The following is a 144,179-nucleotide window of genomic DNA, read 5'->3' on the forward strand; positions in this document are numbered from 1 at the left end:
GTTCATCTGCCTTATTGGGAGTGGTGAGCACTGTATGCTTAGCATATGTATTCTGTTTTAGTAACAGTAAATAAACAGAGGTTAAGGATATTATTGTACAAGGCTCTTTCACTAGTAGAAGGCCCTGCAAACCCACAGAAGATTATGCCCTGAGCCCTAGGAACGGGGTAAAGGTGGGGACTGAAATTAACCAGGTTACTCCTTAAGCCCACAGAAGGGTGAAGCTTGATGCCATACAGTGTGTGGGTAACAAACTACTCACAGTACGTAAGCTTAAACATGTGAGTGCATTTCTGTAGGCTTCAGAGGTTCCAAGGCCAGAAGGGACCACTGTGATCATCTAGTCTGCCCTCCTGTGTAACACAGGCCATTGGACTCTTCTTGTTTGAACTAGAGCAAAACTTTTAGAAAAACATCCAGTTTTGGTTTTAAAATGTCCATTGATGGAGAATCCACCACAGCTCTCAGTAATTTTTTCCAGTGGTCAATTAGCCTCACTGTTTAAAATTATTTCCAGTCTGAATTTGTCTAGCTTCAACTGCCAAACATTGGATCTTGTTATACGTTTGTCTGCTATATTGAAGAGCCCATTGTCAACTTTTTGTTCCCTATGTGGGGACTGATTGGTCAGCTGTTAAACTTTTTTGTTTAGCTGAATACATTGAGATGCTTGAGATTATCACATGGATTGTTCTAATCATTTGATCACTCTTGTGGTTCTTTTTTGAATTTAGGGCTTGTCTAAATGACGAAATTTAGTGGCATAATTATGCTGCTATTGGGGCTGTTTGGGAATTTTTTGACAGAACATTTTTTCCATCAGAAAATGTTGATTTGTCAAAACCAAAATTTTGCAGAAATGTACTGGTTTTAATTAAACTTTCAATTTCAAAAGATTTTGGTTTTGTTCCTATGCAAAATGAAAATAATTTTCAAATCCTTGAAACTTTTCATGAAACAGAATTGTATTCCAGCCAGCCCTAGTCAGGCTAGGCAAGGCCGAATTCTCACTATTTAAAATGTGTATATCATGCTATAGATGAGCTAGTGCTTTACATAACGAGTAAAGATATGGCTGTTGCCCTTAAATGTTTTCCACAAGAAATGATATTAAGTGGGATGTGGGAACCAAGGGAGTGAGGATGGAATGCCAAAGAGTATGCTTGGGGTATTGTTTAGACTGAAAGCTCTTTGGGGCAGGGACTATCTTTTTGTGCTGTGTTTGTACAGTACCTACCACAGTGGGGTTCTGGTCCATGCCTAAGGCTCCTAGGCACAATGGTAATATAAATAATAATGGCTAGCTTCTTGGCTGGCATAGATTGACCCAGTGCCCTCCACAGCAGAAAACATAAGCACCTACAGCTTCACTACAGAGCCAGGGCATCTGTCAGTGGGGGCTGGACAACTCATACCCTAAGTGGTTTGGCACATAGGGAGGACTTGAAACACACATTTACCAGTGGGTTACACTTGAACAGCACAGTAAGCATCAGGTTAAGTTCCTAGCATTTTGTTGTTGTTGTTAACAACATTGTTAATTTATTTTAGCATTTTTGGGAATTAAAAGGTTGCTGTTTGAGGGAATTATAAAAAAGGTGGGGTTTTAGCAGAGATTTGAAGGATGAGAGAGAGGCTGGATGGCATACATGGGGAAACTTACCCAAACTTGATGGGTGCTTGGATTCAGAGTTTTAGTTTGGGCCCAACTCTATTTCTGTAAATCGTTTCTAGCATTTTCAGTGTCAGTAACAAAAGGCCTTGATGAGGAAGACATCAACATTATTTATCTGCACTTCAGGAACATTCTTTTAAACATATTAATATGCAAAGTCAGTTGAGACAAGGTTTTCAGGTGATTACTGATTTTGTTGCCTCATTTTTTCCATACCCATCTCATACACCTTAAAAGGGGCTTGATTTTAAGATTCCTATAGGTGACTCAAGTCAGTTACCAAAAAAGTGCGGCACTTTTGAGAGTCTTATCCTAAAGTAGGATTTTGGGAACATGCTAGGAATGAAATATGATATTTGTGCATAGCTGTCATTTAAGATGGAAGCAGATGTCTAGTGATGTAGCACTGCAAAGTAATGACTAAAGGCTAAGTGAATCATTTACTACCACGTGGAATGTTGTACAAGCTAAAGTGTGAGTTACATTTATGTGCATGTGATTGTAGCTTGCATACTAAGGATATAAGGCCTAATGACAATATAGATAATGGAAAGCCTCTTTTAGCTAAGAGTTAGAGGGCTGTGATTTTTCAGGAGTTCTGATGCCTTGGACAACATGAAATTCAAATGGTCATGGAGTCATTGTGACATTCCCCAGGGTGCAATCTGAACTGCCGTGTCCCTTTAGCTCTCCTGCCTGATATGCTTTTTACACTGTTTTGCTGGTGAACAGCAAACCCTTCCAGGTTCTGCTCACTGCCATAAGCATGTATAATTGCTCCCAGATGAGTACATGAATGCTATACTCAGACATCCATGAATTGTATACAGGGTGACACCTGCATATCCCCAGTCCCAGCCTTGCTCCCCAGAAATGTGCATCTTATACTGTTCAGTACCCTCCTGGACAGTATAAGCTCATAGATAGTCTGTCATTCCAACACTGGGAATGATTATTCATCAGCCTTTGTTATCTCAAGTAGAGGTTTCCCAAACACTTCAATCAAACACACTGGTTTAGATAAAACTATAAAACAAGTTTATTAAGTAGAGAAAGATAGATTTTAAATGATTACAATTGTTAAGGCAAAAAACTCAGAATTGGTTAAAAAATCTAAAAGGATAAATACGTAAGCTAATTCCTAAACTTTACCAAGCTAACAGGCTTAAAAGCAAAAAAGTTTGTCTCTCCATGAGCTGAAATACATTTCACAGGCTGCGTCCTTTTCCAGCCTGGCACCACTCCCCACTTTGTTCAATACTTTGAGAGTTGTTGTCATGAGCAGCGAGATGGAAGGAGGAGAGACGTGGCTAGGGACATGGGTGTTCTCTGCCTGAAAATGTTTGGTTTTCAGTTTTTCACTGATAATCTGTAAAAAGTCAAAGACAATTTTAGGTTAAAAAAAAATGTAGAAATCATTTCCCAAGCAGCCCTAATTATCTATATCTAATCTATATCTATTAAGTATTTACAAAGATCAGTACTCTATCCTGGTGCTAATAATATCCCTCGAGTATTAAGGAATGAGTTGAAGTAATGCTGGAAACATTAGTGATCATCTTTGAGAGCTCATGAGGATGGATGAGGTCCCAGAGGACTGGAGAAGGGTAAACATAACACCTATCTTTAAAGAGGGGAAAAAAGAGGACCCAGGGACTTGCAGGCCAGTTGGCCTAACTTTCATACCCGGAAAGCTACTGGAACAAATTATTAAACGAACTATTTGCAAGCTCCTGGAGGAAAATAGGGTTATAGGTAATGGCTAATGTAGATTTGTCAAAAAGAAACCATGCCAAACCAACCTACTTTTTTTCTTTGACAGAGTTACTGTCCTAATGGACACAGGAAAAGCTGCAGATGTGATATATCTTGATTTAAATATGGCTTTTGCTACAATCCCACAGGACAGTCTCATAAGCAAACTAGGGACATGTGGTGTAGATTAAATTAGCATAAAGTGGAGGCACAGTTGGTTGAAAAGACCGTACTCAGAGTCAGCCTGGGATGATATATCTACTGGGGTCTCGCAGGGGTCAGTCCTGGATCCTGTACTATTCCATATTTTCATTAATGTCTTGGATAATAGAGTGAAGAGTACGCTTATAAAAGTTTCAGATGACAGCAAGTTGAGAGGCGTTGCTAGCACTTTAGAGGACAAGATCAGAATTCAAAACAAGCTTCATAAATCAGAGAATAGGTCTGAAACCAGGAGGATTAAAATTAATAAAAAGACAAATGCAAAATACTACACTTCAGAAGGAAAAATCAAATGCCCAACTACAAAATGGGGAAGAATTGGTGAGGATAGTACGGATGGAAAGGATCTGGGGGTTCTGGTGGATCACAAATTGAATATGAGTCAACCATGTTGTGAAAAAAGTCCAATATAACTCTGTGGTTTGTTAACAGGAATGTTTTATGCGTGATACTGGAGCTAGTTGTCCCAGTCAATTCCGCAGTGGTGAGGCCCTGGCTGGAGTATTGTGTCCAGTCCTGGGTGCCACACTTCAAGAAAGATGTGGACAAATTGGAGACAGTCCAGAGGACAGCAACAAAAATGATAAAAAGTTTAGAAAATGTGCCCCATGAGGAATAGTTAAAAAAACTGGGCATGGTTAGTCTTGAGAAAATAAAACTGAGGGGGGACCTGATAGTTTTAAGATGTTAAGGGCTGTTATAGATTCATAGATTCTAAGGCCAGAAGGGACCATTGTAATCATCTAGTCTGACCTCCTGCATAACACAGGCCATAGAACTTCCCCAAAATAATTTCTAGACCAGATCTTTTAGAAAAACATGCAATCTTCATTTAATAATTGTGAGTGATGGATAATCCATCACAACCCCTTGCAAATTGTTCCAATGGATAAATTACTCTCCTCACCATTAAAAACGTATACCTTATTTCCATTATAAAGAAGATGGTGATCAATTGTTCTCCATGTCTGCTGAAGGTAGGGCAAGAAGTAATGGGCTTAACCTGAAGCATTGGAGATTTAGGCTAAATATTAGCAAAATTTCCCTAGCTATCAAGATAGTTAAGCACTGGAATAGTCTTCCAAGGGAGGTTGTGGAATCTGTGTCATTGGAGATTTTTTATGAATGGGTTAGACAAACACCTGTCAGGAATGGTCTAGCTTTACTCGGTCCTACCTTAGCACAGAGGGCCGGACTAGATGACCTTCTGAGGTCTCTTTCAGCCATATATTTCTATGATTCTATGCTATCTTGCCTTTTCAGCATGTTCCGTTCTTCAGTGCCTCACAGCAACAAGACTCTTGCCTCAGTTCTGGTATCCTGCACAACAAAAGCAACAGTGAGATTCTAATTTTCCAAGCAGGTTATCCTTTTCTAGGCCACTCTGCCCAGACTCCATTCAGAGATATAGTGACTGGCTTTGTTGGTGTTTGGGGGCCTTTTTGGAACTTACAAATTACTATATCATATTAGACAAAATTACTACATTGGATCAGACCTATCTAGTCAGGAATCCTACAGCATCTAGTACCGGATACTTCAGAAGAAGACATAAAACTTGCAAAATGTACCTAATTATGTAATACTATATCGCAATTTCTTCTTGATCCCAGCTGGAGATCATCTTTTGCCCTGAAGCATGAGAAAGAGAGAGTTGCACACACCCTTTTCAGAAAGTCCTTTTCTTCTTAAGTCTGCTCAGCCCTCATCAACTGCCACTCCTTACTTTATTTTTAGTTTTCTAAGATGCTTTCCCATTATGGCATTCCCATTTGGAATCATCTCAGCAAAAGGCATGTATGCTTGACTTGGACAGGGTCATTTCCCTCTTCTCTACTGAATGATAAGCTCATCTCTGGCAACCAGGATGAACTGCAAAGATAGCTCAACCAGGTCAGGCAACGATACTCATTGGAAATTACATTTTTAAATTGCTTTCTTACCATTTTTACCTAAGGAAGAGAATTTACAGTCAAATTATTATGAATCTGAACACTAATGACCTTTTACCAGCCCTCTAAAAAAGAGAAAGAAATACTAAAATGTGAGCTGAATCCCTAATATATAATAAACTATATATTCAAAAAGCAATGTAGATACAAAATTCAAAGCAATCTTTTTTTCAACCCATGTTCCCAGCATGTAGACCAATGCATGTAACATTTACATCTATGTAAAAATATTTTACAAAGAATAAAGTATTTAGGGGGTGAATCAGAGCTCTTTGACCCCAATCAGCTTTAACCCTTTATTGAATTCAGAGTAGCAGCTGTGTTAGTCCGTATTTATTCTCAAAAAGAAAAGGAGTACTTGTGGCACCTTAGAGACTAGCCAATTTATTTGAGCATAAGCTTTCGTGAGCTACAGCTCACTTCATCGGATGCATAAAAGTGGAAAATGCAGTGAGGATATTTTTATACACACAGACCATGAAAAAATGGGTGTTTATCACTTCAAAAGGTTTTCTCTCCCCCCACCCCACTCTTCCGCTGGTAATAGCTTATCTAAAGTGATCACTCTCCTTACAATGTGTATGATAATCAAGGTGGGCCATTTCCAGCACAAATACAGCAGGATTGTCTGGCTATGTAGACTCCCTCCTCAGGCCCTACGCTACCAGCACTCCCAGCTATCTTCGAGACACCACTGACTTCCTAAGGAAACTACGATCCATCGGTGATCTTCCTGAAAATACCATCCTGGCCACTATGGATGTAGAAGCCCTCTACACCAACATTCCACACAAAGATGGACTACAAGCCGTCAGGAACACTATTCCCTATAATGTCACGGCAGACCTGATGCCTGAACTTTGTGACTTTGTCCTCACTCATAACTATTTCACATTTGGGGACAATGTATACCTTCAAATCAGCGGTACTGCTATGGGTACCCACATGGCCCCACAGTATGCCAACATTTTTATGGCTGACTTAGAACAACGCTTCCTCAGCTCTCGTCCCCTAATACCCTTACTCTACTTGTGCTATATTGATGACATCTTCATCATCTGGACCCATGGAAAAGAAGCCCTTGAGGAATTCCAACATGATTTCAACAATTTCCATCCCACCATCAACCTCAGCCTGGACCAGTCCACACAAGAGATCCACTTCCTGGACACTACAGTGCTAATAAGTGATGGTCACATAAACACCACCCTATACAGGAAACCTACTGACCACTATTCCTACCTACATGCCTCCAGCTTTCACCCAGACTACACCACATGGTCCATTGTCTACAGCCAAGCTCTGCGATACAACCGCATTTGCGCCAACCCCTCAGACAGAGACAAACACCTACAAGATCTCTATCAAGCATTCTTACAACTACAATACCCACCTACTGAAGTGAAGAAACAGATTGATAGAGCCAGAAGAGTTCCCAGAAGTCACCTACTACAGGACAGGCCCAACAAAGAAAATAACAGAACGCCACTAGCCGTCACCTTCAGCCCCCAACTAAAACCTCTCCAACGCATTATCAAGGATCTAGAACCTATCCTGAAGGACGACCCATCACTCTCACAAATCTTGGGAGACAGGCCAGTCCTTGCCTACAGACAGCCCCCCAACCTGAAGCAAATACTCACCAACAACCACATACCACACAACAGAACCACTAACCCAGGAACCTATCCTTGCAACAAAGCCCGTTGCCAACTGTGCCCACATATCTATTCAGGGGACACCATCACAGGGCCTAATAACATCAGCCACACTATCAGAGGCTCGTTCACCTGCACATCTACCGATGTGATATATCCCATCATGTGCAAGCAATGCCCCTCTGTCATGTACATTGGTCAAACTGGACAGTCTCTACGTAAAAGAATAAATGGACACAAATCAGATGTCAAGAATTATAACATTCATAAACCATTCAGAGAACACTTCAATCTCTCTGGTCACGCGATTACAGACATGAAAGTTGCGATATTACAACAGAAAAACTTCAAAACCAGACTCCAGCGAGAAACTGCTGAATTGGAATTCATTTGCAAATTGGATACAATTAACTTAGGCTTGAATAGAGACTGGGAGTGGCTTAGTCATTATGCAAGGTAACCTATTTCCCCTTGTTTTTTCCTAACCCCCCCCCCATTCCTCAGACATTCTTGTTAAACCCTGGATTTATGCTGGAAATAGCCCACCTTGATTATAATACACATTGTAAGTACCGTGATCACTTTAGATAAGCTATTACCAGCAGGAGAGTGGGGTCGGGGGAGAGAAAACCTGGATTTGTGCTGGAAATGGCCCACCTTGATTATCATACACATTGTAAGGAGAGTGATCACTTTAGATAAGCTATTACCAGCGGGAGAGTGGGGTGGGGGGAGAAAAAACCTTTTGAAGTGATAAACACCCATTTTTTCATGGTCTGTGTGTATAAAAATATCCTCACTGCATTTTCCACTTTTATGCATCCGATGAAGTGAGCTGTAGCTCACGAAAGCTTATGCTCAAATAAATTGGTTAGTCTCTAAGGTTCCACAAGTACTCCTTTCCTTTATTGAATGTAACTCATACCCACTTTACCTGACACCACAGAATTGGGCTCGTTGAATCTGCATATAAGGAGGACTATATTCGTGTAGCCTGCTTGTTAAAGCTCAGCGGAAAGGAGCACAGCAGGAAAAGTAAACAGGAGAATGTAATAACATGTATATTAAAGTTGGTCACCCCTGAGCACAAAGACTGCAACTGATCCTAGTCCTTGTGTTGGCACACTTTTTATAATAAAGAGAACACCATCTATTGAACTCACCTATGATCCCCGGGAAATTGGAATGGGTTGTTAATTTGTCATATTGAGTTTTTCCATCCTTAATGTTTATGCTATTTAAAGCTTGCTTCCTCTTTGTATTAGAGTGATCTCATAAATAAGACTGTAGGAACTTCAAGGGAAGATAAATGTTTCTTTTACTCAAACTGTGATAGAGATCCACCCAGATATTATACTGTAGGTATATAGGTATATATATATAGTGGCTGAGCTTTTCATTATATATATATATATTTTTCAACAAGAAGACACCATATCTGAAACAATAAAGAAAATTTTTGAAGTCTTCAGAACAACTGAACAATCATCAATTAATCAGTTCAGTCTAGCATGGATTTTTTAAATTTGTGAATCATTTCAGTGCTGGTAAAAGCAGTTGTGTTCATAGCCCTGTAAACTGATTTTCTGCTACTTGCAAAAAGAACAGATTCAGTATTAGCAAGAGACAATGCAAACTTCCCCACACAGCTTCAACAGCATTCTTGCCAAGACCAACTTGGGGTGAAAGGGTGGTTTTGGCATCTCTCGGGAGACTCCAAGTGAAAGCTCCCATGCAGGCCCATTGACAGCAATTGCGGGCCCCAGGGCAGAATAGTCAATGGGCCCCCAGGCCTGGCGTGGCATCGCCACATGGGTGCGGAGCTGGACCACGTGCGACGACTGGCACACGCAGGCACAAGCCGCACCCACGCAGACGTGGTCTACATAACATTTGGGCGGTGCTGCGCCGGTGCTGGCTGGTGCCCAGCAAGCTGCTGCCGGCTACGCTGCTGGACGCGCTCTTCCGGCCTGGCCAGGGCTTCCACATGCCTGCCCAGCTGCCTTCGCCGGTACCACCCCACACGTGCCTACAAGCCCTGGGGCCCGCCCGGGTGATTTAAAAGGGTCCAGGGCTGCTGGCCGATGTTGCCATTATTGCGGCATCAGCAGTGGACAAGGCCCCCTGGATCCTTTTAAATCACACAGGCCCCTGGGCAATTGCCTCCTCTGCCCCCACCCCGTCAGCGGGCCTGCTCACATGTGATGTAGACACATATTCACTAGGAACTGGATTGAGACCACTAACTCACTCTACATAGACAATGAATAGCCCTCAGACAGTAACAATACTTTGGTTCAGATCAGTTTGGGCTGGCTTCAAGCTGGTTACTTGGAGGTGACAGACTCCATAGCCAATTACCACCCCCCTGAGCTATCCAGTCTCCCGTTAAACTAGTTATGAAAGAACAGAATAATCCAATTCATTAGATATTCAGCGAGTTTATGATCATCATGTAGGCTTTGAGATTATGCAGCATACATGATACATATGAAAAGATGTGTTGGAATGTCACCCCCATGCTTGAATATATTTGTCCGCAAATGCTTCCATGATTTATAATGACCAAAGTAATGAAATCCCAAGACCCCCTCATTATCAACAAATAATCTTAATAAATGACCTGAATTTTATTGAACTTTGTTGACTGAATTCCAGAGCTATGGCCCATTAACAATAGCTTAAAGAGAGGAGGGGGACAGCTATGATGTATAGACATTGATGAAGGCACAATCTACCTATCACATTCATTCAGAGATAATCCTATTATGGAATGTAGTAAATCTGCAAAATGCACTTTCTAGTTTGAATGTGAGGTATAAAAAAGATCAAGAGGGACAATTCACACTGGGGGAGGGGGAAATTCTGTGCAGAGATTTTAACAGAGTGGGTTCTAACTACCAAAGTCTCCTGATTTATTCTTTTAACTCTCTCCTTTTCATAAAATATGAGTTACATCTTCACTATGGGATTGATTCTCCACTGCATCGAAACTCTGCTCTTGAGCACAGGGGAGTGGGAACCACTCGGGTCAGTTGTAGCTCCTCGGGTCTTAGTCATCCAATGCTCAGGACTCAGGGGAACACCTTTAAGTTATGCCACTGATATGAGGTGTCTCTGGGACCTCTTGTCAGTGGAGAAGCAGGAGTACTGGAGTCTTGCGCTGCTGTGCGCCCTCCCTTCTCTACTGCTTCCTGGCGCCTGCTGCCAACATGCCCCTTCCCTGCCCTTCCTTTCCAGGGAGGGTGTTCTGGTGCTGGAGGTGGTGAAGCCAGTAGCAGAGTGGTCACAGGAGGCAGCAGAATCACTTCTGACACTTTTACACTGGCAGAGATTTCCCCTTACACAGTGAGCATCCTCCAGAGGCAAGCTACTGCTGCTGTAGGTTTGTATGGCACAGAATGAACAGAGAATCCAGTCCTCTATAACTCTCCATACATGATATTGCTGGACTTGTGTGATACCCACTGTGATATACATAGAGTATTATTGCTTTTAAAGGGTCATTTGCAATCCCATGTATTTATAGGGGCTTTCGGTGCACCCAAGATGAGTGTATACTGCCAGCAATGTGGTCTTGCTGAGCTGTTTCCTCTCCTCATCCCACTTCCAAACCTACATCTATGGCACTCCCTATGAATGGAATACCCTCCTGATCCCAGCTCACCAAGCCAGCACCCTCTCTTCAATCAAGTCCATCCTAACAGTTAACTTCTTCCACAACAACAACTCCCAATACCACCACCACCAAACACACCGTCCAAGGGCCAGAGCCAACAACCACTGAATTTAATGGCTGCATGTCCATTAACTTCAGTTTGAGCCCTGGCTCCAGCCCCATGTTATTCACTCCTGGATTTCCAACTTTGTCCTCTCTTCTTGTGTCTGTCTCATAGCTTGAAAACACCTTTGGGCAGGTATAGTCTTCACTTTGTGAACATACTCTCAGTGCTTAACAATTAACAAACTAATGACAATAAGATGGTATAATACAAATCTACTGGTTTATGCTCTTAACTTTTATTTTTCCTGTTCAGGAACTTTTGTATCATGTCTTTTACATTATATTTTTAGTTCTAAGACATCATAAACGGTTAAGTTTACAATAATCCATAATTATGGGAAACCAAGGCACCTATGCCAGAGTAACAAGATTAATACGTTTTTGACAGAATTTAATAATATGGTTTTATAATATTTAATTTTGTTCCTAAAATCTCTCTCAGCGGGAAACTTTTTTTTTTTTTACTTACCTAAACATTATTGCTTTAAAACAATTTAATTCATATTTCCTGGCACAAAGCATTTATTATGCAGGCTTGTTGGGAACTGATTTTTATAGGATCGTGAAAGGATTAACTTCAACTTAATTTGGACATTCAACCAATTTTGACAAGTATAGCTCTCTGAACCTGGGCTAATAACAAAATCCTTAATTCATTTTCCTGTTTTAAATGCCCCGAGCGCTTTAAAATCTTGATTTATATGTTGCTTTGGCTAACACAAAATGTTGTTGCTTTTGTTTTCACTCATGAAATGAAGAACACAACAATCAGTGGAGCTGACAACATTTTCCACTCTCCTTGGGCCAAATTACATCCAACTGGGGTGAAAAATCAGAGAAGAATATAGCCCCCTCCTCATATAACAGAGTCCAGCCTATTAGCCAAAAGTTTAATGTAATACTCCTGCCAAACATTCTAATCATTGCACTGTGGGGCAGAAAACACTAATGTAAAACTATACACGTGTGCTACTATGAAGTTATCTACAATGCAGCAAAATCTGTATCCATTATGATACACACCATTGAGCCTGCAAAGCGCTTTCTAAAAGAAAAGAGAGACCTGTGTCTCTTCACAGTTGTCATATGGGGCAGAAAATTTAATTTCAGCTCAGATCCAGCCCAGTTTTGTTGTGACTGAGCATTTTGGTACCATTTGATGGTTGTTTGGTGGCCCATGTGAAATGACTGGGGTGGTCCCATTCCAGTAGATCACTTATTGGTACCTCTGATTAGATTCTCAAGGGGTATTCTCAAGGATGAAAGGGGTATAAAGGCTGAAATTGACTAACCTGATAGCAGGGCAGGGGTCTGACTAATCTGTGGGACAAGAAAGAGACAGTTCCCAATGAATCTGACTGTGCATAAATACTACATGCATTACCCAAGATACTGTAAAAATCTGAACAAATCCACTAAGTGTGCAGTTTATATATAAATGGGATTTATAACTCTACTTTCAGTTATAGAAAACTACTGGCAGATGCAAAACACCGGATGAGAATCACAGTTACAAATAAAACCACAAACCACAATGCAGTATTTTGCAGATCATACCTACTGCTGATCTACCCCTCTCTATATTAATCGAGCATATAGTTAACATTGTCCAAAAATAGGCAAAGGTAAAGAAGAAAAAGGGATTGGGCAAAAGAAAATAAATGTACATCAGATTGTCCAGTGATCAATGATCAAACAGTAGAATTTTCACTAGTGATAAAAATAACCTGCAATCCTTCACTACTGCTTACCTGTCAAGATGCCATTGTCTGTTCCAGAGACTTTCACTCCACTTGCAGTTATTTTCTAATCAACTTCTATAGAGCAGTGACAGATAATCTTCCATTAGGTCACTGTACTTCCACATTCTAAACTAACAGAAACTGTGTGATAAAATGGATGATCCAAAGTCACTATGCAGTTACTGTGATCACCATTCATAAACTTTGCAAGTATATAACGTTAACATAGTATTTACTTGCAGTGATACCATTTTAAAGATTTTAGTGACAGCCACTGTACATAGTCACATGTTCTAACAATCTCATTCAGAGTTCCAAGCCTGTGGGTGCTGGACTGCAAGAATTAGAGAGACAGAGGAGTTTGTGAATCAACAGGACAAGAAAGAGGTAAGCTAGAAAAACAAATCAGTGTGAGGAAAAATAATTGGCCCTTTATCAGAATGTATCTGAACATGTTTGGTTAGAAATTTTATGAGAGAAAACTTTAATAAGAGCATTTGTCTAAGTAGGGTGCAAAAATACAAAAACAAGTACCAAACTTTTTTCCAACCCCATAAAATATTTGACTGAGATCCAAATTTTGGTTGCAGCTTTAGATCACTTCTGTTTTAATGCAATCCTGTTCACACATTCCTTACAGCAATCACACATTTCTCCTGTAACATACTTTTAACAGAAGTGATATTGATCAACATGAGATTTTTGGCAATGCTTGGCACTTCTTAAAGCCTGCATGGGCACACAAGGAGGGGATTCCTTCTGCTCATATTTGAGAAACACCTTTATACATAGTTAGCCAACCCTTCAGAAACTTTTTGCATATTTTGAAGGCTCTCATTAACAAATAGGCTTCTGAAAACCATCCTGCCTGGGTGCCCTGAAACACAGTAAAAATGAAGGTATGGGATGCCAACAAAAGTGAAAAACTGATTAATAAAATCCTTGCAGATGGGTAGGTAACTTAACAAGTGAAGAGCAGAATCATCTCATTATATCTGTTCAGAGAATTACGCTGTGTGTACGTCTGCGCTTTTTTTTCAGGTGGGTTGAACTTTCAAGTTAGCAGTATACTAATGAGTCTGGTGGCACCTTAAAGACTAACAGTTAAGGTGCCACCGGACTCCTTGTTGTTTTTGTGGACACAGACTAACACGGCTACCCCCTGATACTTGTCAGTATATTAATGTTATTATTAAAACTGCACAGGCCTCTTCCAAAGCCAATATATATTTTAATTATGGCCACTTCTGTTTAAGCTTTCTATTGTATTTTAACATCTTTGCTTCTTGGCTTACTACTAAGTAGTATGAAGGTCAGGGCTTAATGTAGACTTGCAGTAAATTACACTTCTTCAATTGCACTTTCAATACAGCTCCGTCAAAAGTCTTCTAGAAAAACTGCCATTCCCACGAATGACACATTTCATATGCTGCCTGGTCTCATTCTCACTAGGGTCCATTCAAGGCTCGCATTCAGAAAATGACTCAATTAGTGCAGACTTACAGATGCTTCTGTGGGAGATTTGTGAGGAAAAATACCAGTAGATAAATTTATGTCTTTCTTCAGCTCAGACGAGTTCAGCTAGGATTGCGCAAAGTGATTTCACTTAATTCATAGGGGTTTTTTTTTTTCAAAGCAGGCAGCAGGTGAATAATAAAGGGTCATCTCAGCAATGCAAAAATTGGAACAAAAAAGTAAGTGATTCTCATTAAGGTGGTTCAAACTTGAATAGATTTGCAAATATCTTTGCAAATAAAAGGGCACTGATTTGTGAGGTCATATTGTTTATTCAGGGCCAGTTTTCACACAACTACTGTGTGAAAATGCTAGTGAATCCCAAAAGTTTCATGAATTTTGGTGGAACTTATGATCATCTATCCCAAAATTCATACCAGAAAAGTGTTATTTGTTATTCTCCTGTTTGAAAAGGTTAACTCCAGTCTGGGAGCAGAAATAATATGTAACTTAGAAGACAGACCACACAGCATCCATAATGAATGGTGGATACTAGAAGTGAACAATCCAACCAATCCATAGTCTAAAAAATGTTGACTAGAACTATCTGACAAAAACTTATATTGATGAATAAAATTGATCAGTTCACAGACTATTCACTAGACAAAAATGGGAATAAATTTGTAATGAATATAGTTCATTGTGAATAATTCAACTACATCTTTTTGCCATAATGAAGTCAGCATTTTCCCACAATTGCCACATAGTGGTATGTGACGTATTATAATTTTTCCCTCTGCAGTACTTTGAATAAGTATTAACTGTGTGGTGTGCATTGGTAAATGTTTACATTTTAATGGTAACCACTGCAGAGTACCTGTTCATGGTAAATTGGAAAACAATTCAAATGCCACACTGGTAGCACAGCACCAATGTAGTGAGCTACTATCATTGGTATAAACATTGAATCAGACACTTGGCTGGTGTAAATTGGCACAGTTCTGCTAACTTCAATGGGGCTGCATCAATTAGCACGATTTGAGGATCTGTCTCAAGAGCAACCTTGGAATTCCCCAAGAAATGAATATAAAGGGGCAGTTTAAAGGTAGCAGATTAGGGTCATGGGAGTAAGTGAAGAGGATCAGACTGAATAAAAATGACACTCTTCCCAAACTTCACATAAAACTCTAAGTGAGCCAACCCTTTTATTGAGTTGTGAAATCGGTTGGTTCTAAACTCCCATCCCCAAACTCTTATTTTGCACTTTTATCCATGTCCATATTTGACCACAAAGTAGGAGCACTGATATATGAAAAACCTGCTCTAATAGCATCCTCTATTTCTTTTGTAAAGCAGGAGCTCCTGGAAATCAATCCAGTTTTCCAGACTCTATTTGTATGAGTAGTCTGAACTTGTGTGATCTTTTCCAAACCACACCAATCACCCATCATGAATAAGCAGAATCTTCTCATTCATATGTAAAATTCACATTTTGATATTGATTGAAGCTCTATTTAGAGTAGCCCCCATTGGTTCAGTCCTGCAAATATATTAGTGAGAGCCTCCTCTTAGATATCTATAAACATATGCAAGGAGTAAAAGGAGTAAGCAGGGAGAACTGGAAATATTAGCACATAAATTAAATTATGATGTAACCGGCATCACAGAGGCTTAGTGGGATAAATCTTATTATTTAAACATAGAAAGAAGTGTGAACAAAGAGGACACAGGGAATTATAGACCAGTCAGCCAGCTTTGATACCCGGAAAGCTACTGGGAAAATGTATTAAACAACAAATGTGTAAGCACCTAGAGGATAATAGGGTGAGAGGAATAGTCAGCCTGAAATTGACAAGAAGAAATCATGCCAAACCAACCTAATTTTTTTCTTTGTCAGGGTTACTGACCTATTAGATAGGGATGAAGACATGATATATAAGGCTTTTGACACAGTCCCACATGATATTCTCATAAGCAAACTTGTAAATGTTGTCTAGATCAGTGGTTCTCAAAGCCGGTCCGCCGCTTGTTCAGGGAAAGCCCCTGGCGGGCTGGACCGGTTTGTTTACCTGCCGCGTCTGCAGGTTTGGCCGATTGCGGCTCCCACTGGCCGTGGTTTGCCGCTCCAGGCCAATGGGGGCTGCGGGAAGGGTGGCCGGCTTTGAGAACCACTGGTCTAGATGAAATTAGTATAAGGTGGGTGCACAACTGGTTGAAAGACAGTACTCAAAGAGTAGTTATCAAAGGTTTGATGTCAGTCTGGGAGTATGTATTTAGTGGAGAAGCACAGGGATCCATCCTGGGCCTGGTATTATTCAATATTTTCATTAATGACTTCAGTAAAGGAGTAGAGATCAAGATTATAAAATTTGCAGATGACACCAAGAAGAGGTTGCTAGCGCTTTCGAGGACAGGATTAGAATTCAAAATGAGCTTGACATATCCGAACTGGTCTGAAATCAACAAAATGAAAATTGAATACAGACAAGTGCAAAGTACAACAGTGAGGAAAGAAAAAAATCAAATGCACAACTACAAAAGTGGGGATGAGCTGGCTACGCGGTAGTACTGCTAAAAAGGATCCAGGGTTATAGTAGATCACAACTGAATGCAAGTCAGCAATGTGATGCAGTTGTAAAAGATTCTAGTATCCTTCTGGGGTGTACTAACTGGCGTATCTTACGTATGACACTAGAGGTAATTGTTGCACTCTATTCAGCACTGGTGAGGATTCAGCTGGAGTACTGTGTCCTGTTCTCGGCACCATATTTTAAGAAGATGTGGACAAATTGGACAGAGTTCAGAGGATAGCAATAAAAATGATGAAAGGTTTAGCAAATATGACCTATGAGGAAAGGTTTGAAAAAGTGTCATGTTCAGCCTTGTGAACAGAAGGCTGAGGGGCGGACCTGATAACAGTCTTCAAATCTGATAGGGGCTGGTATAAAGAGGATGCTGATAATTTTTTTCTCCAAGTCCACTGAAAGTAGGAAAAAAGTAACAGTCTTACTCTGCAGCAAGGGAGATTTAGGTTAGGTATTAGGAAAAACTTTCTAACTATAAGGGTAGTTAAAATCAGGAATAGGCTTCCAAAGGAAGTTGTGGAATCTCCATCAATGAAGGTTTTTAAGAACAGGTTGGACAAACATCTGTCTGGGATGGTCTACATTTACTTAACTGTCCTGTCTTAACGCAGGGGGCTAAAACTTGATGATCTTTTGAGTCCCTTCCAGCCCTACATTTCTATGATTCTGTATTGATGTGAATTCCATCCACCTGGTGCAGAAAAAGCTGTTAGAATTTTGTTGTAGTAGCCGGGCAAGGTATGAACAAACTTCAACCGGACTTTATTTTTTAAAGTGGAAACCTCTTTTCTAAGCTGCTGCTGCACCCTCAGTAGCTCTCCCTCAGCCTCTTCAACTCCTCCCCACTCCTTCCAGTTTCCAGTCCTTTCAGACTCCCAACAGCCAGTGCTCCCAATTCTAATAATTACAAGCAACATCTAAACACCACATTCCCTCCTCTCTTAAGAAACTCTCCCAATTACAATAAACATTGCTGTTCTAACCACAGGAACAAATAGGAAACAAGGCAGTATACTGTTGACAGAATTATTACACTAAAAACACTATAAATACTACATAACATAGTCTCTAGGCCAGACAGGTGGTCATCTTTGTCTGACAGGCCATCTCTCAAGCCCCGTTTCCAGTGCAATGTCTTGTTGTGTTGGTACTACGGTGAAGTCATCCAGTGCAGACTGGCTGTTGGCATAATCTCCTCTTGGTGCATAGGCTGGTGCAAGATTAGAAGCATTCCATACCTGCCCATCAGAAAGTCGATAAGTGTAAGGTCCCTTCTTCTCTATGATTTTAAGAGGAGCTGTGAATTTATGGTCCCCTTTGCGTAAAATTCCAGGTTTCCGTATTCTAACGAAGGAACCACACTGAAAGTTTGATTCCTTAGCACCCCACCACTTGTCTGTGAAAGCCTTAGACTTTGCTTGGTTCTGTTCAACTGTTTTTCTCACATCATCCTCATTTGGGGCCTCAGGTCGTGCTTTTAACAATCCAGCAATGTTCAGTTTAGTATTCATCTGTTTCCCATGCAGTAACTCTGCGGGTGATCTTTGTTCTGTGGCATGTTGTGTAGCCCGGTATGCTTGCAAGAAATCAGTAGGGAAGGGTATCCACAATCACCCTTCCAGTTTAGCGGTTTGCAAACTCTCTTTCAAACTTCTGTTAAACCGTTCGATTTCCCCATTGGCTTGAGGATAGTATAGGGATGACCTTATGTGTAAAATGTTCCTCTCTGCTAGAAAAATTTCAAACTCTAGGGAAGTAAATTGACTACCATTATCTGAAACCAGTTCTTTGGGGTTACCTTCCCTGCTAAAAACCGAAGAGAGGAACTTAATTACTGTAGCAGAAGAGATATGCGATGTAAATTCTACCTCAGGCCATTTACTGAAATAGTCTATTAAGGTGATGGCATAACGATAGTCAATTGGAGCAGTATCAAAGGGTCCTACAATGTCAATTGCCACTTTTTCCCAAGCAGATTCAGGAAGAGGACCAGGCTGTAATGGAGGGGTACATGTCACTGCTGTCTTATCATGCATTTGGCAAGTGACACAGGATTTTATGAGTGCTTCAGTTTGAGAGTCCACCCCAGCCACCAATACAGATCCTGTAGTCATTGTTTGGTTCTGACAATTCCTTGATGAGTATCGTGTGCCAGGTGTATGAGTTTTGACTGTAATTCTTCTGGCACACGTAGCCGGTGTGTACCTCGTAGCACACAGCCACCGAGCAAAGAAAGTTCATCCCGACTCTAAAATAAGGCACCAAAACTGGGTCAAGGTTTTTAGGGTTACTGGGCCATCTCTTTGTCAGAAATTCCCATAGTTTTTGTTGAATTGGACGTGCTGAACAAGCAGCTTGAAATTGTTCTCTTGTAACTGCAGTAACAGTACTTATAATAAGTACAACTACTACATCCCCATCCTCCGGTGGGCCATCCGGTGAAGGCAAAGGCAGGCAAGAAAGGCAATTAGCTACCACATTTTGGTTTCCAGGCTTAAATTCCAGTTCATAATTGAAAGAAAGTAGTCTTACAGACCATCTAGCAATACAATATCCTGCTCTTCCCAGTCCTTTCGTGGTGAGCAACGTCGTCAAAGGGCTGTGGTCTGTGTGCAACTTGAACGTGTGGCCCCACAGGTAAGTTCTCCATTTTTCAGTAGCCCAGACACAAGCAAGTGCTTCTTTGACTGTAGAATATTTTCTCTCTGCATTACTTAGTGTCCTTGAAGCAATTGCAACAGTCCTCTCTGTGTTGTCCTCATGAAGTTGTGTGAGGACAGCCCCAAGTCCATAACAGAAGCATCAGTAGTTACAATTGCAGGACTGAATAGTGCAAGTACTGGACTATGTACAATCAAGTCTTTCACCGTTTAGAAACTAGCTTGTGCATCCATTGTCCACACTAAGGTTGAACTTCCCCATAGTAATTCTTGTAACGGTTCAATGACAGAAGCCTAATTGGGAATGAATTTTGCATACCAGGAGGTAAGACCCAAGAAGGAATGTAAGGTTTGCAAATCTGTTGGAGGAGGAGCATTTGAAATTGCCAGGATATGACCTGGATCAGGTTTTAGTCCAGCCTGTGAAATTGTATGCCCCAGAAAGGAGAGTTCAGTTTTTCTAAATTTGCATTTGGACCAATTGAGCTTGAGGCCTGCTTTGCTGATGCAGTTCAGTACCAGACTGCAGGTTATTGTCATGCTCCTCTGAAGTATTTCCAAACACAATAATATCATCCAAAAAGCACTGAACTCCATGTTGATTCTTCAAAATCAATGATATCATTTTTTGGAAGGCACTTGGAGCTGATGTGAAACCGTATGGAACATGTTTAAAATGGAATAGTCCCTCATGTGTAATAAATGCTGTGAGGTCTCTGCTATCTTCATGCAACATAACCTGGTGGTATGCGCTCTGCAAATCAAGAGTAGAAGACATCTTTGCTCCACGGAGTTCTGCAAATACTTTTTCTATGTGAGGAAGAGGATGGCTGTCAACCACAATAGCTTTATTTGGCTTCCTTGAGTCCACACAAAGGCGAATGCCTCCACCCTTCTTCTGCATCACTACTATAGGTGAAACCCATTCCGAGGAGTCGATCTCTTCAATAATGTCCTCCTGAACAAGTTTTCTAAGTTTCTCTGAAACAAACAGCTTCCCTGACTGAAAATGGTAAGCGCTGTAATTTCTGTCGTACAGGCATCACATTATTCCACATTTTAACTTTATGCAGAAACCCATAAGCACAGCTGAGTTTCTCCTTAACCTGGTGTTGGGTCCCAGCTGAAACTGGTGTGTGTACTGCAAGAGTGCTTTGCTGAGGAAGATCAATTCGTCCATTAACTACCCTGAGATTTAAAGCAGCCAGTAAATCTCTGCCGAGGATAGAAGTGCCTTTGTGGACAATGTAGAACTCTGCAGTTACACAGCAATCACCAAAAGTAACTATTGATGGCAGGCAACCACGTACTGGAATATGTTTTTTCAAATAGCACACTAAGTGAAGCTTGGGTTCAGTAAGAGGCACATCTTTAAAGTAATGCAGATAGATGGAATCAGGTAGTATAGATACTGCTGAGCCAGTGTCCAACATTAGCTGAATAGAGTGTGATTTGCCTGCGGGTATGGCGGAAACGTTTACCGTGCACTTTATTTGTTCTGGAATACGTGCAGTAGTGGTTTTGTCCACGCTCAGCACAGTAACATCTGGTATTGTAACTGCATGCACCTGTTGATTGAACTGGTTGTGACATGCTTTAGCAAAATGTCCAATCTTTCTGCAATGATTACACTGAGCTACTTTTTGCGGACATCCTGTGTAGCTTGCAAGGTGTTGTGGGGATCCACAGCAAAAGCATGCTTTTACTGTATTTTGAGTTTGGTGATTTGATGGTTTTTCATTAGTTTTCCTTTTGTAATTGTTTGTCTGCAGTGATAGTGAACTTTTCTGCAAAGGAGGCACAGCCTGGACTGTGCCTACTGTATCCATACTCATTATTTTGGCTTCAGTTGTAGCTGACTCAATCTGGTTAGCAATGGTTATTGCTTTTTCTAGTGTAAGTTGTGATTCTAGAAGTAAATGTTCTCTTACACGAAGCATGGTTGTTTTCTCAATGAGCTGGTCTCTAATCAGCTCATCTGCCATATTTCCAAAGTCACAAGTTACAATCAGACTCCTCAGAGAAGCAATATACTGCATTATAGTCTCCCCTGGTTTCTGTTCACGCTGGCGAAAATGTAGCAATTAGCTACTACATTCACTTTTGGTACAAAAAAGTTCTTTAATGCAGTGAGTGCAGTCTCATATTTATTGTCTGCAAGGGGAAAAGTGTAAAATATACGCTGCCCTTCTGCTCCAAGGCAGTGGATTAGCAGAGCACACTTTCTTACTTCAGAAATCTCTGTAACACTGATTGCAAGCAGATAAGTCTCAAACACATGGATCCAGCCAGTAAAAGCAATTGGAGACTCACCTGGGCTTTGCAGAAAGGGTGCAGGTGGGTTCAAAGGCAGAAGATCCATCCTCGTTGCCAACATGTTGTAGTAGCCAGGCAAGGTACTAACAAACTTCAACCGGACTTTATTTTTTAAAGTGGAAACCTCTTTTCTAAGCTGCTGCTGCACCCTCAGTAGCTCTCCCTCAGCCTTTTCAACTCCTCCCCCCTCCTTCCAGTTTCCTGTCCTTTCAGACTCCCAACAGCCAGTGCTCCCAATTCTAATAATTACAAGCAACATCTAAACACGACAGATTTGAAGCAGCAGAAAGAAAGAAGGAAAATGGGTGGCTTCCACATATTCAAGAACTTGGGGTGAAATCTTGTCTCCACTGAAGTCAATAGGCATTTTGCCATTGACTTCAATGGGACCATGATTTCGCCATTTGTATCTCACCCTACCCAGGATAATTGGAAAGGGTGTATCCGTCACAAAAGTAGCCCTCTCCCCATGCAAACTTGAAACCTATTTCAAAAGACTTATTGACAAACATGGAGCCTGATTAACCACAATTGTGCATCTTATGAAGTCATTTACAGCTGTGCAAAATGGGTAGATGAGTTCCAGATAAAAATGATAGCATTTCACACCTACGTTGCACAGGTGCAAATACAATGAATCAGGCCCATGTTATCTTGTTCAGCAGCTATTCATAAAAGTATTTAACTTTTTGGATTAAATAATGTGTGAGTAAACTTAATGATTTCATGCTTATAGAGCTTTATAGGTTCCCCTCCACCCCAATGTCCTGTCTCTATTACAAAAACAAAATTATATTCAAAACATTACGGAACTTTGCATCCAAACTACCAAAAATTGATCCCATTTAGCTATCCCTGGTGGATGTTGTTGATTTTTTAAGTCGGTGATGAGTTAAGATCCATTAAGTCCATAACTGTGGAACAATGCAGCCAGTTTGTTTGAATGACCTTGCTGATTCCTCACAAATCAAGCAACTTATATAATCAGACAGACGACTGGATAAAGTCTTCATTTATATCACTGAAAAATTGGTTGAGTGACTCAAATCTAAATATGCTGCAGAGCTCTGGTTGTTTGTAAAATCAATCTAGTTGCATGTATTGGGAGACACAGATCTGTGATCTTTATAACCTCACCAGACTTATTAATGTCCAATCGGTGCTATTTTCACCCTTTGTTCTGCTATTAGAAATGAAATGAACTTAGGCATTAAAGCAAACATATTATTAAACCAAGACACTTCTACTAAGTATTCAACTTTGACAAAAAGTTAGGACTATAAAAAAATACAGGTCCTTGGTATTTTTTATTTACTGACACATCTTTTTTTACTGACCCAAGTTAGTATTGTAAGGGAATAAGAAACAGACATTAGAGTGCATCGTAAAAGTTTGACATGGGATATTGAAAGAGGCATAGAACATAGTACCTGTAACTAGAGATGACTGAACAATTAATTACACATAATATTTATTACTAACTTAGGCCCATATCCTGAAATGTAGACACTGAAAAACCTTTGAGTACCTGGGCCTTGGTCCCTCTCTTGGGTCTTGATCTTGCAACATGTAACATGAGGGCAGACATCAGTGGGGCTCTGGTGGGTATAGCACCCTACTTGCACACTAGGGCAGAAAGGTGGTCCAGTGGGTCAGACAATAACAAGGGATTACTCAGGAGATCTAAGTTCAATTCCCTGCTTTACCACAATTTTACAGATGGCAAACCAAAATGGAAAGAGTAAGTGATTTGCCTAAAGCCACCGAGGATGGTGTCAGAGATCATGTCAATGAACTGAACTCAGAAATCCCTGGCTCAGTCCTGTGGACAGGCCAGTAGATAAACTGTTATAGAAAGGTGAGTGTAGTTCCTTATATCAAAATCACCAACATTTCCAAGAACAATTTGGACAATTAAGAATTAATTTCAACACTGCACAGGGTTTTGGCCATGTGATTTGCAACAACTTGACGGCAGTGATAAAATTCTGCTGAGCTTTGGACATACGCTCTCGGGCCATCCACTTACTACCCCAGACAGGTTTGATAGAGCTTCCATGCCATGGCCATTTTAGCTACCTTCTGACTTGCTCCAAATTTTGCTTCACACAAGAAAACAGATCCAAAGCTTAACACCATCTATTTCTCTATCCAGCCTTAACCATCACAGCAATCTCTACTCAGAAGGGAGATGTGATTTGGTGGATCCAAACCCTAAAAATAACTTCCAGGGGAAAGAGTTACTTTACCCTTGTTCTGTGCGACACCAATTTAGAGGGGGATGCTCAAAGCAGTAGAGGCAGTACAGACCAGAGGACACTGACCCTCCAGTCAGCCTACAGTTGGTGATGGCGCAAACTAACTTTCATGGCACAGACAAATCTTTCTATGTGTAAGTTAGGCATTATTTAACTTCTAGCTAAGGGGTAGGGGGAACATTAATTAAAAGACCAAAAATACAGAGCAACAATCAGACTCCAGGAGAGCTACAGTGAGTGAGTACAACCTCCAGGAAACCAAGTTCAAGATTAAGAGTATGGAGAAAATGCAAGTTGAATAGGGCTCATTTTCTTTTAAAAAGGGGGATTTTCAGTACTTCATGTGTAAAATAGGGATATTAACACTTCCCTGCCCCACAGGGACATAGTGAGGATAAATACATTAAAAGATTGTGAGGCGCTCAGATACCACAGAAATAGGGACTATATATAGAACCTACATTAGATTTAGTCAGAATTAGACACATTGCAAGATTGGGGCCTTGGTTAACACATGGTTTGTGAGCTAGATCCAATGTTCTTTGAATGTCTTGGTTACAAATATAAGGATTTACTAAACAGTTTGGACAAATAGAGGCACATTGTGCTCTTTGACTGTTCACTTTTCATTAGTTGTGTTGTTTGGCTGATCAGCCACATGAAGTCACATGATATTTTTTCTGTGTGCTGCTGAGATGACGGAATCACTAGGCGAATAATGAATAATAACAATGGCAAATAGTGCAGTAAAAATTCCTGGACAAATAACCATTCATATGAAAACTTGTGAAATGTTCAGGATTCATGGCTGGTTTCATGAGCACTGAAGTTATACAAATATTCATGAATACAATCGCAACGACTTATCACAATGAACTGGATTCTGCCCCTGGAATCACAAAAATATTTGTGAATCAGGTTTTGTTTGTTTGCTTACGCTGTTTGATCAGCTCTACTTGTAACATACTTTAAGTTAGGCTAGCCTGTCCATAGGACTAGCCTGTCATATGAACTGTAAATTAGAAGTGTCCACAGGGAGTCAGGCCCTCAGTTGTGACTGCTGAGTACTTCTGATGTCCTAACAAGCCAGCCAGGCTGCCTGAGGGACCATCCTGCCTGATTAGCTGAGGAAGCTAACAGTCCAGTTCTTAAACCTAGCAGTAGCACACACCCAGGGACTTTCTGCCTCCCTGTGCTTGTCTCTCCAAGCTCTGCTCCTGTTTTGCTCCTCCACAATTCCAACCCAGATCCTTCCCTGAACCCAGTCTTGTTCCCCTCCTGTTCCAGCCTTGCTCCTGCCTTCCCTGGTTCCTGGCAATCCGGTTCCAATCCTTAGCTCTGGCTCCTGACTCAGATGCTGCGTCAACCTTTGGCTCTGGCATTTGGACTCTGACCACTAGACCTGACTCCAGCTCCAAGTGTTCCACTGACACAGGGCTGCATACAGTCAGAATTCATGGGTGACGACCAAATTGCATGCAGTATATGTGGTTTACTGAAGAAAATCCAAGAATTTTGGATTCTAAACCCACATGTACCTATTACAATCTCATATAGTTATACTAGTATTAACATTTACAGTTTGTGTGGGGGTCAGACTCTGGAAGTAAATATAACCATACACCTCTCAAGAGGTCTAACATTTAGTCCAGCAGAGGGAAATGGTGAATCTATTGTGATAATTGGGCCTACAAATTTATCTTACTTGTGAGCTCAACTATAAAATGTGGGTGTAAGTTCAAAAGATGCTATTGTAACCTATGACGACACATGTTGATGGGAAAAGTATGAAAGGGAGACAGAAAGACTGAATTAGTACAAACAAAAAGGCCTCCTGATATAATTAAAGGACTGTGTTAAGATCTTGCCTGGCAAACAAGACAGTGTGAGACTGAAAATCTCCAAAATTAATGTGGCAGAAACCAGGCCTAACTGGTGGAAAAAATAATGAGGGGATGGTCTATTCCACCCATCGCTCCCTTTTGGGGTCATTAAAGAAAGAGACTTTGGGAGAAAAATTAGCTACTGGAGCTCACCATCATGGCTGCCACCCCCACTGTCTTCTGGGACTCTGGACCTTCTTCATCCCGATCCCGGAAAACATCCTGACCAAACCAGGCCAAAGAGAGGGAGCCACATGACATCACCACCTCCAGCGGTTCCAGCTAATGCCTGAACACCACCTGGGATGTGATACTTTGTCTCTCTCTCCCCTCCCCCATGTCCTTTTCCTTCCCCAGCTTATTTCTTCTCTTTCCTAACCCTTTTTCCTTCTGTCTAATCTTTTCTCTCCCCTTTCATGTTGGTTTGTCTTGTTTGGTCTCCTTAGGAAATGGGATCAGACTTTAACAACAGCAGCAACAACAGATCTATCTCATCTCAGCTAACTCTTCTCTTTCCCCCCATCTTCTCTTTACCATCTTTGATACCATCTAAGAGACTGTCAAACAAGGGGGTGGAGGGGAGTTTCCTTCTAAAAACTCTCTCCAGCAAGGGAAAATGTTATTAAAATGAAAGCCTTATTTAATCGTTTACATTTCAAATATTTTAACTGGTTTTCCTTCTTTTCTGTCTCTTCAATAAAAGGATAAAAACATTTAAGGGTGCGTTTGCCACGGTACTAAGCAAACTGAGGTCTGATTGACAAACCCTGAACCTTGTTTTAATACTGTTTAATGTTAGACAGTGACTGGGTGATGTTAACACCTTTGACCATTTATTTCATCTAAATTAATACAATAAGCCCTGCAGATTCTCTTTACCAGAGTTGGAGAAGGATCTCCATGGAGGAGCCACAGCATCCAATCATTATGCCCCACACTAAGCTAATCTCATCAGTCAGTTTTTGTGATCCTGGCCTGATGTTGGTGATCTCAAAGATTAATACAGCCTGAAGAGAAACCAGAGTAAGGACCTCAAACCCACCCTGACATTGGGCGGATACTTTATGAACATTTTGCACACACATCCTGAAAGAATGAAAGAGATCTGATTACCCCAATCCTGTTTGAATCGTTCCCAAAGGAGTGTAAAGACCGACTTGAATTCCCTGCCTCTACTAACGAAAGCGCATAACGACAAGTTCTCTCTGCTTCCCATCAGCGTAAGGCCCTAAGGACTAGCACTGACGTTGCTCTGACATTAGAACTCACAGACATCAAAAACCAAAAACAGCACGTAGTAGAGTGAAATAAACATTCCATAATTGCTAATGTTTCCTTTTAGATAAGTAAAAAGCCTGAGCACATTAAATAAAAAAAAAAAAGATTTAATTTCTAGTTTAAATACAGCTGCAGTAATTCTTATGCACCACACAGCTGTTCAGAGACCTGGCAGCTGTCCATATCTTATATGTCCTGTCATGCATTTTCCAGTATTGTCTTCTTGACACATAAAGAACTTTCTTTAAATGTTTGGAAAAGAGTTTATTCATTTTCAGGTAGACTCTGCTGCTCAGTTCATGTATCTGTAGCTCAACACCTATGGCTTTTGCACCTGTCAAACCTCTTTAATAATCCACCAGTGACTATGTGTTTTTTATAGAAGAAGATAATTTGTTTTTGTCACTTCTTTCTGATACAGCCCTACATGCTGACAGCAGACTCCAAATTGTACACTTGTTTGTTAGACGCAACACAAAAATCACAGATAACACATGTTTCTATTGTGAAAACAATTAGGATGACAAATGTAAAGACAAACAGCAACAGATGCGTCAGTCCTCGTGCCAATGTATAGTGGGCAAATAAAACAAGTTATTTCTGCCAATACATAATGCCATTCTGGGACTAGAATACCAGTTGATACAGAAAAACTGGGAATGATTGAAGAATATCTCAAGCAGTTAGTTTGAGCATTTTTGTAAATAAGCTTCAAATTTTTCCTGCCAACGGTCATTAAAAAACAAATACATAAATAAATAAAAATAGATGTTACCACAACACTGTTGTTCAGACTACACAGAAAACATTTTATAATAATAAAATAATATTTTGCATTTCTACAATGCTCTTCTTGCAAGGACCTTTGAATGCTTTATAAATATTAATTAACAAACCCTCAAAAGACCCTTGTGGGGTACAATTAGTGTGAATGTTCTCATTTTACAGGTGGGGTAACTGAGGCACAGAGAAGTTAAGTGAATTCTCCAAAGTCACACAGCAAGGCTGTGACTGAGGTAGGAATAGAATTGACAACTTCTGCTTCCCAGCCCTTTGCTTTACTATCTAGACAATACACCTGCTCATATTTTATACGCTAAAATTACTAGAGTGAATGCACAGCAGAAAAGAATGATGAGAGTATATTTTAGTGTTAGGCAATATGGTTTTAGGTAACTTTAGCTCCTTTATTATTATTAAATGTAAAATGCATCAAGGGATCATGAAGACTGTATCGTTAAGCACTCATAGTTAATTCAGGAAATGCCAACGTTATATTTAAGCATACAACCAGAGCTCTGCCCCCTTGTGCACAAACATTACAGTACAGTTTTCAATTACATCGGTCAATTTTTTCTAGAGCCATACATACAAAATGGTAGCATATGGTAATCCCTCTCTCCCCACCACCCCATTCTTGTACACTTAAACTAATGTCATTGTCCTACAATTCCAGTATATCAATTTAAGACTTTTTATATAATGAGTTCTCTCCTCTCCAGGATATGTATTTAAATAGCTTTCTTAGTGGCTTGTGTACTTTCACTATTACTGTATTATGATACTTCACCTGTGGTTTGCAGTCTAAGTAGAGATGCCTGGAATACACAAAATAGTACAAAGAACTACAAACGCTATACCTGCATATCTATGGGTTTAGAAAAAATATATTAGTTGAGAAATGGCATGTCATATAGACTATATTGTAATGCTTATATAGAAGGGGGGCAAAGTTAAGGTTATTCTTTTAGACTTAACTTTTAATCCAAGTCTTTTGAGTGTTTAGCTCTCAAATCTTGAGTCTCTTAACAGAATTTTTAATTTCCTAAGCATTTTGTTGTTTTAAAGAGGGAAAAAAGAGGGAGGGGAGCAGTTCAAAAGAAGGATCTTCACTTTCCTTGATTTGAAAGCTTTGATGGTTTCCAAAAATCACAAATAGAAGGTAAAATCCACTGGTACATTGTGGCTGCTCTGTGCCAGGCCTGCAAAGCAGACAGTTGTAAATCTAGCTCACCTGCCCAAAGGGTGAAAGTCCCATAACACAGAACTGTTGGGCTAGATCCCTGATGGAACAATGTCACCCACTGGAACCAGGCCATCCAACTTGAAAAGTGTGTCTAGGCCAATGGTGAGCTGGAGCCGGTTCACACCGGTTCACTGGAACAGGTTGTTACATTTAGAAGCCATTTTAGAACCGGTTGTTCCGCAAGGGACAACTGGTTCTAAAAGGGCTTCTAAATTGAACCGGCCAAAAGTGGCGCCTTATGCACCGACTCCACGGGTGCTCCAGCCCTGGAGCACCAAGGGGAATATTTGGTGGGTGCAGAGCACCCACCGGCAGCTCCCCACCCCACCCCTGGCCTCAGCTCACCTCCGCTCCGCCTCCTCCCCTGAATGCACCGCCCCGCTTTGCTTCTCCACCCCCCCCCCCGGCTTCCCGCGAATCAGCTGTTTGCGTGGGAAGCTGGGGCAGGCTGAGAAGCAGGCGGCGGCTTCACGCTCAGGCCCAGGGAGGGGAGCACGAGGAGGGCCCCCCGCGCCGCAGCAGGTAACCCGGGGTTGGGAGGGGGCACGCAGGGGAACCGCTCCTCCCCCCAGCTCACCTCCGCCACCCTTGACCTGAGCGGGAAGCCGCCGCCTGCTTCTCAGCCCTCCCCGGCTTCCCGCCAAACAGCTAATTCGCAGGAAGCGGGGGGAGGCGCACAGAGAAGCAGAGCAGGGTGGCGCGTTCAGGGGCGGAGGCGGAGCGGAGGTGAGCTGGGGCTGGGCAGGGGGTGGGGAGCTGCTGATGGCTGCTCTGCACCCACCAAATTTTCCCCGTGGGTGCTCCAGCCCCAGAGCACCCAGGGAGTCAGCGCCAAAGGCGCCACTTTTGATGTGATCAGTGGGGGAGCGACTGCTCCCCCTGCTCCCCCCAGCTACACTCCCCCACCCCTAGGAGCCAGAGGGACCGGCCAGATGCTTCCTGGGAGCTGCCCCAGGTAAGCACCTCTGGGACTCCGCACCTCACCCTCCGGCAGGTCCCTCTGACTCTTAGGGGTGGGGTGGGCACCCACTACGGTGGCCCATGAGACCTTCCTTCCCGGTTCTGGGGGCAGTCAGGGGACAGGGGAGTGGGGTGGATGGGGCAGGGGTCCTGCAGGGGGGGCATCAAGGAACACGGGGGGATTGGATGGGGCAGGAGTCCTGGGAGGCGGGGGTGGGCAACGACCCCCTCAGGGGTGAGGAGGGAACCCGTTGTTAAGATTTTGGCTGCTCATCACTGGTCTAGGCCCATTCATGGAACACAAAGGACTTAAGGAGATCAGTGTGTGCTTAGTTACTGACATGTGCGCTGCTCATCTTTTCTTAGAGCAGACTTAATGAGTGTAGCAACTATCTCCACGGCACAGGCTCTGGCCATGATTTTTCAAATGCTCACAAGCTGGTAAATGGAAACCCAATTCCTTCCAGAAGAAAGCTGCACACTCTTTCTCACTCTGAGATATTTCCACGAACTTTTAAACTTCAGCCATTTCGTCTCTAGTCCTGTTCAGGTCACACTCCATAAGAGTTGTGAAATAAAAGGAATTATGAAGGCTTCTTGGTGGAAGCCATGGGGACAGAAGTTGGCCCGAGGCTACTTTCAAATCACAACCATTTCAGACCAGTGAGGTTGCAATAATTTGTGTATCCCAGGAAAGAATTTTTTAACTCACACTCAGAAATGGCTACATCACAATTGCTCAAACTTTCAAACAAATTTTAGACCAGGATGGAAAATTGCCTCCCAAAAGGTGAATGTTCCAGAAAGTTATAATTGCCTGAAAGTATATCATAGCAATGTTTTTGGAGCCTTTACTAACGGTCACTTCCAAATGTCTCACTATTACGTTTTGCTTGATATTCAACCAGTATTTTCCTTTTCTTCATTTTTAACTGATTGTTCCCATACATTCCTCCTTAGGCCACTATAAGCAGTTCCTCTCCCTTTTTTGGTACTTACACCCTCCACATACTTATAGACATTTATCATGTCCCCCTTTAGCTATACATATTTAGCTCTTTTAATCTTTCATCATAAATCAATCACTCCACTGCTTAATCATTTATCTTACTCTTCTCCAAAATTCTCTCCACTCTATCTCTCTCTTTCTAGCAGCATTAGGTGCCCAGAACAGAACTCAGTATTCTAATTGCATGATCAGAAACAGAGACATGATCACCTCCTTGCTTTGTGATGGGAGGTGGCTAACCTAATCAGAATTTTTAAAAACATCATGTTGGCCAGTGCACCATAGTTGCGGTTTGCAGCTATCAGCCGGTGATTTAGTTTTTGCCTTAAAAAAAGTAGTGTCAGTGCAAGGGGCTAGTGTCAAATTTCAGAGATGGGTCAAACCACTGGGTCCGAAATGCTACAAAATTCTGGGGAATCCAGGTCCAGATCAAAACTTCACAGCTCAGACTGATCACTCAAATTTATTTTTGAACGCAAGGGATTTTAATGTTATAACTAGCTGAGAGAAAGACTGCACAGTCAGATAGTCATTCTCAGACCAGAATGACATGTTTGTTCTTGTTACCTTGTACAATGCTGCTGGCCGCCCTAGGGTGCTATGGCTCACCTTGTCAGAATCCAATCTTGTGTAGGGGCTGCTGAAGTAGCTCTCACACTCTTCTGCTGATGGAGACTCCCTCCACTTACAAAATGATGCACCAAAGGCAAATTATGCATCAGAATTGTACAGGTGCCAACTCTGAATCTTCAGTTATGGAATTTGGGATCCCACATCCATCCAGAGTTTCGTAAACCAAGATGGTTTGCATTGTACTGTAAATAAACGACAGATGAAGAAAACAACTCAAAAGAAAAGCAAGTAGATAATAGGAGGAGGACTCAGAGGTTTAAATATGCCCTATTGCAAAAACCATCGTTTTACATTTTGCTGTAATGTTCTAATAGGGAAAGCAAATAAAACTAATGAGCCCGTTGTCCCACTCTGCTGCTTTAGTATGAGGCCTGAAATGTTCATATACTTCCCCCATTTTTTGGTGGGGAAGATTAAAGGGGTTGGTCCATCATTATTCTCATTATCATATGTTCAGTGATCTAAAGTGGGTTTCTGAACATGCACAGAAGTTTTTATAAACCAGGATTCATGCAGGGAGAAGCCATGCAGGCTCAGTAGCAACAGGGCCCAGCATTTGGAAAGTTGCTATAAGCAAAACACTAGTGCAGAATACAAAGAGAGACTGAACTGGCGAATTTGAACCCAAATATCAAGTCTGACAGAGGAGCTACTCCTGGTGGTTTATGTAAGCAAGGCAATTTTTTTCCCCTTCAAAGGCAAAACAGAAGCCAGGATACTCTATTTATAATTTGGGGGATTTTTGAAATCATAACTCTTTCATTATAAAATGCCTTAAGCCCTCAGACATAGCAAATCAAACGCAGTAATATCCGGTGTCATATAACAAGCACCTTCTGTATTTTAACAAACATCATCAAAGGGCTCAAGTCTAATTTATGTTAGTTATAAGAATGTGCTGATAATCTTTAAGATGGGTGAATTTGCTTATCAAGAACAGGACACCAAAGAATTTCATAACTGTAGATTATTTTATGTTATTACTTTCATAACGATCTTCTAGGTCCCTAGTTCAGGAAAGCATCCTGAATCAGGAAAGCATCTAAGCACATGCTTAACTTTAATTGTAGGCATAAGTCACTGAGGTCAATTGGGACTAAAATGTTGATTTTTACAGCACAATGACAAGTCTTTTCAGAGATTTTTGTGGACATGTATCAAACTACCTCTCCCCCTCCAAACTACTTTATGTAGTCTGTGCTGTAGTTGGTTTTCCAAACTGTTGCTTACCCCAGAGATATTAGAATGCCTCGAGAATCTTCCATCCAAAAGGTATCCAGTCACTGAGGCCCTGATTCAGATAAACACTTAATCATATGTTTAAGCCTATCCCTATTCAGGAAAGCACTTAAGCATGTAAATAAGTTTAAGCGTGTGTGTCAAGGTTCCTCCCCCACTCTGAACTCTAGGGTACAGATGTGGGGACCTGCATGAAAACCTCCTAAGCTTACTTTTACCAGCTTAGGTTAAAACTTCCCCAAGGTACAAATTAATTTTATCCTTTGTCCTTGGAATATCCACTGCCACCACCAAACTCTAACTGGGTTTACTGGGAAACGTAGTTTGGACACGTCTTACCCCCCAAAATCCTCTCAACCCTTGCACCCCACTTCCTGGGAAAGGTTTGGTAAAAATCCTCACCAATTTGCATAGGTGACCACAGACCCAAACCCTTGAATCTGAGAACAATGAAAAAGCATTCAGTTTTCTTACAAGAAGACTTTTAATAGAAATAGAAGTAGATAGAAGTAAAGGAATCACCCCTGTAAAATCAGGATGGTAGATACCTTACTTGGTAATTAGATTCAAAACATAGAGAATCCCTCTAGGCAAAACCTTAAGTTACAAAAAAGACACACAGACAGAAATAGTCATTCTATTCAGCACAATTCTTTTCTCAGCCATTTAAAGAAATCATAATCTAACACATACCTAGCTAGATTACTTACTAAAGTTCTAAGACTCCATTCCTGGTCTATCCCCAGCAAAAGCAGCATATAGACAGACACAGACCCTTTGTTTCTCTCCCTCCTCCCAGCTTTTGAAAGTATCTTGTCTCCTCATTGGTCATTTTGGTCAGGTGCCAGCGAGGTTACCTTTAGCTTCTTAACCCTTTAAGGTGAGAGGATTTTTCCTCTGGCCAGGAGGGATTTTAAAGGGGTTTACCCTTCCCTTTATATTTATGACAATGTGCAACTACCAATAGCAAGGTACGTATTCCTTCCTGTGCTTTTGGATCAAAATATTTAAACTGGTCTCAACCTGCCCTATAGTTTTGTGGGCACAAGTTTGGGTCCACCATTAGCTGCAAGCTCAATAGGTTATCTGCACAGTTGGTAGGATCCAGCCCACTAACTACCCCAGACTGAAAAGCGGGGAGAGGGTCATATCCTATCATCTGTGCCCGCAATTCACTGTGGGAGGCAAATATGCAGACATAACGAAGTTCAGGTACAAAACTGAGCCAGCAATTTTCAGACAGCCTATTTATATCAAGCTCTTAAAGCAGAAGAAATTCTTCACTGAGTAAAAATTCTGCCGTGTAACAACTGTTGACTTTTTAAGGCTATGTCTACACTAGCATTTTTGACGGTATAACTTATGTCGCTCAGGGGTGTGAAAAAACACCCCGCTGAGTGACATAAGTTACACTGACAGAAGTGCCGGTATGGACAATGCTATGCTGGCAGAAGACACTCTCCCGTCGACACAACTATCGCCACTCGTCGGGGGGGGGTGATTTAATTATGTCCACGGGAGAGCTCTCATCGCAGTTCCTTCGGTACAGCTGTGCCATTGTAATGTCTCTAATATAGACATGGCCAGAGCGTAAGTATTGCTCTCCAATGTACAATAATGTTAAGTTCCACGCAAGCTGAGGTTAATTTTCGCATACACTGTGTTTAATATAAACCTTTAGAATCCATTTATGAAATAGTCTCATATTCTGGAAATTTTCCCCTGCTAAATTAAATTGTTGGAGGGTGTAAAATATTTGGAGTACCTTGACAAGATCTGATGTAGTGTCATTCATATGCGATTTACCTATCCTTTATTGCCTTAGAGACCTGGATTTCAGGAGTGCTGAGTACCTACAATTCCCATTGGCTTCAACCTCTGAAAATCAGGATACTTGTAGTAACTTAAAATCGAAGCAGAAAGATGTGATATTTGAATGGTACAAATCCACACGTATATGACTGGCAGGCTAGCCAAGTGTATGCCTACTGTAAATACTATTAATTGGAAGCTGGCTTCCTGAGAGGAGATGGAGCTGCATAAAGAAGCAAGCTGTGACGGTGTCTGTCACTTGACAGACTGCATGCTAAGGAATATAACACTTACCTGTAGCTGGGGAAGAACTATTTCAGTTTGGCTTGTTGTTTGTCTGGGATCTTTTACTGCTTGCTTTTGTTGAACACCTTCCTGTCTGTTACACTGATGGTTAGAAAGCATAGTTTGATTTTTGGGTCACTAGAATGCTCTACTTCTGATAACCTCTCTGAAGGTTGTGCATTTCAGTAAAATTCTGGCAGACTTTCAGGTAGTTTTCAAGATTTCTCTCATATGCAAAGGGAATCTTGATATGATGATTAAGGCAGATTTATAGCAATGGCAGCAGCAGCAACACGGATTTAAGTATGTGTGAAAAGAAGAGTCTGTCGTTCTTTTATTGCATGGAACTGAACTGACATCTACAGAATGGTGATAAATTCAGGGCTGATTTCTCTCTTTCAACATCTATAGTAATTCAGGGATTTTTAGGAGTAGCAGGAGTTTTAAGTACAGGTAGCAAATACATCTGTTCTTTTAATGCTGCTTCTCCCTATATGGACAGGTTTCACTCCTAGGCCAGTTTCACTAATGAGAAGAACTGAGGCTTCCTCCCTGCCCTTTCCAGATTAATCTGTCTCAGATTTTTGGACGGCACATCTGCTCAATGTATACTTGCATGCAATAGGTAAAAGGCTTAGTGACTCACAAAAAGAGTTGGTTTGTACCATCCTAGGGCAGGTCTTCAGCAAGAGCTCAGGATTCTCTCTACCGACATGCCAATTTTTTATGAGTCTCTCTCTCTTGTGCCCGAGACATTTGTCTCCTACACAAAAAGTCTCTCTTTCCTGGCTACTCAACCTGCTAGATGCCACCACACTATGCTGGGTTAAATTATACACCAGTATAAATCTGGAGTGCTCCACTGAAGTCACTTGGTCCATTTATTCTGATTGTAGACCACTTTAAAGAGGGCTAGATCCTCGGCTGGTGTAAATCAGTGTAAATGATCTGATCTATAACTTCAGTGGTTTGGCTCCTATGTAAGACTGTGTTTTCATGAAAATAGATTCCATTATAATTAGATGATGCACCAATTTTATCTGATACAATCATCATCAGTCATCAATAAATGGATTAAAGGTTTCATAGAAGGTTAGGGTTGGAAGGGACCTCAGGAGGTCATCTAGTCCAACCCCCTGCTTGAAGCAGGACCAATCCCCAATTTTTGCCCCAGATCCCTAAATGGCCCCCTCAAGGATTGAACTCACAACGCTGGGTTTAGCAGGCCAATGCTCAAACCACTGAGCTATCCCTCCCATGAGGCTCTCAGATACGCTGGTGATGGGAGCCACATAAATACCTAAATAGAAGTTGCCTTTTTCTCTTCTCACTTACACCAGTGTAAAACTGGAGGAACCCAATGGGCTCCCACTCACTTAAGAACATAATGGGTCATTAGCTATCTTCTAGTCATTTGGTACAGAAGCTGATTTAAATGATAGGGTACAAACCACAGTTAGTAGTTCTTGCACTAAATGTTTAGTGCCTCAATTACTTTAATGGAGTTACCCCTGATTTACATAGGTGTACGTGAGAAACAGGTCCTATATATAACTGATACTACAGAATAACTGACACAGAATCCCCATTTTTTAACATTTGTTGTGGACTGTAACAATGAATAGATAGAAGACAAAATTAACATATGTAGTCTTGTTAATTGCAAAGGGCCTGATTCCGGAACTCTTAATTCATTCATGTTGAGTAGAATTCATTGGCACTGGTCCTATTCAATTTGCCCTCCATGCCAAATAGAAAAAAATCAATCCTTCTTCATGGGCTCCTTTGTTATCTACAAATAAACTGTGTCTAGTTCCACTGGATGTTTAATGCCTGTTGCATCAAGCAAATTGAGGACACTCAGCACCTCAGCAGGATTGGACTGTATATTAGAGCTAACTCAGATATCCATTTTATTTTCCCAAGATGGCAAAACCAGTTTGAGCACACTCTAAATTAGTCAACTGCCAAATTAAGTCTCTTTAAGTGCAATTTTCCAATCATATCTGATGAAAAAATTGTGCAGTCTGATGTCCAGTCTGATGTGCAGTCTGATGGAGGGAAGTGAATTGCCCCAAAACCAGAACATTTTTGGGGAAAAGCACTGAAAATCAAAAAAATTCAGGCTGAAAAACAAAACATTTTTTATTTTCATTTTTTTGATTAAAAAAAAATCCCCCGATAGTTTTGTTTTCATAGAAATGTTATGCAGGAAAAAAGCCATTTTCCAAGCAGCTCTAGTCTATTCACATGTACCAAATCCTCAGACCTCCTTATTGTACTTTATTATATTGATTTTTTCAAAAAATCTCTTTAAATGTCATGGTATTTCTTACAAAACCAGCTTTTAAATCATTGAAAGAGGCCTCCAATGACACTGGGAAGAAAGAGAAAAATTGTCAATGCCAATCATGGGGAAAATTATGCTTTCAAGCAAAAACCACCTGGATGAATTCTTTGTCTCCTAAGAGCTTTGACTCGTTACTATAGCTTAGGCCACATATTTGACCCACTAAGAGTTTCCAACATCTCTTCTCTCCCCAACAACACATCTCTATTTAATCACTTTTCTTTCTTTCTTTCTATTTATATCCTCTCTATATATTTCAATCGCTTCTTCTTTTCCTTTGCTCCTCTTGTCTCTCTCCTTTCTTATTGCTGCTTTATGATATTCACTTCTGTCTCCCACCACTCAAGCTGGTCAAATAAAACAAATAGACAAACAAACCAAACCAAACCTGATTCATTAATACTTATATGGAAAAAACCCAGAGTTCTAATCTCAATGGTTCCTGAAGTCATGTCATTCAAATGGCAGGCACATGTTGTTCATCCCTTCCATTCTCATTTATTTTAGCATAAATGTTTCACTCCTCCAAGACAGTTCTAAGAGGAAGTGCAGTATTTATTCCTCTTAGAATATTTATTCCTCAGTATTTATCCCATGCTCTCCTGTTTAAGAAGTTTTAGCCATCCAATGAGGGAATGGAAGTACTCTGTGATTCAGGTGACCAATCCACAACATCAACACTAAACATTCTTACCAAATTGTTCATGAAAAAATCAAGAGTCTGACATTTATTTGTTGAGCCCTCTGGCAAATATGAATGAGTCCATTTGCAGAAATTAGGATTGGTTTGCAAATGACTCACTAACCTAAAGGGGGCTACATTTATAACTAATATAATTCAAATTGAATAATTCATCAAGTCCATTCCTAACTCCCCATTGTGCTAGATGCTGTATAAACAATTAACATGAAGACAGTCCCCACTCCAGACAGCTCACCCCAGAAAGCAGTAATATCAGCTTGTCACTGGCCTAGTGTGACATGCTATGCCTCAAAATAGCACCCTGTAACTCCCAAATTCATTATTCATATATGATTGTGATATTTCATACAAAGCATGCCATGTAAGATATCATATGAAAGGTCATAATCGGCTGAAACCCATTGTTCTGTCCAAATATGTATATCATTAGTGTGTATGAAGTTACAAGATTTTGCTGCATGGTTGTTACTGAAATGTCCTGTAAGTTTTCTAGTGACATACAAAGGATGTGATCCCCATACAGGAGGGTGTCCAATGACCCATTAATCAGCAGGGGAGTTGTAATCAAGGAATTTACAATTCAATGAGGGCTGCCCAAGCACCACAAAATGGGGACTGCTCAACTCTTTGATCCAGTTGCACAAGACCATATGAAGGGGATTGCTCAACCCGGTGACTCAGCAAAGCCCACCAGGACATGTCTGGGCAAGTGGCTTCTAGGCACATGGACTAAGGATATAAAACAGGTAACAGTGGCAGCAGGCCTTGGCCTTTCTCCTCCCCCACCTACACTGGAAGCAACAAGAACGCTGAGAAGACGACAACTTCACCTGAGGAGGCTGGTCCAGGTTTAAGAGGGAAACCTGTGTATTATGAACTGTAACATCCAGTGGGGTAAGAAAATTGCTGATCTAAATACTGCCTAGTGTAATAAGGTTTAAGATTTAGATTGTGAGCGTATCTTTTATTTTCTTTGGTAACTATCTCTGACCTTCTATGCCTACCACTTATAATCACTTAAAATCTGTCTTCCTGTAGTTAATAAATCTGTTTTATACTTTACCTAAAACTGTGTATTTTGTTTGAAGAGCTTGGGAAACCTCAGCTTATGTTGGTGCATGTCCTTTCTACATTGAGGGAGGGGCAGACTGGGTAATAAGCTTACACTGGTCAGGCTTCTTACCAGGGCAAAACGATACAGCTCAGGGGTGTCAGGCTGGGGAGCGGGGGCAGGTGGGGGTGAGCGAGGGGGGAAGGGTGGAATTGGCTGGTGCCTTTCTTTGTGTGATTTGTGAGTGGCCTTGGGAGCATTCATTTAAGATAGCTGTGTGTAGGGGTCCACAGTGTGTTGTGCTGAGTGATAACAGCACCTGGAGGGATTTGCTGCTTGTCACTAGCAGAGCATTGTGAGAGACAGCCCAGGCTGCAGAGTTAAGGGGGCACAGAGGTACTCCAGTTCCAGGTGCTACTTTGGGGAACCTGTCACACCTAGCTATATATGTTATCATTCAAAAGGGCTCAGTGCACTTGGAGGGTAAATTGCATAGTCAAAAAAGTGATCAACGTGTCAGCTGGTGGCTACCTCTGCATTTCAAAGTGACTTGAAATATTCTGAATCAGTTAGCCCCAACCCTATGGGTAGCCAATATGCTGAAAAAATTATAGCTTTTCCAGGGTGCTGATTTAAGAGGCAATTTTACTGCCTGTTTTGTGTTTACTAGGCAGGCTTTTCAATATGGGCATAGCTCAGGGCCAAGGCAAGAGTCTGACTTGGCTCTCTGTACATAAATACAGGTGAGTCACTGGATGTGCCTGTGCACAGCTTGAAAGAAAAATACCTGAAGTGATCACTGACTGCCAGGAACTAGTGCCAGAATATTCTCAGTGTCCTTTGCTCTTCCTTGGCTCGTCCTCATTCACTAATACAGTGCCAAGATAGAGTCTACCCTTCAGCTCATTTCATTGGCTGGCTCTGTGCTACAATAAGCATATTTTTAAATGAAAGGTGGTTTACACACACGTAGACACATATGCACACACACAGTGATTGATGCAGGATCATCACCAGAATTACAGTTCTTAAGAACAGGTTTCAGAGTAACAGCCGTGTTAGTCTGTATTGGCAAAAAGAAAAGGAGTACTTGTGGCACCTTAGAGACTAACCAATTTATTTGAGCATAAGCTTTCGTGAGCTACAGCTCAAATAAATTGGTTAGTCTCTAAGGTGCCACAAGTACTCCAGTTCCTAAGAAAACTTTCAAATAGATTTTAGGGCTGGTTATCACACATCCTGAGACAGTTCTTCCAAAAGCTTTGTGGTGGTCTGTGTATGCTGACAACTGCATGCCCATGAGCTTTCCTGCTTTTGGTTATTACGCAGTGAATCTGGGGATCTTACTTCAGTGTTTGTATACCTGCTGCATGGAACCTTTTCTCGTGTTTGAATTAATTTACATTAAAGACGAGACTGACAGCAACACACCAAGGATTCCTACAGGTTAGATAGGTAAGTTGTTAAAGGTGAAATTCACCCAATGCTGAAAACCTACACAAAGAGGCAAAATCTGATCTCAGTTACTCTGGTGTAAAGGTGGAATAATGCCACTGACATCGGTGGACCTATTCTAGATTCACACTGGAGTAACTGACACCAGAATGTGGCTTACAGCCTTGTGCAAGACTTAAATGTCGCTTAAGGGCTGTAAGCCACATTCTGGTGTCAGTTACTCCAGTGTGAATCTAGAAGTGGTGTATGCAGGCCCTTTACACTAAAGCATATTTTACTCTTAAGGAACTTAACACATTTCCAAAGATGGTGTTACATGCGGTAACGTTTGAGCAGTGTACAACTGGGGCTTAACTGGAAAAAGCTGCACTTCTTTGCAAAATATTTTCCTCCTCTGTATAAGCAGATTGCCAAAGGGAATACATGCTACTGTTACAGCCAAAGTTACTGTTATAGCCAAAGGATGTACAAGTGGCTGTGTAAGTGAATTGCCAAAGAGTGTACAAGCTACTGTTCAAAGTTACAGTAGAAGGGGCATTCTGAGCTTGAATGTGTATGATATCTGGGAGGAGTGGTAGATACGCTGGAGGTAAGAATAGGATACAGAGGGACCTAGACAAACTAGAGGATTGGGCCAAAAGAAATCTGATGAGGTTCAACAAGGACAAGTGCAGAGTCCTGCACTTAGGACAGAAGAATCCCATGCACCGCTACAGACTACGGCCGAGTGGCTAGGCAGCAGTTCTGCAGAAAAGGACCTAGGGGTCACAGTGGACGAGAAGCTGGATATCAGTCAACAGTGTTCAGAGTAACAGCCGTGTTAGTCTGTATTAGCAAAAAGAAAAGGAGTACTTGTAGCACCTTAGAGACTAACCAATTTATTTGAGCATGAGCTTTCGTGAGCTACAGCTCACTTCATCAGATGTATACCGTGGAAACTGCAGCAGACTTTATATACACACAGAGATCATGAAACAATACCTCCTCCCACCCCACTGTCCTGCTGGTAATAGCTTATCTAAAGTGATCATCAGGTGGGCCATTTCCAGCACAAATCCAGGTTTTCTCACCCTCCACCCCCCCACACAAATTCACTCTCCTGCTGGTGCTAGCCCATCCAAAGTGACAACTCTTTACATAATCAAGTCGGGCTATTTCCTGCATAAATCCAGGTTTTCTCACATCCCCCCCACCCCCATACACACACAAACTCACTCTCCTGCTGGCTAACGGCATTTTGGGCTGTATAAGTAGGAGCATTGCGAGCAGATTGAGGGACGTGCTCATTTCCCTCTATTCGGCATTGGTGAGGCCTCATCTGGAGTACTGTGTCCAGTTTTGGGCCCCACACTACAAGAAGGATGTGGAAAAATTGGAAAGAGTCCAGCAGAGGGCAACAAAAATTATTAGGGGGCTGGAGCACATGACTTATGAGGAGAGGCTGAGGGAACTGGGATTATTTAGTCTGCAGAAGAGAAGAATGAGGGGGGATTTGATAGCTGCTTTCAACTACCTGAAAGGGGGTTCCAAAGAGGATGGAGCTAGATTGTTCTCAGTGGTACCAGATGACAGAACAAGGAGTAATGGTCTCAAGTTGCATTGGGGGAGGTTTATGTTGGATATTAGGGAAAACTTTTTCACTAGGAGTGGTGAAGGGAGGTTACCTAGGTTACCTAGGGAGGTGGTGGAATCTCCTTCTTTAGAGGTTTTTAAGGTCAGGCTTGACAAAGCCCTGGCTGAGATGATTTAGTTGGGGACTGGTCCTGCTTTGAGCAGGGGGTTGGACTAAATGACCTCCTGAAGTCCCTTCCAACCCTGAGATTCTATGATTCGATGATATTCTTACCCCATCAATTAAATGTGGGGGGGTTTTCAGATGGCTGAGGCAGTTCTTAACGGGACGTGGTGCCTATTCCAGTGCATGCCCTTAAAAAAAGTTTCCTTTTAACTTTTTACTCTTATGCAAGGTATTAATGGTACTCATGGTATTCACCATTCTAAGTTCTATCGGGAATACCTGCTCATACAAGTAATAGCTTACCTAACAGAAAAAAGGTAGAGGGAAAGGGTGCCCACTGTACTGCTAAGACACTATTGTGAATATCTCCCAGGCCAGTAATGGCTGTTCAATGTCCTACTGTATATGAACAATATTCATACACGTTGCTGGGTCCTGAATTAACTGTTATAACACTGGACGCACACTTGGATATATACTGAAAGCTGCAATGAAAATACCTGTGCAGGTATCAGTGTGCAGCGGTGGTACAAAAATAAAATAAAATAAATAAACAGCACAGCCAAAATGTTAGAATGGAAAAAGAATGTTGAAAAAATAACACTGGGAATTAGGTTGAAAGTTTTACATCAAAACACTATGGGAGAAACAAAAAATGTCACGTTTAGTATCTGCTTTCCTTGAAAAATTTCAATTTTTCACTGAAAAATTCAAGACCCCAAAACTGAAAAATTTTGGCTGAAAACTGAAAATTTTTCCATGTATAAATTTTGGTGGTATTTTTTTTTTAAAGAATTTTCCTGTCCCCCCTCCCCCAACACACATTTTTTGGACTCTCTCTATAGGCGTGTTATTATTCCATTATATAATTTATGGTCTCACTCTCTCAATTGGTAGTTTCTTACGAAGTACTCCAGCACCATAGCATCTGAGCACCTCTGGCATACCTTCACCTGGAACTTTGTTCAATTCTAGTCAAGTCTATATTGAAAAGATTGGGACAGTTTAAAGAGGAAACTAAGTGCCTAAGATAGAAAATAAGAAGTGACTTGACAGAGGTATATAAAATAATAAATGATTTGGGGGAGGTAAAGTGAGTGTGCCTATTTACCCTCTGAGGAACAAGGGAACACCCAATGAAATTGTAAGTAAATCAATTTAAAACCAGAAACAGGAAATTCTTACACAATGCACGATTAACCAATTGCCACAAGATTTTGTGGCATCCAAGAGCTTAGCAAGATTCAAGAAAGGATGGGCTATTTATATGGATAGCAAGAAAATCCATTACATTAGGTAAGATAAAATAATATTTGCAATTACTGTATCCGGTTATGGGAAGGCAGTAAAAATGAATGCCTATTTTGTTGTATGCAAAGATCTATGCAAGTTCAGCTGTTGACCCTGTCATCAGTCATTGTATGTGGGGGGAGGAAGGGGGAAAGAGTGCATATACCTCAAGCCTATACTGGATTTCTGGATGTACAGCCATGTTTGCCTAATCCTCAGAAACAAGCCAGAACTTGCAGGTGAAAACTGACATTTTTCTTCACAATTTGTTTAGAATTTGCTCCCTATGTTGCAGGTACAACATTACATCCCTTTTATTTGTTGAAACGAAATCGCCTCTAACTTTCTCTTTTATGTCTTCCACTTTTACATGATGTTTCTTCTGGCAATTTCAGTCAACTTTCTTTACCTCATTCTACATTCTGACATTGCCAGTATTTTTGTATTGCTAACTTTTGCACATATCCTCAGGAGTTTTTCTGATGATTCTGTGAACAGTATACCCTGGATGTTTACCAACTCCTAACTTATTTATCATACCTGGCTTATTTCCTAGGACAAAGTGAAAACAGCATCTGTTCTTGTTGATTGCTAAACAAACCATATAAGGAAAAAGTCCTTTAGTATGTCTAGGAACATAGCATCTTCCTTGAGGACCCCACAGCTGCTGTCAAAGCCAGCACCTGCAAAATGACTGTTTGATTTTTTGTACAAGCCTCTTTACCTACATGTACATTTTTGATTAACATTTTCCATGTTACCCAAAGTACTGCCAACTTCACTTTCCTGAGATTGCCTTTAATCTTTCCTGGGTTTTCCCCTACATTCTCTTTGCTGCAGTAGCTAACTGCATATATTCCTTATTTTATTGTTTCACTGCCCCATAGAACCACATCTGTACCAGACTTTCAGTTTAAGAATATACATTGTGTAAACTCATCAGGGCAGAACAGTTGATATCCCTAGAACAAGAGGTTCCTGATCCTGATGACAGGTTTCAGAGTAGCAGCCGTGTTAGTCTGTATTCACAAAAAGAAAAGGAGTACTTGTGGCACCTTAGAGACTAACAAATTTATTTGAGCATAAGATTTCGTGAGCTACAGCTCACTTCATCAGATGCATTCAGTGGAAAATAGAGTGGGGAGATTTATATGCATAGAGAACATGAAACAATGGATGTTACCACATACACTGTAACCAGAGTGATCACTTAAGGTGAAATATTACCAGTCCCTCCAACGACAGACTGCTGAATTGGAATTAATTTGCAAACTGGATACAATTAACTTAGGCTTGAATAGAGACTGGGAGTGGATGGGTCATTACACAAAGTAAAACTATTTCCCCATGTTTATTCTACCCCCCACCGTTCCTCAGACGTTCTTGTCAACTGCTGGAAATGGCCCACTTTGATTATCACTCTCCTGTTGGTAATATCTCACCTTAAGTGTTCTCTATGTATATAAATCTCCCCACTGTATTTTCCACTGCATGCAGCCGATGAAGTGAGCTGTAGCTCACGAAAGCTTAGGCTCTAATACATTTGTTAGTCTCTAAGGTGCCACAAGTTCTCCTTTTCTTGATCCTGATGAGAATCTTTGCATACTACCACTATGCACATACTCTGAACCCTACTGTGAATATCCACCATCTGGCATAGACTGCATAATGATATGTATCATGTTACTCACACGCAATTGGCTATGCCAATTATCCATAGATGTGTTAAAGACTGAGCATGCCCTGTGTGAAAGAGGACTCCAATTTTCAAAGCTGCCTAAGGGATGTGGATATCCAGCTCTTATTAAAATCCCACCCTGGCTGTTCTCAGAAGACTTAACAGAGAGCTCATGTCGATAATGGAAGTGCTGTGCCTTGTCTCCAACTGGCCTGTCCTTGAGTGCTTCTCAGACATTACAGCCTGCATTACCCTAATCATATCATGTAACTCTTTATATAGCTCTGCCTAGCAATGTGGCCTTTTATACTATTCACATTCAGTATATAGCAAGGAAAATCAGTTTCTATTTTTTATATCTGCCAAAAATTTTCATTTTCTCATTTACAATTTTTTCCACTTTTTTCCTCTCTTAAAACTTTTATTACTTTATCAGAGCTGCTGTCTGTAGGCAAGGACTGGCCTGTCTCCCAAGATTTGTGAGAGTGATGGGTCATCCTTCAGGACAGGTTGTAGATCCTTGATAACGCGTTGGAGAGGTTTTAGTTGGGGGCTGAAGGTGACGGCTTGTGGCATTCTGTTATTTTCTTTGTTGGGCCTGTCCTGTAGTAGGTGACTTCTGGGTACTCTTCTGGCTCTGTCAATCTGTTTCTTCACTTCAGCAGGTGGGTATTGTAGTTGTAAGAATGCTTGATAGAGATCTTTGAGGTGTTTGTCTCTGTCTGAGGGGTTGGAGCAAATGCAGTTGTATCGTAGAGCTTGGCTGCAGACAATGGATCGTGTGGTGTGATCTGGGTGAAAGCTGGAGGCATGTAGGTCAGAATAGCGGTCAGTAGGTTTCCGGTATAGGGTGGTGTTTATGTGACCAGCCCCCCAACCTGAAGCAAATACTCACCAGCAACCACACACCACACAACAGAACCACTAACCCAGGAACCTATCCTTGCAACAAAGCCCGTTGCCAACTGTGCCCACATATCTATTCAGGGGACACCATCACAGGGCCTAATAACATCAGCCACACTATCAGAGGCTCGTTCACCTGCACATCTACCGATGTGATATATCCCATCATGTGCAAGCAATGCCCCTCTGCCATGTACATTGGCCAAACTGGACAGTCTCTACGTAAAAGAATAAATGGACACAAATCAGATGTCAAGAATTATAACATTCATAAACCAGTCAGAGAACACTTCAATCTCTCTGGTCACGCGATTACAGACATGAAAGTTGTGATATTACAACAGAAAAACTTCAAAACCAGACTCCAGCGAGAAACTGCTGAATTGGAATTCATTTGCAAATTGGATACAATTAACTTAGGCTTGAATAGAGACTGGGAGTGGCTAAGTCATTATGCAAGGTAACCTATTTCCCCTTGTTTTTTCCTAACCCCCCTTACTACCCCCCCCCCCCCCCCCGCTCCTCAGACATTCTTGTTAAACCCTGGATTTATGCTGGAAATAGCCCACCTTGATTATAATACACATTGTAAGGAGCGTGATCACTTTAGATAAGCTATTACCAGCAGGAGAGTGGGGTCGGGGGAGAGAAAACCTGGATTTGTGCTGGAAATGGCCCACCTTGATTATCCTACACATTGTAAGGGCCTAATCACATCAGCCGCACTATCAGAGGCTCGTTCACCTGCACATCTACCAATGTGATATATGCCATCATGTGCCAGCAATGCCCCTCTGCCATGTACATTGGTCAAACTGGACAGTCTCTATGTAAAAGAATAAATGGACACAAATCAGATGTCAAGAATTATAACATGCATAAACCAGTTGGAGAACACTTCAATCTCTGTCACTCGATTTCTGATCTAAAAGTGACTATTCTTCAACAAAAAAACTTCGAAAACAGACTCCAACGAGAGACTGCTGAATTGGAATTAATTTGCAAATTGGATACAATTAACTTAGGTTTGAATAGAGACTGGGAGTGGTTGAGTCATTATACAAAGTAAAACTATTTCCTCTTGTTTATTCCTCACGAAAGCTTATGCTCAAATAAATTGGTTAGTCTCTAAGGTGCCACAAGTACTCCTTTTCTTTATCCTTCCTTAGTGATTTGAACAATCTCCTCTACATGTGTCTTCCCCCATCCACTAGTTTAAAAGTGAGTATTATATTCTAGGGTAAAAGATAATCATCACTTATTTATGTAAATGAATATCAGTTATTTTGAATTGCAAAATTTCACCCAGGAAGGGAGTTGGCTATCCATAAAGCCTACCTTGTCTAAACTCCAGTGTCTTGATGCTATGTGGCCATTTAAGTCTTCCTCATTTGCACCATAACCATCTGAAATTCACAGACTTTAATCTTAAATAACCTAAAATCCATGGGAAAAAATATGCACTGATTTTTACACCCATGAAGTTACTCCCTTCAAGTCACACATGGAAAAGTTGTAGGTAGTAATGTCTTGTTGGGTGGACAGAATTGAATGAAAAGGTGAACAGGGAGAAGAGAGACCTTAAAAAGTTTAAATCAATGTCGAAACTTCTGAGGCATTTCCTGGAGTAAACTTATCATCTAAATCTTAAATAAAAAGTATCAGCTTTTCTTTAAAGACCTAACTCTTCTCATCACTCAAATAAAGGGTGCGAAGCAGGTATCCCGTACAATCAGTTTTAGGTATTGACTTTGCTGTTTTGCATGGTAGGTCAGGACTTGGACCTATGTTTATTTTTTAAAACAATGTGCCCACATCTACCCCCATTTTAGTCCTTTCAAAAAAATTTTCACACAGTGTCTCACAGTCCAAGTCATCACCAACTTTTATTCTGCAACTATTTGCTATTGCTTTCTCAGTTGTAGACTTTATTCTCAATACCTGCAATGTATCTCTAACAATACCTGAAATCACTTTTTTTGGGGGGGTCTGTCTGCACCATGTGATTATGAATGGAGGAAAAAGGATAGGTTATTTTTTTTTTAAATTTAATACATAATGTACTTTTCTAGTTTCACAAAAATACAAAACCATTCGTTTTAGGAAATAGAGAGATTTACCTTAAAATGCAAAAGCCTCCATTTTTTTTGAAGTTTGGTTCAACTCAGACAAGGCTACAAGAATTCCGATGCTAATCCAGGCAATTTAACTTTTTTCCCTCTTTCCATCCCTGTCCACATTCCCCTTTCGTTTTGGTTTTCTATCTGCTTATATAGCCCCATCACTGTAATATCTGAGCCTTGCCCAACATTCATGAATTTATTCTCTGACATTTATGGAAATATTAGTATCCCCACTAAACAGATGGGGAACTGAGGTAGAGAGAGATTATGAAACTTGGCCAAAGTCACACAGGACATCTGAAGAAGTGGGGTTTTTTACCCATGAAAGTTTATGCCCAAATAAATCTGTTAGTCTTTAAGGTGCCACCAGACTCCTCATTGTTTTTACAGGACATCTGGGCAAATCTGAGAAGTGAGATTCCAAGTCCACATCAAGTGCTTTAACCACAAGACCATGCTTCTGCACCACCATTTTCTAGAAACCCAGCTTCCTCTTCCCAGTTCTTCAACTCCTAACAGGTCTTTTGATCCTTCCAGTCACTGTCTCTAAGCTCCAAAGGCAGGGGCACACTCCATGTGATCAAAATCCCCATTACACAGTCAAAGGTGTGAAGTCTTTCCTGTTTTAGTCATCTCTGACTTGATGAGGGAATCATGTGGTATAACTATAGCTTCCTAATGTGGTTTCTCTTGTGCAAGCTTGTTATTAGAGTAAAACATGAGTTGGTTAAATATACCGTTCATAACATTCTATCTTCCATATGAAGTATCCACATGAGCAGTTGCTCTGTCTACTGCATTCTCTCTGCTCCAGAAGGTTTAGTGCCCTTTCCAGTAAGAGGCTTCCTAGGTGCAGTAGACATTCAGGAAGAGTGCCTGCAGATGATATGAATAGCCCAGGAGTCCTAGAATGTGATTCAGAGACACTTTGAAAAGTATCCTTAAATAGCGAGGGAACTTAGCAGGGGTTGGTAGTATTGGTAGTCACATCCCAGTTCAATGATAGAGTCCAGCACAGCAACCCAACCCATCCATAGCCCACTGGCTGGAAGTCTGGGCCTAGACTTAGCACATAGGTGCTCAAATGCCATCTTCTTGGGCACAGGATAGCTGCACAGATAGGAAACATAAAAACATCAGAATGGCCATAGTGAGTCAGACCAAAGGTCCATCCAGCCCAGTATCCTGTCTACCAACAGTGGCCAATGCCTGCTGCCCCACAGGGAGTGAACCTAACTGGTAATGATCAAATGATCTCTCTCCTGCCATCCATCTCCACCCTCTGACAAACAGAGGCTAAGGACACCATTCCTTACCCATCCTGGCTAATAGCCATTAATGGACTTAACCTCCATGAATTTATCCAGTTCTCTTTTAAACCCTGTTATAGTCCTAGCCTTCACAACCTCCTCAGGCAAGGAGTTCCACAGGTTGACTGTGCACTGAGTGAAGAAGAACTTCCTTTCATTTGTTTTAAACCTGCTGCCCATTAATTTCATTTGGTGGCCCTAGGTCTTATATTATGGGAACAAGTAAATAACTTTTCCTTATTCACTTTCTCCACACCACTCATGATTTTATATACCTCTATCATATCCCCCTTAGTCTCCTCTTTTCCAAGCTGAAAAGTCCTAGCCTCTTTAATCTCTCCTCATATGGGACCTGTTCCAAACCCCTAATCATTTTAGTTGCCCTTTTCTGAACCTTTTCTAATGCCAGTATATCTTTTTTGAAACGAGGGGACCACATCTGTACGCAGTATTCAAGATGTGGGTGTACCATGGATTTATATAAGGGCAATAAGATATTCTCCGTCTTATTCTCTATCCCTTTTTTAATGATTCCTAACATCCTGTTTGCTTTTTTGACTGCCACTGCATACTGCGTGGACGTCTTCAGAGAACTATCCACAATGACTCCAAGATCTTTCTCCTGATTAGTTGTAGCTAAATTAGCCCCCATCATATTGTATGTATAGTTGGGGTTATTTTTTCCAATGTGCATTACTTTACATTTAGCCACATTAAATTTCATTTATGGTCTTAACTATCTTGAAAAGTTTAGTATCATCTGCAAAGTATGCCACCTCACTGTTTACCCCTTTCTCCAGATCATTTATGAATAAGTTGAATAGGATTGGTCCTAGGATTGACCCTTGGGGAACACCTTTAGTTACCCCTCTCCATTCTGAAAATTTACCATTTATTCCTACCCTTTGTTCCCTGTCTTTTAACCAGTTCTCAGTCCATGAAAGGGTCTTCCCTCTTATCCCATGACAACTTAATTTACATAAGAGCCTTTGGTGAGGGACCTTGTCAAAGGCTTTCTGGAAATCTAAGGACACTATGTCCACTGGATCCCCCTTGTCCACATGTTTGTTGACCCCCTCAAAGAACTCTAATAGATTAGTAAGACATGATTTGTCTTTACAGAAGCCATGTTGACTTTTGCGCCACAATTTATGTTCTTCTAGGTGTCTGACAATTTTATTCTTTACTATTGTTTCAACTAATTTGCCCAGTCCTGATGTTAGACTTACCGGTCTGTAATTGCCAGGATCACCTCTAGAGCCCTTCTTAAATATAAGATAAAAGTATAAAAGTATATGGAAGCCTAGATTGAGCTTCCAGTATCATGCAAATTTGAATATCCAGTGCAGAATTACCTAAAGGTCACCCAAGTTGGATAACTGGGCCTACAGTTTGTTCAGTTTAGACAAAAAGCTCAAAGACTAAATACTAATACTAATACTGATACTAAACTGGGAGGAGTGGTAGATACGCTGGAGGGGAGAGATAGGATACAGAAGGACCTAGACAAATTGGAGGATTGGGCCAAAAGAAATCTGATGAGGTTCAATAAGGATAAGTGCAGGGTCCTGCACTTAGGACGGAAGAACCCAATGCACAGCTACAGACTAGGGACCGAATGGCTAGGCAGCAGTTCTGCGGAAAAGGACCTCGGGGTGACAGTGGACGAGAAGCTGGATATGAGTCAGCAGTGTGCCCTTGTTGCCAAGAAGGCCAATGGCATTTTGGGATGTATAAGTAGGGGCATAGCGAGCAGATCGAGGGACGTGATCGTTCCCCTCTATTCGACATTGGTGAGGCCTCATCTGGAGTACTGTGTCCAGTTTTGGGCCCCACACTTCAAGAAGGATGTGGATAAATTGGAGAGAGTCCAGCGAAGGGCAACAAAAATGATTAGGGGTCTGGAACATATGAGTTATGAGGAGAGGCTGAGGGAGCTGGGATTGTTTAGCCTGCAGAAGAGAAGAATGAGGGGGGATTTGATAGCTGCTTTCAACTACCTGAAAGGGGGTTCCAAAGAGGATGGCTCTAGACTGTTCTCAATGGTATCAGATGACAGAACGAGGAGTAATGGTCTCAAGCTGCAGTGGGGGAGGTTTAGATTGGATATTAGGAAAAACTTTTTCACTAAGAGGGTGGTGAAACACTGGAATGCGTTACCTAGGGAGGTGGTAGAATCTCCTTCCTTAGAGGTTTTTAAGGTCAGGCTTGACAAAGCCCTGGCTGGGATGATTTAACTGGGAATTGGTCCTGCTTCGAGCAGGGGGTTGGACTAGATGACCTTCTGGGGTCCCTTCCAACCCTAATATTCTATGATTCTATGATTCTATGACTGGCACAAACTTCGAGTCCAATGCTGTTGCTGTTTACCATTCCTTTTCTTTTTTAAAACTGGGGATTCAGGGGCAAATTCACCTTTGGTGTAAATAGGCATAACTCCTCCATAGTCAATGCCTCAAATGGACCAAAATCTCTGGGGCTGGTGAAGCTTAATATTTTGTTTTTCCCAACCTTTCTACTTCATGAGTTCATGAGGGGTGAGGAGTGGAAAACCCAAGCAGTTTTGGCTTCTACTGTTATCTTTCAGGCCAGTTAACCACAATTGAAGTAGGTTAGTTATATAATACTTTGGGTTGGTTCATGAAAAAAAAAAATCACACAGCTATTTTGGGTCTTTCTCTTGTGTGCTCTGATGCACAAATTAAGCCACAATTCATTGACAGGACTCCTGAGTTATGACAAGCTGAATTACAGCATGCAAATATTTGCATAGTACTGCATGCACATTTAAACATGGACCTCAGGAGTGGCTTTTTCTTGAACACAAACATTTTAAGCATAATGCAAGTGCAAAATGTAAGCGATTCCTCATTTATGGTGATGTAAATGGACAGACTATGACCGGGAATCAAATGATTGTATTGAGAGGCCTCAATATGACAAATAACTTTGGGGAAGAATTTTCAAAGGCAAGTGAATTCCCAACTCCCTTTGAAAGTCTCCCCATAAAAGACAATATTTTACTGAAGCTGTGTCATCAATGGCAAGGATACAACCTAAATTCAGAAGATTCTTAAATAAGTCTAGAAGTGGAGTAACAGGGTTAGCATTGTGCATAGCAATTAGAAAGGGACCAAATGAAATGTTTAGTAAACAACCTAGAGTCAAGAATGTCAAGAGAAAAGGTAAAGGGTAAAATTTTCAAGAGTCCTTTAATTCCATTTTCAAAAGTGACTTGGGATCAGATTTACAATGGTATTTAGGCGCCTAAAGATGACGCTAGGCATGGATCACTTGATGATAACCTGTCTGTTCATTCCCCTTGGGGCACCTGCCATTGGCCACTGTTAGAGGACAGGATATTGGGCTTGATAGACCTTTGGTCTGACCCAGTATGGCTGTTCTTATGTTCTTAATGGGATTCACTAAGTAGGGTAGGCACTTAAGTCCCATTGAGATCGGGCACCTCACTGCCCTTTGTACCTTTGAAAACTTAGGCTCCTATATCACTCAGGGACTCTTGAAGTTTTTATCTCAAATTGTTTTGAGTATGAACACTTGGCAGTCTGATTCTGCTCATTATAATTATTTATTAATCCAATTACACAAGGGTTAAATAGGTTTAAATCTATATTAGGCGTTTGCAGCAGTTTAACTAGATCAAGTTAAAATCAGTTTAATTAAACCAGTACAACTCTTCTCCAAGGCCTCTCTCCTTTAGCTCCCCCAGCCATAAAATGAGGAGAGTAATATTTACATACCTTGCAAAGGTATTGTGAAGATTAATGTCTGTAGGAAGAAAAGGAGTACTTGTGGCACCTTAGAGACTAACAAATTTATTTGAGCATAAGCTTTTGTGAGCTACAGCTCACTTCATTGGATGCATGCAGTGGAAAATACAGTGGGGAGATTTTATATACACAGAGAACATGAAACAATGTGTTATCATACACATTGTAATGAGAGTGATCAGGTAAGGTGAGCTATTACCAGCAGGAGAGAAAAAAAAACAACCTTTTGTAGTTATAATCAAGGTGGGCCATTTCCAGCAGTTGACAAGAATGTGTGAGGAACAGTATGGGGGGAAATAAACATGGGGAAATAGTTTTACTTTGTGTAATGACACATCCACTCCCAGTCTTTATTCAAGTCTACTGTAATGGTGTTCAGTTTGCAAATTAATTCCAATCCAGCAGTCTCTTGTTGGAGTCTGTTTTTGAAGGTTTTTTTTTTGAAGAATTGCAACTTTTAGGTCTGTAATCAAGTGACCAGAGAGATTGACGTGTTCTCTGACTGATTTTTAAATGTTATAATTCCTGACGTCTGATTTGTGTCCATTTATTCTTTTACATAGAGACTGTCCCGTTTGGCCAATGTACATGGCAGAGGAGCATTGCTGGCACATGATGGCATATATCACATTGGTAGATGTGCAGGTGAACGAGCTTCTGATAGTGTGGCTGATGTGATTAGGCTCTATGATGGTGCCCCTGAATAGATATGTGGACACAGTTGGCAACGGGCTTTGTTGCAAGGATAGTTCCAGGGTTAGTGTTTTTGTTGTGTGGTGTGTGGTTGCTGGTATTTGCTTCCGGTTGGGAGGCTGTCTGTAAGCAAGGACTGGCCTGTCTCCCAAGATCTGTCAGAGTGACGGGTCGTCCTTCAGGATAGGTCGTAGATCCTTGATGATGCACTGGAGAGGTTTTAGCTGGGGGCTTCAGCCTTCAACCTTCAGCCCCCAACTAAAACCTTTCCAGCGTATCATCAAGGATCTACACCCATTGTTTCATGTTCTCTGTGTATATAAATCTCCTCACTGAATTTTCCACTGCATGCATCCAATGAAGTGAGCTGTAGCTCATGAAAGCTTATGCTCAAATAAATTTGTTAGTCTCTAAGGTGCCACAGGTCCTCTTTTTCTTTTTGCGGATACAGACTAACACGGCTGCTACTCTGAAAAATGTCTGTAGGGTGCATTGAAAATGTAAGGCAATATAGTAAGTGCTAAATATTATTAGTACATGATGGCAATGTACAGCCCATGTCACTAATGTTCCTCATTTATTAATTCTAAGCACCTGCAGGCCAATTATATTTTGAACAGCTGTTGTAATATTAGCCACACTGGAGAATTCTGAACATACTGAGACTTTTCAGGCCGGCTCTGATAGCCCATATTCAAGCAAAGCTTTAAATGGGAGTTCTGCAGTCAAAGGAACTGTCCTTCAGAATTTTATCTTCATGAATTGGTAGAGCTTGCACACTCTTGCTAGTTCCTTTTGGCTCAGGCCCCCTCATGCTGATTATCTCCCTTGTTATATGCTGAGTAAGCCATTGAGAAAAATGCAGTTGTCGGATAATTGACTCAGAAGAGGCTCCACTGTGCTCTTTCCTAGCAAATGACAAAAATCCCATGTAAATGGCACACAAGGTATAGATGACTAAAGTTCTTTAAGTTTTTAAATAATGACTTATGTTTCCCAGCCATTAACCTAATTATTGCTGGAAACGCCTGGCCAAAACATTCTTTTTGGTGGGTAATTAAATAATTCTGATAGATAAAGCATGTGATATTAATTTTTGAAGAAAAACAATTCCTGCTGTATAATATTTCCAAGGTTAGCTGTGTATCATTCAGTTAGGGGGCTGTGCATCTTTAGGTCTAGACTGTTACTTATGACCTCTGGCTATGCAGGATAGCATCAGAGTCAGAACTTTCCTGACAGCCCTAGCTGTCGCTAACCTCCTCCCCAGAACAATGGGTAAGGCGAGGCAAGGAAAGCCAGGACATGGACAGAACCTTGACTCCACTTTCTTTTGACTGGCCAGCACAGCTGAGCCTGTATAGGATGGTGGGAGGAGGGGTAGTGAATTACTTCTGGTGGTTTACTTTGCCCTGTAGCAGGGAAGAAGCAGGAAGAATGGAGCAGGAAACAAGCCGGGGCAGTCTTATGACTCAAGGGCATGCCTTACTCAGAGCTGTGCCTAAAGGCTGAACTAAGGTTTAATCAAAGTGTTTTGCACTGTCCCCTCTGTCCTAGTTTGTTTGGTCAAATTAATGCCCAGTTCCCATTAACTTAAAAACTATTCTTTTAAAGTTCTTCCTGTAGTTATTTTTGTATCATCCAAGTGAAAGTTATATGGTAATAGAAGTGTTAACCTCATCAACACTAGAAGCCACATCTCTGATACTTTTTGCAGTGACAGAGAATTCACAATAATATGGCTAAGATATATTTTAAAGAATGCTTCAGGATTGAATGGTTCAGGGGACTGGTAATAGGATCCACAAAGCCTGCAAGCTCTGGGTTACCATTTTAAATGTGGCTGAGGTCAGTTGTGGTTGAAAGTCATTTTTCTTTGACATCTCTTTCTGGTATACTGTGTTGGAAAAGAGCTGATAGCCTAGTCACATCCAAACCCCAAAGCCACCACCATCATAACTAGGCCATCTCAGGAACAGCAAAGAACAGAATGGACATAAAGACAAGGAAAAGACCAAAAAATCAGCTTTATGATCCAGGGATGAATTCAGTGTAAGTGAGGGCTTGCAGATGAATTAGTGCTTGATTGGGGTTCATTGGCATTGAAATACCATGAGCTGCTCTTACTGAGCTATTTCTATTGCACCTTTGACCTTGGTATCTATGCACCAAATAAAACTCCTGGAATTCAAGAGATCTGAATTCAATTCCCAACTCCTCCGCAACCTTCCTGTGTAACCTTGGGCAAGTCACTGAATCTCTCTGTGCTTCATCTGTAAAATGGGAATAAAATGACTGTTTCTTTGCCACCCTTTGTCTGTCCTGTCTAGTTATACTATAACTTCTTAGAGGCAGGGACTGTTTCTGACTGTGTGGATGTACAGGATGTTAACCCAATGGGCCCCTGACCTCAATAGGGGCCTCTAAGTGCTTCATTTATAAAAATGCATGAATTAATAAAACAATAACTGTTCATGGTCCATGTTGTAGCATCAGTATTCTCAGAGCTCCCCAATGAGTTCAATAGAGAGTTCTGTTTAACAATCAATGCCGGGACACAGCTTACTATTTCTGAGTCCTCTTTTGAATGCATAGTAGCACTGGATCCCACTCCTGTTTGCAGAAGCATGACTTTGCCTAGTACTCTGGCCAAACCCATCACTACTTTGTATCTGTACACACAGTACTTTATCGTGTGAAAATTTGCTCCATCCAAACAATGTGAATTAAAGGCAAAGCATGTCTAGAGAATTCCTTCTTTGTAATAAGTTATCCATTAAATACCACTTGAGCTTTTCTTGTTTTAAAGCATATGTCAACATGATCTCAAATACTTTTTATAAAGTGTGAGTAGTAAGTCATTAAAAAATGACAAAAATGTCTTTAATCTATAAAAACTATTTTAATTAACTAAGATCTTTTTCAACACAACAAAATAAACACAGTCCAGACTGGGCTATCTACTGTAAAGTCATCCCAGTGTGAGCTGAAGATTAGGTTGTCAGTATCACCAGTGACACACCTTACATGCTTAAGGCATGTTTTCACCACTTTTGTACACTATCCCAGTTTCACTTTAAATATTTATAGATGGTAAATATTTATGTTTGTATTTCCTCTGGGGAAAATGTTTGTACTTTCTGAAACATGATAGGACCCAGAAGAAGGAAATAAAGTCCTTGTTAGCAATTAATCAAAGGTAACAGTTACTCAACACTCTTCCTTAGCACCCATTCACAATTTCCCTCATTTTATCAAGATTACGAAGACAGGTAGTCTGGGGGAGGGGCAGAACTTAAGCAAGAGGAGACTCCTATGGAAGTGTACTGTAAACATCCAGTGCTGCAAGTGGTGTTCCATATATCTGCCTTGATACTATCTACATTTAGCACACTAATTTGTATATTTGGGGCATGAAAGGGTTAAACACTCACTTTTCTACTGAGATCAGTCCAAGCAGCAGAGTTCTGGACTGGAACAGACTCTAAACTTCTCCCAGGTTTGGGGATGGAACGGATTCATTGTTCTGGTTTGGCCCATCTCTCTACTCTTTACAGAAGAAGCAATGCCACGAGCTCAAGGCCAGTCAAAAAAAGAAATCAGCCTTCCCAATTTATCTTGAGCGTTTGCTAATTGATTTGTCTATCACGGCTGGGGTAGAAGCTCCTAGACATATTTCCTTTTCCATTGTATCCAAGGGTGGATTGCTCTCTATAAATAGGGCCCGACCAAATTCATGGCCATGAAAAACACATCACGGACCATGAAATCTGGTCTTTTGTGTGCTTTTACCGTGTACTATACAGATTTCACAGGGGAGACCAGCGTTTCTCAAGTTGGGGATCCTGATCCACAAGGGGGGACACAAAGTTATTTTAGGGGGGTCACAGTATTGCCACCCTTACTTCGGTGCTGCCTTCAGAGCTGGGTGGCTGGAGAGCGGCAGCTTTAGCTGGGTGCCCAGCTCTGAAGGCAGTGCCCCGCTGGCAGCAGCGAAGAAGTGAGTGTAGCAGCACCACAAACCCCCCTACAGTAACCAACCGCAATGAGTGACAGTAGCTATGTCAGCGGGAGACGATCTCCCAATGACATGGTGCTGTCCACACCAGCACTTACGTCGGTGTAACTTATGTCACTCAGGATGGTGGCTTATTCACACCCCTGAGCAACATAAATTATGCTGACATAATTGGCCTAGACTGAATAGGACACCACCTCAGGGGTGGGGTTGATGGCAGGAGATAGGGGGACCAGGGTCCACCCTACTCCACCAAGTACCAGCCCATTGCCCTAACAGTGGTGGGTGGCCCCATCACTGGGTCAGCAGAGAAGCCACCGAAACACACTGACTCATTTCCTGGAAACACAACCAGATTAATGTCTCATTCTTCTGGGCTACTTCCTACCGCTCGTCCTTGGCATGGCTCCATAGTCCGTGGGTCCTCAGTCTTCTTGGGGTAAATGGAGGAGGCAGCCCCAGCAACTCCTCTTCCTAGCCAGCCTCCTTCAGGGGCAGGGCGCTGCAGAGCTTGGTCTCTGGTCTGGAGTTTTTCAGCGAGGCAGAAACATCTGTCTCCTTCTCTGGCTCCAGCCCAACTGAGCTGGAGGGTCCGCCTCTTATATTTCCTGTCCCAACCCTCTGCTTCCCCTCTCTGCCCACCAGAGGGCATAGGGTGGTCCCTCCCCTTCAGGCTCTGAGGGAGGCCACTCTGCCTCACTATATGTATATAAAACACGTCAGTAAGCAGTAGTTGCATGAGGAAGGGTTGCAGAACTGGACCCTAGGAGCTATATGATCTTGCTTATGAAATTCAGTCCTGGAGCCTTTCAAGGACTCTGTTCAGTCCTTTAGGCCTTAATAGATCTCTCCATGATGTTTTGTCAACTTAAACATAACTCTCTACTAAGGTCCATAAATCTGATGTGTAATCCAGATCTTTATCCCAGGCTTCTGTGGTGATGATATCTATGTAATCAGCTGCAGAACCATGTGACATGGCATTTATTGTGCATCTTCTTGTGTTTCACCTGCACTCAACCCCTAATCCGTTGCTGCTGGGACTATTTCTAAGATTCCAAATTTCTAAGCAGCTCTAAACAACTATCCTTAAAAAAGTAAAATCAATCAACCTACATAAAAATTACACCCAGGATAGACCATATTTAATCTCAGCTAACTGGCAGGCTTATTATTCACTATCTTGTGACTCCTTAGGGATATAAACAAAAGCTCTGTACAGCTAAAAAGCCAGGAATTCCATTGTTTTTCAAGTAAGATATTGGATCGTGGGCAATCAGACTTTAAAACTGCAGTATTATCTTAAGAAAAGCTACTTCAGTACAGTCAGAACATTCATTTTGTCTCCTTCCAGACAGTCACCATGGAATCACTATGCAATCATAGCACTAATGCACCTAGTCTTGCAAATGGAGGGATGCAAAAAAATAGCACCAATATATTTTTAAAAACTCAAAAATTTCTGCAATTGCTTTCTTTGTAATATATGTGGCACATAGAGAACCCATAATAATGATGTAGTAGAAAGGTTTTATTGGCATTCATTTGGGATGACATGTATAATTCTCTTGTGGCTTAATTCCAACAAGTCTTTTTAACTGAGGAAGGTTGGTCTTGTCATTAAATCACCAGAAAGGGAATCAGCAGGTCTGGATTAAATTCCCAGTTCTGCCCCAGCTTTCCTTTGTGACTTTGGGCAAATCACTTAGGCCTCAATTAGGCATGTGCCTGACTTTAAGCATGTGCTTAATTGACTTCAAGGAGGTTGAAAGAAGCACATGCTTATGTGCTTTGCTGAACTGGTGTCCATCTGTGTTTCAGTTCCCCATCAATAAAAAGAGATTCACTCTCGGCTACCCTTTGGCTGCCTTGTCTATTTAAGATATCCCAAACTGACCCTTACTCATACTGAGTAGTACCTTACTCCTTATTTTCTGATTTCAGTGGGACTACTTGAGGAGTAAGGTAATACTCAACGTTATGAAGGGTATTACAACCTGACCCTGGATTGTACATTTTTGGGAGAGTAATTGACTCTTAGTTTGACTAGACAGCTCACAAGAGGAGCTCTCTCTAAGTCGCAACACAAATAATCCATACATTCTGCTTTTCTCTCCCCTATTTGCCTCACTTTAAAAATGGAAACTTTCTCCACCTCTTCAACATTCCGCTTACACCAGAAACGCTTACAGTACATTATTACTATAAAGGATAACTGCCACATCTCCACTGTAATTCAGTAGCTAGGCCTCCATGTGCTGAGCCATGTAGTGGAGCGACTGAATCAAAAAATGTCCCATCTGTTTTTAGGGTTTCTCTAATTCAAGCTGATCTGTGTTTTATATGATGAGACCACAAGATAAAACAAGACTTGGAATAAAAGTTTATTGTAATTATGAGCATGGTTTACAATGCGTGTTTGACCTCCATTCATGTTCCATATTTTCTTTTATGACAATTACCAAATACTGCAGTACCTTTTATGATCTGTTTCCTTTCATGCCTCTTAGAACTGAACAGAAGAGACCTAAAGAAGGATTTCTATTATTTAGCTGTATAAATGGAGCTGGAAATCTCCCTGTGATACTTCCCCATGTAAATATTTGCTGAGCTTTAGTGATCATGCTGCTTAATAATGGGCAGCTTATATTTTCATTCAGATAAATTTCAAAGCTGAATTTCATATGCCTCTATCATTTTAAGTAGTTTTTCTAGGGTCTCTAATTTACAGTCATGACAGTTTGGTCCATCAAATGAGTCTAGTCAAACGTGAGGACTGATCTTTTTACTCAGTGCCCAACATGTACTTCATATTTTACCAACTTAAAAATAATTAGGAAGCCTCCTTTTTGTTATCAATTACTGTAGAAGCCAAAACTGCAGTTTTAACTGAATAGTTTTTATTTAGGCACATTATTTAATTGACTTCCTTAGAACTATGACAATTGAATAATTCTAGCAGGATCAGGTCCATAGACTGAAGATCCATTCTCCTAAAGGCCAAATCAAGACTCAATCTGAACAGCACTGCAAGGAAGAAAACGGCCATAAGGCACCTCCTTGCTCCAGCTACACAAATCACGGGTCATGGCATGAGAGGAAGCAGGCTGTGCATAGCTGCTCTGTCACGCAGGTGGGTAGAAGGGGAAGGACTGGGTGGAGCCTTGACTCTGCCCCCCATCCAGTGCTGTAACTGCATCAGAGCCCATTGCAGAGCATACACTACCCACTGCATAGACCTGGTGCAGTTTACTCCCTCCCTGGGGCAGCATGCTGACCAAGGGGGAGACTGCATCGCTAACAGCTCCAGGGGCAGCGTAACATGCTGCCCCTTACTCCAAGAAGATTGTTAATTCACAATCTAGCAGTAACAAATCAGAGGGGCCAAAATGAAGCTTTATTTTCTTATATTGTAGCTTTTGCATTTCATACCAGTCAAATAATGATCCTTTCCCCAGGGCAGTAGTCTCATTGATGTGAGTAGGACTGCTGGCTAGCGAACAGGGCTAGGTTTGGCCCATAGTCTTGAGAGATCCTTAACTGTTCGGTGCCAATATTGTCAGTGCATGTGGGGCGGGGCAGGGCGTTACATACATACAAACAAATACAGTTCTCTATCAATATATAGGGCTCGATTCTCATTTTGAGTGTAAAGGGGTCTTAGTGTAAATGAGAATCAAACTCATATTGTAAAAAACATATTATATATGTGGTCATGGGATTTTTTATATTATGAGATATTTATTTTTCTATACAGACCATCTACACTGTATTAAACATTTTCTTATACAACAGGTTGCTCAATTATAACTCGCTTGTCACTAAGGATTTGCTTTATATGTGGGCTATTTCAGTATAGTTTGCTGATAATATTTTTGATAAAATGTGACTAGTCAGTAGTTATAATATCTTCAGCAATTATATTTGTTCGAATTACTTATTCACATATGAGTTACTATCAAGGTCCGTTCATAGAAAGTAAAAAGCTTTTTTAAAAAATGGTATTAAAATAATCACCTTTGGACTGGAAAAACTACTACAAGTAGCTCCTTTTTCAAAAAACAAATCTTTCAAAACTACTCAGACCCTAATTTCATTATAAATTGGACTTGTACAAATCCTTACAAGTATGGTTGCCCTTTGACAGTTCTTCCTGCTTCAGTCTTAGAACAGCAATGGGAACAGGACTCTTGATCACAGCAGGAATGCATTTATGATCATGCATTGCTCAAGTCTGTTTTTATTTCTCGTTTTATGTAAAATGCTGCAGTAATCCCTTTAGAATTCGCCTCAGCTTAAATCTCAGAGACTGTTCAAGACTGCCTCTTAATGTCTCAAGAGCACTTCAGCTCACATAAGCCTCATATTCAACAGGTAAAGCCCACTTTGTTCTATAGAGATGGCTAGAAATAATGTAAAATTAAAGATTTAATCTTTGTGGTAACTCAGACTGTCCTTAGTCCTACACAAAGAAGCTAAAAGTCTGCTAACTTTTAAGTAAGTAGAAAATTCTTTGATTGACAGTGGTCTGGTGTATTGATCCCAAAAAGTATGCTGCTACAAATTTTATTACAACAATTGGGTAAGAAGACTTACTGCACACTTTGAAAATGCAAGGGGATTCATTTCACTATTAGCAGATTTTTGCTATTATAAACCCTAATTGACAGGATTTAACGGCTATTAAAGTCGAGACCAAACATTTTGGACAAATTAAGTATTTTTTAAAGCTAAATTAGACTGAAGTAGTCAAAGGAGCTTGGGTGCTTGAGGGTTCAGATGATTGGCAATTATATTAAATGGAATATATCCCGTACAATCTCCTTCTCATTAGGAGTTTCACACAGGAGCTTATCCCATCCTAGTCTCCAAAAGTTTGTTTCCCCAATTGGCATCCAGACACTATACAAGAGACTTTACCAATTAATAAATTACCTGGTAGCTGGGGACATCCTAGATGTCCACATAGTTAACAGTCAGACTCGAACTTGTATAAATCATTAGCAGCAGCTCTGTTAGGTGATTTAAAGAGCCTAAAGTGAACCTTCCTCTGAGCATGCTGGACTTAGGTTGTCTGAGCCGGCAGCCACTTGTTGAATGTTCTATGTGAAGGTACACAGTGAATTTGCCAAGACAACAAGAACAGAGTGCAGCGTTGACTCTAAAGAACAGTGCTGGTTGAATATTATCATTTCTATCCTGTGGGAAAGTCCATATATATATATTACATTTGTCATCAATATGGAATAATAATATCTATATTACATTTGTCATCATCCAGAATTGGGACAAATGTCAAAATATCACCATTTCTCAGAGTGCAAAGTTCTGAAAAAAAAATCAGTTTGGAAATGTCAAAATGTAATGTTTCATTTTTGGTCAGTCAACATTAATGTTTCCTTCTGAGCTGCTGCAATGCATCATGGTAGATGTAGTTTGGACAATTTGTGTCAATCACAGTATGCTTGACAATTTTTAATTACTTTGGTCCAGATTTTGAAAGGTATTTAGGTCTTACTCCACTCAGTGATGACATAGGGTCCTACGTCACTTAATACTTGCAATGCTGAGCAGAGTAATGCCAAAACAGCTTTTAAAATCTGGGTCTTTGTCTAGCAGTGTGCATTCCCTTTCATGATGCAACGGAAATGTATTATAGATCTCTCCAGTGCTTTTAGGCTTGTCACGGGTCTTTGTATAATGGCACAAAAGGACTAATCTGATTTAGTAGTCTATTTTAAAATTATGGGATGGAAACAGCCATGTTAAGTCTATCTCCCTGTTGAAAGTTTGACCTGAAACTGGTGTGTTTTAATTTATTTGTGTCTAATTAAGTGTTAACCTTAATAGGCAGATCACCTTATCTGTCTGTACCAGTTTTCTCATTTGTAAGAGGACTATAAAAGATACCCCTCTTACAAAGAAGTGTGGATTACCGCAGAATAATTTTCTGATTAATCATTCTTTAGAAGTGCCAAGTAGTATAGTCTTTCTGTGCTTGTTGTACCTATCACACTATATTAAGAGATGGACCCAAGCTGAGAAGTTCAGATCCATATCAAGATCCAAAATTTCCTAAATTTTGACATGTTTGGATCAGTGGTTCTGGCTCAACCCACTGCAGAGACAGGGGATGAGCCACAAATTTTGCATCCACGTCTGAACACTACCCAGCTTTGGAAAATTCTGATCTGGGGAGGGGGAGGGTTGGATAATCTCATTTGTAATTTCAGTATATTAATAAACTCCTGATTATAAATATGGGTCCAAGATAAAATGGCAAAATCAACAATCAAATGCAGCCCTTAGGTATGTAAGAGCTGCCCCTGCAAAGGAACTCTGGTATCAGAGGGTCAGGAGTTCTCTCTCAGTATTGTGTTGTAAATGGAATTGGTAGTAGGGCTGGTTAACTATTTGAGGTTCCACTTCTCAAGATACCTGTTTTCTTCCTGCATGTGTTTAGAAGGCTATTTTCCTTTCTAAATTTGATTTCCAATGTCCCCTTTTTTGATCAATTATTTAATGAACTGAAAAATGTCAGAGTCACTAATGCCCTAAAATGGATGTTGCAAAAAAGTCTCAAAAATCTACACAGCCCACTTGGACCTTGTGACTCAAAAAGCTCTGCTTTTTTGAGGGGGGTAGGCAGGAAGGAGGATGCAGTAGTTAGATGCTACATCCATGTGCCTGAATTTTTGCCTCTCACATGCTCAAATTTCTTTATTCATACCTTTGATTTCTGTTGAAGTCCTATGATGAGGAATAATGATGAACAACAATTTCACCACTGGAGACCATGATTTTAAAATTCAGCTCAAACTGAAGTTAGCTAAATTTGGCCATTTCATTTCACTGCTATTGATCCAAGACTGCAGGAGGGGAAAGAAATAACACCATCACCTACAGGAGAACTGCTGAAGCTGTAAAATGTAAAAAAGAAAAAAAAATTACTTTGCAGCTTTCAGTAATTCAATTAATTAACCCTTTAAAATGACAAGATACCAAACAGCATCAATTCATTATTATAATGTGATAAAACAATATACAGCCTTGTCATGAAGGTGTTTAAGCATCTCCTGTGGGATTGATGGGTGCCTTTATAGTCTACTGAGCTCTCAGCACATCGTAAGATCAGGCCCTCAGTCCGTACAGTGTTGGAGTTTAAAGAACTTGCTGAAAGGGTACAACCACAGACCAGTTCTTTTTTCAAATGTAGAGCCCCAGAATGGTGCCAGGATAAACTGAGGCCTGTATTTATTGACAGGAAAGGCAAAGCAGAGGCAGTGCATATTTCCCCTGCAATATGGAGGACCAGCATAAAGAGCTAGTGCCCATTCCATGCCTGGCTATTGTTTGTTCCACCATGTCATAGGCTCTCCTTGTCAAAAAGGACCTTCTTACCGAAATCTTTTGCACACTCACCGATAGAAGGGCGTAAAAGTAAAATGATGCTCTAGTTAAAGCTGATGGTGGGGACTCAGAATATAACCTACAGACCTCAATTCCAATGGCCAGTCAGGGCTGCAAATTATTTTTTGTTAAGTGCAGCTGAGTTCTTACACAGTCTTGACCATATTAAGACACATTCCCTAAGAAGCTTACAGTCTAAATGTAAATCCCAAATTACCCATGTAGTTGGTACTGCTCTTTAAGGGTGATATCCTGACCCCATTTGAGTCAATGGGTGTTTTACCACTGACTTCAATAGAGCCAGGATTTCATTCTAACTCTTTACTCCTATTCTAAGCACTTGCAGAATTATTACTATCTATCGTTGGGTAATTTTAGAGTTAGCTGGGGAGTCAAAATATTCTTCATGCTCCAGCTAAAATTTTTAACCAAGTCAAAGAAAAAACCCTCCTGCCTAATAGAATTTTCTGTTCTCGCCCCCTCTCCTCCCCCCGCCTCCTCTTCAGGGAACCCATTACATTTTGACACATGACAAAAGATATCTACCAATTGCTCATATCAAGCAATGATGAGACAAACAAAATGATTCCTGCAGCATATGACGGCAGAGAAAAGATTGCAGAACTGCATCCTCATAGCAGTGTGGGGAAGGCTTCAAACCAACCCCAGAAGAAAATGAACAGTGCATGTAAATTACTTTGTCTAAATGGATTTTCATTAGAAGTGGAACTCTAAGGAGTTCAAAAATCACTAATGCTCATTGGCAGGAGCCAAACGGCTGAGTCAACATCACTTTCAGTCTTTAGTGCCTCTTCTCTATAATGCTGAACCACTGAAATAGTCTGATCAAACTTGGCACAGTACTCAGTGCACAGTGCCAGATCAGTTAAGTCATAGACTGACTCATCCTTGGGCTATGACAAATGGTAGATCAGCCTATATTCCTCTGGGTTCAGTACCCTGTGAGACTTGTACACAACCAGTAGGGGCAGAATAACACAGGGTGGCTCTACCATTTGCAGTATCTATTTCCTCTTCTCCCGCCCCCCCACATCAATCTGTCATTTGAGCCCCAAATGCTAATTATTTTAGCCATTCTATAAAGGAGAGGAGCTCAACACTCATTGTGTTTCAGATCTGTCATCATAACCTTGTTTTTCCTCTATCTAACAAATTAATTGTGATCAGGATTTTGGCATAGTCTCCTATAGCAATATTTCTTTCCTGGGGTAAATTCTTTCTTTGGTTGCAATGTTGCAGTGTCAGGCGCTGGTCCCAGGATATAAGAGACACAAGGAGGGCGGGGCAATATCTTTTATTAGACCAACTTCTCTCAGTGAAAGAGACAAGTTTACACAGAGTTCTTCTTCAGGTGATGTGAAGAAGAGCTCTGTGGCACTCAAAGTTTGCCTCTTTCACCAGCAGAAGTTAGCCCAGTACACGATAGTCCCTCTGCCACCTTGTCTCTAGATGCTTTCTGTAACCCCTGGCCTTTCACTCTGTGACATGGCCTTTTGATTTAAGATTTTTTGCTTTTATTGGCCCTAAAGCATGACTTTGGACATGACTGGCAAGTAGCAGTATATGGTATTATTCCAGTCAAATTTCAAGGCAGTTTACTTTGTAGTGGTATTCTGTTATCACACTATCTTTATACAGAACTGCCACAACTAAAACAACCAGACCTGGAAAGTCAATGCTTTTAAAGAGAGAAAAACCAAAAAACCCTTTGTCTGCACATAATGTATCTGAACGATTGTAATGTATTGTTAAATTATTAATCCGGTGAACTATTTGTTCAAAATATAAACTACCAGATTTGCGAACCGATTTGGATGAAGTCAGGGTGAACACAACTAAATACGGACACACTAACACATCCATCCAGGCTACACTGGGCACAGACCTGCTGTCATTCAGGTGCTCTCACCCTGGACTACTGGCAGCGTGTGCAAGTTGGAGTCTTATAATTCCCAGCAGCTATCTTTCCCCACTTTCCTCAGGTTAGACCTTAGGAGAACCCTGGTACCTCTCCTCCTCCTCTGGTCCTATGCTGTCAGCAAGTGGCTGGTAGGCAGCCATCAATTATGTGCTGAGTTCTTCCTGCTCACTGACTGATGGTGTCCTTTCAAAGGATCCTGCCTGAGTGTACTTCACTGTTGCAAATTATGTACCTGTTATCCTCCTTGGTTAGAAGTTTTCCACAACAGGTGTCTAACTCAAAATTAATACCGAAAATAGTAAGGAATCTAAAAAATTTGAAGGGTGACCTGGTAGATCCCAAATGAAATAAAGTTTTATTAAGTCAGAACACACCATGAAACTTGGCAAAACTGGCAATCTAGTTCTTAGCCAGTAAAAGTCCAGGTCTGGTGCAACCAGAGGACAGTGCCTACCACTGTGTCTTGGTCCATGATTTGGGCTCCTAGGTGCTATGGTAATACAAATTATAAGAAGAAAGGATTGAAGGGAATTTGCAGTGCTGTACAGGGATGTCTGCTTCGCACCTGCTAGTTAGCAATAGCAACATCTTGTTAGTTAGCAATGTCAATCCTTCACAGCACTAGAGCTTGCCAAATTAATTAAATATAAAGATTTGGCATAACAATATTGCGACTCCCATTATGTAGTTTTGGGAAAGGGTATGGGAGGAGTGTAACAGGATAACCACTGCACCCTTCTGGATTTGGCCCATTGGCCCCTCTCCTCCATGAATCAGGGACACTTGAGTCGGGTGCAACACCCGTGTTCTTTATTTCTGATCAGTTTCCCACCACCAGTTTCCAACTATATAAAGGCTTTAGAACTGCTTGGCCTACCATAGGCCTGGCCAGCAACAGACGAGGAGGAGACTCCTACTCCGTCTGAACCTGACCTCCCGCTCTTAGTCTCAACCCCACTTTCTCTCACTTCCTTCCAGCCTTATAGCTCCTGCTAATGAGGCTGGCACGTTTCATCAAGTTACCAGGCAAACACAGGACGGTTCACCCAGCCCCAATCCATTCTCCATGATTGGGGCTGGAGTGGCAGGAGCTGATTAAGGGCTTCTGTAGCAGCACCCTACCAAAGTGGGGAAGTGAGGATATCTTACAGTTCAGGAAGATCTAAGATCTTTTTAAGAATGCAGATATAACTCTAAAGTTGTCATCACTGAACCAGATTCTGCTTTAACTTTAACTCTGTGAAACTCCACTGATTGCAACAGAGTTATACAGAGTGTAAGTCAGGGCAGAATACTGGCCACTAAGTAAAGGGTTGTTACTAATGATGCCTCCCTGAAGCAGTGAAATAGTGTTCAGGATGAATGCTCAGTTTCAGATCTGTTAGGCACAAAGATGTCATGTCTCACTACAGCTAGTAACTAGACACACTTTACCTAGTAAGTCAGTCAGGAAAGATTGTGGGGGGGTTTAAAAACCGTAATTTCACAAGTGTTCACCCAATATTATACACAGACACCATCAGCTGACACTTTTGTCCAGTGAATAATACTTAGTACTTTCCATATCATTTTTCACCCTCAAAGCACTTTCTAAATATTAACTAATTCATTTCTTTGAAGATGCCAAACAATTATAAGAATTCATATATTTCACAGATATTTGTTGCTCTTTCCAGAGTAAAGGAAAAGATGCACGCTTCTAATTAGATTTTGATAAAGACACCACTGCTTTTCCCCTCTCCTCATCTCTGTTTTCAGTCTCATTCTATTTCCAGGAATCTCTCTTGTTCCCAGTCAAGAGTGTCTGCACCTGGTGGAATTATGGCTTTTAGTTGCCTTTTAAAATATAGATAAAGAATTGTTGCCAAAATGAATTCTCCTCATTTGTCTCAAGCAATTTTTAATGTCATATCCTCTCCCTCAGCTAACAGAGCATTAGCCCCTTTATCAGTTAGCAAGCCAGGAGTCTGTTTATTCCTGAATTAAGGTCAATGTAATATCTTCCTTTGCCTTTCTTTTAGGTGTCTATACAGAGTTTCCTTGTTTCGTGCTAATACACAGTCTCTCAAGCATTTATTAATTGAAGGAATTCTAGTTTCCTGTTTCAGTAAATGTTTCAGCAAGTTGTTGAAACATGGTAGCTCATTTCAGGTTTTTCATGCCTTGACAGAATGCCTAAAGAATACGTAATGTATATTATATTTAATTGACATTGCTGCAATTATTACTGGATGTGGCAAGTTAAAAGCAGATTTTATAAAGTAACAAACACAACATATGCATTGCTATCATTGTCTGGCAGGAAAATGAAGCTCACAATGGATATACATGAAGGTGTATTTGTAGTCTTTACAAAAAAGTATCTGCTGAAAACTGCTGGATCAAGTTAAATGAGAAAGAAAATAGCTACATCTCAATGTATAAAGGTCACCACACTTATCAGACAGTTACAGAGAGTTGAGATGGAACAGCTTGTTGGGACATCTGTCTCTGAGCCTGATATTGCAGGATAGTCCCTGCAGTGCACTTTATAGTGCCACGGCTAGTCTAGTCTTAAATGACCTAAACAATGAAATTCAATCCAATCAAAGGAAAATGATGGCAAACTAAGAAAGGGACAGTCTCTCTATGCCCAGTTTTGCCCTTTTGTTCTACCTATCTGTATTCGCCTTGGTGAATAGATCCTTCAGTTACAGAACTTGCAGGCAGATACCATATTCTCCATCAGTTGTCATTACTGAACTCTCTATATATGTACAAAGATGTAAGGGAGATCCCCACACCTGAGCCATTCATTTTAGGTGACAAATCAGAGGAACTGTCCCAGATTGAGGTATCAAAAGAGGAGATTTTGGAACAAACTGATAAATTAAACAGAAGTAAGACATGGACCAGATGGTATTCACCCAAGAGTTCTAAAGGAACTCAAATATGAAATTGCACAACTCTTAACTGTGACATGCAACATATTGCTTAAATCAGCCTCTTTTCCAGATGTCTCGAGGATGGCTAAAGTTAATACCATTTTTTAAAAAGGACCCAGAGGCGATCTTGACAATTACAGGTCAGTGCACTTAACTTCAGAATGAGGCAAATTGGTTGCAACTATAATAAAGAACAGAATTATCAGACACATAGATGAACATGATTTGTTGGGGAAGAGTCAGCAAGGCTTTTGTAAAGGGAAATTGTGCCTCACCAGTTCTTTAGAGTTCTTTAAGGATGTCAACAAGCATGTGGACAAGGGTGATCTAATGGATACAATGTACTTTGAATTTCAGAAAGCCTTTGACAAGATTCCACACTAAAGACTCTTATGCAAAGTAAGCAGTCATGGGATAAGAGGGAAGGTTCTCTCGTGGATCAGTAACTGGTTAAAAGATAGGACACAAAGGATAGGAATAAATGGTCAGTTTTCACAATGGAGAGGGGGAAATCGCAGGGTCCCTCAAGGATCTGCACTGGGACCTATGCTATTCAAAATATCCACAAATGATCTGGAAAAGGGGGTAAATGGTGAGGTGGCAAAAATTGCAGATGGCACAAAATTACTCAAGATAGCTATGTTTAAAGCTGACTGCAAAAAGTTACAAAGGGAGTTCACTAAACTGGGTGACTGGGCAGAGGAAATTCAATGCTGATAAATGCAAAGTAATGCATATTGGAAAACATAATCCCAACTATACATAGAACATGATGGGATCTAAATGAGCTGTTACCACTCAAGAAAGAGATCTTGGAGTTATTACCGATCATTCTCTGAAAACATCACTCAGTGTGCAGCAGCAATCAAAAAAAACTAACAGAATGTTAGGAACCATTAGGAAGGGAATAGATAATAAGACAGAAAATACTATAATGTCACTATATAAATCTAAGGTACGTCCACACTTTGAATACTGGATACTGTTCCAGTTGCTCCATCTCAAAAAAGATATATTAGAATTGGAAAAAGTACAAAGAAGGGCAACAAAAATGGTTACAGGTATGGAACAGCTTCCATATGAGGAGAGATTAAAAAGTCTTGGACTGTTCACCTTGGAAAAGAGATGACTAAGTGGGGATATGGTAAAGGTCTATAAAATCATAAATGGTATGGAGAAAGTGAATAAGGAAGCACCCCTTCACATAACACAAGAAACAGAAATTAATAGGCAGCAGTTTTAAAACACACATAAGGAAGTATTTTTCACACAATGCACAGACAACCTGTGGACTCACTGCCAGTGGATGTTGTGAAGGCCAAAATTATAACTGGGCTCAAAAGAGAATTAGATAAATTCATCGAGGATAGGTCCATCGAGGGCTGTTAGCTAAGATGGTCAGGGATGAAACGCCATGCTCTGGGTGTCCATAAACCTCTGACTGCCAGAAACTGGAACTGGACAACGGGAGATGGAACACTCAATAATTGCCCCATTCTGTTTATTGCCTCTTAAGCATCTGGCACTGGCCATTGTTGGAAGACAGGATACTGGGTTAGATGGACCATTGGTCTGACCCAGTATGGCCTACTCTAATGTAGTTCTTCAGTTCCTAATTCAGCAAAGTAATTTAACATATGCTGAAATCCATCTCTGGTCAGCAAACATTTTACTATGTGCTTAAAGTTTAGTGCCTGAGTAAGGTTGAGTACATGGTTTGCTGAGTAGGGATGGACTGCTGTATCAGAACATTAGATATCTTTGAAATGCTTCTCCATCCAATACATTCCAAATTATGAGAGTGAATTCAGAAAAAAGAAAACTAACCCCACTATTTGTCTTAATCATTCTGGTATGTAAACATCCACTCCCTTGAGACAGTAGATTCTCCCATCAATCTCTGAAGTGCAGGTATCAGCAATCATGCTGAATTTTATAAGGACTATAGAAACTGCTACATTGAAAGAAGCACTTAGCTTAGAAACACTTGCAGGAGACATCATTGTCTTGCTAGTGCATCCTCCAGAGAGCCACTATTTACTTTTCTGGCATTTTAGAAGGACGAGAAGTTTGAAAAGGGAGGGCTTTTTTCAAAAGAAAAAGAAGTGATAAAATTACAAACAAGAAGAGAGAAGAGGATTTTAAATGGGAAAGGGATTTGAAGAAAAAAGAGGGGGCGGGGGGAGAAGGTTTTCAAGGGGAAACCATTTAAAACCCGTACATGTTTTTCCCAGAGAAGCCATTTACAGAACAAAAAGCCCACTGAGAAACCACAGATTAAAACAGCTCATTTGAGACATGAGACAAGACAACTTACTTAAAAGAAACAGGTTCAAAGCCATAGGTGCTTTTACATAAGGCTATTTCAAAGATCTACACACAAGGGAAAAGCCATTTGAATGCTGGAGATGGTTCAGGCCACTTTGGCTCACTCTCATAACTGGTTTCTCCCTTCGATGTTATCATGCTGGTGCTCTCCTTAATTCTTTAGAGTTCTCTTCCCAACATGCACCATTATGGTACCGTTTTCCTCTGCCCTACAACCTTCCCAAAAGGTTTTCAGGAGGGGACTGTACCCAGACTAACATAGATCAAAACACAGACATAAGCTGTAAAGGCAAACAGCGCCCTAGAAAAGAGCTGCTTCCTCTTCCCCCTTCTCTGAGGATGGTTTTTCAAAGTAACTGGCTAGAAGGAGGCTGCCTTGTGAAGCAAGCAAGCACTGTGCGGGGGGTTGGCTGGGGCAGTCAGCAGAGAGCAGTGCAGCTACGTGATTCAGAAGGGGGGAAATGGAGAAAAACAGTAATTTACAAGTTCTGTTGAGAAGGTTATTAGGTGTTTGTCTGTTTCTCTTTGCTTGTCTTGTATAGTTACGCTACAAGCTCTTTGGGGAAGGGGCAAATCTATGCCTGACCCTCTTTAATGGCGTTCCACAGCCCCTGCTTCTATTCTAGTTGTGTACAGCACCTAGCATAATGAGGCCCAAGCCCAGACTGGGGCTTTAGATTTCAAATAAACTAATTGTGATCAAAACCATTTCAGAATTAAGGTTATGCTTAAAAGAAATCCAAACGTGTTAAGATAAGACAGACCCATCTAACTCTTTCTTGGTCACTGAAAGGCACAAAGGCTACATACTTAGTTGATGAGGGGACAGTTCCCATTGACATCTGTGCCTTGGCATAGGACCTGTCTGTCTTGTCTATCTGCTTTCATGGCTGGCTATTGCTTGTTACCTTCCACTGGGATCTCATATGACCAGGGCTCACTTATGGGTTTTGTCCTTCATGGCATTTTCTTTCACTTTGGTTACTCTGTTTGGGAGTGTGAGAATAAGATCCAAATTCTATATAAATTCCCTCTGACATGCCTATGTCAGGTTTGTTTTGAGTTTAAAAGACTCTTTCCAATACCTATATTTAAATTATGGAGGTAGTGACTCAATACTCAGTTCTGTTTTGCACTGAAGCAGGGATTCAACTTCTTTACTTTGTATGTAAAATACAGAATATCCTCCCTAAATTTGCAGCACTTACTCCTTGAACACAGAAAGCATTTTCTGAGAATTCCCAGGAACATTACTTTATGAGTTAAAACTAAGTTAAAAACTGGATTCTTTAAGAAATTTAGTGTCTAAGTTAGTCTTTGCATTGAATGAGCTTAACAATGGAATAAACACAGACTCTTCTAACATTCCACATAGTCAAAATTAACTGAAATCTTGTGCATAGCCATCTGAGTAGAAATTAGGTTTAATTAAGCTTATCAATTACTGTTGTATCTAACTGTTATGGTTATATGGGTCACTGGAAGGCTCAGGTCAATGGTTCACATAACTCTTAAGTTGGGCCATTGTGACACCAAATGTCATTCAACCAATCACCACCCTTCCTTTACAGCTAATTTGCATGTAACCCTTCTATTTCTTCTAATGATTTTTTGGTCTGAGGAAGACATGTATCAAGAGTTCTCATTGGTAGATTACTTGGTGAAACTGTCACTGCTCTTTACAGATTCCATGGCTGCATAGTACCACTACCTTGGGTATCAGTGTTGAACGGTTCCTCATAGCACTGTTGCCTTGGCTCCACTGCCCACTGAGGCAGTACTGCCAGGGGAACTGAGCCAGAAGCACAGGGGGATAGCTTACGTCACAGTGAGGGACATTGGGCGCCACAGACTGGACTCTCCCTAATCCTCTTCACAGAGCTCTAGTCTCATTAACACAGCTCTCTGAATTGATATATCAATTGAAAGTTAAGGACCAGATTTACCAGTACTCTTCAGCTGCTATACACTGCTCCGGAGAGGCAAAGCAGCTCTAAACCCATTTTAACCAGCCAGTGTGCTTTGGTGCACCAATGAATCTGTCCTTTAAAAGTTCAGCTTTTAAAAGAGTTATTTAAGGTTGAGCCTACATACCTTTTAAACATTCAAAATACCACGTGATCACATTGTTTTTGAGTTTCTTGTTTAGCATTTGGATATGAAATTTTAATAATTTTTAAAACCTCAAGAGTTCCCAGACTAAAATCTGTTAAGATAAAGTTAAGCTTGATAGTATATATCTGTAAATTAAGGGTTAAAAAATATAGGGATGTTATAATTAGCCCAAACCAAACATTACAAACCCAGGAAATTGAGAATTAAGGTTACACTTACAAGAACCCAAACATGTTAAGGTAAGAAATATACACAGGTAAGGCACCAAAATAACCTTAATTCTGCTCTTTAGTGACACAATGAGAGGAAAAAATATTAAAAATAAAATCTAATATGTCCTTAAAAAATCAGTTCCATCTAATCCTGGACCACAAATATTAAAACGTCTCAATCATAAGCATATAGTTATTGTATAACATTGCTACAGGGCACAGTTAAGGTTGCTTGGGTTAATAGCATTGGGTTTTTAGTTAATCACAACCTCCCAACCAACCGTCACATTTTACAGATGTCAGGATAGAGATGTTAGTTATGTTAAACATGGATATTTTCCCTTCTTTTAAAAGTAGAACAGCAGAAGGCCTTCACAATGAGATCCTATATCACATAAGACTCCACTGGCTTCACAATTTGTTACAAACATGAAATTACATCCAGTGATGTGCTACTATATTTTGATAAGAGCTGCACAGAAAAATCCCTTCCTCCTTAATCTGAGATAAAACCTACTTACCAGGTGTCTGTATGTGCATATGCACACTGCCGAAGAGGATCAGTACAAGGGACTACTGAACCTCTGTTTAACCATTTAAACAAAAATGCTTGTCGGGGAGTGTCAGGGATTTGTCCCCATCAGAGCACCTCTTTTGGATGTTACATGGAAAATGCACTCATACAAGTCCTGTCCTGCATACAAGACTCATACAAGTCCTGTCCTTCCAGCAGGAGCATTCAGTGTCAGTCCAACAACGACAGGCTTTCAGCCCACCAGCCAGCGTCTCCTTTCTATGTCTCCCATCTTCAGAGTTCTAAGTGAAACAAAGAGTCCAAGGTCAGCAAGGGCTTAAACTCAAGAAGAGGCAGTGGGGAAAGCCTGACAGTTCTACCCAGAATATTTAGCCTCTGTTTTCATAGGGGCCCTGGATGGGCCAGGCTACAGTCCAGTGGGTCTCCAGCACAGGTTACAGGATACATTCTCTGCCCCCTTTTTAGCACAGGGGATCTGTTCCCTTTCAGCGGGAGGAGCAATAGCCCCCTTCACAGGGCTGCCCACTAAAGAGAGGTGCTTCTTCCTTTTAAACTACTGCTCCATTCCTGGCATAACTTGCAGCTGCAGTGGGGCAATGCTACTCCTGCCCAAAGCAGCTCCTTAACCTCTTCCATGCAAGTGTGGGACTTATACACCACATCAGAGGGCGTATCAGTGCAAAACACTGAAGACATATTTTTAAGAAGCTCTGTTAGAAACCAAAATGACTGAGTTTTGCATAGCTTTATTTTTAACTTCTCACAAGTGCCACAAGTGGCTTTTCAAAGCTATTCTTTGACTGCACTTGTTCCTTCTAAAGAGTCAGTGTGCATCATTCACTGGTTGAAAATGGGCGATGAGGGAGGAATGGCAGAAAAAAAGAGTCACTTCAGACCTACTTCCTCTTCCATTAGCAATAAGTAATGCAGCTAGCATGTGGAGCTGTAAGAAACAGACCTTTATTAAACAAGCTGTCTCTCAGTGGACAGTGTAGTTTGGTGCTTCACCAACACAGGTCCCTCCTGAAACCTGATCTTTATCCAGTTCCACACATCACATTACACCCACCATCTTATACACCGCTATCTGGCTCAGAGTATGTATTTCCAGTTAACTTTCAACTGCATGAGTGGTAACTGGTTTTGCCACAAAATTGGGATATTTACTTGAATTTGGAGGTACAGACTTCTATAACCATGCTCTTTTCTCTCCTTTACATGCCAAGGCAAAATTTGAGCATGGAGAGCACATGTCAGGAGTGTGCGTGTCATAAGGTGAAATTTGCACAAGAAGTAGGCCAAAACCTGTTGTGTGCAAAAGCAGAAGGGCTTTGCACACCAGACTAATACAGCAAAAAGAAAGGAAGAAAATTACTTCATGCTGCTTAGCAAGGTTAAAAATATCTCTCAATTTTTCTTCTAGAACAGAACTTGATAACAGTTTCAAAATGATTTCAGTATCTAATCCGTCCACAAGTAATTTGATTTGCAGGAAATGGAGAACAAAGAGAGTGCTTTTAAATAAATCTTAATTAATTATACACGCAAATGTCTTCAATGGATGTGGTCTTGCAATGCTGTTAGATGGCTAATTATGTTGAAAGTGTAATTCCATATTTAAATAGATAAACACACATCCAAATGCCTGCCCAGGAGTTTGTGTGCTGAAGTCATGGAGCAGAATAATTTATTGGCCCTTTAGTGCCACCAGTTGAAAACTTAATGTGTGCAAATGGAATTGCACCTCTAATGAGATGTCCATTTGGAGGCACAATGCTCATTTTCTTAACATGTGAAATACAGGTATAATTTTGGTAACTTTAACCACTGAGATAGAAATGTTTGCAACACACTTGTAAATTGCCTCTATCGTCAATTGTTTTTTAAAAAAGTGTAACATACTGTAGGCCATTTTGATATGCAAAAACCAGCCTTGATCTACATGTAGAACATTTATAACCAGACTGCATCTGCTTTAAAACAAATCATTGTTTCCCCTAATTTCTAATAAGTCATCACGCTTTGTGTGTTCTATCAAAGGAGGCTAAGGACTTCAGAATACTGTTCCCCGCACACAAGTATTTCCTTTGTAGTTACTGTGTGCTAATTGTAGGCGAGATTGTCCCACCCTTTCTCATGCTGAAAAGTTACTTACTCCATGTGTAGTCCCATTGAGACCAAGTTGACTACCTATGGAATAAGGGGCTTTGGACCATGAAAAGGGCAGAATTTAGGCCTGGGTGAGTAAACTGAGCAGGATTTGGCCCAATATAGCTATGTATTTAAAGCAATGTACACAACAACATACTGGGTAAGAGCCTCACCTCCGCTCCAGTCCCTTTACATCAAGTAAAACAGCTGGAGAAGCCTAAAGGGGCCCTAAAAGCCCCATATCCAGCTGGAGAAGGAGGATTCCTCCAGTACAGGCAATGCAGATGACAGCTGTAAGGCTGCCTCTCAAGGATCCCCTCAGAGCCTGCGGCATAGGAGGTGCATCAGGCTGGGAGCAGCATGTCAGGGATGGGGCCCCAGCATATAGCACTGTAAAGATTCTAGGCAGTGCTGGGGCCATAGAGCAATACAAGGGAGGCTGGTATAACAGGAAGGCTGTCTAAGTTACGATAGGAGGGGAGGGTCTCTCCAGCCCTGGCGCAGCTCAGGTTCAGGAGGACTCGAACGGGGTTTAAAGCTACCAAGCTCCCCCACTTTCCTTTACTGAATCTCACCCTCTGCATCCATAGGTCTGTTGCACCTTAAGACTGAAATGGTGTCTGTAGCATTTTCTAGTTATCTGTGAGGCCTTTTTGAAAACAGAACCCACAAGTAGTCTTGGGCAGGAAAAGGTTATTCCATTTCTCAGAGGATGTTGATATTTTGAAATCTGGCTTAGTTTGCAGTCGGAATGAAAACCAAATATTTTGATGTTCTCTGCAAGAGGTAATGGAGCTCTGGGTCTGGGTTCCGTCTCCCTGGCAGGCTGCCCATGAGCCACAGACCCTGGATGTCTGGGCTCCCCAGAAACCCACCAGGAGGACTGCCAAGGAGCCAGGTGGGCGAACTGGCAGGAAACCAAACAGATATCTCTAGGAACTTTGGGCAAAATTGAACCATCTCTGCAGAACTTTTCAATTTAACCAATTTGGAAAATCCCCATGAAACACTGCTCTGAGGGAATCTTTCCGACCAATTCTCCTCACAACCTCCACACAATATAGACACACATACACATAGGCAACATCTGTCAGTAAGAGGAAAGAGTTATAATAGAGAAGAAGGAGTTAAACCCATGTTATTAAAATGAAGTATTACAATTGTCTATGGCATCTTTGACCTTTCCAATTGGCTTCTGCTACAGATGACAGATTAGACTGCTCAAATGTTTGTCCAGGTGTCAGTTTCCACAAAATTGACAAAATAATGGGTACATCTATCTATTTAACCTCGGTTTCTAAGCATTTCTATGTAGGTATTTGCAAGGATGATAATGTATAGAAACCATCCCAAACAAACGAAAGTAAATCTTTGTCTGAAACATCAATTTCAGTGTATTGTCAACAGCATGAGCGACATTAAGTACAATATTTTTGGCACAAAATACTTCCTGTTTCAATTTTTAATCCTTTTTAAACATTATTCTTCTTCAGTTAAACATCTGTTTTTAGACTTACAAGAGCTGATTCTATAGTATTATATTCAATGCCTATTATACTCTGAAGTGGAAAAAGCTTCAGAGGGAACATTAGAATAGCTATTATGACAGTAGCACTTTGTTATGGTGTAGTTTTTGTAAAAAATTTGACTCTGGGGCTTTGACAGATAATTATGGACTCACATTACACTGCAGAATATTATATAAAAATTAGAATATGTAAAGTGTCTTTCACATTTCAAACAAATGTCAACTCTATTTGCTTCAGTTAATTGACTCTCTGATTTAATTTAAGTGGGTACTGTTCTCTTAGACATAAAATGTGCACTCTGTTGGTTTCTCACAATATTTGTATTGAAAAATTATTGCATATCTTGCTTTCATCTGTTATTTGGCTTTTGAGAATAAGTGTTTGGAAATGATAGAACATATTGTAGCTTGTTTGATTTTGTCATCTAGCTGCGAAAAGAGCTTACAGTATGATGCCTGAGGCTGAACCCATACTCCTCCTAACATGACTTTAAAATACTAAGAATTTCAAGATTAAGTTTATCAAATATAGAACACACATGAAATATGTTAGCAATTTTTCAAACACATCTCTGAACACATAAGAGAAATGTTTTTTCAAAATTATAATCAATTTGGTAATAACCAAATGTTGTGTATGGTAAAGCGATTTGCTACACCTCTCTCTATGGCTACTACATTGGCTTAAACTTTCAAAAGTGACCAGGAGCCCAATCTGAGCCACCTTTAACAGGCCTGATTTGCAGAGAGTGGGTGCTCAGCACTTTCTGAAAATCAGGCCACTTTAAGGAGTCTTAAGTTGGACACACCAAAAATGGAGACACCTAAAATGACTAGTCACTTTTGAAAATTAAAGCCTATGTGACCATTCCAAAGCATGAAAACCCAGAGAAGGCTATTATACATCTAGGGTTCTGAGCACCTGTAGATGGCAAGGGGTTTCTACAGCCTCATACAGAAGTAATATGGTAGAGATGGTAACCAGGAGAGAAACAGGTTGCTAATGAGCAAGGAAGTTATAGGGAGGGCTCACGCTCGGGTAATTTCTACTCTCACTGCCATGGTGGGAGCAATCTATAAAGTGGCCCCTGCATTGCCAGGAGTGACCTCTTGGAACAGTCTCTGTGTCAAGGACAAAGAACTTGGTGTATGGTGCACTAGCTAGATGGGGAAACGGTATTTTAGAACATGGGCTCCAGCATTTATTTTCTATGTTAGGTACCTACTGGCCAGAATCTGCGTGCAACATTGCGGAGGGTTCTCTCTAGATGTTGTCATTACGGGCTTTTGCTATATGCAAGTGAGCCTATATTCCCAGTTGGCATAACAACATCTCCACAGTCCTTCACCGACATCCCAACATTTCAATTTGGCCTCTTTCCACTTTCATTTCATATCGATGCCATTCGTAACCACTGCTGGTATAAAAGATTAAAATCCCACCTGCAAATACTCTATATTAACTGCGCTTTACATTTTATTGGAGGAAAAGTGGAGTTATTGAACAAGGGAGGTTCAATGTGAACAGATGACATTTATTTATATTTATTGTCACATGTTCCGATTCACCCACTGCTACTTTCAAGCCACATTTACAAAAGAATAAAGGACACCACTATATTTCAGTCCACAGACATCACAGAATTTCACTACCACACTTAACGATGTCCCTAACAGAAAACGTAGGTAAAGTGCTTAGCTTTTTATTTCTATATGAAGCTTGTTCACTGCAGCAGGTAGAGATGATAATTTCCTGTTCAAAACCAGGTTGGTGATAACCCTGCCCTAAAGAGCATCCATTGATATTAAAATATAAAGAGTGCCTATTGCACATATTCTGCTATTATTTTTCAAAATATTGCATGAAGGTTTTCGCTTTCTTTTTCTTTTGTTTTTTAACTAGGTACCTGTTTATAGAAATAACTGCAGTGGTTTACTGGGCAAAGAATATGCATATATATTATTCATAAATATTAAATTCACATTTGGAAGACTGGCAATAGAATACAGAGCCTCTCACATAGGGATGCACTTACTGAATAATACCTTTGCTGAACACTATGACTAATGGTGCCATTACAAATTAATTTTGGGTAATATTTGGCTGTCTCCTGGAACGAGGTTCCCACTGTCAGGTCTTTCTTCCCCACCATCTCTTATCTTTGGCTCTCTTCTAGAAGTCCAGAGTAGCCTCTCAACCATGTGCAACACCTCCTCCAACATATTTTGTGGAAAGCCAGCTAGTCTCATCCTCTCCCATCTCCAATCCTCTCACAAGCTAGTAACAAAATCTGTTGTCATAGACAGCCCTATCCACAGAAGCATCTTCAAGGATATTGGCCACGTGACCACACCCCCTTTCTGGAGCAGCAGTTCTGCTGATATTCAGATTTGTGTTAAAAATATTAGGACTGCCAAATTCCAGCTTCAACTGAATCCAAATACTAGCCTATTTATGCAGCCCTATAGTCCACTCTCAGCCCTGCAGTGATCAAAAATAAGTCATTATTATTGTTTATGCCGTGCCATGTGTATTTTCTTGTCATCATCCAGGTCTTGAGCCTAGCACAGGTGAGGAGCATTACATGTATAAGCACGTTAAAAGTGATGAACAGGAACAGGCATGCAGGGGAACACAATCCTATATTAATGAGAGCACTGCTCCACAATTACCAAGTCACTCCTGCCTAATAACAGGTGAGGGGACCATATAGCAGAATGCTTCATGAGCAAGATGGGGATTCAGCACAAGCCATTCTCACTTCACAGAGGCCCATTCTATGCTCATGCCCAAACCTGTTTACCCAGTGCACTTGCATGAAAGGGAGAAGACTTGAGACTTACTGTTGCTCAGTGTGGAGGTCTACACCTCACACTTAAACCTGATTTGTGTCAACACAGCTGGGCTCCCTTGTGCCAGATGCTTACGGAGACATAAGGTACATCTAACCCAGTGACTATCAGAAGGATTGAACCGGTTTCTTAAAAATATATCCAAAGGCTTGGAAGTAATATCAGCATTGCTAGGTTAGCTAACATTCATCCAGTTCAAACTTCGCTATTATGGATCCAGAGTCATTAGTGCACATTGTACACAGACAAATTTCTGTTTGTAAATGTATGAAACCCCTCGAGGTTTACAGAGCATGGCCCTTTTAAAACCTCATCCTGAGGCAGAGGAAGTGATGGTTGTTCCAGAGAGATGGGAGTGAAGATATGGAGAGCAACGGGGGCATGTGGGTTTCTGTAGCTCCAGAGAAGAGGGCCTACAGTGAGCAGACCCTCACCTAGCAAAGCAGCCGAGAACCAGCCCAAAGCCCAGGAGGCACAAAGTGGCTGACCAGGGAAGCCCCAGGACTGGAGCCAGGAGGAACACCATGCAGGGAGGAATTGCCCGAAAAGGACAAACTGGAAGTGGACCCAGGATCACCAATGCCCAAAGCTGTGTGGGGCCGTGAGTACCAGGGCTTGTGACTTTGCATAGGGAATAAGGATGGAGGCTATAGCTAGTTAAGTGGAGAGTTAGTCTTTCTGTGTGGGTTTGTGGAGAGCGGCAGAAGAGGGCACCAGAGGGAATTGTTGGGGAAAATTTACTGGTGCCGAAAATGACGAGGAGCACCCTAGACCCACTGCTGGACTGAAACTCTGCCCAGGATTCCTGTACTCTGAGTGTAGATGCAGTGCTCAGCATCTATCCTTTCGTATTATGGTACCTCTAGGCCCATGGATGTAACCTCATGTTGGATGTTATCCTGTTTTACCGCTCCCCCATCATATCCCCCTGTTGTTTTTCTCCATTCAGCCCTCTGTAAATAAATATTTTCCTGTCCTATATCCATTGTACTATTCCTGTGTGTGTGTGTCTGTTTACTCCAGGAGATTTGGAATAGGTGCCCCTGTGGTGGAAGAGAGTTTCCTTGCTGCTTTCCTGTGCATGCCTTTTCTTGGCCAGAGCTGCCTCCCAAAGCAGACTCCATCTTGGCCATGAGGGCACCATTGTTACATGTAATTCACCTTTACTCTGTCCAACACTAGCTGCGAAGGCTCTGAGTTACTACAGTGAATTTTTTCCCAGGTGTCTGGTTGGAGGCTCTTGCCCACATGCTCAGGGTCTAAATGTTCACCATATTCGGGGTGGGAAGGAATTTTCCCCCAGGTCACATTGGCAGAGACCCTGTGGGGGAGGGTTTCACCTTCCTCTGCAGCATGGGGTCACTTGCAGGTTTAAACAGGTGTAGATAGTGGATTCTCTGTAACTTAAGCCTTTAAATCATGATTTGAGGACTTCAATAACTCAGCCATAGGTTAGGGGTCTATCACAACAGTGTGAGGGGTGAGGTTCTGTCACCTGCAATGTGCCAGAGATCAGACTAAATGATCCTAATGGTTTCTTCTGACCTTAAAGTCTGTGAGTCCAGAACATAAGCTATATCTTGACCATATCAAATGAAGTAGCACTTGAATGACCTGTGGATGTGGTGCACCATTCTGATCCATCAGTAATATACGACGTGCTCTAAAAGGTGTGACCCTATTCATGTCAAAGAGTTAATGTTGTGATTTGTTGAAGCTTTATCAGAGAACACTAATCTCACGAACTTGACTTGTCAATCTAATAATGTTTTCTCTGCTGTTGCGGGGGCGGAGCCAAAAGGCACAGCTGAAATGTGAAGTCTGACAAAAGCAGACAAGAAAGCTCCATTTGCTGCCACTGTCTGTTTGGTGTAAAGTTTTGGTTCATTAGACTTGAAAAGTTTCATGAACAGAATGCTTTTGGGATGCAATAAACAAACTGTAAGTGTCCTTGCATGTAACAGAACTGTCAGAAAACAGCATGGTTTATTCCTGTTTTTAAAATATTTAGAAAGTGAACAACAAAACTGAGTGATGGTCACATTTGTATGAAGTAAACAAAAGAGTGATGTGATAACAAGCTCCTAAATTTTTTTTTTTTCATTTCTTGCTCTTACAGTGTTTGTGGACCAAAAGCACAATTCTCTCTACCTTTTGCATTCATTTTCTAAATGTTTTAAATATAGGAAAAATATGTAAATGGATGCTGGCACTTTTAAGTGCTTAAAGTTAATTTAGGGCCAAACCCTCTTTATTCATTTGATCTGAACTCATTTTTGCCTATCCATAGCTGATGCAGGATATAGGGGCCAAAGTCTGTAGTTGTCATTCTGACAAAATTGAAGGCAGTTTTTGCACTTCATCTATATGTACATAAACATGGATTTATGCAAACCAAACTGAAGACAATGAGTTTTTCCAGAGTAAGGACTGAAGGTTTTGTATGAGCAAACCAATTCAGATCAAATAAATAAAGTCAACCTGAATCTTACCCCAGAACTCAAATAGAGTCTTATTAGAGGTTAGAGAAAATTTGTTTAACTGTCCCCAGGGCTCTTTATTAGTTCATATGTTGGCATGTTTCTGCACAAGCTGTGCGTCAGTTCAGGGCACTGAAGAAGTGAAAAATATCATAAGACCTGCTGTTGTTTCTAGTCCTGGAAGCACTGAAGTTTTTAAGGTGTGGCTTGACAAAGCCCTGGCTGGGATGATTTAATTGCGGATTGGTCCTGCTTTGAGCAGGGGTTGGACTAGATGACCTTCTGAGGTCTCTTCCAACCCTGATATTCTATGAAGTTGTGATGAGAAAACCTGTTTTCCTGCCATTTTAGGCTATGTTTTGTAGTGGAAAAGATTCAGTTTATCATCCAAACTTGGGTTATTAGCCATACTGGCTTTGGAAGTTTGTCCCTCTATTGTTTCAATCTTCCTTGTGTCTTTTTAATGAAATGACAAATTTTAAGAAGGCTAGCGCACTAACCTTGAGAGACTGGGGTTCAATTCCCTGCACCATCATATACGTCCTGTGTTACTTTGGGCAAGTCACTTAGTCTCTCTGTTCCTCAGGTTCCCAGCTGTAACATGGTGTTAATAGCACTTCCCTACCTCACAAGGGGAATACATTGAACACTGGGAGATGCTCAGATACTACAGTAAAAGGGGGTCACATAACTAAAGGTGGTCAGCATTTTTGGATGAATCCTTTATTTGATGAAAAACGCAGTTCAGGTCAATCAAAACAATTTACAAATTTAGCAAATAGTTTCAGCTAAAAAATGATATTTTTTTAAAAAGCCAAAAGATTGTTTCGATATTTGTGAAGTGAAACATTTCAACTTTTCATTTTAAAATGTTTTGTTTTGAAATTTAACTGGATGTATTTAAAACAATCTTTAAAAGGATAAAAATACCTGGAATCTAAACAAGAAAAAAAACATTTCATTTTGGGTTGAACAAAATGTTTTGTTTGACACCCCCCCCCCATACATTTTTTTTGTTTCAGTGAGAAAAAACAAATCATTTTTGTTTTGAGTTGAACCAAAATTCTATATTTTTTTATTTTTTCAATTTGGCCACTGAAATAAAATGAAAAAAAAAATAATGATTTCCTCAGCTAACCATATAAGTATGTAAGATCTTGGACCAATCCTGCAGCCCTTACAGCTCAGCTGAGCTCCCAGTTTCTACAATGATAATTTTGGGTGCAGAAAGGCTGCAGAATCAAGTCCCCTATTAGTAACTTTTTTTGCAGTACATAAACTTGGATTTTAGTACATCAAAACCTGTTCACTATGAGGCAATTTTTGCTCTCACATTACTTCAGAGGAACCTGCACATGCATCACTGAGGACAGAATTTGGGCCTAAATCTTCACTAGATTAACAACAGCACTTTATTTGCATATCTAGTACATGAGGGGTTACTTGTGTGATTATTAAATGTAACTCAGAATAAGCTGTTTGATTTTCTTTCATCATGAGCCAAACATTAGGCTTTGAAAGGAATTTCTTTAAACTCCAATAACATAAAGGCACATGGCAATCAAAAGTTACAACTCTAGCTTAAATAAGTCAAACATAGACGTATTTAAGACTAATATTCTGTGAGTATCCTAGCTTCGGACACTTTAAAAGCTTGAATCCCTTCCTCTGGATAGATACGGGGATTTCAGTATTTACAAATGCATGTGGACTCATTTTTAGGTAAAGTCCAGTCCCTTTAGCTTTTTTCTTTAAACACCACAAGCCACACCAGGCCGTCAGCACCTGAAGCAAGTAAAAGCAATTCCTTTATGAAGTCCCTGCCAGATATTTGCTTTGCCAGGCTCTTGGAGATAAAAAAAGAAAGCTGCTAGTGAATAACTTAAAGCAGTGTGTCCCAGTGAAAAGCATCACACATGAAAGAGATAAAGAAATGAACTCAATGTTGTTTTTTCCTGATGAAAAAGCAGATTGGATCTTAGGGCTTTTTAAAAACCAGAGCACAGGTGATCATCATTTGTTCTGTCAAAAGCATTTTCAATGACATGACTGGAACAATGCAACTGTGATTGCAAGGATCAGCATGGATTGAAAGATACCCACAGTATTTATCAAAAGGATATTTATAGTGCTGCTCATGAAGTTCACTTTTCTAAACCGACATACAAATACCAGGACAAATTCAAAATCAGTGACTCTCTGCTGGGTTCTGAATTTGCCATGCTAATTAGCTCTCACGAATGGAGGCTGAACAAGCTGGTTCAAAAGTTATCAAAATGAAGTCAAATCCAAATGCTGAAAAGGCAAATTGAGATAGTTATCATTGTGAATTTGGATGTGAAGCACCAGAGATTTTGGAGGGCAGCCATGACTTTGATCTTGCACAAATTGTTAGCAATCAACAACCTTGCATCCCAATAGTTCAGAGGATTACATGTTTTAAGCTATTTCCAGGTTGGACAGCAGATGATTTATAGTGTTGTAAAATGACAGAAAGGACTTTTCCAAAACTTCATGTAACCAGCTAAGAAAAAAAAAAGATTTAACAGAATTTAAAGAAATTCTTATGGCAGCCAATTCACAACTTGTGACAGTCTTTCATATTTTTAAAATTGTTTATTCTGGCAAAAAATCTTAAGCATCCAAGCATAGGAATGAGCCTACCTGATGCTAAGCAACAAGATCAGCTTCTCGGATATGGATGGAAGCAGCCATCTTGGTGCCTCCCTTATCTATGCAGACACTGAATAGTGCAGGGATTGTGTGATGTGGCAATATGCTACTGAAGAAGCCAAGAGTTCAAGGGAAGAAGAGTATCCTAATGGGAAACTCATTCTCTAAAGCCTAACGTGGAGAGAGGGAGGGGAAAACAGATGCAGGGCACACACTGAAAAGTTAGTTCTACCCATTAATGATTCACTATCAGGACACCTGCCTAGCCTCAAACTAGGCCAAAGTGGGACTTAGGGCTTGTCTTCACTGCAAAGTTCACTTGAGTTATAGCTCAAGCGTTGTCCCTAACTCAAGTCCTGTCAGCACACAAAATCCCTTAACTCCGGTAGTTCTTTTAACACAAGTTGGCTGGCCTGTCAGAGGGTAGAGGCTACAGCTCGAATTAGCACAACTTGTCAGCTACTAACACAACCACATTGTGACAGGATGCAGGCTAGCTCAACTCGAGTGCTGCTAGTCCTCCAAAGCCTTCCCACAATTCCCCTCACGTACCCAGAAAGAACAGACAAATTATCCCACAATTCAGTGGGGAAACAAAGCACAGGGTGGCTGAACTTCCTGGAGTGCAAAGAATCATGATATATCTTAGTGCCATACATGAGTGAGTACAATGCCAGTGTGGACACAGCCACTCACGTGTTATTTTGCAGTGTGGCTACTCTCCCTTAAGCTAGGCTAATGCAAGAGGAGTAGCAAGTTAAATCTGCAGTGAAGACAAACCCTTAAGGGCTGCATAGGCCTTGTGCTGACCCTCTTCATGGACTGAATTTCACCCATAGTGAATGAAAATGTTTCTGAAATATATTAGCATATTTTCTCCCAGAAAAAGCCAAGTTGTAGGTCGTTACAATACCAGACAAAAATGGGATAGGACACTGTTCCCTGGCTCACATTTAAGAATAAGCCGTTCTTGCCTTACTCACTGGGACTACTCCCACAAATAAAATGAATAGAAAACTAAGGTGGCCACTACAGCAAAAAATTTTGGAGTATGTTAATTTTATTTTAAAGACACACTGTATAAAAATTCCAATTAATTTTTTAATAAGTGATCACATTAGGACATGATCAGGAGTTCATGCTCCATAAAATCAGGAATCAGTCACTAGCTATGTTACATTTTCTTGGTTATAATCCTCTTGATGTAAGATTGGGAAAGCAGAATACCTGAAGTGTCCTGCTCCTGCCTTTCTCTAAGCAAATAGTCCTCTATCGTACTCCTGGATGTGGAAGGCTTTTTCATACTTCAGTCCCAGCTTCAGGGACAACTCTCTATATTTTTTTCTGATCCATGATAGAAAAGGATAAATCTATTTGGATAAAATTACTGTCTATAGCCTTTAGTAAAAGTCTGTTGTTCTCATGACATTTCATTACAGTTTTGGAGGCTCAAGAGATTCAGGTAAAATTCAGCGAGCTCTCTCTCTGAAGGACGCTGGAGTTCAGAAAGGTGGATTTAAAATGACTCAGAGAAAGAGTTGGCAAGGTCCCATGGAAAGACCAATGAGAAAGAAAAGGAGCCGAAGGGGGGCTGGCAGTTCCTAAAAGATGTAATACTAGAAGCTCAACATCAAGCTATTCTGATGCAGAGGAAAGATAAGACGAGCCACAGGAGCCCAATGTGGCTGCTCAGGGAGTTTTTTAGCTACCTAAAAATGTAAAGAAATCCATACGGGAAATGGAAGGAGGGGCATGTCACCAGGGAAGTATACATGGGAATATCGGGAGTGCGTAGGGACAAAATCAGGAAAGCCAAGGCAAAGAATGAGTTACAGCTGGCAAGAAATATTAGAGAGAACTAGAAGGGGTTCTTCAAATATGTCAGACAAAAAAGAAAGATCAAGGACGGTGTGGGTCCGCTGCTCAATGGAGAAGATGAGCTGGTAATGGAAGATGATATGAAGGCAGAGCTGCTCAGTGCCTGCTTTGCTTCAGTCTTCTCACAAAAAATAACATGTGACAGGACGACTAGCAAAGTTACCATAGACAATAAAGGGGAAGGGATGCAGACTGGGATAAGTAAAGAACACGTCAGAGATCTTCTGACCAATTTGAATGAATTCAAATCAGCAGGGCCTGATGCTATTCACCTGAGGGTACTGAATGAATTAGCTGATGAAATCTCGGAGCCACTGGCAATAATATTTACAAACTCATGGATGACAACAGAGGTCCCAGAAGACTGGAGAAGAGTTAACATAGATTTCGTCTACACTAAGGGGGAGATCGATCTAAGTTATGCAACTTCAGCTATGTGAATAACATAGCTGAAGTCGACGTACTTAGATCTACTTACCATGGGGTCCACGCTACGCAATGTTGACGGGAGACGTTCTCCCATCAACTCCCCTTGAGCTTCTCGTTCAGGTGGAGTATAGGAGTCGACGGGAGAGCGATCTGCAGTCGATTTAGCGGGTCTTCACTAGACCCCTAGTGCTTATCTTTAAAAAGGGTGGAAAGGAAGAGCTGGGGAACTGTAGGTCAATAAGCCCCACTGATACCTGGGAAGCTAATAGAGCAATGTATAAAACATTCAATTTGTGAATACCTGGAGGACGAAGGGGTAATCCCTAGCAATCAGCATGGATTTACCAAGAACAAATCATGCCAAACTAGCTTGATTTCCTTCTTTGACAGGGTAACTGATTTGGTGGATGGGGGAATGTGGTGGACATAATATACCTGTACTTCAGCAAGGCTTTTGCACAGTCCCACATGACATTCTGATAAGTAAGCTGGAGAAATGTGGGCTCGACAGAACTACCATTAAGTGGTACATAATTGGTTAAACAACCACAAACAGAGTAACTATTAATGGAATGATGTCGGATTGGAGGGAGGTCACAAGTGGGGTTCCACAGGGATCTGTTCTGGGTCCAGTATTGTTTAATATCTTTATTAGTGACCTGGATGTAGGAATAGAGAACATACTGATCAAATTTTCAGATGACACAAAGCTAGAGGGGGTTGCCAATACTTTGGAGAAGACAGCCAAAATTCAGAGGGATCTTGATAAATTGGGGAACTGGGCTACAGACAACAAAATGAAATTCAACAAAGATAAATGTAAAGTTCTATAATTAGGGAAGAAAAAACAAATGCACAAATACAGAATGGGGGAAAACTGGCTTGGCAGCAGCACTGCTGAGAAGGATCGGGGAGTTATGGTGGATCACAACCTCAACGTGCGTCAGCAATGTGATGTTGTTGCAAAAAAAGCAAATGCAATTTTAGGTTGCATTAACAGAGGCATAGCATTCAAGTCATACGATAGTACCACTCTAGTTGGTACTGGAGCACTATGTCCAGTTTTGGTTACCAATGTATAGAAGGGATGTAGAGACGCTGGAAAGGATCCAAAGGTGAGTGACAAAGATGATCAAAAGGATGGAATGCAAGCCATATGAGAAAGGCTGAAGGAACTGGGTATATTTAATTTGGAAAAGAGGAGATTAAGGGGGGATATGATAGCAATCTTCAGATACTCGAAAGGCTGCCATAAAAAAGATGGAGAAAAGTTGTTCTCTTTTGCCACAAACGGCAGGACAACAGGCAATGGGTTCAAACTACCGCATAGCAGATTTTGTTTAAATCTCAGGAAAAACTTCCTAACTGTAAGAACAGTAGGACAATGGAACAGACTACCTCAGGAGGTTGTGGAAACTTTTTCACTGGAGGTTTTCAAAAGGAGGCTGGATAGCTGCCTGTCTTGGATGGTTTGACACAACAAATCCTGCATCTTGGCAGGGGGTTAGATTAGATGACTCTTGTGGTCCCTTCTAACCCTATGATTCTATCTGAAAATATGAGTGTTTTTGAGGATCTGCTATTATAAATCTTCCTGTTGAGTGGTGTATGTGCCACGTATATTTCTGGAGAAATCTCAAACAGAAGAATGATTTGATCAGCATCCCAATCAGATACAGCACACTTGGTGTGTTTGAGCTGGGGAGCTAATGGATGGAGGATACTATATTTGGCCAACAAAAAATGTACATACTTTTTCCTTGTCTACAAGAACTACTCTCACATTGATTTTTCCTCATTAGGGTCCTGTGCAGAAGTTTGGGCGATGCAGCCAAGACATTTATGGGATCATTCTCTGGTAAGAATAGATATGGCTTTTTCTGATAATGTACACGCTAACCATTAAAAAAAAAAAAAAAAAAAAGATAGCCTTGAAACCAAAGCTTTTTACAAAATACAGATTTTTATCAACTCTGTCATAGCTGAGGTTAAATATTTTATGGAGCTAAATAAAAACCTCAGACTTCTCCACTTTCATATTACAGGATGCAGTAAAAGCCTCTTTTAAGAGCCTGATTCTGTAAGATGCTGAATGTCTCCCACGAGGTGCGGATACCCTTAGCCTCGCAGTGACTTCTCCAGTAGGAAGCAAGGGCACTCAGCACCTTGTAGGATCAGGCCCTTAAGCAGCTAGATAATTTGACAGACTGCTTCAAAATGGAACGTGCTACACAAATAATATAATATTTCAAAAGCAAGATTATTATTCCATTAGAGAAAAAGGCTCTGCTGAGGACCCACAGATGTTCAATTTCTGAGGAGACTGAGGCCCAAATTCAGCAAAGGCACTTAACCCAGTGCTTAAATTTAAGCATGAGCTTAAGATCATCCTTACTCAGAAAAGCACTTAAGCACATGCTTAATTCCATTGATGTCTGTGGGATTTAAACACAAGCTGAAATGCTTTGTTGAAGCGGAGCTTTGAATATCTCAGGCCAAAAGGACATTGAAACCGTGCAGGACTAAGCCATGGAAATGGCACAATTAAGCTAGTAAGCTCATTCTATGGCAGTTAAACAAGGAAGACTCACAGCAGATCATTCTAGTAACTAAGAAAGTGGCTGAACTATTTAACGGAGATGCAGTTGAGACTAATATCACCACAACTCATTCCCTGCAATTTTTTAAGTGCCCTTTTGAAAATTAAAGCTCTGGGGCAGGGGCACAAAACCATTATCTCTCTTGCAGACATTGAGAGGATTATCTAATAATGAGAGAAATCTATTAGACTTGGAAGCAAGAACTAGCTGAAATAAATCAAGTGATAATGATAAATTCGGTTCTCTAATTATAGGTCACACCAACAGCGCATGGAATTTTACAGGGTGTTTCCTGGCAGCTTTTTCCTATCTCTTGTTGGAAGTATTCAGTCATATCCTCAATTCAATCACTCCCCTTGTACTCATGCATCATTACCTTAAATTTTAAGTAAGGGTGGGATCCTTTGAGGTGGTGATTATATTCCTCCATATCTAATGAACACAGGTACAGATATAAGTTACTTTTTATAACTACTGACAATAAGAGGCAGGCCCGCCGACAGCAGTTCCGGGGCCCCTGGCCAGGACGGTCCCTAAGGGGAGCGGGGCCCAGGGCAGAAGTGATGAATCCGTCACTTCCGGAACTGACCGCGCTAGCCAATCACCCTGGCCCGCAGGGCCCCCCAAAGTGTGGGCCCTGGGGTGGTCACGCATGCCTAGGAGCACTGCGGCCTGCCCGGGCAATTTAAAAGGGCCTGGGGCTCCCAACTGCTGCTACATGGTAGTGGGAGCGGTTGGGAGCCCCCCGAGCCCTTTTAAATCACTCGGGACCCTGGGCAATTGCCCCCTTTTTCCCCCCGCCATCAGCGGGCTTGCTAAGAGGGTGCAATTCCTCCCACTGATTGGTGCTCCAATCACTATACATAATGTACAGTGAATCAGAAACTTCTGGTAGGTGTCAGAACATTCTCCATATCTCCATATCTTCTCCATATCTTTGAAGATTCATCCATTACCTGTTTCCATTCTTCAACGGTAGGGTTATGCCTGCAATCCCTACTCAGGCAAAATTCCTGCTATCATCAGTAGGAATTTTGGTATATATGGACTGAAGGACTGGAACATAAAATAATATGTGGAGGGACAGGATCAGAAGATTGGGGATATGAGGTGCTACCTTTCATGGCAAAGTTACGAATTCAGATACAAGCAATGTATATGATATGTGAAGAGTGGAGAACACAGAGCAGGGCTTAATAATATTTAACTGATGTTAAATGCTACCTCCAGGAGCTCCAAAATCCTATTGTTGCAATTATTGATTCTCTCTCTCCACGAGGCAGATCTCAGTACATTGTGTACTGAGGAAATGTTCTGGTAATGGCATCCTGAAATATTTCAAAGCAACTGGGGAAACTAAGAAATGGGCATGACTCAGCACAAATTTGCATGAAAATCATTGCAAATATCTAAATAAAACTGAAGGAAGCACCAAAGTGACATAAACAATAATGCCATCAGATAAAAGGATCCAAAAAAAGGTTAAAATGAATGGTGAGGGTCAAATTTCTAGTCAACCTCATGTTGCTCTTTGCCACTTTTGCATGCACAATTGATGGCACCCACATATTTCAGACCAAACCCTGCCCCAGCTTCCCTCCCCCCTGGGCACAGGGATCCTCACCAACAGGCAAACTAGTGAAATTCTGCAGCTCTGGGGCTATAGATTTGGGGTACTCATACGGGAAAGGGTGTGTGTTTGGGTGTGCACTTCCTACTGTGTGGATCCATTGGTCATTGTTCAAAATGGAAAGGAGAAGCCAGAACAGGGAGAGGTGCTGCAGCCAAAGAGATATAGTAGAAGCCACAAGGCAGCTTTGCTACCATTCTCAGGCCTTTGAAAGCAGAATTCAGCCTCTTACCCCGCCACTCCTAGTGCACAATTCTGGTACTTGGGCTGTGCATTTGGGAATGATTTAACCTTTTGTGCAGCTGAAAGTATGTTTGCACCTGCAAAACAGGAGTTCAGTGATCAGCTACTCCAATTTGCACATGAAAGTGGATAGTGCATGGACAAAGAGTTCAGACCCAATTTATGGATGCAAATAGTTGTGCATACAAAGTTTGGATAGCTGAACATTTGGCACTTACAATTCACTTTTTTTTTTTACACACAATATGCTTTTTGAATGAAAAAATTACATATTGTATAATTTTACATTCCTTTCTTACAGTGAGGCAGATTTAGTAAGGGTCCTTGGAACATAAGTGTACAGATATCTGAGAATTGTAGGAAAGATCAAACTAAACCTTTAACAGAAACCTTTTCCATTTAATCAGAAAGGAAACAGTATAAACTTCACATTTCCACACTCACACATTACTGTAGACATAAAAATATTCCCAGGGGATAACGCAGTCAGAAATCACTTACTCAGGGGGATATGAATGATGACTTCAATAGAAGATGGACATAAATTTTAATTAGTTGGTTATTTGATCTTATGTTGTTAGTGATGGTGGATCTCAAAAGGGAATTAACTATGCTTAACACTGAAATTGCTTAGAACCAAAACACACTGCAAGGTAAGTTAGATTCCACTAAATTAAAAGAAACTTTGGAGCAATTGAAGAAACAATAAAATAAATACAGCAATTACAATTACCAAACAAAAAATGCAAGAGAGATCAAATTGACTATGGGTATAACCAAGTTTATCCCTGGCTTAATCAGACCTGCCATGCATTGTCTTGCAGAACAGTGAGAAATTTCAGTGTTCTCTGGAACACTTTCTAATGATAGAGACATAAAGCAATTTAGGAACAGAAAAAGGTTGTCTGGAACACATTGTGTGCAGATTTTTGTTTTAGTTTCCATCTTATTCACCTCATATACCACAAATAAATAATAGTGTCTCTTGCATCTATTTGCACACTTTACTTCACTTGTTTTCCCAAGTAATTTCTTCCAATATATTTGTTAGAGATGTTTCACACAGCGGGTAAGCACTCAGAGTTAACAGACCAAATTCTGCCTTTTTACTCCTGTGCAAATCAATAGGGTTACCTGCATTTAGCTGAAGGCAGAATTAGGTCATATATCCACAAGTTTTTAGATCCCCTGCCAGGATGAAAAGAAATCCTTATCAGTTCTATCAATACCATTCATTGTTTTGAGATTGACTCTCCTCTTACTCCTGGTTTACACCTTTTGTACATTGTTCCATTGAATTTCAGGTAATTATACTAGCATTATGTGATGTGAGAAGAGAATTAGACCTTTTGAAAATATCTATGACATTGCACATCACAGCCTAAACCATTTTCTAAAACAATCCTTATACAAGTTCACACAATTATTTTTACCCTTTAGGTAAACAAACATTTAACAAGGAAAATCCAAAAAAGCAGTGTAGACAATTGACAAGTAATAAAGATCTTCCAGGTCAGATTAATGATAAAGAATAACTAAGGATTTACTTGGAAATTTTGAGATAGTCAAATCAGCAGGTGCAGTTAATATGTATTCTATGGGGTTAAGGGAATTCACTAATCATCCTACTGAACCACTGACAAATGTGCCATAGGAGGACAGGTCTGGATATAGACTATTTCCCTTACCTGACGCTTAGAACATGCCCATCCTCTCTTTAAACCTCTTCCCTAGTTTTCTCTTGCCTTCCATAGCAAATGGAATCACGTACACATCCTAGCTCATGTAGACCTTTCTGCTTATATACTTTTTTCCCCCTTCACTCTGCCCAAGTGGCAAGACCATCCAGCCCCCTTCAGAACCTTCTCCCATGCCCACTGCATAGCCTTCTTTTATGGTAGACCCATACCTAAAACCTGCTCCCTGACCTGCACCATCATCCTCCATCAAGTTCCTCTTCCAAACACATTTTTACCATAGGACCTAAAAAGTCTAGTCCTCCTCTCGAATAAGTGTGAGCAAATTAGAGTCTACATAATCTGGAGAGGTGGGGGGAAAGATCTGTGAAGAACAATTATAAAACTAATAAGAGTCATACTAAATTCCACTGTTCAATCACTTTATATTTTTATCACATCCCCTCTCCCATCTTAGGTCCTGATCCTGCAAATACAAACACTTTAAGTCAGTGGGATGACGTACCTGCTTGCAGGACTGGAGTCTTGCAGTATAAACTCTTGAAGGTAGGGATGTTGTCTTTATAAAAATCTGCAAAGAAGCTAGTGCATTGTTGGCACTACATGTACATACACATATGCTCAGATAAATAAATTAGTAGTAATGATAATTAATAACATTGGAGAACTAGGAATGCATTAGAGGAAAACAAAATGTGCTACCAATCTCCACTTAAAATAATTGAGATATAACCTGGCTATTATAGTTTAGTATGTAAGACTTCAATCCCTAATAAAATAATAGAACAAATGTTAAGAGAAAAAAAATTTGAGCGCATATGGAGGATAATAGAAACATTATAAATAAATAGCATGAGTTTATACAAGACAAAGAGTTAAAAAGAATACACCATGCCAAATGAACTTGATCGCTAGTTTTGGTCAAATTAATGGATGATCATATTTTACATGTATTTATATTGCACAGAGCCTTTCATCTTGAAAGAGTCCAAAGTTCTTCACCAATTCATACAGAAAGTTCCAATGAAGTGCATTTATATCTGGACTGGAAATTATCCAACTGTCTCATAGCATGTGACATAAAAGTGGAATGGAAAGAGGTAAATTTTAGTGAAAAGATAGCAAGGAAAACTACTCCTCTGGCAAAAATTGGCATGATGTTTTTAGGGCAAGATTTTCAAAGAAAGGTACATGCACAAAAGTATGTGTGCCTAACTTTGGATAATCAAGCTCTTAATATTCATGCAGGGCAGTTAGGAGCTGTGTTTTTAAGGTCTCATCCAAAAGATAATCTTTCTATGAAAATGGTAGAAATCTTATCATCCCTTGAGACATTGAAAACTGGATGCAGCCCTGAAGAATATACTTGAGGAATAATCCTCTATTGGCAGTGAAATACATTAGATGGCCCAATAGATTTTTCCATCTCTAATTGTTATGTTGTAGTTGTAATTCAACTTGTGTCATTTGCCTGAAGGGAAGAAGACATCACACATACACTGCTCCAGGGAGAGGAGAAGGATACAGTATTTCAGTGGATACAATATTTCAGATACTATTATTCCTATTGAGTTCCTCTCAGATTATGATTACTATGATTAGTGTTGTCGGGAAAGGTTTATCATCATTTGTGTTCCTATCTCTTCAGTAATATCATTGTGGTATTAAATTTATCCTACAAAAGGTATTTGTTTAAGACATTTCTTTTCCATTGTTACTCACACAATAAGTGTATGCACTGAGTTTCTAGAAGTCTGCACCAAAAAACAACTTAAGCCCAGAATCACATTTCCTCCTCCATCCTGCCTTAATTCCTCTATTGAAACTTTTTGCTGACTAGCTGAAAGGGCCGTTCACTCACTTTGCAAAACCCAATATGTGATTTATTCCCACATTTCAAAGGAAGAATGGGAAGCTTTTAAATCTCTACAAAGGAACCAAGAAATAGTGATCAAGCTCAGCTGACAAGGGGACAGATGTAGGAGTGATGAGTGAATTCTAAAAGACTCCTTAAAATTTGGATCAGTGAAGACAAGTGTCATCAAGGAACAGAATTTTTATTCTCCCCAGAGCAGCACTATTTGCCTGAACATAAATGTGACAACTCTTCTGTTGCCTTTTAGTAATCAAAAAGCACATAAAAATTCCAGGCCAGGGGGAGGTGGTAGAGAGAGGCACACACTACAATGGGAGGCTCAAACAACAAATGGAATCTCAAACCATCTCAATCCCTTTATTATGCAGATTTCCTTTATAGTTTCCAGTTCTAGAATTCTTTACCAACTCAAGGTACATGTTACTACTTGTGCTATAAGCCCGTCTATGTTTTATTCTAGTACTGTAATGTCTATGTTATGGTACACTCACCATTAGAGCACCCCCTTGCATCAGGATATGTTGCAGAAATTGGCATCTCTTGCACCACCTGGAGGTCATCTATCTCTGTGCATAATTCAGTTATCTGGATGAGAAGAGTCTAAGACCGACTCCTTTCAGGGCAACAATAGCCCAAACTATTAGTAAGTGTCTATCAAATCTACCCTTTCCTGTGTTCCATCTTGAATCTCCTTCTTCTGCCACTCCAGAGTCTTCTCCCTTAGCCCTGATGCCTTCCAGTCTCGCCTTCTGGCTGGGAAGCAACAAATTAGGTACATCTATTGCACCTGTACTGTAAATGATTACTAACCCCTTTCCAACCCACGATGAGGTGGCACCTCATCACAATCTATATTTTTAGAACAATTTCTCATAGAAACCTTCCAAATTCTTGCAGAATGATTTTCTAATTGCATTGTCAAAATATGAAATACACAGACGGGTTCTCTGTTATCTTCTTTAATAGCAATCTTGAGCCACATTTTGGTTCTTCACACTTTTAAGCACGAATTTCATTATGCAAGATACTTCATTAAACACATATTGGGCCCTATCTTGCCATAGAATTTTAAGAAGAATCTCCCACCAATTTCATTGGAGAGTTCCATTTAGATGCAATTACAAACTGAGGGCATGACATGGCCCACTGAGATATAACCCCGATCTTGCAACCTGAGTAGTACAGGTGGACTCCTGTGGATGTGCCAGGTCTCACTGACTTCATTAGGACTCTGTGCAGGTGCAAGATCCTGCAGATCAGAATGCAGGATCAGAGCCAAAATAGACAGGTATAGGGCCCAAAACTTTAAATTCAACTCCCCATTACCCTACATCTTGCATAGTCATTTACACCAGTGCAAAGTGGGTGTAAAATGTTACCAACAATTACTGTTACCTAACCTGGGAGATATGGGTATGGTCCTTGTATAGAAATGGTTGAGAACCACATGGGTACATATACACTGTGGCTAGGAGGTGTAATGCCCAATTTGGCTACACAGAAATGAACTAGCTTTGATCAAGCTAATAGGCTAAAAATAGCTGTATGGCCACAATGGCTCGGGCAGGGCTTGAGCTAGTCACCTCAGTATGTATCTAGGATCTTGGACCTAAGCTCAATGCGAGCTGGGAATTTGTCCTCCCAGCTGCAGTGTAGATGTAGCCATCAATTCTCAATCTTTTCTATTCCAGGAACATCCCCAGGACAACAGAGCGGTCATGACTCCCAGAGGAGGGCAAGAGTAACTCAGTATTGGGCATAATGATGGCTAAGTAGTAAGTATGGAAGTATTCTCAGTATTGAGTTTTCTTCCAGACTGTGGGCTCATAGACAGTCTTACTTTGTGATGGGCCAACATAATTTATAGGGTATTCTATTTCAGCTAAAAAGAAAGTCTGTTCATCAAGCACTGGCATTTTCAGCTACAAACATTTTCTGCAGATACTGAGCTTACAATATCTTTACCTGAGGCTTGGGAAAATATAGATAAATATTACCATAAGCTTTCTGAGAGTTATGTTTACATATCCTGTAGAACTGGAAGCAGTTGTTGTCCATAAACTTTTGCTATATTTGCCCATGGAAAGTATTAGTTGAGCTACTTATTTTAAAACTAATTTACATTCATTATTTCTAGTAACAAGCAAATGGCATTGCTCTCTACCAGAAGCTGGCCAGGTTTAGGAAAATCATGTAACCTGAAGATGTGGCCAGCTTTCTTTTTCACTAAAATAAGCTAGCCTTACAATAAACAGTTGTTCTGAACAATGGCAAAATACAGACGTTCTCTGTTGCTCTGCCTCCCTTATTATAATTTTTGAGATTATATAATGACAAGTGTCAAAAGACCCCCCAAATGAGATCAGTTTGTTTTGGTTTCTTGAGAATAATGGAAAACCAATTTTAAAACTGTACAGGTATGTATTTGCTCTGGAAATTCTTGAGCATCCATCCAATTAGGGAACAGAAAACATACCAGGTCACTTATCTGCTCATTCACAACTAAGCAACACAGTCCCAATTTTGAATAGCCACAACATTAAAAAATAAAATTGTTGAATGAAATTGAGTAATTAATACATTTAAGAAACTCACAAAAAAGAGACTAAATTCATTAATTAAAGGGGTCACTACAAATGTTTTGGGGACTAAACTGTGCTTGCAGCATTTGGCTTTTAGTAAGGACCCCGGGGGGGTGGCGCTGTGCTATAGAGAGGCACGATCCTTGTGCTCCTCTGTTGTGTTGGGGAAAGCACAGAAGGGAGAAACTCACTTCATTCTGTGGAAGGCTGTGGTATACTCCTCCTCTTTGCAACCTGCTGTTTCTGCTGGCTACCACATCAGGGTGGGACGACTGTGGCTCCACCCCCTTGCTCTTAGAGGAGCATAAGCCCGGCTCTCACTGGGGCTGCAAAGAGACATGAAGAGGCGTGAGAGCGTGTTTTCCCCTACTCCCCATCACAGTAATATCAAGCAACATTAAACAAAACAGAAATCTTAAAACACAAGGCAAGAGAAAATAAGAGAGAGATCTTTCAGTTACATAAAGGAAAGAGTCTTTCCCCTCCCCACCCCCAAGTGTGATTGGAAGAAGACAGACAGGTAGAATGAGAAAAATACAGACAGAGACACAGAATATACCCATTACAGTATCTGCATGGAATGCTTTATAAGCTTGCTGGTTAGTTGTGAGATTCCCAAGAGTGAAGATCTATAGAGGATTCTTACCTTTGGAAAAGAACAAAAACACAGAATAAAGGCCTTAATCTTATAACCCTCAATCTAGCCAGCTAAATCCCCAATTAGCAATTCAAACAGATTACTATAGTCTTTCCCCCCATTAAGTGTACCCAACACTATGCTGTTAAGCATTTTAAAGTTATATTTTCATGTGTGCTGTCTTTCTCACCAAAGTTAGCATATTTATAGTTCAGACAGATCCTGATGATGATTCCTTTCAGAGCATCCTAATTTCCCAGAGACTGGAAAAAGGATTCTATTTTTAAAGTCCTCTCTCAATCTTCTAGCTACACCCTACCAGTGTCTATCCCCAGCTCCCGCTAGCCTTTATATGTGTTTTCTCCAAATAATCTTCTGTTTTGGGGTCCTCACACGAAGGGGTCTATTACATCTTTGCTCTGTGTACACAGCTCCCATTAATATCAATGGCAAGTATGTGCACAGAATGAGGGAAGAGTGAGTGTTTTTATAGTGAATCCTCTCCCCCTTCTTTCCTGCTTGCTGGAGGATGCATTTTTATCTCCTTAAACCTCAAGGAGTGCCATGATCATAATGAAGGGCATATTCTCTCTCTTGGGGAGAGGTTGAAACAAGGGCCCATTCCAATTCAGAAGAAGCAGAATAACAGTGTTCTAGCAGGGCTGAGAAAAAGTCTCATACAGCTAGTTAGATCTTGCACAGTTTTCAGAGGTCCCTGTGATGGACCTTGGGGTACCCAGGACTGTGAGTCACCTTGATACCCCCTGCTCCAGTGAGAGAAAGTCTTGCCTATGGTGGCTGGATGTTAGCTCCCGAACACCACCAGCCTTTAAGCCACTGAAACACTCTCCTCCAGGCTGTCTTTGCCTTTCAGGTTAACGAGAGGTGCATCCCTGTCCCCAGGTCCCTTTGAAGCATTCCCCTGTGACATCCAGCCCCTGACACTGGCTACTCACAGAAACCCCAGATTCTTGGCTCCCAGGTGTACCCCAGTTTACCAGTAAACCACCATTCCTGTATAACATACAGCACTTGTAACAAAATAAAAAGGTTTATTTAAGAAAGAATAGAGAGTCCACTAGAAATGAGAGTGACAGAAACAAAAGGTTACAGTACAAAACAGAATAATAAAATATAAACTAGGGCCTACGCTTATTAATGGTAACCTTTCCTATCTAATAAAGTAAATTTCCCTCACAATATTCAGTCCATTGCAGAGCTGGCTGGCTTTCCTAGGATCCAATCTTTCATGAAAAACAACCCCATTCAACAAGATGACTCCTCAATGAATGGATCCAGAGTGTCTCTCCCCACTCTCTGTTATACTGAAAACAGTATTTATTCATAGACAAGGCAATCGCTGGACTGTTATAATGTTCCTTGTTTACAGTCGTCTTTGATGGTTTTCCATTGACTGCTCTGTGATGGGGCAATTGTAGACAACTGAATCTTGCATTACCTTTGCTGGCTAACCAGAGAGGAGTAGCAACTTCCTCTTGCATAAATAGGCCATCACCGAGTAATATTACTCCCCAGTGACTCCCTTTAACCTTAGGACCATAAGGACATAATTGCAATATAGTTATGTTATTTCCTTAAATATTACCCGTACTCACATCACACCATGATTATTGACATCAATAAGTTGCAAGCTTTCAGAGGAGACCTTACAAATTACTTTTCATGGACAAATACCCCGTAAGCAATGTTTTTGATATAGTGAATTTGTCAAGACTGAGACAAGAATTGTTTGCAAAGAACAGGGGGCCATTTGCCAAGAGGTCTTTGTGTCACTGTTCCCCCACCAAAATCAGCATACAACCATCAGGGCCAAGTTCCCAGGCCTTCTGACTTACCAGTCTGAGCCTGTAAGGATCTGAGAACCCTCCACTCCTACTGAGGTCAATAGAATCTTGCAAGTGGTAGTCGGCACGCCACAGCCTGGCCCTAAGGGTACGTCTCCAGTATGAAATTATTTTGAAAAAATTTTCTATTCGAATTTTTGGAAGCTATTTTATATATTCGGTCTTCTGTGTCCCCACTAAAGCGCGTGAATTCAGCGGACTGCATCCACAGTACCAAGGCTAGCATAGAATATCGGAGCGGTGCACTGTGGGTAGCTATCCCACAGTTCCTGCAGTCCCCACTGCCCATTGGAATTCTGGGTTAAGCTCCCAGTGCAGGATGGGGCAAAAACATTCTCGCGGGTGTTTCTGGGTGTGTGTCGTCAGAAAGCTACGGCAGACAATTGTTTCGCCCCTTTTTGGCGTGCAGACGCCATACTGCTTTCAGCAGATGGTGCACCGCTGCTCTCCTGCTACTATGAATCCACCTCTCATTTCCTCTCGTCTTCCTATGTAATCTCTACTATCTACTCTTTCTCTTCCTCATCGAACACTTTTGCTGCCAACTCTGCTCGGCTACCGTGAACCCAAAAGCACAGCTTCCGCCACCAATTCTGTTCTCCCGCTATTGCGACGCTTCCGAGCTTCTCCATGTTGTCTGTCCTGGGCTCCCACCTCCATGAAAGCCACAGAAGACAACCATTTTCTGCCTTTGAACCAAAGAGCACAGTTTCCACTGCCACTCTGCTCTCCTACGTTTCGCACCCTTTTTCCAGGATTACCCATGCAGGCACCATAGCCATGGAGCCCGATCAGATCTCCGCTGCAGTTTTGACGATTGTAAATACCTCACGCATTATCCAGCAGTATGTGCAGTACCTGCAAAACCGGGCAAGGAAGCGACGACAGCGCGATTACTATACTGATGAGGACATGGACACAGTCTCATCTCTATCATTTGATCTTGCACTGCATTGACACAACTTTCTGCTTCCTCTGGTCTTTACCGAAGCTGTTCAACTCCTCTCTTATAAATGTTTTATTTTAAACAATATACCATATAAACTCCTATTTACCCTTGTACCGTTTATACTAAATTGAGTTACTGGGGTGGAGTGGACTCCTACAAAGAAAAGGCGTTTAGTGGCTGAGTTTCTTTTCCACACGTAGGGTGCTCTTTGTGTACAAGTGTAATTCCTGTCAATAAGGCCATGTGACAGCTGTGCAGGCTTTTGTGTTGAGCAGCATTATGGCTGTTCCAGATGCGCCTTCTGTGTTTTGGGCAGGTGGTTCACCGGAAGAAGAAAAAGGTTACAAATTATTTTAAAAACCAGATTTGATACTAAATGATTCTTTTCTTAAGTCTAGTTATATACCGTAGAACTAAAAAAAAATAATAATAATCTTGACAGAGTTAAAAAGCTTTTTGTTACAGAGTAAAATGCAGGCAGAACATTCACATGTGCACAGTTTTCATCCTGTTGTAAATGAAAATGACTAAAATATTAAAGCCTTAAATAGGGATTTATAATGAAAGCATAAACAGCCTTAAGTATACAGCACCATTACAGCCTGAATTACTCTAATTAGAAGCATTCTTCATTATCTGCTTTATGCCTAATTTTCAGCAACACTTCACAACTACTTCTGTCCAGTGTGCAGAAAGACTGCATACACAAGTGTGCTTATAATTTGTCCAGACAACACGTTGGGTCTAATAGGAATAGTTATCCACAGCGTGAATAGTAAAAACATGGCTGTTTTGGCTGGTTAGTCTATCAAGAAGAGCTCCATGGAAACATTTTTTTCAACCAAAAATGGATTTTCAACCAAAATCACTTTTGTGAATTTTTTTCATTTTGGTTGAAATTTAACTTTTTTTTTTGTTTTAGTTTTTTGGTTTTTAAAAAAACTGGGATTTGGTTTGAAAATGAAACCAAAGCAACACAAAAAAAACCCACCTTTGTTTTTTGTTGAAAAATTGATAAATATGGGATGAAATTTTGGAATAAAAAGAACATTTTTAAAAATTTCCTGAGGAAAAATAGTTGAAGTTTTTCAGCCAGCACTAATCTCAAGCTTTAACATAAAAGATTCAGCCTTATTGGCACAGATAGGGTACTGCTATGCTGATTCAAAGCTCAGTAAATTTTTTTGCAAGTACCAGAGTTGACAACATTCATCATTTTATTGTGAGTCCCACAACATTTCGTGTAAATCCTCAGCTGCTGGAGTTCGGAGTCTTTATGAGAATCTCAGCGTTCTTTTCTTTTTAAATCTGTTTCTAGGTCTCATGAGTTGAGGGGAAAAGCTGAAAAACATGACCCCCATGCACCTAAAGCTACTGAAATCGGACAGCAAATAAAAAGAACCCACCATTTATTTTTTATTATTGTTATTTTTAAATCTCATGATTTTTGAATGGTCAAGTTTGACAATACTGAAGTACTAAGAAAAAAAACTTTATAGAAAATGAATTCTGTGAGAACAACAAGCAGCAGCAGATATGTTTGCATAGGGAACTGGAGTTTAGTGTGATCTGCTGTGTTCAGCGGATCAATAGACCTTCAGCAGGACAATCAGGTAGAGGGAACAAGGAGGATTGGGAGGAGACAAAGGCTCCCCAGATATAACTTATATTTTTCCCTTTCTTCTTGTGTTTACAAGTGGCTGAAATCTTTCCAACTTCACTTTCAACAACAAAAACCCCACTAGCAGGCAGAGACCAACGCTTACAATGAAAACAGGGGGTTGGCATGGAAATGGAATGCAACCTCGCTCAGCTATGTGAAACCCTAATACAACCTGAACTGTGGCAGTTTTAGGGAAGGAAAGCCACTGAAACTATTTTGTAGTTCTACTGTACTTGAGGCTGCACATTAGCAGGGAGGGAAGCAAACTGAAAAAGACACAGGAGGATAACTGCATTCAGTTAACAAACAGGTGAACAATGATGATTTTAAACCAGAAACCAAACACTTTCAAAGAAGTCAGGCACACAAGTTAGACTAGCTCTGGGCTGACAACCTCACACTGATATTAATGCGGCCAATGCCTTGTGAGTAACATTTTCACCAATATGATCTGATATTTTCAAAAACGATGCCAGTAACAGGATTCCTGAAAGATCAAGCACACACTTCATCTTGTTCAGCCTATTTGCTCACTGCAGGAATACTCGTCTTGTGGCCAGTGCACTGTCAGCATGCATTCAAGGTAAAACCTGATCCTTCTACATCAGAAAACAGTAATGTCCTCTGCTGATAGTTGCATTCCATGCTGAGTAGGACAGCTAACTCTCATCCATATGCTGGAAGGTTTAATGCTTTTTAAGCAACAAGTGCCTTGCAGTGAACATACCTTTTCCACTCTGAAGGCCACATGGTAGAGGGTCCATTGGGGGAAAGGATAGCTCAGTCGTTTGAGCATTGGGCTGCTAAATCCAGGGTTCTGAGTTCAATCCTTGGGGACCATTTAGGGATCTGGGCCAAAAATTGGGGATTGGCCCTTCTTTGAGCAGGGGGTTGGACTAGATGACCTCCTGAGGTCCCTTCTAACCCTGATATTCTATTTACGACCTGGGGTGGCCTTTACTACTAACAGAAGTCAATGGGACTAATTCATACTGCACCCAGACCCTGCTTTTTCCAATTATTGATAACTGGTCTGCTGCTTTTTTCTGAATCAAAATTGTTTTGCTCCCCTTTTCATAATGCTTATATTCAATGCAGCATATGGAAAATGTTTAGCAAGGTTTATCTTATTTTTCCAGGGAAATTTGTATTCTTCTAATACCATTTTTATAATACCACCCATCAGAACCCATTTTTCATGAATATATTTTGCTAACATAGTCAATAAGGACTTAAGCTGCAAATACCAAAGTAATAAATGATAGCATTCAGAGACATATACATTATAATGCTATGCAAAAATATTTTAATGAATGATTGTATTAAGGAGAAAAGAATGCTCCCAATCCTATCATATCTCTAGCTATAACTTTTTAAAAGCCAGATTTATGTTACAGCCAGCTGAAATTTATATCAGTTATACATGTACCAACCTCTAACAAAGGATAGAACACAAAGAAGATCATACAATAGTAAAATGTGAGGAAGACTGTACAAATGAGAACACCATGGTGCCCAAAAGTGGTAAAAATAACCAGACAAGTTGAAAAAACTGGTGAAAAGCTTTCATGAAACATGGGAAAAATTTGTCACCAATTAATGTGATTTTGACTTTTTCTACATTTATTTTCCTTCTCCACCCTCCTGTTAAAATGTGATTAAATGTCTTATTTACTTATAGCCATTTCTGAAGCATTCATCACTAAGGCTACGAGTCGGTCACAAAGGTCACAGATTCCGTGACTTTACGTGAACTCCACGACTTCGGCCCTGGGCGGCAGAGCTCTGGTGATCAGCACAGAGGCAGGGCTCCAGCTGTCAGCCTGGGTGGGGGGGCTCCAGCTATCAGCCCTGGGCAGCGGGCTCCAGCTTCTGTGATATACTGTTTGTAGCCCATGTCCTGTCCATGACTTTTACTAAAAATAGCCATGACAAAACCTTAGCCTTATCACTGTAACACCTGCATGTGGCAATGGACAATCTGAACGCCTGTATATTTTCAAAAAAAGAAGAGTACTTGTGGCACCTTAGAGACTAACAAATTTATTTGAGCATAAGCTTTCATGAGCTACAGGAATGCATCCGATGAAGTGAGCTGTAGCTCACGAAAGCTTATGCTCAAATAAATTTGTTAGTCTCTAAGGTGCCACAAGTCCTCCTTTTCTTTTTGTGAATACAGACTAACATGGCTGCTATTCTGAAACCTGTATATTTTCAGATTTTTACTTACAGTGAATATAATTTTATAGCTAAAGAAAATTAGGAAAAATTGGGAAAAATTAGAAAGGTTAATTAGCTTGCCTGCATGGTCCCAGGTGCCTGGAAGTCAGAAAACATGGGTTCTAGTTAGGCTTAAACACCGATGTGCTGTGTGACCATGAGCAAGTCACTTAACCTCCCTGTGATGCAGTTTCCCTGTCTGTAAAATAATGATAACTACGTTATTTGATAGGAGCATTGTGAGGCCTAACTAAATGTTTGCAAAGGAGTATAAAAATGCATGGAACCACCAGGACATTTGCAAGCCACCACTGTTCACTCTGTATGTTATAGGTCTTTCCCCCACCCCTGGGTCTATTTTGTCTAATATGGTAGTAAGCTCTCTGGGGAATGGACTGTCCTTTATTTTATATTTGTCCAGTACCTAGCACAAAAGGGCCTCATTCTCTGTTGACCCCAAGCACTAGTGTAACAATAACAATGATAAAGCAATTGTAATGCCAGGTTGTGGCAGAGGTAAAAAACGTAATTCAGGAGTTCAGATCTCTGTGCCCTGGGCTCAAACTCTTAGGCTATGCTGCCTCTAGGTAGGCTCTTCCTAGTTGAATTTTTATAGGCATCCTTAATAATTCACCCTGACTCCTCTTAGCCAACATTTCACGGGCCTCTTTTGCTTTGATCTGGCAGAAGTCCCATGAACTCTAACTTTCACCATGACTATTTTGCCCAGCAGTAGTCACCAGCTTTCTTGGAGAGGCTGACGGGGACCTGCTGTCCCTCCCTCACCTGGAGACAACAGGCGCCTGGGAGGTGCAAGCACTATTTCCAGCATTGGAGCTGATTCTTGTGATTTGAGGCACAAGGCCAACTGCAAAGAGCTGCTCCCCCAAAACTGAATCATGTGGGTCCCCCTATAAAGAGCAACTCCTCAGTTTCGGATTCTCAGGTTGCACCTCTCAAAGAGCAGCATTCCCCCTTGATCAACACCAAGGCCCCAGCCAATGCATAACTTTCCACTGAGAAACCTACCTCCACTTCCCAGCTATGCTGCTAGCTCCTCAGAACCAGATTTATCCCTGATTCCTTGGCTAAAGGACAGACCTTTACAACCACTCTGGAAGCTGAGCCTGCTTTGGACCTTAAATCATTTAAAGTAGTGGAAAAGTAGTGGTGTGGAAAAGAACAAGATTTCAATTATTTTTTTCTGTGGAGAAGTTATAAAGTAGTGTTAAAAAACCTGGGTATATTTAAAGTCAGACTACTTTTTTTGACTACCAGGAAGAACCCCAAGACAAAGGAGAGCTAAGTGTCATAACCTATAAATAGCTATGGCTCAGAGCAAACAATCACAAAGCCAATAACTTTGCTCCTTATACAAGTAGTTACTTTTTAACTCCTGCAAAAGCAGCTACTGGGGAAAAAAAAGAGGAAAAAACCACAACCCTGTGACCTGATATTACCACCTTAATGAAAATATGTATTTTATGTACAAATTATTGAACTGAATATAGTGTATCATACTTCTTTCCCTTTGGCCAGGAGCAGACATCTGTAACTTTAAGAAGTTTCCCTTGCAATATATTATTATTTAAAGGTCTCACAAGTTGTATTTGTGGTTTTCAGAAGAAATAATTTTTGAGAAGAGCTGCCTTTTTGGGCATAAAATAATTGGAAAGTACCATAGATATCTCAATGAAACACATCAAAAGTAACTTTCTATGGCTTGTTTTGACATGTCCACTTGTGGGTTGTGTCAACTTTAAACATCAGTTTTTCTCTCAGACAGAACAAACCATTAAAATATTCAACAGAAAAGGCAAATAGAAATAACTGTGTTTGCCTATTTTCAAATAAAAGGAGATACAGAAAGGCGTGGTGACTGCTGCTGAAAGTGCATTTTTCTGATTCATATATTTGCCGTAACTATTTGCATAGGATTTAAATGTCTAAGAAAAATGTCTCAACCATTTTAAAGAGAATGCTGCATTTGAAAAATTTGAAAATGCTAATCTAGTTTCATATTTACCAAGGTCTGTTTACTATATGTGTGATCAATTCACTAAATGACAGAAAACTTTGGTAAATATCGTTTTGATGTTGAGACTCGGTGACCTGTTGATAGAGAAATGGCAATCTTATCTGCTCTAGAACCGGTCCTAAAGGGGCACGCTGTACTGATTTCAGTTGAGATTTTATCTTCTTCCTCTTTTTCTCTCCCCCTCCTACGAACAGTGAATTCTAAGTTACTTCCTTGTCAAGGCCACTTATCAGGGCTAGATTTACACTTGATATCATTTTCTAAACAGGTAGCACATAGTTTATATGTTGAGGGGGAAATGCAGCAGTGTTCTCATCTGAAGGAAAAACAATTCTCAAGAAAACCTAGGGTGGTTAGCAAACCAATATCCTAGTAGAGAAAATCATTCCATAATTTAACAAGTCTGGGAAACTGGCAACCAAAATGATGACCATTTTAAGATAAATCTATGCATTTTCTGTGTGCCATGGATAATCTGGGGCACATTATTCTCTGTTGATGCCATACTTGTAAATGTATGATGGAAGAAGTTTCCTTAAGGAGGAGATTTTACTACAAGTATCTTAGCGAATCAGCCTACACTAGTACATATATATTCATAAGCCATATTGCCCCCTTTTCAATAAGTGCTATACATGGCAGTCTGTATGTTACATGGGCAAAATACACCTTAGGCCTGAAATAGGACTTCCTTATTCTTTAGTATACATTAACATTGTTCCAGGGTCACAAGGCAATCAGGAAGGGAAGGGGGTTTTACGTAATCAGAGTAAGAAGCTATGGAGAGGCAGTCTATTCTGAAAGAGTTGGCTTTCCTAATTAGACCACACTGGGACACAGAGGGCCAGAATGGAAAAGCAGTGAATTTGGCCCAAAGAAACTCAGTTTGATCCTGAACAAAAGAATTGAGGTTCTCAGATACATTAGTTGTCGTAAAGTCAGAAGGAGTTATCCTTACCCTGTGTGAGGGTCCCACCCACGCCTGCTGTCACTGAATGATTGGGATCAGGGCAGACTAAATGATTGGCGGCCACCTGCAGAGGCAGGGAGGAGAAAGGTGTTTCTGCCCAATGCTAGCTTGTGGCCATTTTGGCTTGCTCCAACCCCACCCTTACTTAGATCTCTTAGGATGCTTGGGGCTATGTTGATCTCCAAATTTTATTTGGGCTCTGGAAGGGATTTTTTCCCATATGACAAACTGGCAAAGATTGTGTGGGTCTTTTCACCATCCGTCTTGCATCCTGAAGGTCTGGTTTAAGGATTTAATTATGTTTGTCGCAACTTTGGCAGGTTCCAATGCAGCTGGTGTGCTAAGAAAGGGTCTGATTTGAGTTCCCAGTAATCCAATAGACTGCTTGGGCAATAAGCCCTGAGTACAACATTGCACAGTGTGGGAATGCGTCTCCAGGTCCCGCACAGCGTGGAACTACCTTCCTCTCATCTCTCCTACTTCCAGCGTGGAGAAGGGGAAATGGGCTGGAACTGTGGATTCTTACCAGGGTCCCTGAGCAGGCCTGGGATGTAGAGGGGACTTGCCCTCATACCCATCCTCAGATTTGTAGCGCTCAGGGCCACTGGTGCTCACTTAAATTCTGCACTGGTACAGCCCTGTGGGCAGATCAGGAGGGGTTCCCAACTGGCCAATAATCTAATAAAGTTGTAGCCTCCACATTTAACTGTACTCTGGCACATGTCTCACATTGCTTCTGGGTCCATGTCAATGTATAGTGTAGGTTACACACGAGGAGAAAAACAACATACAAATCAAAGGAGTAGGTCAAAACATGGGGAGACAGACTTAGAAGTAGCACAGATGAGAGGAGGCTGTTTGACTCCCAGACACCTAAAGGAAAGCAGAATTCCTATTTGATTATCCTATGGTAATCTTTTAACCATTCCCACTATCTAGCCAAGGTTCATATTAGCTGATATAGTGATATGATTTGGCACCGCTGCCCAGAATTGACCGTAACACTTCATGTACCTCTATTAGCTTTCTCCAGTGATCCACCTCGTAGAGCCAGACTCAGAAGGAGCACAAAGAAGATAAGTTGATTTGATGAGGCAGCTGAAGGCAGGAGGCCAATCTCTGTTTAATGTGATTGACTCATGCTACTAGACCTCAGTTACTGGAGTTTGGAAAATAGACTAAGCAGGAGAGGAAAACTTTATTTTTTAATAATTTGATTAAGTTGTGCTTGATTTAAGATGCTTCTGACAAGAAAAGCATTTAAGAGCTCTCATACTACAGTCACACCAAGTAGCAATGGGATCAAGGTTAAGGTTAAGCCACTTAGCTTACAAAATACTGTAGACCCAAAATCAATCAGGAGGCAACAAGTCTTGCTTATCACCTCTCTCCATATTCCTAACACTGTAGTGGTACAAAATGCAAACTCAGATTCCTTCCTGTATTGTACAAGTAATTCCAAGGATGGCAAGGGTGCTCTCTTCTGACAGTACTATAGATATACTGCCCTTCTTGACTTCTGAACCCTATTCTAAGAAATCAGAGAAACCCTCTGCTAATCAATTGCAATTTTAAACTAATTTAGATAAGAACTTGAAGGCAGGGTTCAAGAGTAATTATCTTCATTTCCCACATTTCTTGCAAAACACAGTGCAATTCCTCTCTACTGCTTATTACTCCACATTGTACTCACAGTATATTCCATTTCACCCACTGTAAGCCATTTATTACACATACTGACTTCTCAGGATAATAAGTATCTTTTCGATTTGGTAGGATAGTCTCTGAGGTCACATGTTTACAGATCTAAGTCCTTCTGAACTTGCTCCCTCGGGATGTCTCATATTTCCTCTTGAAATTCATGCTCCTTCAGCAAACCTTCTAGGGTGCTACATTCAGAGGCTTTTTACTGTAAATGGGATATTACAGTTTGTTAACGTATTGATACTGAAGAAGAATGTTTTCATCTTAAGAATTTAAGGTGGGATTTTCAAAAGTGACTAGGTGAATTGGGAGCATAAGTTCCTTTGACTTTCACTGGGATTTGTGCTCCTAAGGTGCTTTGAAAATCCCACTCTTAGTCAAAATTTTCTTCACCCATTTCCGTCCCTAACTTGTTCCTTTAAGTGTGCCAGTCATGTTAGACTAAGAGCCTTTTCCCAGTGATGCAAGTGGCTTATAAACTTCAATAAGAGTAAGATGAATCTAAAAGCCCAATTTTCTCAACCTCCTTTGGCAGAAGTAAGGTCAATGGTCCAATTCCAACTTCAAAATTTACATCTTGGATTACTACGGAAATTCTGAAACTACTTCACAGTGGAATAAACCTTGCTCAGGACCTTCCCAGCAGGTCCCACTGCCTAGCTTGACTCAGAAAGAGCCTAAAGATGACTGTGACTCTAACAAGTGCAGAATCCCTTCACCCTCACAAAGAATTGGTATGTATTCATACCCTGCTAATTAACTTAGATAAAAAGTGTTAAACCGCCTTTCAAAATTCTGCTAGTCCATTCACCAAGGGAATAGTAATTGTTTTGACTTATGAAATTATATACCACATATTTTTTTTCATTATTGTAAACATCATGGTAAAGATGGACAAAGAAATTTTGATCTTGAGTTGATAAATTTGCAGGACTGGGTAACAGGTGGAATCTTTTTCCTCAGTACTAATTTGATTGTGTTTCTGAAACAATTGATGAGAAGTTCCAGATCTGGTTTGTTATTTACTTTTTAACTACAGAGATCAATGGGAATCCAACTAGGTTTACAGTGCAACTTAAATTATTCAAACTATGGATACCCACAATTCCCTCTGACCTCAAACAGGGTCAGATCCCCTGTTGCCTAGTAGTTACAATGACAAGTCTCCAAATGGGCAGAAACCTTGATTATCCAACCTATCCCTTATGATATTTGGATAACTGAGCTCACACACTCTTGAAAGTTGTTGAAATATCACCATTCTGCATAATTTATCATTAGAATTTAGGCGAATAGGGTTTAGGATTGGCTATAAATTAGAACCTCGATGATACAAATATTATGCAAAAATCCAGTTGTTACAATTGATACATAAATAATCCTTCTTGTGGTAAATTTTAAATGGTAAGAATAATATGTCTTTCTAAAAGCTCTCCTCAATTTACAAATAGTCAGCAAAAAAAAAGTGTAACACTGGAATAAACCATAAGAGAGTCAGTACATTCAGAACGTAAAATGCATCCAGTACCCATATACTTAGAGCTCATTCCTACACAGTCTTGAGAACTCTGGCCCCAACCCAGCAAAACACTTAAACACTGACTAATCAGTGGGACTACTTATGTACTTAAAGTTACGCATATGCTGAAGTGCTTTGCTGGCTTGGTCTCCCAGTGCTCAGTGTATTGCTGGATGATAGCCTTAGTCCACAGCCTTATATCTATCCATGTGTGTGTGTGTGTGTGTATATATATATATATATAGCACAATATCTGCACACTTATATAAGTATGGCATCCAGGAGATCTTCAAGTTTTGTAGGACCGTACATCTCCCCTTAGCAGAATCTTCCTTCTGTATCAAAGAGCAGTGCTTTTTCCTTTACAGACACAAGGATGGGGGGGGGTGAGGTTGGGAGTCTCCCCTGTTCAAATTGGCAAGGAATGTACTGGACTGAAATCTTTACAGACCTGTGCCAGTTTCAGCAGTGTGCTATTCTAGTTTTACTGCAGTGTAACTGTGTTCATTACCTAATTATTTTAAACCCAACTCACATTCAGATAATAATCAGTAAGGGAATTAATTATTCAATTATTACTCCTGACCATGGCTTGAGTCAGAATGTTGATCCTCCAAAGGCTACTAAACTGACTCTCCAATCAATTTAGACATGAGCATAATGCTGATTACACAACACAACTTGAATTAGTTAGGAAAGTACAAGAGTCTATTTTACAACAAGCAAAATATATTGAACCTCCCAATGGTTTAAAGTTAAAATCAGCAATAGAGACATCAACCGTCTGGACAGTTGCAGCCAGTGGATATAGGAACTTTCAAACAAATCGTATGACTGCTCAGATTCAAGAAATTAAATGGCTAGCTGATTTTATTCAGGTTAGTCTAATTTTTAAATTAATTTCAGACAAAGACAATATCCCACTGAGTAATACATCAAGCTAGAGATGGCTAAAAGACAAGCAACTGCTTCTCTGACCCCAAACAAACAGTATGTCTCAGCAAGGAGAAAGTCCACCAGTGGAGGTTGTGGCCGAGGAAAATGTCTCCCGAATATTCACTCAGACCAGCCCCACACATTCAGGAACTACTTCACTCACTGAGCTTCACCTTTCACACCATACATATCGACCCAGCATTTCCTGGACTTTTCATACAATATCTATCTAGCTTTTTCAGTGGCTTCCTCCACTATAGTACCTGAGTTCCTCAAAAGCATTTAAAAGGAAAGGAACAATAATAATCTCTCTCCTTTTCCCAGACTGCAAGGTAAACAGCTGGATTCATTTGTAGGGTTTGTTTTGGTTTTTAATTTATCTCTCTGTGTGAAAAGCTTACTGAGAGAAAGCTACGGTGAAGAAAAGAACTTCTGAACACCACAAGGTTCATGGTCATTCTTCTCTGAGCCACTTGTGCAGTTTGGATCCAGCTCCTGTGAGAAGTTCTGTTTCCCATGCTCACAAGCCCCCACTGGTGGTCAACTCATGTCCTGTCTCCAGTGGAAGGCAGCTGTTAAACAGCTAGGGCCAGTCCCTTGGAGAGCTTTGAATATCAAAACAGAGATCTCAAATGGGACTGAATGGGGAATATTCAATAAGGAACTGGGTCAGACAGCAGAGCATGAATGCACCCACTCATTGCTGCTATACATACTCATGCACCCACAGGTCCCTGCAGACGCCACACATCTATTCACCCACTTTCTCCCCGCTCCGCACAAGTACACCCAGTAACCCATTCCCCCCCCCCCCGAAAAAACCCATCCACCCACTCATCAGGTCCTCCTCCATAAACTCATACACATAGTAAGTCATTGGGCTTCCCGTCAACATAAAATCCGCACACCCTTCTGCCCGCACTGCCCCCTTCCCACACCCAGGTACACAACACACCAAACCATTCAGTGTCCTCTACCCCCCCACACACTGCTCCCAACTAGAGCAGTTTCCATTCTGTGGAATATTTAATATAATACATAGTACATGTAATATTTTAATACTATATACAATATTTAATATATATGATATATCATATTATGATATGTAATAGTAAATGTTTTAAGATAAGTCATAACAAAAGGAGCTAAAACAATATAGTCAGAATGATAAGTCTGGACATTTTCAAAACAAAACAAGGAAGCTGAAACAATTTGTTTTGACTTTTTCCCATCCAAAATTGCCTCAAAATTGACATGTTCCTGCTAAATGTTTAGATTTTGAATACATTTTTCTATGGAAAACTGTTGCATCCAAAATGTTTCAACCAATACACATGCACACACCTTCCTTCAGTCACTGGTTCCTCCTACCTACACACACACACACACACACACACACACACCTGCATGTCCACACTCACTGCCCCATCTCCCAATGCTGATTGTCCTCACCCACCCACAAACATGCAGTCACATGCAGCTTATACGCTCAGACAGCCCCACTCCCTCTGTGGAGAGGCCATAGAGAACCAGATATAGCATGGGCTGTGTGTGTGTGGACAGAGCTCCCAGAGACATGCTGATTCAACGCATCCCCACAGCAACATCTGCCTAACGCTGCCCTCCCCAGCATGACTTCAGAGAGGGGTGCAGGGGAAAGACCCTCTTCCAGGGCAAATAGTGCCCAGAGCTCACTGGACCTTGCTACACTGGTGAAGGTGAATCTGATCTCTAATGTCTGTTGCACATTTCATTGCAGAGAGCTGAGGCTGTGAGCACTCACACGGATTTGAACCAATACGTCAGACAGATTCTTGCTTCTTCTAACCCTACGTGATTAGCATTTCCAAAGGCAGAACTAGATGACGCTCCAATAAATAGTAAGGTCAAATGTTGGCATCGATGTCAATGAGATAAAATAATCCACTTCCAGGCCCATCTCTAATGTTCTGAGATCACAGAGTCATAGACATTAAGGCCAGAAGGGACATATTGTGGGCATCTAGTCTGACCTCCTGCATATTGCAGGCTACAGAACCTCACCCACCCACTCCTGTAATAGACCCAGAACCTCTGGCTGAGTTACTGAAGACCTCAGATCATGGTTTAAAGGCTTCAGGTTTTAGAGAATCCACCATTTACACAAGTTTAAACCTGCAAGTGACCCATGCCCCCGCTGCAGAGGAAGGTAAAAAAAACCCAAACACCCAGGGTCTTTGTCAATCTAAACCAGGGGAAAATTCCCTCCCAACCCCTAATATGGCAGTCAGCTGGACCCTGAGCATTTTGGCAAGATCCAGCAGCCATACACCTGGGAAAGAATTCTCTGTAGTAACTCAGAGCCCTCCTCATCTAGTGCCCCATCACTTTCATTGGGGATATTTGCTACTAGCAGTTGCAGATCTGCATACAACTGAGGTCAAACTAACAGGCCCGTAGTTTCCCAGATCATGTTTGCCCATTCTTAAAATAGGTACTATATTAGCAATGCTCCAGTCATAGGGTATGAGCCCCGCCTTTACAGATTCATTAAAAATTCTTGCTATTGGGTTTGTATTTCATATGCCAATTCCTTAAATATTCTTAAAAAGAAAAGGAGTACTTGTGGCACCTTAGAGACTAACCAATTTATTTGAGCGTTAGTCTCTAAGGTGCCACAAGTACTCCTTTTCTTTTTGCAAATACAGACTAACACGGCTGTTACTCTGAAACCTTAAATATTCTTGGAGATTATATGAGCCCCTTGATATAGTCCCATTAAGCTGTTTGAGTTTGACTTCCACCTTGGATGTGGTAATTTCTACTTCCATATCCTTATTTCCATTAGCCAGCCTGCCACTACCCCAAAGCTCCTCATTACCCTTATTAAAAACTGTGGCAAAGTATTCATTTAGGTGTTGGGCCAGTTTTAGTTCAATTTAGATTTTTGCAAATGATCATAGATTTAATTATAACTAAGTGCAGACCCATAAATAATTCTGGAATGGGACACCTGCCCATGCGGTCTACATTATGTGGGTGGGTCTATGATAGCAGGAGCTGAAATAGGGCCCCAGCATCGGAAAGTCCACCAGTGACAGAGGATGCAGTAGCATAGAAAAGCCACAACCTAACCGCACCATCTTAGAGAGTGGGGGGCCTGGGACCAGAGCTGATCAGGAAGTGGACAGGGAAATATGGCCAGGGCTGGAGGGGATGTGCTTCCCACCTGCTTCCACTCACTGAGCTCTTATGGACCCCTATTTGTAAATGAAAGCTAGTCCCCCTTCAACAGCAGTATCTTCAGGAAGAGTATCAGCAGTAAAAACACTTACCCTTCTTTGCAGCAAAATACCCCCTGGGGCCAAGCTATCACAGAGAGGTGTAATTTATTTGCATGTCCTCACCACAGTGAACCTGGCCTGTGTTTTGATTTGCCCCATGTATAAAGGTTCTAGAGACAAATGATGGAGGTTCAAAATGGCAAAGTCTATAATTTTTTAAAATCATAAATTCCCTGGTCATCAGTTTTCTAACTCCTAATTCTGTTCCAGGAGAGTTAGCTTTTAGTCCTGTTCACTTATCACACAGAAAAATGAAGGCGATCAATTACAGTTTTCCCATGCACCCTCTTGGACAGATGGTTGCTCCATTTTAATTAAGAGTATGTATTGGACTGACAGAATTGATGTATCTGACATGACAGACGTTTTCTGTGCTCATTTAAGTTTTTAATCTTCCGGTCTCTGTTGTATTGCTGGAATTATGCTATTTGCACTGTGCTCTTGGGCAAATGATTCAATACACAGTCAATTGCTCCAATTATTACATTTTTATTATTTGTCGTTGCTGATTTTTGCCATGATGAATAAGCACTGCAATAGCAATTCATCACCTTTACAGTGGTCATGGTGAGTGGACCTCACTGAGGTCTTTGTGGAAAAGGAGAGAAAATGGGCCAGATTTTTAAAGATATTTAGCCTCCTAAAGATGTAGACAGGCACCTAGTGGGATTTTCAACTCTGTCTAGACACCTAACACCCACTGAAATCAATGGGAGTGAGGCACCCAGCCCAGATCTTCCATGGGAATTAGATTTAGGCACTAGGCACCTTTGAAAGCCCGTTAGGTGCCAATCTCCACCATAAGTGACTAAATATTTTTAAAACTCTGGCCCAGTGAGTTCTTTTCTTTAATTTACACTCCAGTGGTCTCTTTTTTAAATTAAGTTCAACCATTTGGATGATATATGTCCATGCTGGTGGAGGAAAAGCCCACTTTTACCTGGACCAGACCGAGCAGCACCCACCCATGCGTGGAAGTGTTGAAATACTGGGTTTTGTCAGGATACACTGTGGGCATTATACTAGTCACTCCTTTCTTCCGGGGCTGGGAATTTTTCCCTCACCACCAAATTGGCCCATGTGAAGTGTGTGTGTTGGGGGGTGGGGGGGGTTGCCTTCCCCACAGCAAGTTATGGGGGGCTTAGTTCGAGCAAACATGAAAAAGGAGTTGGGCTATCATGTCGCAACTTATTATGTAAATGCAGGGCAGATGTCCAGTGCAGGTACTCCATAGGGAAGGGATGCAGTGATCTGATAAAATGGATTGGGAAATTATTTAAAGGTGGTATTCTTTAAAGGAGTGGATTTGGGGGCTCCTATGACTGGTGCAGCAGGGAGCTAACCCCCTATTCTTTATAACCTTCCCATAACCTTCATTTGCGGGAGAGGGGATGGTGAGGTCCCAGCAGTGGGTTGGCTGGGGACCAGGATAGGTAAGGGGAAGGGGTGATGGAAGACCCCCAGGTATATATTGAACTGCTTATGGAATCACCTGCACTATACACTTTTATCTGCTGGGTACTCCCAGACATTTAAGAATAAAGTTGCGGCCTAATTAAATCACATCCAGTGTCTCCTGTCCTTCTTCTAGCATAGCTGGAGAAATGTACAGGGTTTAATAGAATGAATTGGCTTCCACATCACCTGTTTTTACAGAACAGGGTTCAGTTTAACAGCATTCTGCTCATGTGCATTAATAGTCTTACAGTCATTGTTTACTTATATGTTCCCTCTTATATTCAGTAGCATGCTAATGTTATAGGCAGACTTGGAAGAATTCAATTTTTTTTTTTATAATTTCAACAGATATCAATGTTTATTTTTAAGCATTTTTAAAAAAAATATTGATTTAAATTTTCACAGTTGCAAAAATTATGAATTTTAAGCTATTTTTTTATCTATTTAAATTTTTACAATTGCTGGAAATCATAAGCAGTCAAACAATTATTTAATGACAGAAGATGCTGAGGTTCATAAACTTAAAGCTTTATAACCAGTACGGCATAAATTGTCAACATCACATGTCAAAATATACAAAGTAACTATATTTAAATCAGATTCTAAGAAGTTCTCAGACAGCACTTTTCTTTCCTTGCTTATCTGTAAATTTGATTATTGATGGAAATATGTTTTTGTTGCTTCGTGTGTGTACAATGAAATCGATGTTTACCAACATTTACTAATAATAATCTAATCCTTCCAAACCTGCCATTACAGATGTAGACTTATCGGCGTTTTTTCATTTCCCTATAATACAGTCGATTTTCAGTAAAATATTTGCACTTGCACCATTTCCATGTTCCTTGATTTTATTGTGCCTGTCCAGATGCTGTTTTGGTCCTTCACTGATATTAATATTAATACTTTCTCCTTAGGATTTGTTAAACACCAGTCAGTAGCTGCAAAACACTGTATCCAGCTTCTTGCAAATTTGTATTCATAGATTCATAGATATTTAGGCCAGAAGGGACCACTATGATCATCTAGTCTGACCTCCTGCACAATGCAGGCCACAGAATTTCACCCACCACTCCTAAAAAAGACCTCACACCTATATCTGTGCTATTGAAGTCCTCAAATTGTAGTTTGAAGACCTCAAGGAGCAGAGAATCCTCCAGCAAGTGACCCGTGCCCCATGCTACAGAGGAAGGCGAAAAACCTCCAGGGCCTTCCAATCTGCCCTGGAGGAAAATTCCTTCCCGACCCCAAATATGGCGATCAGCTAAACCCTGAGCATATGGGCAAGATTCATCAGCCAGATACTACAGAAAATTCTTTCCTGGGTAACTTGGATCTTACCCCATCTAAAAACCCATCACAGGCCATTGGGCCTATTTACCATGAACATTTAATTACCAAAACCATGTTATCCCATCATACCATCTCCTCCATAAACTTATCGAGTTTAATCTTAAAGCAAGATAGATCTTTTGCCCCCACTACTTCCCTTGGAAGGCTATTCCAAAACTTCACTCCTCTGATGGTTAGAAACCTTCGTCTAATTTCTAATCTAAATTTCCTAGTGGCCAGTTTATATCCATTTGTTCTTGTGTCCACATTGGTACTGAGTTTAAATAATTCCTCTCCCTCTCTGGTATTTATCCCTCTGATATATTTATAGAGAGCAATCATATCTCCCCTCAACCTTCTTTTAGTTAGGCTAAACAAGCCAAGCTCCCTGAGTCTCCTTTCATAAGACAAGTTTTCCATTCCTCGAATCATCCTAGTAGCCCTTCTCTGTACCTGTTCCAGTTTGAATTCATCCTTCTTAAACATGGGAGACCAGAACTGCACACAGTATTCCAGGTGAGGTCTCACCAGTGCCTTATATAATGGTACTAAAACCTCCTTATCCCTACTGGAAATACCTCTCCTGTTCTCACAACTACTCTCACAACTACTGTAAATTAAGACATACACAGCACTTTCTTATTTCCAGTGTTACCAGTACAGAGGGAAATTCAATTCTCACTGTAGATTTTCTGGGTACTTCTGTGTGTGTCACTGCAGTTATGAAGATGATTGCAAAGACAAGGAATGAGAAACACTAGCAATCTTCTGGAGGTCCACAGGACTGGAGGAGAATGAGTAAAAGAATTCCTAAGCCAACATTTTTATCTATACATATAACATGTTTACTATAGCAGCCCTCACTGTGTTATCAAAATGCCCAGTCCAGCTCCCATTGACTTGAATGGGAATCTTTGTCCAGGTGGTTCAAACGGGTCATTTAGATCTGCCACAGACTTTTGCCTTCTCTTTTCCCAAGTTCCAGGATTTCTGGCTTTTTGATTCCCCTCTTCCCCATAGCTCCCCTTAGTGTTTTAGTCTTCTGTTGGGAGTCTGGCAGTTAGATGCGTCTTGAAGTGTCACCTAAAGTTTTAACCTTGTGTTATCTCCTCCCATAGCTCATTCCCAAGTTGAGAACATCTAACAAAGAGCACTTGAATAAGGAGTTAAAACTGCAGGATAATTTGCTCATTGAGAACTGCACTTGCCCTGACACCTATGAAATAACATATACAGATAAACACTAATAACCTCAGAGACTCCTAAATTTTGTAGGGGCAAAAAGCAAAGCCTCCCATCTGAGGGAAAACCACCCTGAAAATACTTCTAGGAGGCACTGACTGACCATGCCTAAAATAGGAAAGTCTGGTATCATTAAGCACAACCTATCTGATTTCAAGGTATTATGGAATGGATCCACAGACCATAGCAATGTCAGGGTATTAAATTGCAAGAAAATAAATTTAGGGGCATTAAGGCTCCATTACATACAAAGAGGAAATGTTAAATCCATGAGGGTGGAAGTAAGCTGGACAATCCTGAAGGACACTGTATTTGTGACACAACCACAATTATTCTGAGAAAAGAAAAATACAAGAAAACCAATGTAATTCCCTGAGGCGTTGCTCAAAGACCTGAGGGTAAAAATATCCTTTTCTGGATATGGAGAAGAAAAAAAGAACCAAATGAATTTAAGGCCAAAGCAACATGTGCCTGCAAATAATAATACCTAGCTGTCATACAGAACTTTCCCTCAGTAGATCTCAAAGTGCTTTACAAAGATGGCCAGGATCATTATCTCCATTTTACAGATGGGGAAACTGAGGCACAGAGAGGCAAAATAACTTGCCTAAGGTCACCAAGCAGGCAAGTGGCAGAGCTGGGTACAGAACCCAACTGTTCTGAGTCCCTGTCTAGCACTCTACCCACTCATCAACACTGCCTCCCTATTCATGCATGTACAAAATGCTACCCTGGCACACACTATCAGGTAACTGCAGGCACAGATGATTTCTTATGGATGTATGTACCCATCTGCATGCTCACACTTGCACAATGGCTGTACACTTTTTTGCAATCACACTGTATCTGCTTTGAAAATCTGGATATAGGAATATTCATAAAAATAGAATATATTCATGTCAAAATGGTCAGATACCATGCATCATCCTAGGGTTTTCAGAGAGTTAGCTAATGATCTTATCAAATCACTAATGATTATTTTGAGAGGTGTAGCAGGGTGGTCACCCGCTCTGGCCTTAAAGGGCTTAAAACAGCCCAGGAGAGGGCTGTGGCTGGGAGCAAGGCTTATTGGGGGAAGCAGGCTCAGCTGTGGCCACGCCCCAATCAGAGCTCAGCTGGCCCTTATGAGAGGGCAGTGGGCCAGGCATAGACTCTCCCTCACCCTGCCTTTAGAGGGAGAAGGGCCTGGCTGCTGGGGAGTGTACCTAGGTACCTAAGGTAGAGCAGGGCTGGGGAAGGCCAGAGGAGCTGGGAGGCTCCAGACTGGAAAAGTCCCAGGCTGCAGGCCTAGCAGACAGCCTAAGACAGGGTACTGGGGTTGCAACAGGGCAGCCCACAGGTAGGCAGAGGCAGCAGGTCCAAACCCCCTTTGCCTGTGATGATTGACTTATACACTGCAGTCTGCCCCAATGGTGACTGGCAGTAGCCAAAGACTGAGGTGAGGTGGGAATAGTGGGTGAGGGTTCTCTGGGGAGGGGAGACCCAGAGACTGTGGGGGTACTGCCAGGCAGCACCCTGGGTAGAAGGGGCACCAGGGTCCAGGAGGGACTTGGGGACCCAGTGGCAAGCAGGATACTGGCCTGCAGAGGGTGCTCTGGAGGAACCAATTCCCTGAGAGACCAGCAGGAGGTGCTGCAGGGGTGAGTCTCGCACTATGACAAGAAGTTATGGTGTAGCGGTAGCAGGTGTTTGTGATGATGTGAAGCAAATGGAGTGGTGATCTTCAAAAAAAGAGGAAAGAGTGATCCTGGCAATTACCATCAAAGAAGTGTAACATTCAGCATTTTATAAATGTTTTCTTGCAACAAAATTTAAGCTTTAAATAGTTATTTGGTACTACAGTAACTGTAATAGAGTGTCTTCCCATCTCCACACACAGATTTAATAAACAGACTCACTCCTCACTTACAAGAGTTGGCCATTAGCATTTGATTCTGTGTGAGGAAGATCTGGTCTGCTGAGATGATTCGAAGAATATCAAAGGGAGCCAATTGCTCAGACTGACATTATCACATAACCAACCACATTTTGATGTGTAAGCTTATACATTCCTTCAGCCTCAGTCAAATTTCTTGGCATTGTCAAAAAACCAAGCCATGCTCTTGATGAAAGCAGCTGTCAGTCAGCACCAGGACTTGCCTTTTGAATAGGCGTACTTGATCTCAAACACTCTCACCTGTACAGCATGATAGGTTGAATCAACTCCACTCTTTTTCTCTCAACCTTAGATAAGCCTGTCATCAAAGTGAAGAGAGAAAAAAGAATCATAACTCTAATGTCAGATTTGACAGAGGAACCTGTTAGTCAAGCAGCTTTAAACTGTTTCTCTATGTAGCAAGTGATATCTTGGCACCGTGACAAGAAGTTATCACTGCACTTATTTGTACAATGAAAGGGGGGAAAAAAATGACCACGCTTTGCTGGACCTTAGGAACAAATGATCAGAGAAGACATTTAATGAAACACTATCACAACAGCACAACTTTCATATTGGTTCTTACAAAGACCACTGTGAAGAGCCCATAACAAAACATTAAAGGTAACCACCCTATAACAGGTAAGTCAACTTGCTAAGTCAACAGGCTTCAGTAGGCCATATCCTGAATTCCTTACTCGGGCAAAATGGTAAGTAGTGCCGGACAAGGTCCAAAGACAACTAGCTAATGAGAAACTGCAAATAGCTTGTTCATCACAGCTAACACTCCAATTCCTAAGCCTGGAGAAGGGTGACGAGAATTGGCCCCAAAGGTTGCATATGTAACAGATTTAGATTATGAAATACTGTCAACGCAACTGTTAATTCATTCACAGTATCTATGATTATTGGTCTTATATGGGCCTTTTGCCAGAGTTACATTTCTGGAAGATGCATAGTTTTAAACACTACCACCATGCATTTAAGCATTATATTTCATCCAGTGATTTAACAATGCTGTACAAATGATAATACTCACAACTCCACCATGAGATAGGCAGACAATTATACCCATTTTACAAATGGGTAAACTGAGGCACGAGTATTATTAGGCTCAAATCTTAGGAGGTGCTAAACACTCTGAGTTCTCATTGGTCTGAATGCTAGTTGATGGAATCCAGCATAAGTGACTTGGTCACTGCTGCCCAGTGAATCCTGGCCAAAGTTAGCCATTTTGGCTCCTAATCCCCTGTTCTAACTCCTGGACTACACATATTCCTGCAAAATAGTCTGAGACAGTAGTTGCTAGTAGGTTTGTATTCCAGAATAGTATTGTGTGGCTTTTTGAAATGAAAGTTATCCTATCTCCAAGTACCTTAGGTTACCAGGAAAGACAATACCTTCAATTCTATAAAGCTACAGAGAGAGAGAAAATTCATGACGGTCAGAAAAGGTCTGAGAGTTAATGCCTTCCATTTAACTGAATTAAAGCAGAATTCTAACAGTGTGCTGAGCTTCTGTCAGAAACATACCGGAGCAGAAATTAGTGGATACATTTTCAGTCATTCCTAAGAAAACCCATTTCCAAAGTTTAATACACAAAAGTGGCATATGTTCTCAATAATAAATGGCTTTTTATAATATTTCAGATAGTGAAAGTTATTTCCTTGCATCTTTTAAGATGAAAAAGAGAAAGCAGCTTAAAAACAACAAAACTCTCTATGGCTGAGCTTTATAAAGAGGCCACAAGTAGTTAGTTGTATGTTGGAATTTTCAAAAGTCAGATGCCCAGCTCTCACTGACTTACAATGGGCTATATGCTGATCTCCTTTAGGCCTGGCCTACACCCAGATTTTGCAGTGGTAGAACTAATATGCTGAGGGATGATCTTTCACCAGAATGATTAAAGTAGTACAACTCCCCTAGTGTGGATGTAATGACGTTGGTGCCTTATAGCAGGGTAGCTAATTCCCCTTCTCATCAAGGAATAGCTATATTAGCAATTAGGTGTTTATATGGTTTTAAAAATTCCTCTATATGCTTATCTGCATCTTTAGGCACCTAAAATGCTTTAAAAATCTGACATTTAGTCTCTCTCAGACTCAGTTTTGCCTCTGTATAATGGGGATAATAGCAGTGCCTCATCTCACAGGAGTATTGTGAGCATAGGTGTTGACTCAGTGGGTGCTCAGGGGTTCAAGCGCCCATGGGGAAAAAAATAAATAGGGAGTGCTCACCATTCACGGACCGTGGCCCCACCCATGCTCTACCCTGACACCTCACCCGCGCTCCGTCTCTTCCCCTGTGGCCCTGCCTGTACTGGTCCTCTTCCTGCTCCCACTCCACCTCTGCCCCTGAGGCACCCATCGCTTGCTCCTCTCTGTTCCCTCCCCCCATCACTTATCCTTAAGGCAGGAGGGGGCACAAAGGAGCGAGTGGTGGGTGGGAGGTGCTCGGGGGTGGGGACGAGAGGAGCAAGCGGCGGGAGGGTGGAGAGAGCCTCGGGGGAGAGGAGTAAGTGGGAGGCGCTCAGGGGAAGGGGTAGAGAGGAGCGAATGGTGGGCAGGTGGGGGAGCCCCATGGGAGGGGGCGGAGCAGAGTGGGAAGAGGCAGAGTGGGGGTGGGCCTTCAGGAGAAGAGACCAAGCAGGAGCAGGACCTCAGGGTAGAGCGAGGGTGGAGCACCCACCAGGAAAAACAAAAGTCAGTGCCTCTGATTGTGAGGATATATACTAGAGCCAGCTGGAGAATGACCATTCCAATTTACAAAGATTTCAAAATTTGGCTTCGTTTTGAATCAGAATGAAACCCAAACATTTCCAAATTCCCTGTAAAGGAAAATTCTGAAAGAAAAATAGTTCTGAAAATCAGAAACGCTTCACTTTGACAAAAATTTAAATATTTATCTTCAGTTTCCATTTATTTCATTTTATATTATAGTATAGAATACAAAATACAAGAATTCTCATCCAAAAGTATTTTAATGAAAAATCCAAAAGTTTCCTTCTGAAAAATGTTGAAACGGGCATTTCAATAGAGGTGAAAATTCTTCCCCTCTAGTTTTTCTCCTAAACAAATTTTTGGCTAAATTGAAACAATTTTATGAAGCATTTCAATTTCGACAGCACTACATTTTCCGACAGAAAAATGGTTCTATCAAAGATTTTTTCTAACAAATGTTAACAAATATGTAATCAACTGTCAGGTACTCAGTACTACAGTAATGGGAGCCATAGACGTACCTAAGATAGGGTGCATTCCATGGTCTTATATTGAAATCAGTTTGTCTTTTCAGTGTAAGTATAAAGGCTACTCCAGGTGGTCTTCTGTTTTTAAATATTTTCTTCATTTATTTAGACTAACTAGAAGGCCTGCAGGATTACTTCTCTTCAATGTTTTATTGGTACCAGGATAGGGAGTGACCTACTTCTACCCCATAGTCTTATTATTGCCTGCTCATTTTCTGGCAAATGACTTTGTGCACCCCCATAATATTCTAAATGTTTCTCTATTTTAACTTTATTTTCATTGTTTTCTTTTTTTACAGACTTTACACACACAGAGATATAATTATATATATATATATGTATATTATATATAATTATTATTATTATGACCTTATAAAAATAATTATGCACCTGGAAAGGAGGAAGACTGGCAAAGCACCAACACTTTGTTCCTCGCAGAGTTTCCAGACTGGAAATCAAGTAATCCACACTGGCTTGGTAGAATTTGATTTTTATTGATACTACTGTTTATTTTTCAGCATTTTTTCTATTTTTTATCAATTTAAATTTTCACAGTTGTAGGAAATTATGGGGGATCAGACAATAATTATTTAAATCTTTATAACTGTTAAAACATACGGTCAACATCATATGTCAAAATTTAGCCTTAAATCAAACTCTTAAGTTCTCAAGCAGCATTTTTCTGACTTTGCCGATATGTACATTTTTATCATCATTGATGGAATATTTTTATTAGACAGTTTGTGCATGTATGGTGAAATTGACATATGAATATTTTCCAATAAAAATCTAATCTTTCCAAGCCTAACCATACAGTAGCAGATTACTTGTATGAGGATGGGATCCAGAAGAAACACTCTGTTCAAACTCCATGATTTGGAATTGTATTTGGTTGGTTTAAACTGGGCTCCAATATCCTGAAACATTATGAGGAATTAGAAGCCACAGTGCTGGATCTGAGATACTCAAGTTAGGGTCCTCAATGCAATCTCTTGCGAATGACCGTTCAATTACTCTGTTTTACATAGGGTCCCTAATGCAAATAGCTTAGAATATTGTACATAAACAGTTTAACAAAAATCTAATGTGGAGGTTGTGATAGGTGTGAATTTTCACAACTGTCTAGTTAAAAGAAGACCCTGAACTTTTTCAGGTTCCCCGATCCCAACAGATCTCGCTGAAATTATTTAATAGATACCAGTATAAATAGTACAGTACCACTAAATACAAGATGAACAGCAGTATCTCTGTCAGATGCTATCTTCTACGTCCTATTTAGCTATCACTATTAACCTGTAGCAGATCTGGGACATGGACATCACTATGAATAAGGATGAATAAGCCTGAGACCCCATTCTAGCCATCCTGTTTTAATGAACCTTTTATTTGCTGAGGGATAAGTGTGAACAAGCAGATCAACACTCTCTTGGATAAATTTTACATCTGACCTGTGAAATGCAGGTCATTTAGCAAGTATGAAACACAATACTTCCTGACCCAGAAAAGAAAGGTTATTCCTAATGTGACATAGCAGCTAAGCCACAGGAAGCTCTTTAAACATTATTCCAGTTTTCCTGAAATAAATGTTTTAGTTTCATTCCTGCTGTGAATTTTTACCTTACACTTCTGAATTTGAACCACAATTATCATATCTGCAAGGTGATTAAAAAGGACATTCTCTTATTTTCTCTTCAGTTCCATACCCTGAAAAGCTGCTGTCTTTCCAGAGCTCCCTAGAATGTTCATCTCTCATTACCAGCCACTTCTAAACATGTGTTTTTATATATGCATGCTTTGGAACACATCAGGGACATCTTGTTTTCCCCAGGCAAAATCTTCATATGCTGAGTGGACCTTGATGGCATCATGGCCCAAACTTGCAGTTCTACATCCTTGGTTATATTGTTCTGTTTACTTACTTCTTCCACATTTACTTCGACTATCCTTTTTCCACAGTGCTATTTTTGACATCATACTAGATCAAATCCTATCCTTAGTTACACTGTGGTGGCATTATGGGATTATATGGGTGTAAATGAAGGCACAATTTAGCCCACTGCATGTAAAAGTATATGGACCTTGAGTTAAATCCATTTTACCTTTTATATCTCAAGCACAAGAGGATTGCAAGTTTCTAACTCATATAACTAGATTTCACTTTGAAATTACAAAGAAATTACTACTACAAGGGATGTGCAAAACTCAACTTTTTCATTTCATATTGGTTCACTTGAACATCTTTTGTTTAATTTCTACCATTATGACCATCAGTGAATAGAGCAGAAGACAATGTGATATTGTGAAAATGCTAGATATTTTGTGGAGTTAACTTGAATTTATGCTTTCCTATGGAACAGAAGCCCACCAAGTCCCACCATGAGTATATAACTAGACTGCTAATATGAATGCATCTTATCTGAAAGCAATTTTACCTCCAGGCCAGAAGACTGTAGAATCTAGTACCCCTTCCTGGAACAGCTGCCACTTTAGATAAGCTATTACCAGCAGGAGAGTGGGGTGCGGGGAGAGAAAACCTTTTGTAGTGATAAACAACCATTTTTTCATGGTCTGTGTGTATAAAAACATCCTCACTGTATTTTCCACTTTATGCAGCCGATGAAGTGAGCTGTAGCTCACGAAAGCTTATGCTCAAATAAATTGGTTAGTCTCTAAGGTGCCACAAGTCCTCCTTTTCTTAGTACAGCAAAGCTGCATATCTTAAGCCAGCCTGCAGTTCAAGGCACATACAATAGGTTTGGTGTCTTCATGAAACTGATTATGTATTTTTGCAGGTTGGACTTTTTTCATAATGCCAATATCAATGAGTCCAACACCCTCAAATGACTATACTGAATAAAACAAGCAGCATGGTACTCAAACATATAACCTACAGCCCCAGAGCTGACAAGGCTACCTGCTAAACCATATATCAATTTAGTTACAAGTTGAGGCCGAGGCATATTCATATTTAGAGGACTAACTGACTTTATGGTCCCTAGTGCCTGCCAGACCAGTGGACAAATGAGCAGTGGCCCAGTGGCTCATGCTGGGCCCACTGTAAACTTCATTTACAGTGCCTCTCACCTCCATAAAAAGAGAGTCATTGCGCACCTCTAACGCATGCAACTCCTGACCTACACTCTCTCTTCTACTCTGTCTTTCAATCCTGAGCAGATTCTCTCATGTAGGCCAAATTACAACGGGATATTGTGATACCTGCAAGTGTCCACTAAGCACTAGCCTGAGACTAAAACACTCCTTTTCATTTGGGCCTTAACTTTGGCTCTGAAACCAGGCACCCATGGGGAAAACATCTGTGCGTTAGCCACCAGACTAAATACACGTGCCTTTAGGAATTGCATTTCTGGTGCCCAAATCATTGTCTGGCACCGTGTAGTCATTGACACCAGTGCAAAGTGGGTGTAAATGCTATCATTCTGGTATGCTTGTGTTCTATACCCACTTTCTTCTTCTGTGAATATGTACACAAGGCGTTGGACAACGATGAATTAGCCCTGTGTTTCTTTGTTGGGATACATGAGACAGCATAAGACAGGTTCTGAATGTGAAAACTTAAGTGCCAGATGCATAGCTGGTAGATTATCAAGGAGTCAGAACCACAAATTCAAACTGTCTGGCTTTTGGAACTGCTTCACACAAAATTACTTTCTTGCCACTCACCCTCCAAACATGTTCAGGTGCTGGCATTTTCACCCAGACTAATTAACACTATGGAAATCACATGACCTTATCATGGAGTTCAGTAAGCTCCTAAATTGCCGCAGAGTACAGCAACATAACTCATAAAATCTTGCTAGGTATTGTAGCAATCATTTTATAACAACAATTTAAGTGAAACAAATAACAAGAAAATGCAACACAAATGCGATAATTATTCTCGTTTACGTGAAAACAAAGATACACTAACTCTAAATCACCTTCCCACTGACTCTCAACAGCTTCCCTGCTCCACAAATGTGCTTTCAGCATTCAGAAGCCATGTACGTTTTATCTGAAGTTAGCATTCTCTTAAAGAGACTTTTTTCAGCCCTCCATTCAATTTCTATGGGGAAGTGGCCCTTTTACAAGGCCCCAGCATACTCCAGGAAGGAGGGATTCAGCTGCAGTAGGAGATGCCCACAATACTTTTGCCCCAAATCTCCTGAAGAGCCAAATAGCGCCAGCAGCAATGCCTTCTCCAGACCCAACAGCCCCATTTGCCCCAGTGACATCATCAGCATCAGATTCTGTGGCCTACTTTATGGTGTTGGTTGACTCATTGGTGGATGGGTGAGTGTAATTGAGTGGATGGTTAGGTTAGGAGCAAATGCTGGTGGTACCTTTGCAACCCCAGACCTCACATACATTGGAGTGTACATTCTATGTTTGATCAGTGAACTCTCTGTCCAATTGCACCTGCTGGACTCAAACCTGCCCCCTGGTCGGCAGCAGGGAATGTGGGAAAAACTTCAGAGGCCTGGCTGCTCCCCTAGCCCTAGGAAGCTAACACCTTAGAGGGAGGTGAATGTGCGAGGAAGAGATGTCTGAGGGAATGTGAGGATATTTTTTAAAAGCGCTGATAATGCTAGTTAGGATGTGTCATTTACATGAAGGGGGAACAAAAAAAGTCCATTAATTACTTAACATGCAAATAGGCTGTAAGCCCAGAACACACAGTTATGTCTTGATACAGAACTCTTTTAAAAGATGATTTGGCGTCATCAACCTGTGCACAGCGTCACAGGGCGTGGCTCTTCTCTGACCTTCTCAATACAGAAACAGCATGGTCTCCAGCCGTTATGTCCTCACTGTATCCTTTTATTTGAAGTCTCCACCACCATTTTCCCAACAGTCCCCACGCAACAGCCTATTTGCAGCACCAGGTTTTGGCCCTCTCCCCAGGACCTGAGGGGAACAGACGTCTCCCTCCCTTGAGGCCTCTAGAATTGGACTCAACTCGCCCTGGTCCCCTCTCTCTCCCTTTGACACTTCCCTCCTGCCTCTTTATCAGCCTTGGGATGATGGTCTAACTGGCTCCTTATTCCATCTGTCCAGCCTCGTTGTTTAATTAACTCTGTCAGCTTTCTGGGAGGCAGGGAGAACTAATTGATAACTCAGTGATCAGAGCGCAGACTCACCTCTTCGCACCCTGCTGTTCTAAAGGAATACAGAGATCTTTGCTGCTGTTTTTGATTAAACTGTACTATTTGACTAAAACTCTTAGAAATTAAAATATTTTGGTGTTATGCTTGCCAACAGACTTAATTTAACAGAATAGTAGAGTTAGGGCTACAGCTCACTATACATATATTTTCTCTTTTATAGAAAAATCTTTAAAAAAAATTAGATACAGAACACATTTGTGTGGGGGAGGGGAGTGGAGAAAACCCGGATTTGTGTTGGAAATGGCCCAACTTGATTATCATACACATTGTAAGGAGAGTGATCACTTTAGATAAGCTATTACCAGCAGGAGAGTGGGGTGGAGGAAGAGAAAACCTTTTGTAGTGGTAAACACACATTTTTTCATGCTTTGTGTGTATAAAAAGATCTTCTGTACTTTCCACAGTATGCATCCGATGAAGTGAGCTGTAGCTCACGAAAACTTATGCTCAAATAAATTGGTTAGTTTCTAAGGTGCCACAAGTACTCCTTTTCAATTTGAAAAGTAGTTATTCGATTTCTAATGATGGGATGGATTGTTATGGTGTTGAGGAGGTTTGACACATATTATTACAAATTGAGACAACAGTACTTCCATGCTGTAACTGAAGTGTTGTTCCACTGGGTGCTGTTGAAATTTGTGCACATGCATTTTGAAAAAAATGGTCAGTATTGACAACAATTCTTTGAACAGAGTGTGTGTTGTCTTTTTATACTGAACATCTCAGGCTCTACACACCAGAAAAAAAAATGCTACAATAGATTAAAATAATGGTGATGCAGCCCTAAACTCACCTTTTGCATTTGAATTATCTGAACTGGCAATTTTGCAACAGAAAAGCTTCAAAAACAGACTCCAAGGAGACACTGCTGAGCTTGAATAAATATGCAAACTAGAGACCATTAACTTGGGTTTGAATAGAGACTAGGAGTGGCTGGGTCATTATACATATTGAATCTATTTCCTTAAGTTAAGTATCCCCACACCTTCTTGTCAACTGTCTAAATGGGCCATCTTGATTATCACTACAAAAGTTTTTTCCTCCTGCTGATAATAGCTCATCTTAACTAATTAGCCTCTCACAGTTTGTATGGCAACTTCCAACTTATCTGTATGTGTGTATATATATCGTACTATATGTTCCATTCTATGCATCAGATGAAGTGAGCTGTAGCTCATGAAAGCTCATGCTCTAATAAATGTGGTAGTCTCTAAGGTGCCACAAGTACTCCTGTTCTTTTTTTGAATTGGCTATGTTACAATTGGCCAAATTCTGACCTTAGTTACAACCATGAAACCGCACTCAACAGGATAGCACAAATGTAACGGAAGTCAGAATTTAGTCCAGTTTGTGGTACACAGAGTTTATGCCTTTTAATCTGCCCTTTCAATGTTGTTCCAATGTGTGAAGTGTTCCTGGAAGAATTTAGCATGTTACTAAGCACTTCATGAATTGTTTTATCTTGCCGCTTACTTGTCACCCAAAAAGGCAAAGACACAAGCACACAATCATAAGGCCCCATCCTGAATGCCTTGTGCATCTAAGACTCCCACTGAATTCAATGTGAGTTTTGGATGTCCAAGTCAGTCAAGTTTGGGCTGCAACAATGTTTAATTGAAATCCATATATATATATTGTGACAAATTCCTCCTCTGCCTTGGTGGGTCCTGCACTTTCTGGCAGATTTTGCTCGCCTCAGAGGTTCACGGCAGCCCTCAGTTTGGCCGCTTCTGCTAGAGGCTCAAACCTGCCGTTCATTCAGCTAACCTCATCACTGGCCAGCATGGGGGAAACGGAGAACAATCTCTGTTGCCCACCTAGTGGGTCAGGGACAGGCCAGATCCCTTTCCAAATTAGAGCTTCCCTTCTGGTGTTGCTCACAGACCAGGTCAACTCCTCCTGTGTCCGATCAGGAGTTGGGGGGTTGGGGAGAACCCGGGCCCACCCTCTACACCGGGTTCCAGCCCAGGGCCCTGTGGATAGCAGCTGTCTACAATGTCTCCTGTATCAGCTGCGTGACAGCTACAACTCCCTGGGCTACTTCCCCAGGGCCTCCCCCCAGCACCTTCTTTATCCTCACCACAGGATCTTCCTCCTGAAGCCTGGTCACGCTTGTACTCCTCAGTCCTCCAGCAGCACGCCTTCTCACTCCCTGCTCCTTGTACGCCCTGCACTAACCGATGGGAGGTCCTTCTTAAACCAGGTGTCCTGATTAGTCTCTCCTGCCATAATTGATTCTAGTATGTTCTTAATTGGCTGCAGGTATCTTAATTAGCTTGCCTGTCTTAATTGGTTCTAGCAGGTTCCTGATTGCTCTAGTGCAGCCTCTGCTCTGGTCACTCAGAGAACAGAAAACTGTTCATCCAGTGGCCAGTATATTTGCCTTCTTCCAAACTCCTGTACCCCACTGGTCTGGGTCTGTCACATAACCCACTGGACGCCAGGACCCAGTAAGAAAATGGCTGCCATACTCATCAACAAAAGAAAAGCTCTTCTAGGGAGTATTTCTTAAACTGATAATGCATCTATTGCTGCACTGCATTGACATTGTACTGCTGATCTGGGAGCTGTAGATCCCTGAATGTCCTCTGTTACTGGTGCTATCTTGGAATTCAAGCAAACTCCAAAAGGGTGTAGAGTTTCTCTGTGGTCAAGAAAAAAAAGCTTTCAGCTTCAAGAATGTGAACTGCTGTTGCAGAACATAAAAATGGCCATAATGTATCAGACAAATGGTCCATATATCCCAGTATGTGCCAGATGCATAAAAGAGAATGGACAAAACAGGTCAAATATTAAGTGATCCATCAAGTCATCCAGTCCCAAGTGCTGGCACAAAGAGGTTGGGGGACACCCAAAGCATGGTGTTGTGTCCCTAACCATCTTGACTGATGGCCATTGATGAACCTGTCCTCCATGAACTTGTCTAATTCTTTGTTGAACCCAGTTATAATTTTGGCCTTCATCCCCTGGCAACGTGTTCCACAGATTGACTCTGCACTGTGTGAAGAAGCACTTCCTTTTGTTTGTTTTAAACCTGCTGCCTATTAATTTCATTGGGTGAGCCCTACTTCTGATTTTATAGAGCTCTACCATATCCCCATTTAGTCATCTCTTTTCCAAGCTGATCAGTCCTAGTCTTTTTAATCTCTCCTCATATAGAAGCTGTTCCCGTAATCATTTTTGTTGTCCTCTGTACTTTTTCCAATTCTAATATATCTTTTTTGAGATCGAGCAACTGGAATTGTGTGCAGTGTTCAAGGTGTGGGCGTACCATGGATTTATATAGTGGCATTATGGTATTTTCTGTCTTATTATCTATCCCTTTCCTAATGGTTCCTAAAATTCTGTTAGCTTTTTTGACATCTGCTGCACATTGAGTGGATGTTTTCAAAGAACTATCTGTAATAACTCCAAGATCTCTTTCTTAAGTGGTAATAGCTAATTTAGACCCCAACATTTTGTATGTATAGTTGAGAAAATGTTTTTCAATGTGTTACTTTGTACTTATCAACCCTGAATTTCATCTGCCATTTTGGTACCCAGTCATCCAGTTTAGTGAGATCCCTTAGTAATTCTTTGAAGTTAGTTTTGGGCTTAACTTTCATGAGTAATTTTGTATCATCTGCAAATTTTGCCACCTCAGCATTTACCGACTTTTCCATCTCAGTTATGAATATGTTGAACAGCACAGCCATAGTACAGATCCTTGGGGGACCCCGCTATCTATCTCTCTCCATTGTGGAAACTGGCCATTTATTCCTACCCTGTGTTTCCTATCTTTTAACCAGCTATTGATCCATGAGGGAACCTTCCCTCTTATCCCATGACTGCTTACTTTGCTTAAGAGCCTTTGGTGTGGGACCTTATCAAAGGCTTTCTAAAAGTCTGAGTACACTATAGCCACTGCATCACCCTTGTCCACATGTTTGTTGATCCCCTCAATTCTAACAGATTGGTAAGGCATGATTTCCCTTCACAAAAGGTGTGCTGATTCATCCGCAACCTACTATATTCATCTGTGTGTCTGAGTGATAATTCTTTTCTTTACTATAGTTGCAACCAATTTGCATGGTACCAAAGTTAGGCTTATTGGCCTCTAATTGACAGGATCACTTCCGGAGTCCTTTTCAAAAATCGGCATCAAATTAGCTATCCACCAGTCATTTGGTACAGAGACTGATTTAAGAGCTAGGTTACATACCACAGTTGTTAGTTCTGCAAAGTCTACAAATGGCAACAATAACAAAATCATCAGTGGCATCTCTGATAGATTTGAAGCAAAAGAGATTCTGCTAAAACATACAGTACATCCTTTCAGTCAAGGCACCTCAGACACAACTGCGCATGTCTCTGCAAGCCAACTGGAGGACGGACCGATGTTAGTGTTACGCAGGGAACTGAAGAAGCAGGGCCTCCACAGACATGTTGTCATTCCTGTCTACATAATGACTGCATAGTCACTGGACTCTAAATCAATCTCATTACACCCCCATCCCTGTCCATCATGTGTCTCAGAGGGGCAAGCACCGAATTGTGGCCTCAGATTTTAATAACAGCCATTGAAGTCAGCGATTACTAACCCTGTACACCATTGTGAGCCCTCCTCCCCAGTCTACCCAGCAATGCTTCCACATGTGGGAGGAGGAGATTGCTTTCTGCAGCGTGCACAGCAGGGCGTCCTTGCTCCAGAAGGACTCTCATAGCTTCTGCTGTATCAAGCCCAAACTGTCTTTCTCACTTCTGTTGCTAGGATTTCCCAGGTTGATTTTAATACATACGCAGCATGGGACAAAGGAGATCTCTATTATCTATCTATATATTTTCCTCGTGGTCCTGATTCAGCAAGGTACTTCAGCAAGCATGTCTATAGCTTTAAGCACAAAGGTAGTCCTACTGACTACTCACATGCTTAAAGTCATGCATCATCATGCTGAATCAGTGCCTAAAGTTACCTGCAGTAATTTAACTCTATTATGGATTAAATCCTGTCTCCACTGAAATCAAGAGGAGTTTACCATTGACTTCAATGGGTCTAGGCACTCAACCCAGATTCTGCCGCCCTACTTCTTCTATTCATGACAGAATCTGGCCTGATGTATTTTCTTCTTTTTTAATTTGCGAAGCTGCTTCTTTCATTGCACTCTTTTGAGAGAATCCCAAGACCGAGCACCAACAAAACAAACTGCTTCACAAGTGGGTTCAAAGAAGTAGTGGGGGGAGGGGAGGAATAAATGAATAAAAACAAATCACACATTTTCAGAGGATAGGATCTTCTTCAGTGTATGTCTTCAAAAATGTGCTGATTAAGTGACTTATCTCCCAACTGCAAACTTTAATGAAGCTGACATTTCTTCCCCTCCAATGTTCTGCTGTCAGACTAAAAACCTTTCCACTTAAAATAGATACGTATGGTAATAGATATCTGAACGAAAGATCAAACAGACATTAAGCACCGCAAAAAGAGCCTGCTAAAAAGATGAAGTCACCCTTTAATGACATTATTATGACATACAAATTAAAAGAAGAACCAGTAAAGAGGATGATAATGCTATTGTGTTACTCAAGTATTTTACCAACAAAATGAAGTTACTTTCTATATCTATCCACTCAACTGACTTAAATTCTCAGGATAAAATATACATGAAAATACATTTTTCTTCAACACTAGGAAGAAAAAAATCACCAAACAAACTATATCTCTGTTTGGGGTTGGTATATAGTATCAGATGAACACTGTTTTTCAAATGTTTGATCCTGTGCCTCAAAAAACTACAAAACACCATAAACCAAAATTAAAAACTTCTCCAGCAGTCTATATACAGGAGGTTCGAACTGAAAAACCCCCGAGGAGGGGATAATTATTACTTTGTTGTAGCAGATGCATTTTTGGAAGCAGATGCATGCAAGGTAACCTGACTTTGGGAAACCACATTTGAAGCAAATATTTATTTGTGTAACAAACTGAACACTTTCTACCAACCTATTAAGCAGATAAGACTAGCTCAGACCTTTATTATGACATTTCATAGGTAAACTGAAATAAAATTTCAGTTGCTACAGTTTCAGTGGCTCTTCAACTATTCAACCACAGCATTTGAGTCCAGCTAGTTGAGAGCCATGTTATGATCCTCCAGCAGTAAAACCTACAGAGAGGGACAGAGGGAACCTTGAGACAAGGCTTACAGGGTAATTCCTGAGGACTAGGCAGTTGTGAAGAAGACAAAATATGTGACCTCTGAACCTCACAGATCTGGGAAATGCCTGCCCGATAGATCCAGGAACCTTCACTTATAGAGACAGCCTGCGTTACCACTGGCAGCACAGCTCCCTGAGGAGCGGGACTGCTGTGAACATGACCCATCACATCTCCAACCTACTCTCTTCTTACAAGAGGAGGACATCATAGATCAGGAATTAATCAGCTTCTAGCAGCATTAACATCTGCTTAAATAAAAAGCGGAGACACATGCTGACCAGAGTGCTGTTTCCTACCCTTATTCCCTTCGGCACCTGCACTTTGCCTCCCACAAGCCATGAAATCATAACTCCATGAAGCTGCTACAGGCTCTAGGGAAATGGAGGAACTATTTCCCCTTTTGACTGCTTTGGGGAGGAGATGGGTTTCCCCACAACATTGTATTTCTCTTAGCTGCTTGAAAGATAATTTTAAGCACAATTCAGCTCCTAGAGATTACTAAAGATGGCTTCACGGGGGTCGTATTTATTTTATTTAAAAGACTCCAGATTAAGTGTGCTCAGTTTGCATGTAAAGGTGTTTTTCTAACTCTTTTAACTCAACCTGGGATCTGAAAGTAGAGCTGGGTTATTTCCTTATGGTGTATCACCAACAGTAATGAGGAGTCTGCAAACCACATTCTGCCTTCAACCCCACTGTATTCGGAGTATGCCATCAGGAATACTTGCCCAACCCTACTGTCTTCAGTGGGTTTGACTAAGTGTAACTGATTGGACCTGAGTGAAAAATTCTGTTGTTGCATGAGGAGGAAGAGAATCCAGCTCATGCTCTCCTAGCTGTGTTGGCTTTCCGGGATGAATAGGAATAAATCACAGTAAACAATATTTTGGTTTATAAAGCGATTAGCTGTAACTGAGTAAACCCACGTGCGTATCTGTGTGAGAAGGTATGATTTGGACACTCACTTTTCAGACTAGAACAGCCCTTTAGATAGATATACAGCAATAAAATGCATTTATCTTTACTAACAAAGTATTCCTTTCCTTTAGTAAAGAGAAGGATTTTGTTCCCTAGTCATCTCTAGCTGATTTTTTTCTACCCTCATCTGCCAGCAATGGATTAACTGGTCTGCTGGTCTGGCTTTCCACAGTTCCTTTGGAATCTAATAGCTAAAGCTTTCTTGAGCTCACTTTGAAGAAGTTGACTTCATTTGACCTTACCTGACACAGTAACAGTGTCGTGTCCACATGGCAGTAAGCATCTGTTGATTTGATTTATCTAAACCATGTATAATACTGCTATTATTTGGTTTAGCTCCTGGTGTTTGCCTGGAAAAAATACAGTCATAATTCTCAGGTTAGCATCAAATAAGAGGCACAGCATAAATAATTGCTTTTAAAGCCACAGCAGACCATTTGGGGTTCAATGCTGCAAAGATCAATGCACATGCTTAACATTAAACTTAACAGTACTCCCACTGAGAGCAGTGGGACTAGTCGCATGCATAAAGGTAAGCAGGTGTGTAAATCTTTAGAAGACCAGAGCCTTACAATTATCATGTACTAGACCTAAGCCCAGACATTTTACAAAACAAAAATCAGAAAAAGAACACTGCATTCCTAGAAAGATCTGATACCCTAAGTAAGCATGTTTTTCCAGGTATGTCTACCCTACAAGTGCAGCACCCCAGCAACACCGCTGTAGTTAGTGTTGGTCCTGCTTTGAGCCAAATAGACTAGATGACCTCCTGAGGTCTCTTCCACCCTTCTATTCTATGATTCTATGAACACTTATGAAAGCAACAGAGGGGATTTTTCCATCACTGTAGCAAATCCACCCACTTAAGGGGCGGTAGCTATTTCAACAGAAGACTTCTTCCATTGATCTAGCTTGCATCTACACTGGGGGCAGGCTGGCCTAACTACATCACACAGGTCATGAAATTTTTCACAGCCCTGAGTAATGTAGCTAGGCCGACCTACATTTTAGGCATAGACCGGGCCTTAGATAGTAAGGTCATTGGGACAGGGTCCAAGTTAAGGGGTTAGCTATTTAAACAGACAGGTCAATCAACACAAGGCCAAGTTGATTACCCTTCCTATAGTTCAAACCAACCCATGAGAGCTCAGAAGAAGGAACCCAGTTAACTCTAATTGTGTCCTGAATAACTCAATATTCATCCTGAATTTGCCACTGCTCTGTGCATGAAACTTCCATTGACATCATTAGAAGTTCTGCAAACAAAATGGATGCAAAATCAGGCCCTTAATTATTATTTGTACTATGGTAGTGCCTACAGGCCCCAGTCATGCACTAGAATCTCATTGTGCTATGCGCTGTACAAACACATGTCAAAAGAGATGTCCTTGCCCCAAAAGCTTACAATCTAAGAGCTGTTCCTTTTCTCCTCTGATTGTTTTTATAGCTATCACACGTTTATCTGATTGCACTGTACTTTTCCTAACATTTTTATACTAAATATTAAATGGCTGTATGATATTCAATGTATTTATTTTTGCTTTTGGGAAGTGCTAATCATTAGCTAATCTATAATTACCACATTGGTGAGGAGAAATTAATTATTAATAGAGATCTTCATATACACCTGTGACCAGATTTGAATTCAGCGGGCCAAATTTACTGCCATAAACGACCAGTAAACGTGTATTTACACCAGCAAATGAGTGTAGAATTTGTCTCAATACCTTTCTGACAAAGCAATATGTGGAGCTGAATTCTCCAGACCCTTGGCCCTTGTGTAATCATTTACACCTGTGCAAAGCAACTGTAAAATAGACAGATGGTGACATTAGAGGGATGGTGAGACACACTAGCTTTGCACTTTTAGAACATATGTGAATGACAGCACAAGGCAGTGGAGGTTCAGACCCTTTATCTCGTAACAACAGAAGGCCTGATTCTTTTGTCACTGACACGGGTGTAAATGAGAAGTGACTGCATGGAAGTCAGTCGAGTCCCATAAGTGTACAACCGTCATAAGTAAAAGCAGAACAAGGCCCATAGTCCTTATCCATGGCACTTTAAAAGTATTATTCTAGCCACCAGAGGGCTCACATTTTTCCTATTAATTCAAAAGAAATATTTTTGAGAATGACTAAGAGTTAGTAATGTTTTGAAGATAAAGGCTGTACAGTTCAAACAAAGTATGTTCCTACCAAGATCAGCCTGCAGAGGAAACAACAGGACAATCAGTACTTACCTTATATAATGTGTTCAGCTTCTTTCATTATTTGTGTTGAATGCACCCATTGCAACAGAGTCTGGAAGCCTCACAGGCAATTAAACAAACAGATCAACAACAACAACAAAAGTAGTGTTGTTTATACAGTTTCATTAAATGCAGGGTGTTTGGGAATGGTTGTAATTGAACCTAAATGATTCATTTGGCATGGGGGGCCAGTTATGAAGTGCATTAATAAAGTGCTTCCTAACAGGACTTGAATTTGTCACTAAATTACACAGTGGAGGTGGTTAATGTTGAATGGGATTTGCAGGTATTATTTTGGACACCAGAGGGTTACCATATTTTTTCATTAGTGCAACAGAACTGAAGAGAATGAAGAGGAGGGGGAAAGTCCCTTAAGAAAACAAAATGTGTGAAAGTAACAAAGTTCTACAAAATACATTCCCCTTGTTAATGCCAAGATCTACCTGCATGTGCAATCTCATTAAAATAAGATTCAAATGGCTGTATTTGCAAAGAAAAATAAGAATTTTCTACTCTGACTTCAGTACAACCACTCTCTATTTACCCTGGTGTAAATGACATCAGCCTGTGGCCCACTGGCTATAAATTCCACATATATAGGACACCTATTACAGTAATTTTTTTGCACGTGATATTAGTTTGAGTTGGTAGGTTTGTAAAAAATAAGATAAAATAAAATATAAAACAAATAAGATTCCAAACAGTGTGGTATTGTCAAGGCAAAACCCCAGATTCCAATTCCTGTTCAATCCTGTCGAGCTGGTAATGGCGTGCTCCATTCCTAACTTGGCTTCGATTCACTACCGTGACTCTCAATTCTCAAAAAATACATGATTCATCTCAATACTATTTAGGGAAGGACTCACAATGCCTTTGATAAGTCAAATGATGGTCAGATATTTTTCTTCCAACTCATTAATTTTCCCAAGAAATAATGGGCCAAATCCTTTGCTAAGTTACACCACTGAAGTCGATGTACTAGTTGGATGGTATGCATGCTACAGCAACTTTTAACCTACATTGGAACTAAGCACCTCTTAATCATGAACAGGTTTGCACCACTTGGTTTGTGTTCTCTGAAGTCCTTTTACAAGACCCCTCAAAACCATCCTTGAAACATTAACAAAACAAACTCCTGCACGTTAACCAGTAGCCTGGGCAAACTTCACCTGGGATAGTTCACTTAGTGCCAAATCCTGGCATGACATGGAGATCCTTGGGGCCTCAGTGTTCCACAATAAGCACCACAATCATCGAGACTAACAAGAAAACTGAAGCCCCACAACTCCCTGAGATGACTGTGTTAGATCCTAGGTGACTGCCTTTCCTCCCCAGGGCTACAGATCATGAGTCTGGTTCTTCCCTGCCCCATGGCTGTCATGTATGGCAGTCAGCTGCTGAGGGAAGCTGTCAGAGAGGCAGTGCCTCTTGGAAGGAGTGGATCTCTCTCCCCTGCTTGGCAGTCAGTGTTGGAAAGGCTGAACTGGTTGTGTGGCCAGAACAGGGAGCTCCAAAATGGTCCGGAATATGACCCAACCATTCTGCTTCTTCTATACATGACTCAGTGAGCCCCACACTCCACTCTCTTCAATTTTATGTATATTTTTGCTCCTTGGGGCACTTTATGTTTCCACCCTGCTGGAGCTATATGGCTCAAGGGCTGTGCAAAAGAGAGGCGCATAATCTGACAGGCTTCTCAGGTGTAGGAACAGAGCTTGTCTGCATGAGCTCCAAGCTCCTGCAAGCAGCTCTTGCATGTCAAAGCACAGAGCAAGGCTGGGAGTTTCTACCATCCTTCCACACTAGACCTGACCTGCTCAGGATTGCACAGCCCACTTCCATGGTAATAAGAGACTGCCACATACCATATGGCCTTGACATGCCCCATTCTTTTCTCCCTATGTGTACTATTGGAAATGGCATTCTTCACTTCCTGCCCTAAACTGCTGTGTGAGGCTGCTGTGCACTGTTAAACAACAGTGGCATTTTTCTACAAAATTGTCTTCACCCTAATAGTGGGCAGGCAATGTAATCTGCAAATACTATACATATAACCCCGATCTTGCAAACATGCATAACTGCATATTGATTTCAATGGGGCCACCCACATGAATACACTTATGCATGTGCTTCACTTTTTGCAGGATCAGGGCCATAGTTTGTACAGTCAGTGTTTGGGGTGAAAGGTGCTA

At 40.9% G+C, this 144,179-nt stretch overlaps 2 long non-coding RNA genes across 2 annotated transcripts; one reads left to right on the forward strand and one right to left on the reverse strand.

Annotated features, from left to right (window-relative positions):
- Window positions 1–2,750: 2,750 nt before the first annotated feature.
- On the reverse strand, window positions 2,751–13,142 carry LOC142070886 (uncharacterized). The gene is made up of 3 exons (XR_012666801.1): window positions 12,798–13,142; window positions 4,829–4,972; window positions 2,751–3,044 (listed from the first exon to the last, which is right to left on the reverse strand). It is a non-coding gene; the product is annotated as an uncharacterized LOC142070886 (long non-coding RNA).
- On the forward strand, window positions 13,118–99,570 carry LOC142070887 (uncharacterized). Its single transcript, XR_012666802.1, has 3 exons — window positions 13,118–13,175; window positions 91,554–91,609; window positions 99,489–99,570. It is a non-coding gene; the product is annotated as an uncharacterized LOC142070887 (long non-coding RNA).
- The last annotated feature ends 44,609 nt before the right edge of the window (window positions 99,571–144,179 follow it).

The sequence above is a fragment of the Caretta caretta genome, chromosome 2 (genome assembly GCF_965140235.1).
Source record: "Caretta caretta isolate rCarCar2 chromosome 2, rCarCar1.hap1, whole genome shotgun sequence".
Lineage (NCBI taxonomy): Eukaryota > Metazoa > Chordata > Testudines > Cheloniidae > Caretta > Caretta caretta.